At 35.6% G+C, this 144,179-nt stretch overlaps 7 protein-coding genes and 7 pseudogenes across 8 annotated transcripts; 13 read left to right on the top strand and 1 right to left on the bottom strand.

Moving 5' to 3' along the window:
• The first annotated feature begins 14,314 nt into the window (after positions 1–14,314).
• On the top strand, positions 14,315–14,656 carry LOC143564629 (uncharacterized). Its single transcript, XM_077051847.1, has one exon. The coding sequence runs from the start codon at positions 14,315–14,317 to the stop codon at positions 14,654–14,656; it is 342 nt and encodes a 113-aa protein (XP_076907962.1).
• Positions 14,657–31,983: 17,327 nt separating this feature from the next.
• LOC143564618 (casparian strip membrane protein 1-like) lies at positions 31,984–33,504 on the top strand (annotated as a pseudogene).
• A 1,661-nt stretch (positions 33,505–35,165) lies between these two features.
• Positions 35,166–38,291, top strand: LOC143564626 (aquaporin SIP1-2-like). The gene is made up of 3 exons (XM_077051844.1): positions 35,166–35,542; positions 37,584–37,856; positions 37,963–38,291. Exons 1-3 carry the CDS (start codon positions 35,252–35,254, stop codon positions 38,113–38,115), a joined length of 717 nt encoding a protein of 238 aa, XP_076907959.1. The 5' UTR covers positions 35,166–35,251; the 3' UTR covers positions 38,116–38,291.
• A 1,375-nt stretch (positions 38,292–39,666) lies between these two features.
• LOC143564617 (apyrase 2-like) lies at positions 39,667–43,012 on the top strand (annotated as a pseudogene).
• Positions 43,013–58,480: 15,468 nt separating this feature from the next.
• LOC143564616 (casparian strip membrane protein 1-like) lies at positions 58,481–60,001 on the top strand (annotated as a pseudogene).
• Positions 60,002–61,663: 1,662 nt separating this feature from the next.
• Positions 61,664–64,789, top strand: LOC143564625 (aquaporin SIP1-2-like). The gene is made up of 3 exons (XM_077051843.1): positions 61,664–62,040; positions 64,082–64,354; positions 64,461–64,789. Exons 1-3 carry the CDS (start codon positions 61,750–61,752, stop codon positions 64,611–64,613), a joined length of 717 nt encoding a protein of 238 aa, XP_076907958.1. The 5' UTR covers positions 61,664–61,749; the 3' UTR covers positions 64,614–64,789.
• Positions 64,790–66,164: 1,375 nt separating this feature from the next.
• Positions 66,165–69,510, top strand: LOC143564614 (apyrase 2-like; annotated as a pseudogene).
• A 15,480-nt stretch (positions 69,511–84,990) lies between these two features.
• Positions 84,991–86,511, top strand: LOC143564613 (casparian strip membrane protein 1-like; annotated as a pseudogene).
• Positions 86,512–88,173: 1,662 nt separating this feature from the next.
• On the top strand, positions 88,174–91,299 carry LOC143564623 (aquaporin SIP1-2-like). Its single transcript, XM_077051842.1, has 3 exons — positions 88,174–88,550; positions 90,592–90,864; positions 90,971–91,299. The coding sequence occupies exons 1-3, from the start codon at positions 88,260–88,262 to the stop codon at positions 91,121–91,123; spliced, it is 717 nt and encodes a 238-aa protein (XP_076907957.1). The 5' UTR covers positions 88,174–88,259; the 3' UTR covers positions 91,124–91,299.
• A 1,441-nt stretch (positions 91,300–92,740) lies between these two features.
• LOC143564628 (apyrase 2-like) lies at positions 92,741–94,399 on the top strand. Its single transcript, XM_077051846.1, has 5 exons — positions 92,741–93,067; positions 93,795–93,923; positions 94,002–94,058; positions 94,142–94,193; positions 94,287–94,399. Exons 1-5 carry the CDS (start codon positions 92,741–92,743, stop codon positions 94,397–94,399), a joined length of 678 nt encoding a protein of 225 aa, XP_076907961.1.
• A 17,093-nt stretch (positions 94,400–111,492) lies between these two features.
• Positions 111,493–113,004, top strand: LOC143564612 (casparian strip membrane protein 1-like; annotated as a pseudogene). Its single transcript, XR_013140906.1, has 3 exons — positions 111,493–112,060; positions 112,321–112,444; positions 112,575–113,004. The product of XR_013140906.1 is annotated as a casparian strip membrane protein 1-like (transcript).
• A 1,648-nt stretch (positions 113,005–114,652) lies between these two features.
• LOC143564622 (aquaporin SIP1-2-like) lies at positions 114,653–117,792 on the top strand. Its single transcript, XM_077051841.1, has 3 exons — positions 114,653–115,043; positions 117,085–117,357; positions 117,464–117,792. Exons 1-3 carry the CDS (start codon positions 114,753–114,755, stop codon positions 117,614–117,616), a joined length of 717 nt encoding a protein of 238 aa, XP_076907956.1. The 5' UTR covers positions 114,653–114,752; the 3' UTR covers positions 117,617–117,792.
• A 1,375-nt stretch (positions 117,793–119,167) lies between these two features.
• On the top strand, positions 119,168–122,513 carry LOC143564621 (apyrase 2-like; annotated as a pseudogene).
• Positions 122,514–137,296: 14,783 nt separating this feature from the next.
• LOC143564611 (NAC domain-containing protein 87-like) lies at positions 137,297–138,595 on the bottom strand. The gene is made up of 2 exons (XM_077051837.1): positions 138,113–138,595; positions 137,297–137,772 (listed from the first exon to the last, which is right to left on the bottom strand). The coding sequence occupies exons 1-2, from the start codon at positions 138,312–138,314 to the stop codon at positions 137,441–137,443; spliced, it is 534 nt and encodes a 177-aa protein (XP_076907952.1). The 5' UTR covers positions 138,315–138,595; the 3' UTR covers positions 137,297–137,440.
• Positions 138,596–144,179: the final 5,584 nt, after the last annotated feature.

The following is a 144,179-nucleotide window of genomic DNA, read 5'->3' as shown; positions in this document are numbered from 1 at the left end:
GGTGAAAAAGTGGCTATATAGGGATATATAGCCGGCAGGCGGGTCCGCCGCCGTTTGCCCGGACCTAGGCAACATGCAGCCAAACAGGGTGGGAAAGCCCTGAGAGGCGATGAGGTTGTCGAGATCGGCCTGCTTCAATTTGCAGAGGATTTCATTCCACCTTTTGGTGGCCTTGGTCCTCCCTACTTCCTCCGATGTGGTCTCAACAACCCTCTTCCCTTTCCCCTTTTGCTTCAATGTCGACATCACCACAGACTTCACACGGCGTCTTCGAGAGGCAACAGAGGTGATTGAGGGGCTAGACGAGTCTGAACTATCAGACATACAACTGCAGCAGCAGATAATTGAAAAATCGAAAAGATGAATACACTCAATTCAGAATATGAAAGGCAGAAAATCGAAAATTTGCAACAATGAAGATGAAGATAAAAATTTCCTAAGGGCCTGCTTTTATAGGCCCAGGAGAGAGAAAAATGGTAACTGATGGGATTTCACACGCCCCCACTCGCAGGTGTAAGCCAACGAGGGCGCGGCACGTGTCCCAAACACTGTTGAGGGGACATAAAAACGTAACGGACCTGCCACGGAGCAGAGACGCGCCCCCACTCGCAGGTGCTAACCAATGCGAGCGCGACACGTGTTCAAGACAGCTGTGTGAGGGGACGTGAAAGGCAACTGTAGCACCTCGAGCACACGAAACGTCTGACATGTTTACGGCGCACGTCACCAACAACTAACCACGTGTTTGGACCCTTCGTTTTCAACCCTTCGTTTTCAACCAAATGGATAGAACTTCGCGCAACGATGGAAACAACAAAGAAAACGACAAAACACCTTTTAAAAGACCAAATCAGTAAGTCTAATATCTATCTTACCGCGCTCGCGCGAGATAAGACACACATTAGACTGGGGGGGCTTGAAGAGGTATGTACCCGCCTCAACACCGAGCAAGGCGGGTCAACCCACAAGATAAAGACATTATGAAGGCACAAAGCCAAAACCTATGCGCATGGCGCATACAAAACATGCTCAGGCATCATATGCCCAGGCACACATATGCTCGCGCATCGCATATGCGCGCGGCTCATCAGCGCGCGGCGCATATCACATGCCCGTGCATATCACATCTGCCCAGGCACACATATGCTCGCGCATCACATATGCGCGCAACGCATCAGCGCGCGGCGCATATCACATGCTCGTGCATATCACATCTGCGCATGAAATATCTGCGCGTGAGAATATAGAGAAGACCTCGCGCATCCTCAGGGTGGGCGCATATCATACGTGCACATAATCAACCTTGTCCTTATCCAAATCAGGATTAGGGCAACCTTGATTGTGCACATCAGACAACCTTCCAGAAGGCATCTTTTTAAGGAGAAAGAATATGTTGATGTTGACAGCTGCCAAATGAAAGGTCGACAACTCAGCATGACACATGTGTTACCACGTGATTACAACCAACGAGAAAGCGCCAGGTGTCCCAGAGGACACGTGGCGCAGTGCGATTGGAGGAGGCCAACGAGGTTGAGCCCAATCAGTGGAAACCCTAGCATTATAAATACAGCATCAACTCCACTTTGATGACACATTCATACTCAATCATTGACAGTTACAAGCAGTGATATCACATTCAATCATATTGAATTATATTCACTCACAGTCAGTTACATACAAACATACAGTCTCACAATCAGAGGGTATTCAGCTATTCAGCAATACTCTTGAGATTCTTTCACACTCATTATCATCTTCTCCACAATATACTGATTCTCACGCCGGAGGGTTACCCCAAAGAGGACCCCTCTGTCCCTTTCTGAGGGGTAAGTAACGGCGCTGTTCATTTTGTAGGTGGAAGAACACAAATCCAGAAGAACCATCGGTGAAATAGTATAATCACACCCGAGGAAAGTAGATCTGCTACCAGTGAGTAGATCCACGTTTCTTCACCATGAAAAGCATAATCAATAGCCCATTTTTAACAAATTTAACACAAGTGGGGAGTTGTTTATATCTATCTTTAAAGTATCATGTTATTTTAATTTATATTGGGTTTAGAGTATATCTCATAGCCTTAACAAGCCCTTTATTTTGTAACTTGATATGGTTAGCTATTTTATTTCATAGTTTAATAGCTAAAAGACAAATTAATATCAAGTTTATAATTTAAAGTAATTATTTTTTGGAATTAATATCTTAGATTGTAAAAGTTGTTATTTTAGAATTTATTATTATTGTGTAAAAAATTAAATACAATTAAATTTCAAGTAAACACTCTTACAAAATTCAAGTTCATATGTTCTAACACACGGTTTTTAGATTTGTACTGAGTTCTACCGTGCACGTAAACATCATATTTTTTTTAGCATCCATGTCTAGCTAGAAGCTATATAAACATGGTTGTTTAGTATTTAGTGTGTATAATTCGTGCTCAAACTCTTAATATGTACCCCAACGTCATTTTGAGTCTTGTATTAATTTTGTTGTAGCATTTACTAATTGCTATTGTAACATTCATAGAAAATGCTTTTTGGTGATATGTTTGTTCTTGTTACTATAAGATATAATTACCAAATTACTTGAAAATTCTATAATGAGGTTGTCATATTTGTTAATGCCTTTATCTATCACATTCATATCATATCAGAAAATTATTACAAATCAAGGACTTCCAGTGACATGCAACACGTTAAGGCACTAACGGTTGGGCTTTCTTCAGTGAAGCTCAATAAAGAAACTGGGTATGAATGGAATATTAATCAACATATTCAATTTTTTCCTCCATAAAAAATCCGTCAATAAAACTTCTACCCACTCCATGTTTACTCATGAGTTATACAACCGGTTCTAATCCTTCTAGAAAAATATTGCCATAATTTTTTTTTCATATATTCGTCACTAAAATTGTTCCAACTAAAAAAAATATGTGTAATAATTTCCTTTTTGTTTTTCAAGTTTGTGCTACTCATAAATATATCCAAAGTTAAATAAATAAATTAATAAGAACACAAATCAAACCAAGCAATTCTACAACTCAGACTTTTCTATAAATTATTTAAAGTTTATATAGTAACTAATATATATGTATCTAAACTAACAAATAATTTAATATCTCTACATGTCATAGTAGTTGATTTGCTAGGTAGCATCATAGTATGGTATTTTTGAAATTGATTATAACCTCACAAGAAAAGTTTTTTGATTAAAAGCTTTCTGAACAAGCCAGTAGGTTTCTTAATTTATTAGCCCAATGAGAGAGTCGTAACGCATAATTATATTTCTCTTTTTAGAAAATATTGCCAAATATATCCCTATCAAACTGATGGATATAATAAAATCAATAACAAAACGACATTATGTCGATGTTGTCGCGAATTATTGAAGAATCACACATTCATAATTTCACACGACGATTAAAGAAAATAAAAAAAATAAAAAAATCTTATGTTTCAGTTTTATATTTTGAAACTTGCTTAATTAAATATTTATGTTATTCTAGAGAGATAAATTCCCGTAACTTGCACACATGTTAAAATTTTTTTTTATCAACTACACAAATGATCGTTTGATTAGCAAGAAATCAAGTAATTTATAAGATTCTTATACGTGTATATTAAATCGAAATTTAGACATTTACCTGTTTTAATGGAACTTTCTTTATGTACAAGAGAGGTCGAATGGGTGAATTATTTATATTAATAAAAACTATAATTATTTGGATTATTTTTAATTCTAGTACATGACATGTAAAAGACAATTTTAATTTTGAAATCAAGTGTTTATAATTACATGATCGGTAAAAGAAGATGTGTAAGTTTACGAAACGTTATAAACTTAATATTAAATTGCGAGTTTGGATTTAATCTCAACGAGTCGAATCTACACACACAATTAACAAAACCAGGTCGTGTTAATTAGGTCAAATGAGCATGTTTTCGGTTTGCAGGGCAGACCCATGGTAGTGTGGACCGGACAACCAGCCATGGCCAATATATATATATATATATAAACTTTTTTTAACTTTTTCTATTTTAATAAAATATGTATGCATCTTAATCATCTTAAATATATGATCAACAACTTTTTTATATCCATAATCTATTTATTCTATTGGACCAGCTAAATTTTAATACTATATTTTGTTATGTTCATTGTTATATTATTAATCGTCGATTAAATCCTCTGGGCTGGCCTTAGAGGCTTGACATCTTGAATCGTATACTCTTTTTTTAAATGTGTTTTACAACATTACTCAAATTTATTAAGTATTTTATGTCGCAGTTTGAAAAGATAAAAGTGAGTTTTGATCTTAAGATTATAATTTAAATGTATTTATATTATGCATTTGTACTTTGGCTCTAAACTTTGTAAATTTAAAGCATAGTATGTAAGAAAAAACAATAACTTTTATTTCAAAAACCCGTGATGTATTTGAGGTCATAACTGTATAATTGTCTAACAAGACTTTCATCATTGTATAATCTGAGAACGTTAGCACGTGAACACCACTTATTTAACATCACCATTGAGAAGCCATACTCATATAGTAATTAATTGCTACTATAGTATTTCACTCTCTCTCAAACTCATAACATGATAAGTATACCAACATCCTAAGTCTTTCAATAATTTTGTTGTATATATATATTCTTCGTAAAAGTGTATATATGTGATGTGTGTATCAAGGTTTCTTGTCAAAGGGTATCAATGTACCTAGTAAAGGCGAAAAGGTGAAAGACCTAACATGAATATGGTTGTTAGGATCCAACAATTAACGTTGTGTTTCCCGAGTTGAGTTAAGGAGAGAAGGAAATGATCATTTTCTTTATTTCTTTTCATTTTCATTTCTTTTCTAATTTTTCTTTCTTTCATTTCCGTCCAATTATTTCCAATTTGAAAAGAAAACAAACCTACATATTTTACTCTTCATTTAATTTCCTTATTTATCCTTTCTTTTCTTTTCTTTAATAAAACTCAGGAAACACTTATTTCATCGTTTCTTTTCATTTCCTTCATTTAATGAAACTCGGAAACACGCCTCACTTCTTTCTCATCATTTCCTTTCCTGATATTCTCTTTAATAAGACTCGGGAAAACCGCGTAAGTGGCCAACGTGAGCATTTGTGGTGGATGACTGGATGTGTGATGTGTCCCTATGGTCGAAGGATGGAAACTTATCTTTTATATTCTTTTTTACTTTTACATTTGTCTGTTTTTAATAGAATTAAGTCATATTTAGTTTATAAAAGTTAGTATATATTCATCTTGCATGCACATTTTAACTTTTACCCGTCACTAACTAACTTCCTTTGCAATTTGAGTGTTACTTTTCCCAAATCCTCTCGACCCACAATTTTGCCACACTCCCATCTAAACGGATCAAAACTCTCTACCTCACATGTTAAATAAATCTTTCTATAATATAAAACTAAGAATAAAAAACTTCATGTACATTGAAACGCATTCTATAAGTAGAGAAATGTAAGAACCATATAAAACAATATTACGTAGTTACAAAGTTCAATTAGTGAGAAAAAGAGTGTGTGTGTATAAATTAATAAGTATAACTGTCCTAAATATATATTTTCCAAATTAAGGATCCTTAGAGAAGAATACAAACTTTATTTTTCTATAAAGACAATATGCATGCATGGGGGTATATCCTAACTAAACAAAGCAAAGAAGAAGGATTAAGCCCAAAATGGTACAAAGAAGAGAATTCGTGTGGAGACCGCACCCGCTACGACCACCACGACGCTCGTCGTGGTCATGCACCACTGGGATGTATTGAGGTCCTCCACCCCCACCACCTCTAGGGCGAGCGCCTCCTCCTCCACCTCCACAGTTACCTCCTCCTACGGCTCCTCCTCCACGAGAACCACCACCACCACCGCCCCCTCCTCCTCTTCCTCCAAACTTAACAACGGCGACAATGCTTGGATCAGATTTGAGATTAAAAGCACCATTTGGGGGTGCATGAATATCGTTAATTACCGAGATCAAAAAAACAATCAACATAATCGTTACAATCCTTGAATTATTCATCTATGAAATAGGATCAAAATCAAAGATTGAAGTGGATGTTTTCTGTGCATGTGCCGCATTAGGAATGAATAGAAACTAATGTTTTTCTTTGGGGTGATTTACCAATTTTGACATAGAGACTAATTAGTTTTTCAAAATATACATACCTTTTTTTCAGCCTACTTCCCCATTGAATTCTCCTTTTAAACTAATCATATCGCAACACCTAAGCTCCGTCCGTTAAGAAAGCTAAGGCTGAGTCGATGTTTTGTTTTGTTTTTTGCTTTGAAAAGTGAAAACAATGACAAGTACATATAGACCCACACTTAGACCATTAAAAAAGCGACACGTGCTCAACAATTAGCTAATTTTAGTTAGGGCCAGCTTCGAGAAGGCGGAAATTTTTTTAGGTCTTAAGTAAAATAAACATTTTGTTGGGTTTAAACAATTTAATTCTAAATGGACTTACTTGATTATGATTTGAGTTGTGTAAAAAACTTTTTTATAAAAATAAGCTTAAAAATGTCTCATATGAGACTAGAAATCACAACCATTTGGTTAGATGTCATACCTATTTGCCACTAGACCAAGATAATGGTTATGTAATTGTGTTGAAACAGTGATTATACATTTTTTTTCATAAAAGTACATATAATTTTTTTACAAAAAAATAATAAAATTCGGGCCTAGCGGGGTGGCGGCCGTCGACCCCTGCCATACCCTATAGCCGACCTCATTTTAGCCTACGGTTCAAATATTAAGACTACATTGTCACATCAGCGAGTAGGCTAGAATCAGTCGGCCAAAAAAGAAAAGCTAGGCTTAGCCGGCGCCACCCTGATTTAGCAAGCTTGTTTATGGCTCGTTGCTGGGAGTAACGCTCCGCTTAGCCTTCTTTTATTTTAATTTTATAAAATCCGCGTCTTTACCTATATTACTATATATGAATAATAGTTTTAGTCCCGTTTCACACACGGGATAATTCAAATTATAAAATTACAAGTAAAACAAATAATTACATAGCGTATATGAAAAAATGTATTACATCTGTGCTTGTATCTATATTATGTGTACGTAAATTGATTTTATTTATATCACATACAAAATGATTTTTTTTATATGAATTTAATAAAAAAATACACATGCAAATACGTACCCGAGAATGCTTCATTTTATTGAAAATTTCATTCTCAGTGTTATATATGTATAATTGAAAGAATTTTGTTTATGAACTAGTTATGATTTTGGATATTTTTTTGGATGATTTGGAAATATCGAATGTCCAAAATATTTTAAAACTAGTCCTTTAATTTTTTTTATAATTATTATTTTTTCTAGATATTTGGTTCACTATTCGATCGGATATCCGAACTTCGAATACCCGATATTTCGGATTCATATTTGGATAGTGAAATCTACTATCTGAAAGGTCCAGTATTCAGAACTTCGAATATCCAAAAGTCCGAATGTCCACATTTGAACACCTTAATCTCTAGTTATAGTGAAACACACCCGCCCTAAGGTCCACTAGTGGTAAAACCGGGACGTCTTAAGGATCGAACTAGAGATCACAAAGATCCCGGTTTTCCATCATTGAGCCCCCATCCCCCCCCCCCCCCTTTTAAAGTACTGATTGTGAGGATTGAACATGAGCCTCTACAAATACACCATAATTATTTAATTTTTAAAAATATAAAATGAAACACGCAAAAAATTATAAATTGTAATTGTCTTATTCAAGGGATGCAAACAAGCTAGGTTGTTCACAAGTTACTCAAGCTCGGATTAATATAAAGCTTGAAATGAGCTCAAGCCTTATACGAGAAGCTCGTTGGCCTTGATGAGCCTTATGTAGTTTCTTAATTTTACCTCTTTTGACCTTCTATGTAATTTTACACCTCATAATCGAGCTCGATTCGTGCTTTGGCTCGTTTAACTTACTACACGAGCTCAAGCAAGCTTAATTAGGCTTGTTTAAAGTTTTTCTAAAACTTTATAATAGTTAAAAAATATATAAGTTAATTAATACATAATAAACGAGTTAATTACGAGCTTGAAAAAACTACTGATGGGCCGAGTTCGAGCTTTAGAAAAGAGCTCAAAACTAATTGAGCTTAGGCACAGCTAGGCTCGTTTACATCTTATTGATTCCTCAAATAATTTATTATGATGTCGTTTTTTATATAATACGTAATATTTTTACCGAGTTATATTTGGTAAAGATTGCTAAAAATAAATATTGATTTTATTATGCAATATTACTCAAATATAGAAATATTACGACCTTGCTACTGGGCTAATAAATTAATAAACCTATGGGCCGGGCCGGGCCTAACTAAAAAATCTTTTATTTAAGAAGATAGGCAATCGATCATAATTTACAATTACAAGTTAACAACAAAGATGAAGAAGATGGTGATAATATTTATATTTATGATGCTTTGCATGATTAACATTCTTCAAGCGTCCTCTAGCGTTGTCATTAATCTCGATTCTAAACCGATCGCCATTGTTGATAAGTGGGGAGCAGGTGGTGGTGGTCGTGCTGGCAGTGGTGGTGGTGGTAGTGTAGGCGGTGGTGGAGCCCATGTTGTCCCGGTGTATGGCCATGGTGGTGGTCGTCGGAGCGATGGCAGCCTTCACATGGCTTCTCTTCCTTGGAATGTTTTGGGCTTAATCCTTATTAGGTGCTTCACTTAGGATCTCCATGTATGCTTATGATGTTTCATAGGTTTTAGTACTGTTCGGTTGGTGTTTTGTTTCCTAGGTTTAGGTAGTTGAGTGACATTGATTTTGTTCCAATGGTGTTTTAGGGTTGGTGTTTTGAGGTGTGTACGTGCGTTCTTGTAATTATGGTTTACATCTATTAATATGATTTATTTTGTTCTTGATGAACACGTTACGGTGGTAAGATGCTTTGTCTCTAATTTGAAGGTGTATGCTTCAAAGTTCAAATCCAGAAAACAAATATGATTAATTACTTTGCCGTTTAACAAGAATATATATGATTGATTTTAAAGAAAATTGGAGATTTATTGTAAAGGTCTAGTTATTCAGATGCATATTATATTCTAGTCAGGTATTTCTTGTTCCAAATTGTTTATTGTTTTAACTTTCAAGATTATTTGATTTGAGTTCTTATTTATTTACATAACTTTGGATATATTTATGAATAGTATCACTCACATTTTTTTAAGTTAGAACAAATCTAATGACGAAAATATGAAACAAAACTTATGGCAATATTTTTCTAAAAGGGTTAAAGGTTAAAACCCGTTGTTGAAGACTCCTGACGAAACATGGAGTGGTAGAAGTTTCATTGACAAATTATTGATGAATAAAAAATTCTGAATTTGTCGGTGAATTTTCCGTTCATGCCCGGTTTTGACATGGAGCTTCACCAAACAAATATTGACAGTTGGTACCTTTATCGGCAGTATTTTCGCCCCCAATGGCAGTCGTTAGTTTATTAATGGTATGAATGTGATCCAGATATGTAAATAATATATATGCCAACTTAATTTAAAATTTTCAACTTATTTGTTAATTCTTAGGTTGTTCTCTACAGTGAGGGGCAACGAAGCCCCAATCTATAACGCCCTGTTATGATTTAAAGATCATTTACCGCCCCAATATATATACACATATATGTATGAGAGAGAGAGAGGAGGACCCCACCATTAGCGCCTCTCGGCGGTTTTTCGCACCATCGGCACCCTTTCGCCGCCCCCAAACATGCCCATAGCGAAGGGTCTTATATAGTGACAAGTATAAACAGAATCGTACAAATGTATAATTGAAGAGCCTAGCAATGAAAAAGGGTCAGGACCCACAATACAAGCAACCAGGCCCAAACATGAAAGCCCACCAGGGCAGTCTCTTGACATAGCCCACTTAGAAAAGGCCCATAGAAGAATTCCATTAAAGGATAATTAGAGGAACGAGACCCTCTAGCCAGGTGTCGTCTAATCATGTCATTGAAGTGATAACAACCAAAGGAACTTAAAAGCATAGGATTTTATGTAATTATACAAGAGTTCTGCTAGGGGTACAACACTGTACTAAACCTATGACAAAATATTTCTCTTATCGGATATCACCCCAAATGGCGTCATATTGATCACAATATCCTTATAAACTTATGTTAGCAAACCCATATCTCCAAAATCAAATTTATATTTATTAAAACCTATCGTGATTTAATCTTATCCTAACTCGTAAATATTTATGGTATTATGGTTGTTAGTTTCATACCTTTTGATATGTTGATCCTAGAGGCTCAAAATCAGGTTTTGGGACCATATTGGTTTTCAAAAAGGAAGAAACGGGTCGGTTTAAAGCATGGTTTTAGCGATTTCAAGTGTAGGGTTACAAATTGATTTCAAGATACGGTTTGGTTTGGATCCAAATTATAGGAGTTAACCAAACCGGTAATCATGTTCAAATGGTTTTAAGTTCCCAACCCCATCTTTATGTACGCCTTTAATTGAGCCCCTTAACCTCTGCCACGAATGTTTTTTCACCTACCAATATTATATGACATGTGAATTAGGGCATGTCTTTTAGTTTTCGTGTGTATCTCTAAAGATTGTTGAATAATGAAAACCTCGTAAGGTGTAATATATTATTGATCAAATATATATAGGAGTACAATAAGATAAATTCAATGAAACACAATCAAATACAATCTTCTAAATAACACATAATCAAACTCTAACACTATATTCTGTAATAAAGATGACTTTCATCTAACCATATTAAATGATAAACGAATGAGATTCGAGGTATATTTTTCTAATTCTCTTGTTACTCATGGTTTTCAAGTATTGTTAGACTATAGAAATGATACCCGAGTAAAAAACACTCAACTATAAATTTTATGTATGTTATGACAATACGTGTGATAATTTCCAAAATGAAAGTACATAAATATACACTACAAAAATAGTTGTTTTTCATGATTTTCTCGTTGTTACATCATTATGATTGTCTTCGTTTTTACTTGTACCATACAAAACTTGCTTATTTTACTTTAGTGCTAAAACTAAAAACCAAAATAATTGATAAAAAAGATACGTTCATGCATAAGTGCATTAGACCACCCACGTCACCACCACCCGCACCTTACCCCCTTTATCTTTCATTTCTTCTTTTTCCTCTCACAAGTTTGTGAGACTTTTATCCGGAATCTCATACGTCTATTGTTTTTTCTCTCTCTTCCTTCACCTGGTGTTCATTCAGATCCAGGTGAGTGGAAAAAACACCGTTGAGTGTCCTCTCAAAATGAGTCGATTATTCGAGATAAATTACATCCATCGTGTCTCTTGTTTCCTCTCGTTTAGATCTGTTCGGTCTTTTGTTTGATCTAGATTTAGCGAGTGTATCTTGCTACATAAACGAAGATTCTAGTATTGTGGCATAGTATACACTTTTGATAATTCGACTTCATCGATAATAAAAATAGGTGACTTGATCCATAAAAACGTAAACGTTTACATGATTGTTTTTTTGACACATTAATTTGCCGGTGGAATCCTATTTGCTTCCTTCTTTCCTTTCAATTTATATTACATTTGCATCTTATAGAAAACATGATGAAAGTTCCAACATGTAACCATTTTCTCCGACCAAATGAAGCTTCCAAGACTTTAACTAATTAGATACTTATAAATAATAAGATATGAGATGTCACATAATTAACAACACTTTCAAACATCAAAATGACAAAAATGGAAGAACGTACACATTTGCGTGCTCCTAGACTCATAGTACTGGTGCAAACACCATATTCTCACTAGCAACCACCCACCAAGGGTTTCGGTTTCAGACACTCGTCAAGCATTAAATTCCCCGTGATCAAAACGGGTTGATGAAACATGAAATATGCCCGCAAAAGATAAAAACATGCAACGAATATTTGTTACATGTATGTGTCTATACAAAAGTTAATAAAACATAATATTGTTATTGGTAGGTAATTAAGTTTCGATTATTAATTTTATGAAATTATATTCTTTTATATTACATATATATAATATATATAATATTGTAATCACTACAAGAAATTCTGTCTGTCTGATATGATGATAACTTATCAAATAATATAAACAGGCCTATTTATGTTCAAACTGGTGATAATATAATAACCAACATAAAAAACTAATTAAATAGACAAATGATAAACTAATATAATAATAATACATGATAAACTCGTCTAACCAGTTGGACCTTATCTGGATCATTTTTGTTGGTGACTTGGTGTGTATGGATAACTTATATCCATTCTATTAATGAATATGGCTTAATTTGCTATTAAAAAGAGAGAATTCAATGTGGAAAACAAATCAGATAGAAGACAAGAACACGAGTGATTGATGACAACTTATTTAATATCAAACAATAATGCTAGAAAAGACATGAAAATCAGCATGGAACTGAAGTCTAATCTCATCTGAAATGACTTATCATTTTAAAAACTTATATACTTGATCATCTATAAAGTCAAGTGATGAATACATTTTGGAATTAATGTTTATGGATATGATTAGGGTAAACAGGTATTTATGTTTGGGTTTTCAAAACAAGCAACACTAATGCTATGCACGTCTCATACCAATAAAAACTTTAAAACTAATCTCATACCCAAATATCCTTCGGAATATCTTTGAAATTCAGTTTGGCTTCCCATTATTAACAAATAATCCACAAATGTAATTTTGTTTAGGTGTGTGAACTGTGAAGGCCTCAACTGGTCTTGGAGTTGGTCTGTTTGTTGGTAATTGTTTGTTATTAATATATGCAGTTCGGAAAAAAAAAATAATCCACAAGCCCGGAAATTTCCAAAAAGGGAAAGCGGCTTCATACATTGTTCTATATCATTTAAAAAGCAAGTTAAATTAAATAATATTAATTTCTTGCATAAATAAGTTGTTGGTTCCACTTTTCATAAATTCAGTATAGTTATTAGTTATTTATAAATCCCAACTGCCCTTGTTGGCTCGGGGTCCCTTTTCTATTAATTATGATCATATCCATTTCCTTACTATAAATACATATCCTATTTACTATAGTTACATCTCATCTCATACTATTTGGCTTTTCCTATATTATTTTGTGCTTTGGTTTACCTATAGCCACAAAAGATGACCATGGCTCGACTCGCTTTGTTCACATTGGCTCTTTCGATGTCGATCGAGTTCTCAACATGCTATCTCTTGAAAAGCGTGGTTACATGTCTTGACTGCCCTACCGGTTCTGACCTTGCAGGTTCGGTTTCTTAATATGAAAATGCCTTTAAGCATGCATGTATATTTTGCATGGAATTTTATATAATGTTTTCATAGTGCATGTCAATATGTATAATGTACAAGTCACTCAATTACACATCTCACCACTTCTTTTTGTTCTCCTCATAGGCATAAAGATAGCAATCAAGTGGAACCAAGTGAAAAACCTAGCCATGGCTACAACCAATAGCCATGGTGCCTTTGAGACACAACTAGATTAGTCTGCCCAATTTTGAACCAAAAATCAAACACAGAATTATACTGAAACATTCAATTACTTTTCAAATAGAACCGGAACAATAAGGATACCATAAATCAGAACATGATGAACAGATTCAAAAACACTACTTCAATAAGAAGAAAATTACAATTCAAAACACAACAGAAATTAAATTGAAATCTAAATCATCTATGATTCGAACAATATTACATAAAAGAAATTTGATTTTTGTAAAATTCAACCAACAACAACGGAGAACGAGTATTTTCAACAACGGAGAACATGATGACTCAGGTTGAAGATACAGAGGATGATTTGTTGTTGTTCGTACTCATCGCTAGCCTTTCATCTCTGACATGGTGTTGTTTGGTTATTGTATTTTGATTGAGAGTGGATAGATCTATATCAAATCAACTAAAGATATACTATTTTTTTTATTATTAGATAAAAGGCATATTGGATTACAACTGTAACACACACAAATATTAAAATATCCTTATTTATTATTATTATTATTATTTTTATTATAAACGAAAATCTTAACATAAATTTCTATATGTAACTTTTGCATCTATAATTAATTATATTTGATGTGTTAAATTTCAAAATCTAACAACCAGAAAATGATTTCACATGTATATATGATAAAATATTTTAATCTCTTCTTAATTCTATAACAATATATTTTTAATATGGAACCTAAAGTTCTTAATTATGAGAACCAGAAGTTCTTCCGTATTAAACACATACTCATTGTATCATTTTTTTCCTTGTAGACAACATGTCAAATTTGTCAAAACTTGAATTCGCCGCCCTTGACATATCAGGGAACAATTACCTCCCATGGACTCTAGATCCCAAAATTCATTTGACAGCAAATAATTTGGGAGAGACTATTGATGATGATAATCAGACTTCCCTTCAAGATAAAGCGAAGGCAATGATCTTCCTTCGTCATCATCTTCATGAAGAATTAAAAAGGGAATATCTGGCTGTTGAAGATCCTCTTGAATTATGGAAAAATATTCAAGAGCGTTTTGACCACCAGAAGTTGGTCTTGCTCCCTAAAGCTCATTATGAATGGCTTCATCTAAGACTTCAAGATTTTAAAACCGTAACTTAGTACAATTCTGCCTTGTTCCGCATTACATCTGAACTTAAGTTATGTGGTGAAAACATAGCCGAGGAAGACATGCTTGAGAAAACATTCTCTACGTTCCATGCATCAAATATGCTCCTGTCGCAGCAATATCGGGAACGTAAATTTACTAAGTATTCTGAATTGATTTCATGTCTTCTGGTCGCTGAGCAAAATAACAAGCTCTTACTCCAAAATCATCAATCGCGACCTGCCGGTTTAAGCCCATTCCATGAAGCGAATGCGGCAAACTATCAAAGCGGACGTGGAAGAGGCAGAGGCCGTGGTCCCAGCAGAGGCCGTTGGCGTGGACGAAGCAATACATGGCGACGAGAGTCTCATGGTTCTAAAAATGGTGGCGGCGAATCAAGTAGGCAAAATATGGGGCGGCCTTCTAAAGGAAACACTAGTGGACACCAAAACAATGGATGTCATAGATGTGGGATGTCAAATCACTGGTCACGCACATGTCGCACCCCAAAACATCTTGTTGAAGCGTATCAACGCATAATGAAAGAAAAGGGAAAAAAGGTTGAAACAAATCTTATCGAGGATGCACCAAATTCAACATCTCCTGCTACCATATCAGACACTCATCTAGATGCATGTGATTTTATTGAAAATGTCCGTGATGTTTAAATGTTGTGTTATGTCTCTATACTTTAAAACTTTAACTTATAACTTGATTTAGTTTAAAATCTTGTAATGCATATTTAAACTTATGTAATATTTAAAATTTCTACTTTGTAATATGTTTTAATTTCTTTTCTTTTTATTTCCCAAAGAAATATGTCTGCTAGCTCCAGAAGAGCTATGATTGGTGATTAATGTCTGATAGATAGCGGTAGTACTAACACTATTCTTAAACATACAAAATTTTTCTCAGAGTTGTCTCCAGTAGAGACACCTGTTAGTACTATATCTGGTGTTAGCAACCTTATTGAAGGCTCCGGTAGAGCCCACATAACATTGTCTCAGGTACCTAACTCATCATAAATAATGCATTATACTCTAGTAAATCCAGAAGAAATTTACTAAGTTTCAAAGATATTCGGAAAAATGGATACCATCTAAAAATAATATCTGAAAATAATATTGAGTATCTTCAAGTTATATCAAACAAATATGGTAAAGAAACCATTGTCGAACAATTACAAGCTTTATCCTCTGGTTTATATTGTACTAATATCAATCCTATAGAATCATATATGGTTAATAACCGAAAGTTATTAGATAAAGATATATTTAATATATGGCATGACCGATTAGGTCACCTGGTAGCATAATGATGAGAGGAATAATAAAAAATGCAAGCGGTCATCCTCTTCAAAACATAAAAGTTTTGATACCACAAGATTTATTATGTGCAGCATGCTCTCTGGGCAAACTTATTACTCGACCCTCACAAACTAAATTGATACAAGAAAACCCCTTATTTTTGGAAAGAATCCAAGGGGATATTTGCGGGCCTATTCACCCTGCAAGTGGACCATTCCGTTATTTCTTGGTCTTAATTGACGAATCTTCAAGGTGGTCACATGTGAGTCTTTTAGCTACCTGAAATGTAGCATTTGCCCGACTTTTAGCTCAAATCATACAATTGAGAGCTCATTTCCCGAAGAATCAAATTAAAAACATCCGAATGGATAATGCATGAGAATTTACATCACAATCATTTAACGATTATTGTTTGTCGATCGGGATAAATGTTGAACATCCAGTGCCTCATGTTCACACACAAAATGGTTTAGCTGAATCTTTTATTAAACGATTACAATTAATCGCTAGACCACTCCTGATGAGAAGCAAACTACCTTCTTCTGCATGGGGACATGCTATTTTGCATGCCGCTGCACTGATTAGATTAAGACCAACTGCTGATCATGAATATTCCCCATTACAACTGGTTTCCGGAAAAGAACCAAGTCTGTCCCACCTAAGAATTTTTTGTTGTGCGGTATATGTACCAATACCACCACCACAACATCCTAAAATGGGGCCACAAAGACGACTGGGTATTTACATTGGTTTTAACTCTCCGTCTATAATTAAATATTTAGAACCACTGACATGAGATATGTTTACAGCACGGTATGCTGATTGTCATTTTAATGAAACAATGTTCCCAGTCTTAGGAGGAGATAAGAATAAAGAAAGACTGGTAACACAAGAAATAACCTGGAATGCATCTTCATTATTAAATCTTGACCCCCGAAGTGGTCAATGTGAATATGAAGTCCAAAAGATTATACATTTGCAACGAATAGCAAATGAATTAACAGACGCCATCACAGATTCAAATAGAGTGACAAAGTCACATATACCAGCTTCAAATGCACCTGCTCGAATTAAAATAATCCCAGAAGCGATTACTATACAAAGAAAACGTGGGAGACCAATCGGTTCCAAAGATAAGAACCCACGAAAACATAAAGAGCAAAATAATGCAGTTGGTGAAAGCTCAGAAAAAGCCATAAATGAAACCCCGGAAGAGGTAAATGTCCCAGAAGAGACTAATATAATTCCAGAGAAAACTGAAATTCCAGAAGAAACACCGGTACCGAATGAACATGAGATCTCTATTAATTATGTACAAGATAGTACAATGTGGAACCGAAATACAACATGTGTTGATGATATATTCGCATATGCTATAGCAACGGATGTAATCAATGAAAATGATTATGTACCTAAAAATCTTGAAGAGTGCATGCACATAAATGATTGGCCAAAATGGCAAGAAGCCATAGACGCAGAATTAAATTCGCTCGAAAAGCGACATGTTTTCGGACCTGTAGTCCGAACACCCATAGACGTCAAACCAGTAGGTTATAAATGGGTGTTTGCAATAAAAAGAAATGAAAATAATGAGATTGTACGATACAAGGCACGATTAGTAGCACAAGGGTTTTCCCAAATCCCATGAGTTGATTTTGAGGAAACGTATTCCCCAATAGTGGATGCGATAACCCTTAGGTTTCTTATCGGCCTCACAATCTCTAAAGGACTTCATATGAGACTTATGGATGTTGTCACCGCATACTTATACGGGACACTTGAAAATGACATCTATATGAAAATCCCTAAAGGATTAAAATTTCCTGAAGCGTTAAAATCAACACCTCGATATATGTGTGCTATAAAACTCCAAAGATCTTTATATGGTCTTAAACATTCTGGTCGTATGTGGTACAATCGACTCAGTCAATATCTCAAAAAAGAAGGATACAAGTCTGATATAATCAGTCCTTGTGTCTTTATAAAAAGATCATGCTCAAAGTTTACCATAATAGCAGTTTGTGTTGACGATATCAACATTATAGGATCTCCAGAAGAGATAGAGAAAGATGCTGAATTATTAAAGAAAGAATTTGAAATGAAAGATCTTGGTTCGACAAAATTATGCCTCGGCCTTCAGTTCGAGCATCTGTTCAATGGCACATTTTTCCATAGGTCAAACTACATCCAGAAGATGTTGGTTCGTTTTAATATGACTAAAGGACATCCGTTTAGCGTTCCTATGGTTCATCGACCGCTAGATCCACATAAAGATCCATACCGCCCTCAGGAAGAGGGAGAAGAAGTACTTGATCCAGAAGTGTCGTACTTAAGCGCAATCGGTGCCCTTATGTATCTTGCAAATAACACGCGACCTGATATAGCATTCGCGGTACATGTACTAGCAAGATACAGCTCGAACCCAACGCGTAGACGTTGGACTGGAATAAAACATATTTTCCGATATCTTCGCGGGACACAAGACTTAGGTCTTTTCTATCAAAAGAATGACAAGTCCCAGCTTGTTGGGTATGCTGATGCTGGTTATTTATCAGATCCGCATAAAACAAAATCTCAAACAGGTTACGTATTTACTTATGGTGGCACTGCAATTTCATGGAAGTCAACTAAGCAAACACTTACAGCAACATCTTCAAATCATGCGGAACTGATAGCACTATATGATGCCGGCCGAGAATGCGTGTGGTTAAGGTCAATGATTAATCACATAGAAGAAGCATGTGGATTAGAACAAATCCCCGGCAATTATCTATGAAGACAATACTACTTGTATAGCTCAAATCAGAGAAGGCTACATCAAAGGTGATAGAACAAAGCACATATCACCAAAGTTCTTCTCAACATATGACCTGCAGAAAGAAGGGGAAATTGAAGTTCGTCAGATCAAGTCAAGTGACAATCTAGCTGATTTATTCACAAAATCTTTACCTAGAAGCAGTTTCGAGAAGTTATCAAAAATGATCGGGCTTCGAAGATTGAAAGACGTTAGTTAAATTGAGGGGGAGCATTATACACGCTGTACTCTTTTCCTTCACTAAGTTTTGTCCCATTGGGTTTTCTTAGTAAGGTTTTTAACGAGGCAACATAGTTGGTCCAGTAGTATCAATTTATTTTATAGGTCCTGAAGTACCTAATTAGCATCATCTTGAAGCATGTTGTTAATAGTGTATAATAAATAGTAATATATATATATAAGGGGGAGTGTTATAAAATCATATATATATATATATATATATATTATCCTAATAATTGTATTTGACAGTTATTTCCATGTATATATATATTAATGTAAATTCTATTGTAGATATACTTTTACTGTACTCATTATTATTAATATACAAATTGTTTCTTTCTAGTATACGTGTTTATCTTTCTCTCTATCGTTTACTTTTTAATGTCGAGACACTATGGTTAGCAACTTTAAATCATATATATACTATTATGCTGACATGATCTAAACGATTTTTTTTAATTATTTTCAAACAAGGAAATTACATCTAACTATCTATATAATTACCTACTATAAAATTTTACGTGTCGCTCTCACATCGCTTCCCACCCTCTTTAAAATCACCATATTGCTTGATTTATGAATGAAAACCTCTCATTGATTTAACCCACTTTCAACCCGTATAACCCTTTACACGGGTCATAACGTCTCAAATACCCTCAATTTCCCTTTTACTCATCCAATCCCTACAATTCCATCGTCCATCTCTCGAATATCACCGTTTCAAATACACCCTAATACTGTAGAACCCTAACTCTCGCTTTGGGTTTGTACTGATCCGTTTAGAAGATGTTCAGAAATCAGAACAGGGTGATGATGAACTGTTGTGGCATACGGGTTTGAAGCTTCATGCTTCCGGTGCTCTCCATCGCCGTCGTTCAAGCCAATTCTAACCTTAATGACCAAATCCAGGTGTTCACGTCGCCCTCAACCCTAGCTTGATTACTTCTCTATTTGATTCTTCATCATCGAAGAAGTCTGCAACCAAGGTGCCGTTGATTCCTGTTTCCAATTCGTTAGGTTTTGTGTTCGTATGCATGTATCTGATTCTAATTATGTTTTGCTTTGTTTTAGTTTGATTTCAGCTCTCGCAATTGTCAACAAATCTGCAAAAAAGGTAATTTCTATGTCAAATTTTATTTAGGTTTTTATACGTGTATATGAATTGATTGATTGATATATTTTGCTATGTTTGAAAAGTATTACGCAATATATTTTTCCATTTATGTTTGAAAACTTGCCAAGTCTTGTAATACGCTGGAACCCTTTATGATTGAGTTATATGATTTTATTTCTAGATTATTATTATTATTGTTGTTGTTGTTGTTGTTATTAATATTATTATTATTATTATTATTATGTAAGAACTTGCAGTACTTTTGAAACAATTCTTCAACCCTAATTTGTGATATTGTATTGAGTTCAAGAGATGTTATTTGAGACTTGGAATTTGTTAATTCAAACGTTATACTCTGAGTTCAAGTTCTTTAAATTGTCATGATTTAGGATAATGTAAGTTTTATTATTTTGATTGAAATCAAATGTATTTCACCATCTGGGGATCTTGATTATAGCAAGATGTTTTATATCAGCCTATGTTGTAATGTCCGTAACACTTCTTGATTATAACGGTTCTAGGTTTATCAATATGTAAATTAATGATTTAATTAGGATTACATAATTGATATTATTGCAATAACAATAAAAAGAAAATAAGTGTTTCTATTGTTCCTTTATAATAAGCATTTTCAATGTTCTTATAAGTAGTCTAAGACTGCATTTATCATTCTATGTTTCACAGGTATCCTGCAAGACAATTTGTGTTACATTACAGGCATATTTAGGTCGACGAAATACCGTACATTTTTTTACAATGATCCATTCTTTGTCGGCCTTTACTGGTTCTATAGTGGAGCACACCCATATCATCGAGAAAAGCCAATTACCTGCAGCTGCATCCAAACCTTTATTTAGATTCAAGCTGCAATGACAATAGCCACATGATGATTTTGAGGCACTAGGTGCACTCACTTTTTATGGCGTTCGAACTACTTGACCTATTATACCCATTCTTTTTAGTTAAATAAACTGTCTTAGCATGTTTAATTTGTTAAAGAGTCAACTCGAATTAACCCGTTTGGGTCAACATTCCACCTAACTTAAGTATGGAGAATGTTTTTCCAAAAGGTTTTTTTTCCTTTCTATTTTTTTTTAAACGGTCACAACTTTTGTAGTTTATACAAATTTTGGTTGGTTATTTTGTCTTGTAAGATTTCGAATTGGCGATTCTAAGCACCGTAATGTCACTGTTATTTTGTCAAATACTGAAAATGTGTTTTCTTGTGGTGTTTCCGAATCTATGTATTTGTATTTGCAAGTTTATCATGCTAGAGCTGTAAACTCATGCACAATTGCACCAATTATTATTATGGGGAAGCCTATTCGGCAATCAACGGATGCTTAGTTAGCATGTGATCGCACCAGTGAGCTATGGCAGCTATGGATGTGGATACATGCTGCTGCATTTACTAAGGTTACAATTCTTTGAAAAGTGCTCATCGGAGTTTGGGTATGAAAAAATGAGTTCTTCATTAATTCTAGGAAATTACAAAAAAAAAATTATGAGATGTGTACCAACAATAAATTTTGAAATTTAGTTAAGTGTTCAGTTAATTTCCTAAACGGATGAACACGAAAATGAAAATTTTTTATATTATGTGTGCGTGAACCATTTGTTTAACTAATAAATGCTTAACGAACGAACACAAACAAGGTTTCGTTCAATTCGGTAAGGTCGTGTTCATTTATGTTTATGAATGACCGATAATGTGTTCGTTCATTTACGTTCGTAAATAGAATTTTTGATACGACATTCTAATTCGTTTAAAGAAACTCCACCTGCAGGTTCATTTATGTTCGTTAATAGAATTTTTGATACGACATTCTAATTCGTTTAAAGAAACTCCACCTGCAGGTAAATGTTAAACTTTTAATATAAAAGGTTTGACCTTTTGACTATTTTACCTTTTAGTGGTTAAAATTCCTTCTATTTTGTTAATTATCATTTTGAAGGTTAAAAGATTAGTTTTTTTTCTTTTCTTTTTTTGGCTAGAAAGTTAACGAACTAACATAGACAAGTTCATTTACTTAACGGCTGAACACGAAAACGGAATTGTGTTCAGTTATGTGTTTGTGAACGTTTCTTTGCTTATAAAAGCTTAATGAATAAACTAGAACAAGGCTTCGTTCAGTTCGGTAAGGTAAAAAATTGTTGATCATAAAGAATTAAAATGAATATAGTTTTTGTTTAATTTTCATCAACTATTTTAACTAAAAGTATAATAATCTTGGCATTATGGAGATATTTGGGAGGTCAAGAATGCAGACAAGGGATTGAGCTGCTATCCAAGGAAGCGTGGCACAAGATCTTCACTATGGAATATATTTGAGATTTATATATTTCTTTAGTTTTTTTTAGTTGTTGAGCAATCGCTTTTATCTTTTGTAATTAACAAGGGCAGTACCGTTCGGCTATAAATGATAGTTTAATTATATATTTGGAAAATTGGATTTTAATAATCCAAACTTAATGCAGTTGGCCAATAATAATCTCAACTTTGAAAATAGCTGTCACTGGTCCCAACTTTCACACTATTTGTTTTTATTGGACATCCGTTAAAAAAAACTTAACGACGTTGACTTTTTTCCAAATTTCAAACTGATATTTTAGGGCTTTTGATCGGAATGAGGATACGGATCGATTTATATAAAACTTACCTCCAAATGGTGGTCTAAACGACCAAAAGTTGCTTCAATTCCGGTGTTTAAACTTTTAATTAACAAAAATCAAGTTGTTTGAAGAGTCGTTTCGAGTTAAGTTTTACATCAATCGATTCGTATTCTCATTCTGATCCAAAGCCCTAAAACACGAATTTAAAATTTGGAAAACACTTAACGTCGTTAAATTTTTTTAACGGAGATCCAATGAAAACAAATAATGTGAAAGTTGGGACCAGTGACAGCTATTTTCAAAGTTGGGATTATTATCGGCCAACTGCATTAAGTTGGAATTATTAAAATCCAATTTTCCTTTAATTTTGTTTATGTTTTTGATAATTGCATGTAGTTTAATTATGTATCGATCGGTTCTTTTAAAATACAAATTATCGTTGAAGTAAAAAAATAAAAATTCATCATTAACATTAAGTAGACGATTCATTCAAAAATGAACATAAACGAACATAAATGGATCAAAATATGTCCAAGTATATAGATTCTAAATAAATATATCAAACTTCATTATCATAAATTTAATTAAAACAATTAATTACAAAAATATTACAAAATGATTAAAAACAAAAGCCTAAATAAACTCGCGTAATACGCGGGCTAAAAGCTAAATATATATATTTATATATAAAAAACAAGACTAGCAAGAGACAAACCGGAATTATAGGTACAATAGAAGGTTTAAGAACCACTCTACGTACCCAACTAAAGTTGGTCTTCTTGATTCTATTGGCAAACCACAAGAACGGGTAACTAACAACAAATCAAAACACGTACACTTTTGAATGTTGTTTACTTTAAAAACAATATTAATTTTAAAATGCCATCGCACCCACCAAGTAGTAATGACAGAGGTGTACGAAACAACCGGTTTCACCCAAACCAAGCTAAACCGCCGGTTTTGGTACTGGTTTCCCTTTTGAACTACCAAATTGGTTTTAAAACCAGGCCGGCCTGAGGTAAAACCGGTTCTAAACCTAACTGAGCTGGACCAGGTCGACCTCTCTTGCTCCTAAACCAGTTTCTAAACCGAATCGGTTTGGGTCAAAGCGGTTTTGACCAAGCTTTGACCAAAACGGTTTTGTACACCTCTAGTCATGACAATAGCTCAACCAAGCACTTTTTAGCATGCTTCATGACGTGAGGTCGAAGACTCACTCAAAAATAAACCGAATACAACTAGTTAGATAGCGGTAAGCGGGTATCGAACACAGGGAGTTTGTGGAAATTATGTTACCAAGTAGTTTTGTTATTTATCTAAATTAAACTAAGCATAATAATTACTCTATATTAAACTAAGTGCGAAAGTAAATTCAATGAATTGGTTGTTTGGTTTTGATTAACAAAAAGAACTAAAGCAACAAACGATTTTATAAACAATATAAGAAACAATGCTCTCTCCCGATTTCAGGTTCCCAATGTTGATAAAGTTAATGTTTACTTGTGGGATGAACTACACAAATATCGTTCATGAAAATGCGTTTGGATGTGATAAAAGAGGACTAAGTACTTGGATTATAAAAACGCAAGGTTGTCTCTCAATAATCAGTTTAGTATTGTTAACCCTAATTCTCTTCTACTAAATCTCGATTGCCTATGGCACCAGGAACGGATAGTCAAGAACATGAATTTATACCATACAAACAGTTACAAACAAACTCACAATCATCATAGCAACATAATCATAAGATCAAAATACTATCCCACAAATAACATAAACGATTAACAAATATCTAATTGAAAACCTTACAATTCGGGAGAGAACACAAAGGGTACTAGCCACACATAGTTTGATTCATCATCACCTCAATTAGGGTAATCATACAAGTCACAAACCCAATCGAATGATAAAAATCACCAAAGTATTGTTCTTGCACTCAAAAATCCGTCCCTAGGTTGTTTAGAATGAAAAGATATGTGAAAAGACACAAAAAAACAGAATATAAACAAGTATTTTCGGTATTAACAGCTCCGCACCGTGGGCCATGGTGGCCTCCACGGTGCCTAGAACTCCACGGTACGGTGTAAACTGTCAATTTTGATCAGTTGGACCGTGGCCCACGGTCCTGACCGTGGGCCACGGTGGAGCTCTTTTTCATTTTCTTGTTTTCTTCATATCTTTCTTGTTTCAACTCCGTTTTCTTCGCCGTTTTCGCCCACGTTCTCATGATTTCATCCTCTATCTCCTCATACCTGAAAATAACCACACAACAGTAGTTATCTAGTTCCCATGAAATTAACACATAATGCATATATTTTTATATCATTTAAGCTCACTTACGGGTCATACTCCGATGCACCCGTCACATCCCCACACTTAGCCGTTGCTTGCCCCCAAGCAACACCTTAACAACAATTTTTTTTAATTTTCGACTTATAACCACCAATCTTACCAACAATTCTGGTTTAGTCAAGGTCCCAAGTCATACCCTATTCCCTCACTTCTATCAGTTTGTACTAGTATACTTGATTTTCCATTTAAACCATATATTTCTAACCAAACCTAACATGCTTTCGGTTTTTACCTATACATAACACACATTTACACATTAACCTTTTCTTGGTGACCATCCGTACATTTCACATTTAATCAATTCTCCTCGCATACGCTTGTACAACCATCAAGTCTCCACCTATATAAATGCTTTGACATGAATGCAAATCAAGAGGGCTTAAAACGGGTTATAATGGGGCCAAGTGTAAGGGTATGGAAGGGAATATTGAAAGTAGCTCAGACGATCCGATCCGACTTATTACAAACAAACTAAGTAAACAATGAAATAAACAACTATATACATCACTAACATCATCCCTTTTTTTTCTCTCTCTCTTTTCCTATTTTCTTTCTTTCTTTCTTTTTTTTCTTTTTCTTTTTTTTTTCTTTTTTTTTCACTCAATACATAATACTTTAAACATTGAACCTCTAACACTTTTTTTTCTTTTTTTTTGTAAGCATAACAAACATAATGCTTAATACATCTTATTGAAAAATACTAAACAATTACATAGAAACCTATTAAGTCGGATCGTTTCGCAAAATAACACCGGGGTTGATTAAATAAAAGAATAGGCCCAATAAGGTTTTCTAAAGGAACCAACCCCCCGCCCCTCACATAACCATCCTCATATGTATAATGTATGAGGCCCCAACCCCCCAGTACCCACACTCTCGCTCATCCAGACGAGGCTTAACCTAAGTGCCTCTATCACTTTTGCACTCATGCCACGCTAAGATCTCGAAATGCACTAGTTGTACATGTTCTATCGGAGAATATCAACTTTTCCACCAACCAATACTTTCTTAATTCTCAAGTGTAAACGAATATCTTATGCAAGTTATTACACCGAAAGCATGCTAACCTTGGTTAGAAAACTACATAATCTCCTTTTAAAAACAACTAGGCACGTGTTATTTAGGGAATTGTGACCATGAAAAGGGACCAAAACTTTACCCCGCCATCTTACCACTTTCCGATTCTTTTAAACACATTTATTTTTTATTTTTTTCTTTATTTTTTTTTAAAACGAAGTTTTTCAAAACAAACAGAATTTTCCTCATCCCCACACTTGGGATACATTGTCCCCATTGTATGGTGCAATTTATAATCTAAACTCGAGAAATACCACCGGCAAACCATGAACGGCTAACAACCTAATTGACTCGACAAATAACACCATTTCCAACACAAAAATTTCACACCACCAAGTACACGAAAACAAATAAGACACATGATAGATAAACACGTGCACCTGATCATGTGTTTGTAATGATGTGGCTGTTGTGCTTTAACCGGAATAAACGCATTTCATAGACTTTGATATCTCACAGGGAATATTGCAAACATCCCCACACTTGAATTATTGCATCCATGATGATTGAATTGCAGAACCTGTCAAAACACAAACACACCAAAAACAAAAAAACAAACAAAATACACTACTCTACATCCTCAGGCTGCCTCCCGAGAGCGCTAAGTTTAAAGGTCTTCAGCCAGACCGTACCTGATATACGCTATGGTGGTCTCATTGCACACTTACCCAATGTATTTCCAATGAATGCCCGGAAAATTACATGCCATCTCCATAAGTTTGTTGATATAACTGGCATGTTTAGAAAGCACTTGCGGTTTTCGTTGATCCACTTCACGAGATATACACCGATGTCTTGTAGCTTCGCCCTTTACATCTTCTTCCCCGAACCTTCTTCCCCACACTTGTTAATTGGAATGATGGATATGGGAAGAGGTTCGGTATACACAGTCATCTCATCAGACTGCTCTGCCTCATCATTTTCACACACCATCTGATCCACCCGTGACTCTTCATCAGATAAAGGATTTGTTGGTGTTGTATTATCCTCCACAACCTTCTCTTCCACGTGAGAATAATCTCTAATATCATCAGGTAATGGTGAGAGACGCTCCTCTATTTCTATCTTCATTTTTAACTTCTGACACTTGGAAACTAGACAGCTGATTCGATCTTCATCGAAAAGGTTGGGTGCTGATAAATACTGATCGAGTTTGGATAAAATCACTTCCAACATAGCAAGCCTTTTCTCTTCCTTGTTCTGATAAGTATAGACACCTTCGGGCACAGAATATTCCTCGGGATGATACTGTTGGTATCCCCGATACGGTCTTGAGATGTACGCATCCCTCATTTTTTTATTCCAATACTTTGAATTTTCCAAATACACCGAGCACACATCATAATCAAAAGTATGATCACGACCGCAACAGAAACATCGCCCATCCATTTTTGGCTCATAATAAACATCCTCGTCCCGATCCCATCTGTTAGAGTAATAACCATCCTCCACCGTTGTATCAGAATTATAGAAATATGGAGGAGGGGAAGGATTCTCATAGCAAGGCATTAGCGGATCTTCAAATTTTGCTTTTTCCCGTCTAAATCGGGCCTTGTGGCAACCAATACAAGGGTGAAGTGGCTCCCTGCACAAGATGCATGGAATAAAGCCGCAAAATATAGTAAGATCTATCATCTAAGCGGTTGTGTGAGCTGGTGAATCCATGTTGTTGTTTGATGCAGTTGAAGAACCAAGAAGCTTGTTAGAGCCTCTAGTATGCATACACCTATAGGTACCTGCACACTAACACAACCAGCGTAAACTCGAAAATAACAAACAAAAACTACTAAAGCTAACACACTTTGCGCACTACTCCCCGGCAACGGCGCCAAAATTTAACGTGAGGTCGAAGACTCACTCAAAAATAAACCGAATACAACTAGTTAGATAGCGGTAAGCGGGTATCGAACACAGGGAGTTTGTGGAAATTATGTTACCAAGTAGTTTTGTTATTTATCTAAATTAAACTAAGCATAATAATTACTCTATATTAAACTAAGTGCGAAAGTAAATTCAATGAATTGGTTGTTTGGTTTTGATTAACAAAAAGAACTAAAGCAACAAACGATTTTTAAACAATATAAGAAACAATGCTCTCTCCCGATTTCAGGTTCCCAATGTTGATAAAGTTAATGTTTACTTGTGGGATGAACTACACAAATATCGTTCATGAAAATGCGTTTGGATGTGATAAAAGAGGACTAAGTACTTGGATTATAAAAACGCAAGGTTGTCTCTCAATAATCAGTTTAGTATTGTTAACCCTAATTCTCTTCTACTAAATCTCGATTGCCTATGGCACCAGGAACGGATAGTCAAGAACATGAATTTATACCATACAAACAGTTACAAACAAACTCACAATCATCATAGCAACATAATCATAAGATCAAAATACTATCCCACAAATAACATAAACGATTAACAAATATCTAATTGAAAACCTTACAATTCGGGAGAGAACACAAAGGGTACTAGCCACACATAGTTTAATTCATCATCACCTCAATTAGGGTAATCATACAAGTCACAAACCCAATCGAATGATAAAAATCACCGAAGTATTGTTCTTGCACTCAAAAATCCGTCCCTAGGTTGTTTAGAATGAAAAGATATGTGAAAAGACACAAAAAAACAGAATATAAACAAGTATTTTCGGTATTAACAGCTCCGCACCGTGGGCCATGGTGGCCTCCACGGTGCCTAGAACTCCACGGTACGGTGTAAACTGTCAATTTTGATCAGTTGGACCGTGGCCCACGGTCCTGACCGTGGGCCACGGTGGAGCTCTTTTTCATTTTCTTGTTTTCTTCATATCTTTCTTGTTTCAACTCCGTTTTCTTCGCCGTTTTCGCCCACGTTCTCATGATTTAATCCTCTATCTCCTCATACCTGAAAATAACCACACAACAGTAGTTATCTAGTTCCCATGAAATTAACACATAATGCATATATTTTTATCATTTAAGCTCACTTACGGGTCATACTCCGATGCACCCGTCACTTCACTTTTTAAGAGGTCAATCCAACGAACATAAAACCATAAAGATATCAATACCTTTAGAGTTTAGAGAGCAAGTTATAACGAGTAGGAATCCGATCTTTTAACACCCGTCATGATGGAACACTCACTTTCCTAGTTATGAATTTATTCCATCTACTAGATGGGTCACTAGCTAGCTGGTAGAATAGAGCGATCGGTGATCTTACAAACCAAACTGCCTGTTAAATCTTCATCACCTTCTAGAGACCAAATCCATTAATCAAGGTTTGAGGGCAATGTTACCTCATGAAGCATTCCAGCAACTCCATAAATTTGGAACTGTTCCACTTCCTCACAAACAGGTCAGCGCCAATCCCATATAACACCCATCCGCCACTGGTTACTAACACGAGAGTCTTTCTCACGATCAAGTACCAAATATCCTTAGGAAGCGATCCCTTAACCGAAAATTCCCCATCGAACGATCATTAAAAATGCCAATTATAATCAGTATAGAGAATATGAGACAAATAGTTTCAACTTTAACGTGTCTACTTAGTCACTAGATTCTTAACATAATTTGGACAAAAATTAATGACAACTCGGTGTTGATGACGTATGAGCGAGTCGATGATCAATGTCTGCTATTCAATTTTTATAAAAAGAAAAACGTTTTGCTCGTTGAATATGATTGTGGCAAGTTGCAACAAAATTTTGCAACTATTGATAAGATTTTGTGACCACAAGTACTTGATGTTTTTGGGTGTCATAGAGGTTGCTTTCCTGATGCCACACCAAATTTGATGCTGCCAAAAAATTAAATAAAAACTTATTGCAGCCGTCGAATCAGAAACAAGTCAACAATCAAATAGATCCGGAAATCATAAATGAAACCTATGCTTCATTCCCCTTTCATATTTTCTGTTTAAATAAAAAATAAAAGAGAAATAAGACCAGGGCGTTGTGACGCTTCAAACATCGAATCATTACATAGTAAGAAAATTTAACTATAAAGTTATTTAAAATGTGATCTATATGGTTAGCAAACCTTACGTGTTAAAGCATAACAAAATTTAGCGTTTCCGGAAACTTATATAATAAAACAAAACTTCTAAGTAAACCCATGTGTTACAGCGAGGTTGCGAACGGCGTTGATAATATTCATAATTTTGTATAAAAAGTGTAAGCAGACATTAACATTGTTAAACAGGAACAAGTTTAAAGAAAAAGAAAATAAAACAATTCAACGCATATCGGAGCACGTTAAAGCATGTTAAAAATTGACGTGGAATATGTATATGGTTTTATTGTTTACATAAGTTCCTAAATGATGTGTACATTATCACACAATTTTATTTTAAACGAAAGTTACATCAAAACGTAAATAAAAATAAAAACACACTACAATGGTGTATTTAGAGTTTTATATATGAAACGTTATTTTTCAAAAGTTATAAAAAAAACAAGATAAAAGACGTTTATGAATAGGACACTTGTCAACTTATGATTGGCCAGAAACTTTTTAAAAGGCTAAGGTTTAAACGGTAAGTTTAGTTTTTGGGAGGACTTTTTATACCATTTAAAATATTGCATGGAATGGTTGTAACATTTAAGAACTTGTAGCAAATATAAATAGTAAAGGGGTGAGGGGAAACAAAGATTGACGTTTAACATGGCGACAATGTTGATGAAAAACAAAGACCACGATATAACCTATTTATTTAAATGAATAGAAAAATACGTATTCCTTTTTAATGTGTTATTCGTATATAATAATTGTGTAAACAAATCATTTATTAACCCGTTACATACAAAGATACGTGATTAATATATCTACTTTTATTCACGTAATATACTTTTTTACATCAATGACATAGTATTTTAGAATTGTGTTATATATCATGTATAGGTTCTGTATGTAATGAGCATGTTTAGGATTTTACGAGTAAAGTTATACATGAGTAAAGGTACGACATGACACCATTCTCTACCAAAGAGATCACACATAAAAACGAGTAAATGATTTTCTCTTACATAAAACGTTGATACTATAAAACTAGTAGTTAAACACCAGGGAAATAAAACGCTTGTTGTATCTATTTCAGTTATCCTTAGTGATATTTGTTGTATATATACTAATAAAAAATATGTATACTAAAACATCTTTTATTTTATCATATTAAAGTAAATGTTCAATAACCGTGCTAAAGGCGTAGAATGATACATACAAGTCCTTTTGCACTTTGGCAATTAACGGAAGTTATGAGCTATGAGAAGTACTCTCTTGATGTGTTCATTTTTTGAAATTCAATAACATTTTAATTTGAATATCATTTTTCAATATTTTAAACCCCTCTTCCAACCACACCGTCGTTACATCTTCCAACCCCTCTTGCTAAAAAAAACTGAATCATTATCGATGGAAAACAAGCGTTGGAAATATTCATTGGCCATAGTAACCGTAAGTTGTTGTGGTGGTATAACCCGTAGATGGTGGTTTTTGTAGTGACACACTCTAATTTCTTTTTAATTTGTATACCAATTTCATTTAAAATTCAAATTTTTTTTATAGATTTTAATTTGTTTAAGTTTCAAATCCTTCAAATTCTAAATATTTTAAACAAAATTTTAATGCTATAAAAGTTTTTCACAACCAAACACACGTTTAATTTGAGTGTTTCTCTCTTCTCATATTATCTCCAATCATAAATCAACATATAGTTTTTACAAAAGACTATATTATAAATTACTCCGTAGTTAATAACTAATATGTTGACATAATCGTCAAAACTAATTCATCAATAAAACCTATATAAATTTTAGAACAAAGTGGTTCAAGTCTTTTAAGATTCTTTTTTTATATGTACACTTTGTATTATAACCACTTTTTGTTGTGGTTGAAGTGGAACTAGTTATCGACAACAACTCCCCTCTTATTCTCTAATCTTCAACCTTAAAGCACTTCACTTACTCATTATCTTAATTAGTATATTACTCTTATGTCAACTAAAACAAACCCACGACACACATATATATAACACACCATCGTACGTTTATTTTCATCGTACCATTTGATACATACATTCAAGAACAACATTTCTCACCTTACATATATCCTTAGTTAAATATCTTCAATGGATTTGAGTCGTTCGGGAAAAGAAAGTGGTGATATCGCAATCCCCATAAGGGAGGTTAAATCCTCCAAGTCAGTGAAGGCTCCACCACCGGCAGCCACAAGTACTATAAGACTTGGTGGCCCAGTGCCACCAGCTGCGGGTGGAAAAGAGGCGTTGGCATTATTGATTTTATTCTAAGGATATGTGTGATTGCTACTACGCTTGCTGCGGCTGCGGTTATGGGTACCACTAGCCAAAATCTACCATTTTTCACTCAGTTTTTCCAGTTCCAAGCTAGTTACGATGATTTCCCCACATTCACGTAAGTGAACCTTTCTTTTTGTCGGATTGAGTCGGGTCAATAAAATAGTCTGTTTTTTTAGTGTAAATATATGTTTTCTTTCTTTTTCTTTTCTTTTCTTTTTTTTTTCATTCTGACCTTTTGAAAATGAAAATATTTTCCACTTTGGCTTTTTTTTAAAGGTGGTTAAAACAACTATGAAACTAGATTAAATAAAAAAAATATATTCTCAGTATATGTTTAAATAATCATTGCCTGTTCAATCGATCGATTTTGTGTAGGTTTTTCTTAGCAGGAAACGCGATAACATGTGCATATCTCGTGCTCTCTTTGCCTTTCTCGATAGTTTGCATAGTTCGTCCACATATAATAGGAGCTAGGATGTTGCTCCTTATTTTCGACACGGTATTTGTTATTATTATTTTTATAATTATGATTATCTTTTAATTGTGAACATATTACATATAATCTTGATATTTTGCCATATGCTTTTAATTGTAACATTTTGGTTTTGGTTTTGGTTTTGGTTTTTCAGCTAGCGTTGGCTTTGACCACGGCGGCTGCATCTGCGGCGGCTGCCATTGTTTACTTGGCACACAATGGAAACACCAAAACCAATTGGCCGGCGCTTTGCCAGCAGTTCAATGATTTCTGCCCACGTGTTAGCGGTGCAGTGGTGGGTTCCTTCTTTGCTGTGCTGATTTTGGTGGCTTTGGTGGTGCTATCTGCCGCCGCTCTCCGAAGGATCTAATCAAAATTGTGTGATTATTTTTTTACAGCTAAATTGTCTTGTTTTGTGTTTTGTTATTGAGTTTGAAAGTTGTAGTTGGTTGGGCGTTTGGGTGGATTTGATATGTAACATGGGTAATTATGTCACTACACATGGATTGGATTGTAATTTAGTGTTTATTCTGTCTACAATGAAAAGTTCAACTGATTTTATGTTTGTTTGGTCGTTTATAAAGTTGTAAACAATTTAAGCATCGAATAACTTTGAATTGACATTTTTTTTGTTGAAGTCTTTTTAGATTTTAATTATTATTTCATTATCAGTAGTATTTAACTATAAGTTAAATTATTTAACTGTAAGAGAATTGAACATAAAAGAATTGTGATTTGAGAATGAGTAGTTGTGACAAGTAATATATAGTTGTTGAAATGCACCGGCGAATCCACCAATTTAATAGACGAGAGGCCCCTCCTAGCACTTTAAAATATTTGGTTCATATCCATTTATATGTGTATTTTTATCATTTTAAAATAGGTACCTATAAGGTCAAATAGTTCTAAATAAAGAGTAGGGCACAAATAACTTAAAATATGCACTATGCCCTGCACAAACCAACATCCCACTATATATATTACCTTCTTAATCCTAATTTATTAATGTGTACATTCTAAATTGATTGTATATTAGCTAAATAGTTTATGAGGATAAATTAATCACACGAGTTGACCCTTATGTATTCTTAATCCTAATTCTTGGTCAATCGTTTAAGAGAAGAAATTAATTAAGAGAAAAACTAAAAATCATTACCAAGCTTTAACTGTTGGCATTTTTTAAAATCAAGAGTTTTCAAATCTATTGAACTTAAACAGATTAACAGGTCAACTCATATATTAAATGTGTCATGTTTGAGTCAATCCACTTACTAAGCGAGTTAACCAATTTAATAAACATGTCAACATCATAAACTAAAAAGGGTATGATCATATCTTTATCCACTTACCTTTTTTACATAACATGTAAACACGATAGAGACTTTAACATAAAGGTCACGCGTTTGAGTTTATCCTAAACACATTCAAGCCAGTTTTAAGTCTAACCCGTACACAAATTTAACTAAACATGTTGTTTCCGCATCAATCCACCGTTTCACACCCATTCATTATCATAATTTTTTGTTGAACGACCAATAAATCATTCGAATGTGCTATTGTAAAATTTCACCACATCATGATACACTCGTCTTTCGATTCGGGAAAAACCCTCACCTTAAGCCACCGCTTATGAACACTCGCCCAAAGGCACGACACTGCGGTTAGATAAAACTCGTTTAGTTTAATGATCCAATTAGTGAATGCCACATACTTGCATAGCTTCCCATCATCACGTGCGGCCGAAAATTTGGGGTCCAAACGAGACGAGCTGAGCCTGAGCTCGGCTCATTTAACTTACATGGTTCTCGACTCATTTCGAGCTTTATTTTCAAAGCTCAAGTTCGACTTGTGAGTAGATATAGCTCGGCTCGTTAGCTATTTATTCATTAAATTCTTGTGAATTTTTTTCAATTATAATTTTATGTATAAAATAATATATATTATTTAGTTATATTTTTATAATATTATATATATTAATAATTATTAAATATATATTATAAAATATATAATTAAGGCTCGTTTAGACTCATGAACCGGCTCAAACTCAATAAACGAAGCTTAGGCTATGGCTCGGACTCTTTTATAAAACAAACATACTCATTTGCACCATTGTAAAAAATAAATAATGACGGCATGAATCAAACATCACTAACACGTTAAATACCAGTTCCGTCCATTTATTATTATCTACGCATTTTTATAAAGAAAAACCCAAAACGCACACGTCTTTTAACATAATTGGTGTATACATACACCACAGGCCACACCTAACCCTATAATAATATCACATCACACTCACTGCACCATCTCTGTAATCCGTACCTTGCCAACATGGGCGCAATAAAGGCGGCGATCGGCGATGGGGTGTTGACTTTCATGTGGGTATTCTGCACATCCACTCTCGGCGCCGCCACTTCCGTCATAGCCACCGCCGTCGGCCTTCAAGGCATGGCCACGTTGCTCATCACAGTGGCTCTGATATTCATCCTGTTGTTTGTGTTTGGTATTATTGGTGATGCTCTTGGTGGGGCCAGCTTTAATCCCACTGGTACCGCCGCCTTTTATGCTGCCGGTCTTGGTAGGGATACACTTGTTTCCGCTGCCGTACGGTTTCCGGCTCAGGTAATTCATCAAATCATTATTATGGTTATGGTTATTATTAATTTGAAACTCCCAATGGATATAATGATTTGATCCATTCCATTAGTCCAGAGTTACTTGAGATCAGCTGGTTAAAAACTCGAATCCAGCTCCAGCTTAAAAAATAAGAAGCTTGTTTAATCAATGAGCCTGAGCTTCACTTGTGGAGTTTGAGCTGGCTCGTGAGCCTAACACGAGTTTGTTATTTGTCTAATTCTTATTTAATGTATTAAATATATGTTTTATTAATTATTTTTATATATAAAATTATGATTAAAATAAGTTAATAATATTTATTAAGTTATATACAAAAATTATTGTGGATATAACATGGAATCACTTGGGATTTTGAATTGTTTAGTGTTTAGTGTGACTTATAATTGATATGATGATTTGATCCATTCCACTAGTCAGAGTCACTCGTTAGCTACTCGAGGTCGGCTCATTAAAAGCTCGAATCGAGCCGAGTTTAAACGAATTTGAGCTTAAAAATAAGCTTGTGTTTGGGATTCCTTGTTTAGGCTCCTTTTTAACTTATTAACTTTTCAAAAAAGGTAATAAGTTCATAAGTTGTTTGGTAAGTTAGGATATTGTGAATTATTAACTTTTTGTAGTTAAATAAGGAATCAATCCCAAACACCCCCTTTTAACATAATCGTTATGTTCACGGCTTGTGAAACGGGCCAGATGCAACCGTTGCTATTTTACTGCTGTTAATCTTGGGTAATTTTGTTATACTTTGTGTAATGTAAACAACTTGTTTGTCAAGTTGTTATAGTAGATAAGATGAAATAATAAGTTAGCATCTCTAGGAGAATGAGGTTGCAAGTTGCAAGTTGCAAAGGCAGGTTTCTGCATATTACAAGTGGTTAGTTTTAGTATATAAAACTATAAATAGGTGGCTAGAGTGTCTTGTAAAAGTGTGGTGGTTTGAGTCCTCTTATACAGAAAGCAGTTTTTGGCTTTGTTTTTGATATCAATTGTCTAACAGCTTGTTTATTCAATGAGCCTGAGCTTCACTTGTCATGCTCGAGTCAGCTTGCGAACCTGTTATTTGCCGAAATTGTATTTAATATGTAAAATATATTTTGTATAATAATTGTCATTATAATAAAATTATGATAAAAATAAGTAAATAATATGTATTATACAAAATTTATAATTAAGTTATATACAAAGAGTTGATATGAATATTAGAAAATAGTTAATAAATAATAAACGAGCCGAACCAAGCTAAACTGAACTTGAAAAATTACTCATGAGCCAAGCTCGAGGTTTAGAATTAGAAATAGAGCTCGAAATGAGCCGAGCTCGAGTTCCAGCTTGAAAAACTACTCACGGGTCAAGCTCGAGCCTAGATGATCTCAGGCTCAGCTCGTCTCGTTTACGCTCCTTGGTTAAACTAACTCAAGAGTCAGGACTTTGACTTTCTAAAGGAAATTTTGAGGCTTTCGGTTACAAAGAATTTGTGTCTGTTAAAAGGAATTGGAATGTGAAGGAAACCTATTTGGAATCGAAATTTGTCATAGACCTCATATTCCAATTCACTCCCAACCAAATTAAAACGAGTAGCGAATAAAGTTCAGATTCCAGTTTCATTAAATTCCAGCAAATTTTAACGAATCAAACGGCCCTTGCATTCGAATGCTTGAATTGGATTTCACATTTGAGTAACTACAAGACAGTATAGAGTGAAACTGGTTTCACATACTAGAAACAATGATCTTATTACAGAGCTTAACTATTTATAGCAAAAGATGTCTTGTTTTAACTACATCTAAATAAATTGATATTCGTTAATCGTGTTAAACCTGCTCATGTTCATGTTCATGTTCATGTCATGTACCGTATTTGGAAAGCGTACATATCCGATTAATATTTTATCGAGTCAGGTACTTTGTTAGGTAATTTATACCTAATTTTATTTAGGATCTTTGATATTCTTATTTCAATCAGTTTCTGCAAAGCACATAAAAACTTATTATTACAATTTCTAAATATCAAGTACATGTGTTCTTGACAGGCACTAGGTGCAGTTGGTGGTGCATTGGCAATCGTCGAATTGATGCCATTACAACACAAACACATGCTCGGTGGACCGTATCTAAAAGTTGACTTGCATACGGGTGCTATTGCTGAGGGCGTGTTGACTTTCGTGATGTCGTTTTTGGTCCTCTTAATCATCCTCAAGGGTCCTAAAAGTCCATTAATGAAAAATCTGATGCTCTCATTTTCAATTGTGACCATGGTTGTCCTGGGTTCGGGTTATACAGGCCCGTCAATGAATCCTGCCAATGTGAGTACTAAATGACTATTGTTCAAGTTTTCAAAACTTTACATTAATAGTTAGCGTGTCAAATATGATTATAAACGTTATATTGAAATTATATTGTTTTATGCAGGCGTTTGGGTGGGCGTATGTTAATAATCGACACAATACATGGGAGCAATTTCTTGTTTACTGGATATGTCCATTTATAGGTGCGATATTTGCTGGTTGGGTTTTCCGAGTGTTCTTTCCCCGACCTTTAAAGAAGAAGAAGAAGACGGCTTGAAAACCAGACCAGACCGACAATGATTCTACCTTCTTGGTAACCGATTATTGTTCAAGAATTTAAGATTTGTTTTTAGTGAGAATTATAAAGATAATGATCAGTTCATCTATTTGGACATACAAATGCTTTGTATTAGGATTTTAAGTGTTAACATCATATATTGTACTTTTCAAATATTTCATGTCTTGCTTTACTTTTCTTGGTGAAATGTTGATAATAGTACTAGTGATTAAATGTTTAAAACATCATTGTCTGAAATCTGAATAATAGTCTTAATCATAATCCTTGTGCTTTAAATGGACAGAATCGAATAAAATAGGAACTACGTGAGTCTGTCACGTATGTATTGAATTTTGTGAACGAAAGGTGATACGCGAGTGATTATTTGTGTGACGTGAAAAACTAACGTGCAAATATTCAGGAGGTTGGCTAAAGAAATACAACAGATACACTATATACACACCAGGGATGTTTCATACGGGCCGTATAACATGCAAAACATAGTAATATGGGTCGTATGACACGTAGAAAATGGTTGTATGAAGAGCTATATGAGATGGTGCTTACCAAATCATACACACGTATGATGTGTTTCATTGACACATAAATAACTGATTTGACCACTGACAAAGTCATAAGACCCGTGTGCCCATTTGTCTTCATATCACACGATCCCGTGAGACGACTGGTATAACGTGACATACACGCTCGTGTATAGATTCTGGGTTGTTGTAACTTTTATCAATTATCATCACCCTATAGGTGAGCAGTTATGTAAATTTCTAACAAAACATGAAAACATGACACGAACCTAGCACAAAATTTTGGGTTTGGGTTTTGTATAAGCAGGTTCAGATCAATTTCAGGTTGAGCCCGCAAACCCGTTTAGCTAAACAGGCCGTGCTCCGGTCGAACCCAACAGGTTGATGGGTTGACCCGTTTAAACTACTTATTTATTATTTCGTTTATTTAAGATGCCTTTTATGTAATAAATTAATTTGGCTAGTTATCTTGTGCCAACATTTAACCAAGTAAAAAAAATTGACATAAAATTTTATAACTAAAATCTACTTGTTTATACAAATTTATATTTTTACTCTAAAGAATGTAAATTTAAAGTATTAATGTATGTGTAAACAATAGAACATAAAAAATGATTCAGGTCACATGGGTCATGTTTCGGTTCATGTGTTTGACACGATTTTCGGGTTCGTGACCTGTTTAACACCAAGCTGGGCCACTTTTTATAGTTTTAGTTGAAAAGGCGATAATGCCCTTGACAGTTAACATCACGTGACTTGGGCACGGTGGCAGTTATGCTTTCTTCAATATTCACTACCTCTGCACTTAAAAGTTAAAAACAATCAATCGGATCATAAAATTGTTTTTGTTAAATAAATCCATCAAATTCAATTTTACCCTGATCACAATTAGAATCTGTAAATTAATCCTCACTGGTGTAATCATAAATTTCATTAAATTTTTAACCCGGTTTCAAATCCAACGGTCGAGCTGGAGAAACCGCGGCAGTCGTTGAAGCCGCCCGCCGGAAAGATCCGGTACCGATCACTGTCAGCTACCGATCTCGTCGGATCACACACATTCTCATCTCATGACAGAATGCTGAGACGCGGGCGACAACAGCAGTATAATGAGTCGGTATCCGATACACTGCGTCGTTACCAAGGGGTTATTTTGGTCATTTCGGTGCCGCTTTTGATAATATGTTTGGTGCTGGTGTTAATGCCGGCTGCGAGGACTTCATCGAACGATGTGTTTGTTTCGAATAGGAAGTTTTTGCCAAATATTGGGAGTCCGGTCGCTTTGTTGAAAAGCTATGTGGTGGTTTTTGATGCGGGGAGTTCGGGGAGTCGAGTTCATGTGTTTTGTTTTGATCAGAATTTGGATTTGATGCGTATTGGTGATGAGATTGAGGTTTTTTATGAGGTATGTGATTATTTAGTTTTGTTTTTCGGTTGGTTTGTTGATTTTGTTTTGATACGAAAAATCTCATATTTTGTGTGCTAGTAATTAAGTTATTGTAACGAGGTTTTTGGTTGTCATATTTAACCCGTTTGATAAAACAGGTTGTGTTCTTGTTGACCTTTTTAACCCATTTATCACAACCCTCTGACCCGTTTAACCCATTTATCACAACCATCCAACCCGTGTAACATGTTTACAACTTGTTGACAAGTCATTTAGAAAAGTAGATTATACGGTTGTGTTTGAGGTACACGCTTAGTGTTTTCAGGTTTTGGGAGACGTCTTTGACACAGTTAAACATATGGGCCATGCTCGGGTTTACCTGTTTTAACCAGTTTAATTAAATAGGTTGTGACCCATTTAACCCATTTTTGCGACCTTCCAACCCAAATAACCCATTTATCACAGCAATCCAACCCGTTTAGCATGCTTACAGTTTGAGCCCATTTAGAAAAATGGGCTAAAGGGGTCACAGGTTACATGATTTTAAGTGTTTCCAGGCTATAGGAGACATCTTTGACCCAAATAAACATATGGGTCGTGTTCGGGTTCAATGACTCAGCCCGTCAACCCGACAAGATTGAACACTTACTCAAAAATGATTGAAGATGCAATTATCGGAAAACCAGCTTGTAGACACAATCCGAGACACCTATGGTCAACTTTATCTAATACTTGTTTTTTGTAGTTAAAACCAGGGTTGAGTGCAAATGCAAAAGACCCTAAAGTTGCTGCAGAAACTCTTCAACCTCTTTTAGAAAAGGCAGAAAAAGTTGTCCCACAAAACATGCGTAAAACCACACCGGTCAAAGTCGGCGTTAGTGATTTTAAAACTTAAATACACTCCTAAAGTTTTATCAAATACACATAATCTGATTTATGTTTCTGTATGCAGGCAACTGCAGGTTTAAGACAGTTAGGAGCCGATGCATCAGACGGAATTCTGCAAGCAGTAAATCTCACACATTAAACATTCTGCTTGATTGAAGAAACAATTTTAAATTTGCAATTTTTATTTATTTTTTACTTATAAAGGTGAGGAATTTAGTGAAGACTAAAAGCAGCCTCAAAAGGTGCTTATCAATGGGTAAGTCACTTAGTTTTTGTAGCTTTTGAAGTCCATAATATGAACATAGTACTAATTCACAGGTGACCATAAACTACCTGTTAAAAAGATTAGGCAAGAAGTACTCGGAAACTGTTGGCGTTGTTGATCTTGGTGGCGGGGTCGGTACAACTGGCCTATGCTGTGTCCGAGACGGAAGCCACAAAGGCTCCAAGAATATCAAATAGAGAAGATACACATATGAAAGAAATGACCCTTTTGGGAACAAAATATTATCTTTATGTTCACAGGTGAACTTCATTGTGTTCTTTTTAGATTAATTGCTGAATTTGTTTATTAAGTGTTATGGTATTTGTGCGTCTATCAGTTACTTGACTTACGGATTATTAGCACCTCGAGCGAAGATTTTGGGCATGTCTAAAGATTCTGAGAATCCATGTGTCTTGTCGGGTTACAATGGTATGTTTATATTGTCGTGCATTTAGGCGTAATGCTGTATTATTATTGAACTTGTATCCGTGCTTTCTCTTAGGCATTTACTCGTATGGAGGAATGGATTACAAAGTTTCATCTCCTCCTTCGGGTTCAAGCATGAACAAGTGTATGGAAGAAGCGCTAAAGGCTCTCAAAGTTAATGAATCAAGTTGCTCACACGGGAATTGCACTTTTGGTGGCGGTGAACATAAAGATCTGTTTGTGGCTTCATTTTTCTATGACAGAGCTGCTCAGGTATAAAATTTTTATTTTTATGTTTTAAATCCAGACAGTCATGTCGTCGGTCCTAATATAAGAAAGTTAGTGGTGCAACATGACTGACTGGATTTAAGTTAATAGTCACATATATATATAGACATTATTATAAAGAATGTTAGAAAATGAAGTCAAATGTTTAACTAATGACTCTTGATTTAGGCGGGTTTGATTGATGCAAGTAAACCCGTTGCCAAAGTTCACCCGACAGATTTTAAAGAGGCCGCCGATCGTGTTTGTGCAACCAAACTTGATGATGCAAAATCAAGATATCCTCGTGTGGGTGCGTCTAATCTACCATACTTATGCATGGATCTTGTCTACGAGTTCACATTACTCGTAAATGGCTTCGGTTTGGATGTGTGGCAAGAAATTACACTAGTGAAGAAAATTAAGTATCACCATTCACTTGTTGAAGCTGCTTGGCCTTTAGGCAGTGCAATAGAAGTTGTGTCAGCAGCTTCGTAAAACAATACTTTTGTGGTAACCATAACATTTTGACAGTAAAACATATATTTGTCTCTTTTATTTGTTTATTCAATTGTGTTATTTGAACTACTTTTACACTTGCATGAATTAAAATGGAAAACTTATAAGTCAATCGAACCAAGCCGAAGCAATTCGGTTGGTTTGATCTATATTCACTTGGTCCACACCGGTTAATTTGGGTTTTTGTGGTATGTTGGTTCAAACAATCTTGAAAATGAACGAATCAAACGCCTAGCTTAAACATAAATAATATTGAAACAATCTGAATAATATTAAACATGGTTTAAAGCCTTCTCTTGTTTCTACACGTACATGTTCAAGTCTATCAAGTATTTAATCGGCGATGTCATTACAGAACACTAAATAATTACGAGAACAAACAAACATATCCTATCACTTGTAGAGCACAATCTGCAGATGGTGAGATGAGGCCATGAGAGCATAGCATGTATACCTTACCTTTTGTTGAAAACATATCTTTGTCTTTATAAATTCTATATGTATCCATATATATTGGTTGGTTACTTGGTTTTAGATGTTTCATTTTGTTTTCTACGTATATTTTGGGCTGGCCAATTGAGTGTTATTGGGTTTGAGGCTGAAGGTTTGGATTTGGGCTTCTTTGTCTTTATAAAGAAGAGAAAGAGTTTACACTCTTAACATAAAAATATACTATAAAAACTCATGTATTATTTCGAGTATTAAAAATTGGTATCAGTTTTAGGGTATAGTCGGGTATGAGTATAGGATATGGTCGGTTTCGGGTATTTACAGATAAATCAGATACGGTTTTGGGTACGGGTATTGAGCTCAAAATGCATACCCTAGCCATACCCTACGGGTAGGTCAGTTCGGTTTCAGGTATAGAATACTCGGGTATAAAAAACCGGTTCTGGATATTTTTTTTGGGTCCGGTTTCGAATACAGGTTTTTTTGCATCTTCATTATTAAATCTTGACCCCCGAAGTGGTCAATGTGAATATGAAGTCCAAAAGATTATACATTTGCAACGAATAGCAAATGAATTAACAGACGCCATCACAGATTCAAATAGAGTGACAAAGTCACATATACCAGCTTCAAATGCACCTGCTCGAATTAAAATAATCCCAGAAGCGATTACTATACAAAGAAAACGTGGGAGACCAATCGGTTCCAAAGATAAGAACCCACGAAAACATAAAGAGCAAAATAATGCAGTTGGTGAAAGCTCAGAAAAAGCCATAAATGAAACCCCGGAAGAGGTAAATGTCCCAGAAGAGACTAATATAATTCCAGAGAAAACTGAAATTCCAGAAGAAACACCGGTACCGAATGAACATGAGATCTCTATTAATTATGTACAAGATAGTACAATGTGGAACCGAAATACAACATGTGTTGATGATATATTCGCATATGCTATAGCAACGGATGTAATCAATGAAAATGATTATGTACCTAAAAATCTTGAAGAGTGCATGCACATAAATGATTGGCCAAAATGGCAAGAAGCCATAGACGCAGAATTAAATTCGCTCGAAAAGCGACATGTTTTCGGACCTGTAGTCCGAACACCCATAGACGTCAAACCAGTAGGTTATAAATGGGTGTTTGCAATAAAAAGAAATGAAAATAATGAGATTGTACGATACAAGGCACGATTAGTAGCACAAGGGTTTTCCCAAATCCCATGAGTTGATTTTGAGGAAACGTATTCCCCAATAGTGGATGCGATAACCCTTAGGTTTCTTATCGGCCTCACAATCTCTAAAGGACTTCATATGAGACTTATGGATGTTGTCACCGCATACTTATACGGGACACTTGAAAATGACATCTATATGAAAATCCCTAAAGGATTAAAATTTCCTGAAGCGTTAAAATCAACACCTCGATATATGTGTGCTATAAAACTCCAAAGATCTTTATATGGTCTTAAACATTCTGGTCGTATGTGGTACAATCGACTCAGTCAATATCTCAAAAAAGAAGGATACAAGTCTGATATAATCAGTCCTTGTGTCTTTATAAAAAGATCATGCTCAAAGTTTACCATAATAGCAGTTTGTGTTGACGATATCAACATTATAGGATCTCCAGAAGAGATAGAGAAAGATGCTGAATTATTAAAGAAAGAATTTGAAATGAAAGATCTTGGTTCGACAAAATTATGCCTCGGCCTTCAGTTCGAGCATCTGTTCAATGGCACATTTTTCCATAGGTCAAACTACATCCAGAAGATGTTGGTTCGTTTTAATATGACTAAAGGACATCCGTTTAGCGTTCCTATGGTTCATCGACCGCTAGATCCACATAAAGATCCATACCGCCCTCAGGAAGAGGGAGAAGAAGTACTTGATCCAGAAGTGTCGTACTTAAGCGCAATCGGTGCCCTTATGTATCTTGCAAATAACACGCGACCTGATATAGCATTCGCGGTACATGTACTAGCAAGATACAGCTCGAACCCAACGCGTAGACGTTGGACTGGAATAAAACATATTTTCCGATATCTTCGCGGGACACAAGACTTAGGTCTTTTCTATCAAAAGAATGACAAGTCCCAGCTTGTTGGGTATGCTGATGCTGGTTATTTATCAGATCCGCATAAAACAAAATCTCAAACAGGTTACGTATTTACTTATGGTGGCACTGCAATTTCATGGAAGTCAACTAAGCAAACACTTACAGCAACATCTTCAAATCATGCGGAACTGATAGCACTATATGATGCCGGCCGAGAATGCGTGTGGTTAAGGTCAATGATTAATCACATAGAAGAAGCATGTGGATTAGAACAAATCCCCGGCAATTATCTATGAAGACAATACTACTTGTATAGCTCAAATCAGAGAAGGCTACATCAAAGGTGATAGAACAAAGCACATATCACCAAAGTTCTTCTCAACATATGACCTGCAGAAAGAAGGGGAAATTGAAGTTCGTCAGATCAAGTCAAGTGACAATCTAGCTGATTTATTCACAAAATCTTTACCTAGAAGCAGTTTCGAGAAGTTATCAAAAATGATCGGGCTTCGAAGATTGAAAGACGTTAGTTAAATTGAGGGGGAGCATTATACACGCTGTACTCTTTTCCTTCACTAAGTTTTGTCCCATTGGGTTTTCTTAGTAAGGTTTTTAACGAGGCAACATAGTTGGTCCAGTAGTATCAATTTATTTTATAGGTCCTGAAGTACCTAATTAGCATCATCTTGAAGCATGTTGTTAATAGTGTATAATAAATAGTAATATATATATATAAGGGGGAGTGTTATAAAATCATATATATATATATATATATATATATATATATATATATATTATCCTAATAATTGTATTTGACAGTTATTTCCATGTATATATATATTAATGTAAATTCTATTGTAGATATACTTTTACTGTACTCATTATTATTAATATACAAATTGTTTCTTTCTAGTATACGTGTTTATCTTTCTCTCTATCGTTTACTTTTTAATGTCGAGACACTATGGTTAGCAACTTTAAATCATATATATACTATTATGCTGACATGATCTAAACGATTTTTTTTAATTATTTTCAAACAAGGAAATTACATCTAACTATCTATATAATTACCTACTATAAAATTTTACGTGTCGCTCTCACATCGCTTCCCACCCTCTTTAAAATCACCATATTGCTTGATTTATGAATGAAAACCTCTCATTGATTTAACCCACTTTCAACCCGTATAACCCTTTACACGGGTCATAACGTCTCAAATACCCTCAATTTCCCTTTTACTCATCCAATCCCTACAATTCCATCGTCCATCTCTCGAATATCACCGTTTCAAATACACCCTAATACTGTAGAACCCTAACTCTCGCTTTGGGTTTGTACTGATCCGTTTAGAAGATGTTCAGAAATCAGAACAGGGTGATGATGAACTGTTGTGGCATACGGGTTTGAAGCTTCATGCTTCCGGTGCTCTCCATCGCCGTCGTTCAAGCCAATTCTAACCTTAATGACCAAATCCAGGTGTTCACGTCGCCCTCAACCCTAGCTTGATTACTTCTCTATTTGATTCTTCATCATCGAAGAAGTCTGCAACCAAGGTGCCGTTGATTCCTGTTTCCAATTCGTTAGGTTTTGTGTTCGTATGCATGTATCTGATTCTAATTATGTTTTGCTTTGTTTTAGTTTGATTTCAGCTCTCGCAATTGTCAACAAATCTGCAAAAAAGGTAATTTCTATGTCAAATTTTATTTAGGTTTTTATACGTGTATATGAATTGATTGATTGATATATTTTGCTATGTTTGAAAAGTATTACGCAATATATTTTTCCATTTATGTTTGAAAACTTGCCAAGTCTTGTAATACGCTGGAACCCTTTATGATTGAGTTATATGATTTTATTTCTAGATTATTATTATTATTGTTGTTGTTGTTGTTGTTATTAATATTATTATTATTATTATTATGTAAGAACTTGCAGTACTTTTGAAACAATTCTTCAACCCTAATTTGTGATATTGTATTGAGTTCAAGAGATGTTATTTGAGACTTGGAATTTGTTAATTCAAACGTTATACTCTGAGTTCAAGTTCTTTAAATTGTCATGATTTAGGATAATGTAAGTTTTATTATTTTGATTGAAATCAAATGTATTTCACCATCTGGGGATCTTGATTATAGCAAGATGTTTTATATCAGCCTATGTTGTAATGTCCGTAACACTTCTTGATTATAACGGTTCTAGGTTTATCAATATGTAAATTAATGATTTAATTAGGATTACATAATTGATATTATTGCAATAACAATAAAAAGAAAATAAGTGTTTCTATTGTTCCTTTATAATAAGCATTTTCAATGTTCTTATAAGTAGTCTAAGACTGCATTTATCATTCTATGTTTCACAGGTATCCTGCAAGACAATTTGTGTTACAATACAGGCATATTTAGGTCGACGAAATACCGTACATTTTTTTACAATGATCCATTCTTTGTCGGCCTTTACTGGTTCTATAGTGGAGCACACCCATATCATCGAGAAAAGCCAATTACCTGCAGCTGCATCCAAACCTTTATTTAGATTCAAGCTGCAATGACAATAGCCACATGATGATTTTGAGGCACTAGGTGCACTCACTTTTTATGGCGTTCGAACTACTTGACCTATTATACCCATTCTTTTTAGTTAAATAAACTGTCTTAGCATGTTTAATTTGTTAAAGAGTCAACTCGAATTAACCCGTTTGGGTCAACATTCCACCTAACTTAAGTATGGAGAATGTTTTTCCAAAAGGTTTTTTTTCCTTTCTATTTTTTTTTAAACGGTCACAACTTTTGTAGTTTATACAAATTTTGGTTGGTTATTTTGTCTTGTAAGATTTCGAATTGGCGATTCTAAGCACCGTAATGTCACTGTTATTTTGTCAAATACTGAAAATGTGTTTTCTTGTGGTGTTTCCGAATCTATGTATTTGTATTTGCAAGTTTATCATGCTAGAGCTGTAAACTCATGCACAATTGCACCAATTATTATTATGGGGAAGCCTATTCGGCAATCAACGGATGCTTAGTTAGCATGTGATCGCACCAGTGAGCTATGGCAGCTATGGATGTGGATACATGCTGCTGCATTTACTAAGGTTACAATTCTTTGAAAAGTGCTCATCGGAGTTTGGGTATGAAAAAATGAGTTCTTCATTAATTCTAGGAAATTACAAAAAAAAAATTATGAGATGTGTACCAACAATAAATTTTGAAATTTAGTTAAGTGTTCAGTTAATTTCCTAAACGGATGAACACGAAAATGAAAATTTTTTATATTATGTGTGCGTGAACCATTTGTTTAACTAATAAATGCTTAACGAACGAACACAAACAAGGTTTCGTTCAATTCGGTAAGGTCGTGTTCATTTATGTTTATGAATGACCGATAATGTGTTCGTTCATTTACGTTCGTAAATAGAATTTTTGATACGACATTCTAATTCGTTTAAAGAAACTCCACCTGCAGGTTCATTTATGTTCGTTAATAGAATTTTTGATACGACATTCTAATTCGTTTAAAGAAACTCCACCTGCAGGTAAATGTTAAACTTTTAATATAAAAGGTTTGACCTTTTGACTATTTTACCTTTTAGTGGTTAAAATTCCTTCTATTTTGTTAATTATCATTTTGAAGGTTAAAAGATTAGTTTTTTTTCTTTTCTTTTTTTGGCTAGAAAGTTAACGAACTAACATAGACAAGTTCATTTACTTAACGGCTGAACACGAAAACGGAATTGTGTTCAGTTATGTGTTTGTGAACGTTTCTTTGCTTATAAAAGCTTAATGAATAAACTAGAACAAGGCTTCGTTCAGTTCGGTAAGGTAAAAAATTGTTGATCATAAAGAATTAAAATGAATATAGTTTTTGTTTAATTTTCATCAACTATTTTAACTAAAAGTATAATAATCTTGGCATTATGGAGATATTTGGGAGGTCAAGAATGCAGACAAGGGATTGAGCTGCTATCCAAGGAAGCGTGGCACAAGATCTTCACTATGGAATATATTTGAGATTTATATATTTCTTTAGTTTTTTTTAGTTGTTGAGCAATCGCTTTTATCTTTTGTAATTAACAAGGGCAGTACCGTTAGGCTATAAATGATAGTTTAATTATATATTTGGAAAATTGGATTTTAATAATCCAAACTTAATGCAGTTGGCCAATAATAATCTCAACTTTGAAAATAGCTGTCACTGGTCCCAACTTTCACACTATTTGTTTTTATTGGACATCCGTTAAAAAAAACTTAACGACGTTGACTTTTTTCCAAATTTCAAACTGATATTTTAGGGGTTTTGATCGGAATGAGGATACGGATCGATTTATATAAAACTTACCTCCAAATGGTGGTCTAAACGACCAAAAGTTGCTTCAATTCCGGTGTTTAAACTTTTAATTAACAAAAATCAAGTTGTTTGAAGAGTCGTTTCGAGTTAAGTTTTACATCAATCGATTCGTATTCTCATTCTGATCCAAAGCCCTAAAACACGAATTTAAAATTTGGAAAACACTTAACGTCGTTAAATTTTTTTAACGGAGATCCAATGAAAACAAATAATGTGAAAGTTGGGACCAGTGACAGCTATTTTCAAAGTTGGGATTATTATCGGCCAACTGCATTAAGTTGGAATTATTAAAATCCAATTTTCCTTTAATTTTGTTTATGTTTTTGATAATTGCATGTAGTTTAATTATGTATCGATCGGTTCTTTTAAAATACAAATTATCGTTGAAGTAAAAAAATAAAAATTCATCATTAACATTAAGTAGACGATTCATTCAAAAATGAACATAAACGAACATAAATGGATCAAAATATGTCCAAGTATATAGATTCTAAATAAATATATCAAACTTCATTATCATAAATTTAATTAAAACAATTAATTACAAAAATATTACAAAATGATTAAAAACAAAAGCCTAAATAAACTCGCGTAATACGCGGGCTAAAAGCTAAATATATATATTTATATATAAAAAACAAGACTAGCAAGAGACTAACCGGAATTATAGGTACAATAGAAGGTTTAAGAACCACTCTACGTACCCAACTAAAGTTGGTCTTCTTGATTCTATTGGCAAACCACAAGAACGGGTAACTAACAACAAATCAAAACACGTACACTTTTGAATGTTGTTTACTTTAAAAACAATATTAATTTTAAAATGCCATGGCACCCACCAAGTAGTAATGACAGAGGTGTACGAAACAACCAGTTTCACCCAAACCAAGCTAAACCGCCGGTTTTGGTACTGGTTTCCCTTTTGAACTACCAAATTGGTTTTAAAACCAGGCCGGCCTGAGGTAAAACCGGTTCTAAACCTAACTGAGCTGGACCAGGTCGACCTCTCTTGCTCCTAAACCAGTTTCTAAACCGAATCGGTTTGGGTCAAAGCGGTTTTGACCAAGCTTTGACCAAAACGGTTTTGTACACCTCTAGTCATGACAATAGCTCAACCAAGCACTTTTTAGCATGCTTCATGACGTGAGGTCGAAGACTCACTCAAAAATAAACCGAATACAACTAGTTAGATAGCGGTAAGCGGGTATCGAACACAGGGAGTTTGTGGAAATTATGTTACCAAGTAGTTTTGTTATTTATCTAAATTAAACTAAGCATAATAATTACTCTATATTAAACTAAGTGCGAAAGTAAATTCAATGAATTGGTTGTTTGGTTTTGATTAACAAAAAGAACTAAAGCAACAAACGATTTTATAAACAATATAAGAAACAATGCTCTCTCCCGATTTCAGGTTCCCAATGTTGATAAAGTTAATGTTTACTTGTGGGATGAACTACACAAATATCGTTCATGAAAATGCGTTTGGATGTGATAAAAGAGGACTAAGTACTTGGATTATAAAAACGCAAGGTTGTCTCTCAATAATCAGTTTAGTATTGTTAACCCTAATTCTCTTCTACTAAATCTCGATTGCCTATGGCACCAGGAACGGATAGTCAAGAACATGAATTTATACCATACAAACAGTTACAAACAAACTCACAATCATCATAGCAACATAATCATAAGATCAAAATACTATCCCACAAATAACATAAACGATTAACAAATATCTAATTGAAAACCTTACAATTCGGGAGAGAACACAAAGGGTACTAGCCACACATAGTTTGATTCATCATCACCTCAATTAGGGTAATCATACAAGTCACAAACCCAATCGAATGATAAAAATCACCAAAGTATTGTTCTTGCACTCAAAAATCCGTCCCTAGGTTGTTTAGAATGAAAAGATATGTGAAAAGACACAAAAAAACAGAATATAAACAAGTATTTTCGGTATTAACAGCTCCGCACCGTGGGCCATGGTGGCCTCCACGGTGCCTAGAACTCCACGGTACGGTGTAAACTGTCAATTTTGATCAGTTGGACCGTGGCCCACGGTCCTGACCGTGGGCCACGGTGGAGCTCTTTTTCATTTTCTTGTTTTCTTCATATCTTTCTTGTTTCAACTCCGTTTTCTTCGCCGTTTTCGCCCACGTTCTCATGATTTCATCCTCTATCTCCTCATACCTGAAAATAACCACACAACAGTAGTTATCTAGTTCCCATGAAATTAACACATAATGCATATATTTTTATATCATTTAAGCTCACTTACGGGTCATACTCCGATGCACCCGTCACATCCCCACACTTAGCCGTTGCTTGCCCCCAAGCAACACCTTAACAACAATTTTTTTTAATTTTCGACTTATAACCACCAATCTTACCAACAATTCTGGTTTAGTCAAGGTCCCAAGTCATACCCTATTCCCTCACTTCTATCAGTTTGTACTAGTATACTTGATTTTCCATTTAAACCATATATTTCTAACCAAACCTAACATGCTTTCGGTTTTTACCTATACATAACACACATTTACACATTAACCTTTTCTTGGTGACCATCCGTACATTTCACATTTAATCAATTCTCCTCGCATACGCTTGTACAACCATCAAGTCTCCACCTATATAAATGCTTTGACATGAATGCAAATCAAGAGGGCTTAAAACGGGTTATAATGGGGCCAAGTGTAAGGGTATGGAAGGGAATATTGAAAGTAGCTCAGACGAACCGATCCGACTTATTACAAACAAACTAAGTAAACAATGAAATAAACAACTATATACATCACTAACATCATCCCTTTTTTTTCTCTCTCTCTTTTCCTATTTTCTTTCTTTCTTTCTTTTTTTTCTTTTTCTTTTTTTTTCTTTTTTTTTCACTCAATACATAATACTTTAAACATTGAACCTCTAACACTTTTTTTTCTTTTTTTTTGTAAGCATAACAAACATAATGCTTAATACATCTTATTGAAAAATACTAAACAATTACATAGAAACCTATTAAGTCGGATCGTTTCGCAAAATAACACCGGGGTTGATTAAATAAAAGAATAGGCCCAATAAGGTTTTCTAAAGGAACCAACCCCCCGCCCCTCACATAACCATCCTCATATGTATAATGTATGAGGCCCCAACCCCCCAGTACCCACACTCTCGCTCATCCAGACGAGGCTTAACCTAAGTGCCTCTATCACTTTTGCACTCATGCCACGCTAAGATCTCGAAATGCACTAGTTGTACATGTTCTATCGGAGAATATCAACTTTTCCACCAACCAATACTTTCTTAATTCTCAAGTGTAAACGAATATCTTATGCAAGTTATTACACCGAAAGCATGCTAACCTTGGTTAGAAAACTACATAATCTCCTTTTAAAAACAACTAGGCACGTGTTATTTAGGGAATTGTGACCATGAAAAGGGACCAAAACTTTACCCCGCCATCTTACCACTTTCCGATTCTTTTAAACACATTTATTTTTTATTTTTTTCTTTATTTTTTTTTAAAACGAAGTTTTTCAAAACAAACAGAATTTTCCTCATCCCCACACTTGGGATACATTGTCCCCATTGTATGGTGCAATTTATAATCTAAACTCGAGAAATACCACCGGCAAACCATGAACGGCTAACAACCTAATTGACTCGACAAATAACACCATTTCCAACACAAAAATTTCACACCACCAAGTACACGAAAACAAATAAGACACATGATAGATAAACACGTGCACCTGATCATGTGTTTGTAATGATGTGGCTGTTGTGCTTTAACCGGAATAAACGCATTTCATAGACTTTGATATCTCACAGGGAATATTGCAAACATCCCCACACTTGAATTATTGCATCCATGATGATTGAATTGCAGAACCTGTCAAAACACAAACACACCAAAAACAAAAAAACAAACAAAATACACTACTCTACATCCTCAGGCTGCCTCCCGAGAGCGCTAAGTTTAAAGGTCTTCAGCCAGACCGTACCTGATATACGCTATGGTGGTCTCATTGCACACTTACCCAATGTATTTCCAATGAATGCCCGGAAAATTACATGCCATCTCCATAAGTTTGTTGATATAACTGGCATGTTTAGAAAGCACTTGCGGTTTTCGTTGATCCACTTCACGAGATATACACCGATGTCTTGTAGCTTCGCCCTTTACATCTTCTTCCCCGAACCTTCTTCCCCACACTTGTTAATTGGAATGATGGATATGGGAAGAGGTTCGGTATACACAGTCATCTCATCAGACTGCTCTGCCTCATCATTTTCACACACCATCTGATCCACCCGTGACTCTTCATCAGATAAAGGATTTGTTGGTGTTGTATTATCCTCCACAACCTTCTCTTCCACGTGAGAATAATCTCTAATATCATCAGGTAATGGTGAGAGACGCTCCTCTATTTCTATCTTCATTTTTAACTTCTGACACTTGGAAACTAGACAGCTGATTCGATCTTCATCGAAAAGGTTGGGTGCTGATAAATACTGATCGAGTTTGGATAAAATCACTTCCAACATAGCAAGCCTTTTCTCTTCCTTGTTCTGATAAGTATAGACACCTTCGGGCACAGAATATTCCTCGGGATGATACTGTTGGTATCCCCGATACGGTCTTGAGATGTACGCATCCCTCATTTTTTTATTCCAATACTTTGAATTTTCCAAATACACCGAGCACACATCATAATCAAAAGTATGATCACGACCGCAACAGAAACATCGCCCATCCATTTTTGGCTCATAATAAACATCCTCGTCCCGATCCCATCTGTTAGAGTAATAACCATCCTCCACCGTTGTATCAGAATTATAGAAATATGGAGGAGGGGAAGGATTCTCATAGCAAGGCATTAGCGGATCTTCAAATTTTGCTTTTTCCCGTCTAAATCGGGCCTTGTGGCAACCAATACAAGGGTGAAGTGGCTCCCTGCACAAGATGCATGGAATAAAGCCGCAAAATATAGTAAGATCTATCATCTAAGCGGTTGTGTGAGCTGGTGAATCCATGTTGTTGTTTGATGCAGTTGAAGAACCAAGAAGCTTGTTAGAGCCTCTAGTATGCATACACCTATAGGTACCTGCACACTAACACAACCAGCGTAAACTCGAAAATAACAAACAAAAACTACTAAAGCTAACACACTTTGCGCACTACTCCCCGGCAACGGCGCCAAAATTTAACGTGAGGTCGAAGACTCACTCAAAAATAAACCGAATACAACTAGTTAGATAGCGGTAAGCGGGTATCGAACACAGGGAGTTTGTGGAAATTATGTTACCAAGTAGTTTTGTTATTTATCTAAATTAAACTAAGCATAATAATTACTCTATATTAAACTAAGTGCGAAAGTAAATTCAATGAATTGGTTGTTTGGTTTTGATTAACAAAAAGAACTAAAGCAACAAACGATTTTTAAACAATATAAGAAACAATGCTCTCTCCCGATTTCAGGTTCCCAATGTTGATAAAGTTAATGTTTACTTGTGGGATGAACTACACAAATATCGTTCATGAAAATGCGTTTGGATGTGATAAAAGAGGACTAAGTACTTGGATTATAAAAACGCAAGGTTGTCTCTCAATAATCAGTTTAGTATTGTTAACCCTAATTCTCTTCTACTAAATCTCGATTGCCTATGGCACCAGGAACGGATAGTCAAGAACATGAATTTATACCATACAAACAGTTACAAACAAACTCACAATCATCATAGCAACATAATCATAAGATCAAAATACTATCCCACAAATAACATAAACGATTAACAAATATCTAATTGAAAACCTTACAATTCGGGAGAGAACACAAAGGGTACTAGCCACACATAGTTTGATTCATCATCACCTCAATTAGGGTAATCATACAAGTCACAAACCCAATCGAATGATAAAAATCACCGAAGTATTGTTCTTGCACTCAAAAATCCGTCCCTAGGTTGTTTAGAATGAAAAGATATGTGAAAAGACACAAAAAAACAGAATATAAACAAGTATTTTCGGTATTAACAGCTCCGCACCGTGGGCCATGGTGGCCTCCACGGTGCCTAGAACTCCACGGTACGGTGTAAACTGTCAATTTTGATCAGTTGGACCGTGGCCCACGGTCCTGACCGTGGGCCACGGTGGAGCTCTTTTTCATTTTCTTGTTTTCTTCATATCTTTCTTGTTTCAACTCCGTTTTCTTCGCCGTTTTCGCCCACGTTCTCATGATTTAATCCTCTATCTCCTCATACCTGAAAATAACCACACAACAGTAGTTATCTAGTTCCCATGAAATTAACACATAATGCATATATTTTTATCATTTAAGCTCACTTACGGGTCATACTCCGATGCACCCGTCACTTCACTTTTTAAGAGGTCAATCCAACGAACATAAAACCATAAAGATATCAATACCTTTAGAGTTTAGAGAGCAAGTTATAACGAGTAGGAATCCGATCTTTTAACACCCGTCATGATGGAACACTCACTTTCCTAGTTATGAATTTATTCCATCTACTAGATGGGTCACTAGCTAGCTGGTAGAATAGAGCGATCGGTGATCTTACAAACCAAACTGCCTGTTAAATCTTCATCACCTTCTAGAGACCAAATCCATTAATCAAGGTTTGAGGGCAATGTTACCTCATGAAGCATTCCAGCAACTCCATAAATTTGGAACTGTTCCACTTCCTCACAAACAGGTCAGCGCCAATCCCATATAACACCCATCCGCCACTGGTTACTAACACGAGAGTCTTTCTCACGATCAAGTACCAAATATCCTTAGGAAGCGATCCCTTAACCGAAAATTCCCCATCGAACGATCATTAAAAATGCCAATTATAATCAGTATAGAGAATATGAGACAAATAGTTTCAACTTTAACGTGTCTACTTAGTCACTAGATTCTTAACATAATTTGGACAAAAATTAATGACAACTCGGTGTTGATGACGTATGAGCGAGTCGATGATCAATGTCTGCTATTCAATTTTTATAAAAAGAAAAACGTTTTGCTCGTTGAATATGATTGTGGCAAGTTGCAACAAAATTTTGCAACTATTGATAAGATTTTGTGACCACAAGTACTTGATGTTTTTGGGTGTCATAGAGGTTGCTTTCCTGATGCCACACCAAATTTGATGCTGCCAAAAAATTAAATAAAAACTTATTGCAGCCGTCGAATCAGAAACAAGTCAACAATCAAATAGATCCGGAAATCATAAATGAAACCTATGCTTCATTCCCCTTTCATATTTTCTGTTTAAATAAAAAATAAAAGAGAAATAAGACCAGGGCGTTGTGACGCTTCAAACATCGAATCATTACATAGTAAGAAAATTTAACTATAAAGTTATTTAAAATGTGATCTATATGGTTAGCAAACCTTACGTGTTAAAGCATAACAAAATTTAGCGTTTCCGGAAACTTATATAATAAAACAAAACTTCTAAGTAAACCCATGTGTTACAGCGAGGTTGCGAAGGGCGTTGATAATATTCATAATTTTGTATAAAAAGTGTAAGCAGACATTAACATTGTTAAACAGGAACAAGTTTAAAGAAAAAGAAAATAAAACAATTCAACGCATATCGGAGCACGTTAAAGCATGTTAAAAATTGACGTGGAATATGTATATGGTTTTATTGTTTACATAAGTTCCTAAATGATGTGTACATTATCACACAATTTTATTTTAAACGAAAGTTACATCAAAACGTAAATAAAAATAAAAACACACTACAATGGTGTATTTAGAGTTTTATATATGAAACGTTATTTTTCAAAAGTTATAAAAAAAACAAGATAAAAGACGTTTATGAATAGGACACTTGTCAACTTATGATTGGCCAGAAACTTTTTAAAAGGCTAAGGTTTAAACGGTAAGTTTAGTTTTTGGGAGGACTTTTTATACCATTTAAAATATTGCATGGAATGGTTGTAACATTTAAGAACTTGTAGCAAATATAAATAGTAAAGGGGTGAGGGGAAACAAAGATTGACGTTTAACATGGCGACAATGTTGATGAAAAACAAAGACCACGATATAACCTATTTATTTAAATGAATAGAAAAATACGTATTCCTTTTTAATGTGTTATTCGTATATAATAATTGTGTAAACAAATCATTTATTAACCCGTTACATACAAAGATACGTGATTAATATATCTACTTTTATTCACGTAATATACTTTTTTACATCAATGACATAGTATTTTAGAATTGTGTTATATATCATGTATAGGTTCTGTATGTAATGAGCATGTTTAGAATTTTACGAGTAAAGTTATACATGAGTAAAGGTACGACATGACACCATTCTCTACCAAAGAGATCACACATAAAAACGAGTAAATGATTTTCTCTTACATAAAACGTTGATACTATAAAACTAGTAGTTAAACACCAGGGAAATAAAACGCTTGTTGTATCTATTTCAGTTATCCTTAGTGATATTTGTTGTATATATACTAATAAAAAATATGTATACTAAAACATCTTTTATTTTATCATATTAAAGTAAATGTTCAATAACCGTGCTAAAGGCGTAGAATGATACATACAAGTCCTTTTGCACTTTGGCAATTAACGGAAGTTATGAGCTATGAGAAGTACTCTCTTGATGTGTTCATTTTTTGAAATTCAATAACATTTTAATTTGAATATCATTTTTCAATATTTTAAACCCCTCTTCCAACCACACCGTCGTTACATCTTCCAACCCCTCTTGCTAAAAAAAACTGAATCATTATCGATGGAAAACAAGCGTTGGAAATATTCATTGGCCATAGTAACCGTAAGTTGTTGTGGTGGTATAACCCGTAGATGGTGGTTTTTGTAGTGACACACTCTAATTTCTTTTTAATTTGTATACCAATTTCATTTAAAATTCAAATTTTTTTTATAGATTTTAATTTGTTTAAGTTTCAAATCCTTCAAATTCTAAATATTTTAAACAAAATTTTAATGCTATAAAAGTTTTTCACAACCAAACACACGTTTAATTTGAGTGTTTCTCTCTTCTCATATTATCTCCAATCATAAATCAACATATAGTTTTTACAAAAGACTATATTATAAATTACTCCGTAGTTAATAACTAATATGTTGACATAATCGTCAAAACTAATTCATCAATAAAACCTATATAAATTTTAGAACAAAGTGGTTCAAGTCTTTTAAGATTCTTTTTTTATATGTACACTTTGTATTATAACCACTTTTTGTTGTGGTTGAAGTGGAACTAGTTATCGACAACAACTCCCCTCTTATTCTCTAATCTTCAACCTTAAAGCACTTCACTTACTCATTATCTTAATTAGTATATTACTCTTATGTCAACTAAAACAAACCCACGACACACATATATATAACACACCATCGTACGTTTATTTTCATCGTACCATTTGATACATACATTCAAGAACAACATTTCTCACCTTACATATATCCTTAGTTAAATATCTTCAATGGATTTGAGTCGTTCGGGAAAAGAAAGTGGTGATATCGCAATCCCCATAAGGGAGGTTAAATCCTCCAAGTCAGTGAAGGCTCCACCACCGGCAGCCACAAGTACTATAAGACTTGGTGGCCCAGTGCCACCAGCTGCGGGTGGAAAAGAGGCGTTGGCATTATTGATTTTATTCTAAGGATATGTGTGATTGCTACTACGCTTGCTGCGGCTGCGGTTATGGGTACCACTAGCCAAAATCTACCATTTTTCACTCAGTTTTTCCAGTTCCAAGCTAGTTACGATGATTTCCCCACATTCACGTAAGTGAACCTTTCTTTTTGTCGGATTGAGTCGGGTCAATAAAATAGTCTGTTTTTTTAGTGTAAATATAGGTTTTCTTTCTTTTTCTTTTCTTTTCTTTTTTTTTTCATTCTGACCTTTTGAAAATGAAAATATTTTCCACTTTGGCTTTTTTTTAAAGGTGGTTAAAACAACTATGAAACTAGATTAAATAAAAAAAATATATTCTCAGTATATGTTTAAATAATCATTGCCTGTTCAATCGATCGATTTTGTGTAGGTTTTTCTTAGCAGGAAACGCGATAACATGTGCATATCTCGTGCTCTCTTTGCCTTTCTCGATAGTTTGCATAGTTCGTCCACATATAATAGGAGCTAGGATGTTGCTCCTTATTTTCGACACGGTATTTGTTATTATTATTTTTATAATTATGATTATCTTTTAATTGTGAACATATTACATATAATCTTGATATTTTGCCATATGCTTTTAATTGTAACATTTTGGTTTTGGTTTTGGTTTTGGTTTTTCAGCTAGCGTTGGCTTTGACCACGGCGGCTGCATCTGCGGCGGCTGCCATTGTTTACTTGGCACACAATGGAAACACCAAAACCAATTGGCCGGCGCTTTGCCAGCAGTTCAATGATTTCTGCCCACGTGTTAGCGGTGCAGTGGTGGGTTCCTTCTTTGCTGTGCTGATTTTGGTGGCTTTGGTGGTGCTATCTGCCGCCGCTCTCCGAAGGATCTAATCAAAATTGTGTGATTATTTTTTTACAGCTAAATTGTCTTGTTTTGTGTTTTGTTATTGAGTTTGAAAGTTGTAGTTGGTTGGGCGTTTGGGTGGATTTGATATGTAACATGGGTAATTATGTCACTACACATGGATTGGATTGTAATTTAGTGTTTATTCTGTCTACAATGAAAAGTTCAACTGATTTTATGTTTGTTTGGTCGTTTATAAAGTTGTAAACAATTTAAGCATCGAATAACTTTGAATTGACATTTTTTTTGTTGAAGTCTTTTTAGATTTTAATTATTATTTCATTATCAGTAGTATTTAACTATAAGTTAAATTATTTAACTGTAAGAGAATTGAACATAAAAGAATTGTGATTTGAGAATGAGTAGTTGTGACAAGTAATATATAGTTGTTGAAATGCACCGGCGAATCCACCAATTTAATAGACGAGAGGCCCCTCCTAGCACTTTAAAATATTTGGTTCATATCCATTTATATGTGTATTTTTATCATTTTAAAATAGGTACCTATAAGGTCAAATAGTTCTAAATAAAGAGTAGGGCACAAATAACTTAAAATATGCACTATGCCCTGCACAAACCAACATCCCACTATATATATTACCTTCTTAATCCTAATTTATTAATGTGTACATTCTAAATTGATTGTATATTAGCTAAATAGTTTATGAGGATAAATTAATCACACGAGTTGACCCTTATGTATTCTTAATCCTAATTCTTGGTCAATCGTTTAAGAGAAGAAATTAATTAAGAGAAAAACTAAAAATCATTACCAAGCTTTAACTGTTGGCATTTTTTAAAATCAAGAGTTTTCAAAATCTATTGAACTTAAACAGATTAACAGGTCAACTCATATATTAAATGTGTCATGTTTGAGTCAATCCACTTACTAAGCGAGTTAACCAATTTAATAAACATGTCAACATCATAAACTAAAAAGGGTATGATCATATCTTTATCCACTTACCTTTTTTACATAACATGTAAACACGATAGAGACTTTAACATAAAGGTCACGCGTTTGAGTTTATCCTAAACACATTCAAGCCAGTTTTAAGTCTAACCCGTACACAAATTTAACTAAACATGTTGTTTCCGCATCAATCCACCGTTTCACACCCATTCATTATCATAATTTTTTGTTGAACGACCAATAAATCATTCGAATGTGCTATTGTAAAATTTCACCACATCATGATACACTCGTCTTTCGATTCGGGAAAAACCCTCACCTTAAGCCACCGCTTATGAACACTCGCCCAAAGGCACGACACTGCGGTTAGATAAAACTCGTTTAGTTTAATGATCCAATTAGTGAATGCCACATACTTGCATAGCTTCCCATCATCACGTGCGGCCGAAAATTTGGGGTCCAAACGAGACGAGCTGAGCCTGAGCTCGGCTCATTTAACTTACATGGTTCTCGACTCATTTCGAGCTTTATTTTCAAAGCTCAAGTTCGACTTGTGAGTAGATATAGCTCGGCTCGTTAGCTATTTATTCATTAAATTCTTGTGAATTTTTTTCAATTATAATTTTATGTATAAAATAATATATATTATTTAGTTATATTTTTATAATATTATATATATTAATAATTATTAAATATATATTATAAAATATATAATTAAGGCTCGTTTAGACTCATGAACCGGCTCAAACTCAATAAACGAAGCTTAGGCTATGGCTCGGACTCTTTTATAAAACAAACATACTCATTTGCACCATTGTAAAAAATAAATAATGACGGCATGAATCAAACATCACTAACACGTTAAATACCAGTTCCGTCCATTTATTATTATCTACGCATTTTTATAAAGAAAAACCCAAAACGCACACGTCTTTTAACATAATTGGTGTATACATACACCACAGGCCACACCTAACCCTATAATAATATCACATCACACTCACTGCACCATCTCTGTAATCCGTACCTTGCCAACATGGGCGCAATAAAGGCGGCGATCGGCGATGGGGTGTTGACTTTCATGTGGGTATTCTGCACATCCACTCTCGGCGCCGCCACTTCCGTCATAGCCACCGCCGTCGGCCTTCAAGGCATGGCCACGTTGCTCATCACAGTGGCTCTGATATTCATCCTGTTGTTTGTGTTTGGTATTATTGGTGATGCTCTTGGTGGGGCCAGCTTTAATCCCACTGGTACCGCCGCCTTTTATGCTGCCGGTCTTGGTAGGGATACACTTGTTTCCGCTGCCGTACGGTTTCCGGCTCAGGTAATTCATCAAATCATTATTATGGTTATGGTTATTATTAATTTGAAACTCCCAATGGATATAATGATTTGATCCATTCCATTAGTCCAGAGTTACTTGAGATCAGCTGGTTAAAAACTCGAATCCAGCTCCAGCTTAAAAAATAAGAAGCTTGTTTAATCAATGAGCCTGAGCTTCACTTGTGGAGTTTGAGCTGGCTCGTGAGCCTAACACGAGTTTGTTATTTGTCTAATTCTTATTTAATGTATTAAATATATGTTTTATTAATTATTTTTATATATAAAATTATGATTAAAATAAGTTAATAATATTTATTAAGTTATATACAAAAATTATTGTGGATATAACATGGAATCACTTGGGATTTTGAATTGTTTAGTGTTTAGTGTGACTTATAATTGATATGATGATTTGATCCATTCCACTAGTCAGAGTCACTCGTTAGCTACTCGAGGTCGGCTCATTAAAAGCTCGAATCGAGCCGAGTTTAAACGAATTTGAGCTTAAAAATAAGCTTGTGTTTGGGATTCCTTGTTTAGGCTCCTTTTTAACTTATTAACTTTTCAAAAAAGGTAATAAGTTCATAAGTTGTTTGGTAAGTTAGGATATTGTGAATTATTAACTTTTTGTAGTTAAATAAGGAATCAATCCCAAACACCCCCTTTTAACATAATCGTTATGTTCACGGCTTGTGAAACGGGCCAGATGCAACCGTTGCTATTTTACTGCTGTTAATCTTGGGTAATTTTGTTATACTTTGTGTAATGTAAACAACTTGTTTGTCAAGTTGTTATAGTAGATAAGATGAAATAATAAGTTAGCATCTCTAGGAGAATGAGGTTGCAAGTTGCAAGTTGCAAAGGCAGGTTTCTGCATATTACAAGTGGTTAGTTTTAGTATATAAAACTATAAATAGGTGGCTAGAGTGTCTTGTAAAAGTGTGGTGGTTTGAGTCCTCTTATACAGAAAGCAGTTTTTGGCTTTGTTTTTGATATCAATTGTCTAACAGCTTGTTTATTCAATGAGCCTGAGCTTCACTTGTCATGCTCGAGTCAGCTTGCGAACCTGTTATTTGCCGAAATTGTATTTAATATGTAAAATATATTTTGTATAATAATTGTCATTATAATAAAATTATGATAAAAATAAGTAAATAATATGTATTATACAAAATTTATAATTAAGTTATATACAAAGAGTTGATATGAATATTAGAAAATAGTTAATAAATAATAAACGAGCCGAACCAAGCTAAACTGAACTTGAAAAATTACTCATGAGCCAAGCTCGAGGTTTAGAATTAGAAATAGAGCTCGAAATGAGCCGAGCTCGAGTTCCAGCTTGAAAAACTACTCACGGGTCAAGCTCGAGCCTAGATGATCTCAGGCTCAGCTCGTCTCGTTTACGCTCCTTGGTTAAACTAACTCAAGAGTCAGGACTTTGACTTTCTAAAGGAAATTTTGAGGCTTTCGGTTACAAAGAATTTGTGTCTGTTAAAAGGAATTGGAATGTGAAGGAAACCTATTTGGAATCGAAATTTGTCATAGACCTCATATTCCAATTCACTCCCAACCAAATTAAAACGAGTAGCGAATAAAGTTCAGATTCCAGTTTCATTAAATTCCAGCAAATTTTAACGAATCAAACGGCCCTTGCATTCGAATGCTTGAATTGGATTTCACATTTGAGTAACTACAAGACAGTATAGAGTGAAACTGGTTTCACATACTAGAAACAATGATCTTATTACAGAGCTTAACTATTTATAGCAAAAGATGTCTTGTTTTAACTACATCTAAATAAATTGATATTCGTTAATCGTGTTAAACCTGCTCATGTTCATGTTCATGTTCATGTCATGTACCGTATTTGGAAAGCGTACATATCCGATTAATATTTTATCGAGTCAGGTACTTTGTTAGGTAATTTATACCTAATTTTATTTAGGATCTTTGATATTCTTATTTCAATCAGTTTCTGCAAAGCACATAAAAACTTATTATTACAATTTCTAAATATCAAGTACATGTGTTCTTGACAGGCACTAGGTGCAGTTGGTGGTGCATTGGCAATCGTCGAATTGATGCCATTACAACACAAACACATGCTCGGTGGACCGTATCTAAAAGTTGACTTGCATACGGGTGCTATTGCTGAGGGCGTGTTGACTTTCGTGATGTCGTTTTTGGTCCTCTTAATCATCCTCAAGGGTCCTAAAAGTCCATTAATGAAAAATCTGATGCTCTCATTTTCAATTGTGACCATGGTTGTCCTGGGTTCGGGTTATACAGGCCCGTCAATGAATCCTGCCAATGTGAGTACTAAATGACTATTGTTCAAGTTTTCAAAACTTTACATTAATAGTTAGCGTGTCAAATATGATTATAAACGTTATATTGAAATTATATTGTTTTATGCAGGCGTTTGGGTGGGCGTATGTTAATAATCGACACAATACATGGGAGCAATTTCTTGTTTACTGGATATGTCCATTTATAGGTGCGATATTTGCTGGTTGGGTTTTCCGAGTGTTCTTTCCCCGACCTTTAAAGAAGAAGAAGAAGACGGCTTGAAAACCAGACCAGACCGACAATGATTCTACCTTCTTGGTAACCGATTATTGTTCAAGAATTTAAGATTTGTTTTTAGTGAGAATTATAAAGATAATGATCAGTTCATCTATTTGGACATACAAATGCTTTGTATTAGGATTTTAAGTGTTAACATCATATATTGTACTTTTCAAATATTTCATGTCTTGCTTTACTTTTCTTGGTGAAATGTTGATAATAGTACTAGTGATTAAATGTTTAAAACATCATTGTCTGAAATCTGAATAATAGTCTTAATCATAATCCTTGTGCTTTAAATGGACAGAATCGAATAAAATAGGAACTACGTGAGTCTGTCACGTATGTATTGAATTTTGTGAACGAAAGGTGATACGCGAGTGATTATTTGTGTGACGTGAAAAACTAACGTGCAAATATTCAGGAGGTTGGCTAAAGAAATACAACAGATACACTATATACACACCAGGGATGTTTCATACGGGCCGTATAACATGCAAAACATAGTAATATGGGTCGTATGACACGTAGAAAATGGTTGTATGAAGAGCTATATGAGATGGTGCTTACCAAATCATACACACGTATGATGTGTTTCATTGACACATAAATAACTGATTTGACCACTGACAAAGTCATAAGACCCGTGTGCCCATTTGTCTTCATATCACACGATCCCGTGAGACGACTGGTATAACGTGACATACACGCTCGTGTATAGATTCTGGGTTGTTGTAACTTTTATCAATTATCATCACCCTATAGGTGAGCAGTTATGTAAATTTCTAACAAAACATGAAAACATGACACGAACCTAGCACAAAATTTTGGGTTTGGGTTTTGTATAAGCAGGTTCAGATCAATTTCAGGTTGAGCCCGCAAACCCGTTTAGCTAAACAGGCCGTGCTCCGGTCGAACCCAACAGGTTGATGGGTTGACCCGTTTAAACTACTTATTTATTATTTCGTTTATTTAAGATGCCTTTTATGTAATAAATTAATTTGGCTAGTTATCTTGTGCCAACATTTAACCAAGTAAAAAAAATTGACATAAAATTTTATAACTAAAATCTACTTGTTTATACAAATTTATATTTTTACTCTAAAGAATGTAAATTTAAAGTATTAATGTATGTGTAAACAATAGAACATAAAAAATGATTCAGGTCACATGGGTCATGTTTCGGTTCATGTGTTTGACACGATTTTCGGGTTCGTGACCTGTTTAACACCAAGCTGGGCCACTTTTTATAGTTTTAGTTGAAAAGGCGATAATGCCCTTGACAGTTAACATCACGTGACTTGGGCACGGTGGCAGTTATGCTTTCTTCAATATTCACTACCTCTGCACTTAAAAGTTAAAAACAATCAATCGGATCATAAAATTGTTTTTGTTAAATAAATCCATCAAATTCAATTTTACCCTGATCACAATTAGAATCTGTAAATTAATCCTCACTGGTGTAATCATAAATTTCATTAAATTTTTAACCCGGTTTCAAATCCAACGGTCGAGCTGGAGAAACCGCGGCAGTCGTTGAAGCCGCCCGCCGGAAAGATCCGGTACCGATCACTGTCAGCTACCGATCTCGTCGGATCACACACATTCTCATCTCATGACAGAATGCTGAGACGCGGGCGACAACAGCAGTATAATGAGTCGGTATCCGATACACTGCGTCGTTACCAAGGGGTTATTTTGGTCATTTCGGTGCCGCTTTTGATAATATGTTTGGTGCTGGTGTTAATGCCGGCTGCGAGGACTTCATCGAACGATGTGTTTGTTTCGAATAGGAAGTTTTTGCCAAATATTGGGAGTCCGGTCGCTTTGTTGAAAAGCTATGTGGTGGTTTTTGATGCGGGGAGTTCGGGGAGTCGAGTTCATGTGTTTTGTTTTGATCAGAATTTGGATTTGATGCGTATTGGTGATGAGATTGAGGTTTTTTATGAGGTATGTGATTATTTAGTTTTGTTTTTCGGTTGGTTTGTTGATTTTGTTTTGATACGAAAAATCTCATATTTTGTGTGCTAGTAATTAAGTTATTGTAACGAGGTTTTTGGTTGTCATATTTAACCCGTTTGATAAAACAGGTTGTGTTCTTGTTGACCTTTTTAACCCATTTATCACAACCCTCTGACCCGTTTAACCCATTTATCACAACCATCCAACCCGTGTAACATGTTTACAACTTGTTGACAAGTCATTTAGAAAAGTAGATTATACGGTTGTGTTTGAGGTACACGCTTAGTGTTTTCAGGTTTTGGGAGACGTCTTTGACACAGTTAAACATATGGGCCATGCTCGGGTTTACCTGTTTTAACCAGTTTAATTAAATAGGTTGTGACCCATTTAACCCATTTTTGCGACCTTCCAACCCAAATAACCCATTTATCACAGCAATCCAACCCGTTTAGCATGCTTACAGTTTGAGCCCATTTAGAAAAATGGGCTAAAGGGGTCACAGGTTACATGATTTTAAGTGTTTCCAGGCTATAGGAGACATCTTTGACCCAAATAAACATATGGGTCGTGTTCGGGTTCAATGACTCAGCCCGTCAACCCGACAAGATTGAACACTTACTCAAAAATGATTGAAGATGCAATTATCGGAAAACCAGCTTGTAGACACAATCCGAGACACCTATGGTCAACTTTATCTAATACTTGTTTTTTGTAGTTAAAACCAGGGTTGAGTGCAAATGCAAAAGACCCTAAAGTTGCTGCAGAAACTCTTCAACCTCTTTTAGAAAAGGCAGAAAAAGTTGTCCCACAAAACATGCGTAAAACCACACCGGTCAAAGTCGGCGTTAGTGATTTTAAAACTTAAATACACTCCTAAAGTTTTATCAAATACACATAATCTGATTTATGTTTCTGTATGCAGGCAACTGCAGGTTTAAGACAGTTAGGAGCCGATGCATCAGACGGAATTCTGCAAGCAGTAAATCTCACACATTAAACATTCTGCTTGATTGAAGAAACAATTTTAAATTTGCAATTTTTATTTATTTTTTACTTATAAAGGTGAGGAATTTAGTGAAGACTAAAAGCAGCCTCAAAAGGTGCTTATCAATGGGTAAGTCACTTAGTTTTTGTAGCTTTTGAAGTCCATAATATGAACATAGTACTAATTCACAGGTGACCATAAACTACCTGTTAAAAAGATTAGGCAAGAAGTACTCGGAAACTGTTGGCGTTGTTGATCTTGGTGGCGGGGTCGGTACAACTGGCCTATGCTGTGTCCGAGACGGAAGCCACAAAGGCTCCAAGAATATCAAATAGAGAAGATACACATATGAAAGAAATGACCCTTTTGGGAACAAAATATTATCTTTATGTTCACAGGTGAACTTCATTGTGTTCTTTTTAGATTAATTGCTGAATTTGTTTATTAAGTGTTATGGTATTTGTGCGTCTATCAGTTACTTGACTTACGGATTATTAGCACCTCGAGCGAAGATTTTGGGCATGTCTAAAGATTCTGAGAATCCATGTGTCTTGTCGGGTTACAATGGTATGTTTATATTGTCGTGCATTTAGGCGTAATGCTGTATTATTATTGAACTTGTATCCGTGCTTTCTCTTAGGCATTTACTCGTATGGAGGAATGGATTACAAAGTTTCATCTCCTCCTTCGGGTTCAAGCATGAACAAGTGTATGGAAGAAGCGCTAAAGGCTCTCAAAGTTAATGAATCAAGTTGCTCACACGGGAATTGCACTTTTGGTGGCGGTGAACATAAAGATCTGTTTGTGGCTTCATTTTTCTATGACAGAGCTGCTCAGGTATAAAATTTTTATTTTTATGTTTTAAATCCAGACAGTCATGTCGTCGGTCCTAATATAAGAAAGTTAGTGGTGCAACATGACTGACTGGATTTAAGTTAATAGTCACATATATATATAGACATTATTATAAAGAATGTTAGAAAATGAAGTCAAATGTTTAACTAATGACTCTTGATTTAGGCGGGTTTGATTGATGCAAGTAAACCCGTTGCCAAAGTTCACCCGACAGATTTTAAAGAGGCCGCCGATCGTGTTTGTGCAACCAAACTTGATGATGCAAAATCAAGATATCCTCGTGTGGGTGCGTCTAATCTACCATACTTATGCATGGATCTTGTCTACGAGTTCACATTACTCGTAAATGGCTTCGGTTTGGATGTGTGGCAAGAAATTACACTAGTGAAGAAAATTAAGTATCACCATTCACTTGTTGAAGCTGCTTGGCCTTTAGGCAGTGCAATAGAAGTTGTGTCAGCAGCTTCGTAAAACAATACTTTTGTGGTAACCATAACATTTTGACAGTAAAACATATATTTGTCTCTTTTATTTGTTTATTCAATTGTGTTATTTGAACTACTTTTACACTTGCATGAATTAAAATGGAAAACTTATAAGTCAATCGAACCAAGCCGAAGCAATTCGGTTGGTTTGATCTATATTCACTTGGTCCACACCGGTTAATTTGGGTTTTTGTGGTATGTTGGTTCAAACAATCTTGAAAATGAACGAATCAAACGCCTAGCTTAAACATAAATAATATTGAAACAATCTGAATAATATTAAACATGGTTTAAAGCCTTCTCTTGTTTCTACACGTACATGTTCAAGTCTATCAAGTATTTAATCGGCGATGTCATTACAGAACACTAAATAATTACGAGAACAAACAAACATATCCTATCACTTGTAGAGCACAATCTGCAGATGGTGAGATGAGGCCATGAGAGCATAGCATGTATACCTTACCTTTTGTTGAAAACATATCTTTGTCTTTATAAATTCTATATGTATCCATATATATTGGTTGGTTACTTGGTTTTAGATGTTTCATTTTGTTTTCTACGTATATTTTGGGCTGGCCAATTGAGTGTTATTGGGTTTGAGGCTGAAGGTTTGGATTTGGGCTTCTTTGTCTTTATAAAGAAGAGAAAGAGTTTACACTCTTAACATAAAAATATACTATAAAAACTCATGTATTATTTTGAGTATTAAAAATTGGTATCAGTTTTAGGGTATAGTCGGGTATGAGTATAGGATATGGTCGGTTTCGGGTATTTACAGATAAATCAGATACGGTTTTGGGTACGGGTATTGAGCTCAAAATGCATACCCTAGCCATACCCTACGGGTAGGTCAGTTCGGTTTCAGGTATAGAATACTCGGGTATAAAAAACCGGTTCTGGATATTTTTTTTGGGTCCGGTTTCGAATACAGGTTTTTTTGCATCTTCATTATTAAATCTTGACCCCCGAAGTGGTCAATGTGAATATGAAGTCCAAAAGATTATACATTTGCAACGAATAGCAAATGAATTAACAGACGCCATCACAGATTCAAATAGAGTGACAAAGTCACATATACCAGCTTCAAATGCACCTGCTCGAATTAAAATAATCCCAGAAGCGATTACTATACAAAGAAAACGTAGGAGACCAATCGGTTCCAAAGATAAGAACCCACGAAAACATAAAGAGCAAAATAATGCAGTTGGTGAAAGCTCAGTAAAAGCCATAAATGAAACCCCGGAAGAGGTAAATGTCCCAGAAGAGACTAATATAATTCCAGAGAAAACTGAAATTCCAGAAGAAACACCGGTACCGAATGAACATGAGATCTCTATTAATTATGTACAAGATAGTACAATGTGGAACCGAAATACAACATGTGTTGATGATATATTCGCATATGCTATAGCAACGGATGTAATCAATGAAAATGATTATGTACCTAAAAATCTTGAAGAGTGCATGCACATAAATGATTGGCCAAAATGGCAAGAAGCCATAGACGCAGAATTAAATTCGCTCGAAAAGCGACATGTTTTCGGACCTGTAGTCCGAACACCCATAGACGTCAAACCAGTAGGTTATAAATGGGTGTTTGCAATAAAAAGAAATGAAAATAATGAGATTGTACGATACAAGGCACGATTAGTAGCACAAGGGTTTTCCCAAATCCCATGAGTTGATTTTGAGGAAACGTATTCCCCAATAGTGGATGCGATAACCCTTAGGTTTCTTATCGGCCTCACAATCTCTAAAGGACTTCATATGAGACTTATGGATGTTGTCACCGCATACTTATACGGGACACTTGAAAATGACATCTATATGAAAATCCCTAAAGGATTAAAATTTCCTGAAGCGTTAAAATCAACACCTCGATATATGTGTGCTATAAAACTCCAAAGATCTTTATATGGTCTTAAACATTCTGGTCGTATGTGGTACAATCGACTCAGTCAATATCTCAAAAAAGAAGGATACAAGTCTGATATAATCAGTCCTTGTGTCTTTATAAAAAGATCATGCTCAAAGTTTACCATAATAGCAGTTTGTGTTGACGATATCAACATTATAGGATCTCCAGAAGAGATAGAGAAAGATGCTGAATTATTAAAGAAAGAATTTGAAATGAAAGATCTTGGTTCGACAAAATTATGCCTCGGCCTTCAGTTCGAGCATCTGTTCAATGGCACATTTTTCCATAGGTCAAACTACATCCAGAAGATGTTGGTTCGTTTTAATATGACTAAAGGACATCCGTTTAGCGTTCCTATGGTTCATCGACCGCTAGATCCACATAAAGATCCATACCGCCCTCAGGAAGAGGGAGAAGAAGTACTTGATCCAGAAGTGTCGTACTTAAGCGCAATCGGTGCCCTTATGTATCTTGCAAATAACACGCGACCTGATATAGCATTCGCGGTACATGTACTAGCAAGATACAGCTCGAACCCAACGCGTAGACGTTGGACTGGAATAAAACATATTTTCCGATATCTTCGCGGGACACAAGACTTAGGTCTTTTCTATCAAAAGAATGACAAGTCCCAGCTTGTTGGGTATGCTGATGCTGGTTATTTATCAGATCCGCATAAAACAAAATCTCAAACAGGTTACGTATTTACTTATGGTGGCACTGCAATTTCATGGAAGTCAACTAAGCAAACACTTACAGCAACATCTTCAAATCATGCGGAACTGATAGCACTATATGATGCCGGCCGAGAATGCGTGTGGTTAAGGTCAATGATTAATCACATAGAAGAAGCATGTGGATTAGAACAAATCCCCGGCAATTATCTATGAAGACAATACTACTTGTATAGCTCAAATCAGAGAAGGCTACATCAAAGGTGATAGAACAAAGCACATATCACCAAAGTTCTTCTCAACATATGACCTGCAGAAAGAAGGGGAAATTGAAGTTCGTCAGATCAAGTCAAGTGACAATCTAGCTGATTTATTCACAAAATCTTTACCTAGAAGCAGTTTCGAGAAGTTATCAAAAATGATCGGGCTTCGAAGATTGAAAGACGTTAGTTAAATTGAGGGGGAGCATTATACACGCTGTACTCTTTTCCTTCACTAAGTTTTGTCCCATTGGGTTTTCTTAGTAAGGTTTTTAACGAGGCAACATAGTTGGTCCAGTAGTATCAATTTATTTTATAGGTCCTGAAGTACCTAATTAGCATCATCTTGAAGCATGTTGTTAATAGTGTATAATAAATAGTAATATATATATATAAGGGGGAGTGTTATAAAATCATATATATATATATATATATATATATATATATATATATATATATATATATATATTATCCTAATAATTGTATTTGACAGTTATTTCCATGTATATATATATTAATGTAAATTCTATTGTAGATATACTTTTACTGTACTCATTATTATTAATATACAAATTGTTTCTTTCTAGTATACGTGTTTATCTTTCTCTCTATCGTTTACTTTTTAATGTCGAGACACTATGGTTAGCAACTTTAAATCATATATATACTATTATGCTGACATGATCTAAACGATTTTTTTTAATTATTTTCAAACAAGGAAATTACATCTAACTATCTATATAATTACCTACTATAAAATTTTACGTGTCGCTCTCACATCGCTTCCCACCCTCTTTAAAATCACCATATTGCTTGATTTATGAATGAAAACCTCTCATTGATTTAACCCACTTTCAACCCGTATAACCCTTTACACGGGTCATAACGTCTCAAATACCCTCAATTTCCCTTTTACTCATCCAATCCCTACAATTCCATCGTCCATCTCTCGAATATCACCGTTTCAAATACACCCTAATACTGTAGAACCCTAACTCTCGCTTTGGGTTTGTACTGATCCGTTTAGAAGATGTTCAGAAATCAGAACAGGGTGATGATGAACTGTTGTGGCATACGGGTTTGAAGCTTCATGCTTCCGGTGCTCTCCATCGCCGTCGTTCAAGCCAATTCTAACCTTAATGACCAAATCCAGGTGTTCACGTCGCCCTCAACCCTAGCTTGATTACTTCTCTATTTGATTCTTCATCATCGAAGAAGTCTGCAACCAAGGTGCCGTTGATTCCTGTTTCCAATTCGTTAGGTTTTGTGTTCGTATGCATGTATCTGATTCTAATTATGTTTTGCTTTGTTTTAGTTTGATTTCAGCTCTCGCAATTGTCAACAAATCTGCAAAAAAGGTAATTTCTATGTCAAATTTTATTTAGGTTTTTATACGTGTATATGAATTGATTGATTGATATATTTTGCTATGTTTGAAAAGTATTACGCAATATATTTTTCCATTTATGTTTGAAAACTTGCCAAGTCTTGTAATACGCTGGAACCCTTTATGATTGAGTTATATGATTTTATTTCTAGATTATTATTATTATTGTTGTTGTTGTTGTTGTTATTAATATTATTATTATTATTATTATGTAAGAACTTGCAGTACTTTTGAAACAATTCTTCAACCCTAATTTGTGATATTGTATTGAGTTCAAGAGATGTTATTTGAGACTTGGAATTTGTTAATTCAAACGTTATACTCTGAGTTCAAGTTCTTTAAATTGTCATGATTTAGGATAATGTAAGTTTTATTATTTTGATTGAAATCAAATGTATTTCACCATCTGGGGATCTTGATTATAGCAAGATGTTTTATATCAGCCTATGTTGTAATGTCCGTAACACTTCTTGATTATAACGGTTCTAGGTTTATCAATATGTAAATTAATGATTTAATTAGGATTACATAATTGATATTATTGCAATAACAATAAAAAGAAAATAAGTGTTTCTATTGTTCCTTTATAATAAGCATTTTCAATGTTCTTATAAGTAGTCTAAGACTGCATTTATCATTCTATGTTTCACAGGTATCCTGCAAGACAATTTGTGTTACAATACAGGCATATTTAGGTCGACGAAATACCGTACATTTTTTTACAATGATCCATTCTTTGTCGGCCTTTACTGGTTCTATAGTGGAGCACACCCATATCATCGAGAAAAGCCAATTACCTGCAGCTGCATCCAAACCTTTATTTAGATTCAAGCTGCAATGACAATAGCCACATGATGATTTTGAGGCACTAGGTGCACTCACTTTTTATGGCGTTCGAACTACTTGACCTATTATACCCATTCTTTTTAGTTAAATAAACTGTCGTAGCATGTTTAATTTGTTAAAGAGTCAACTCGAATTAACCCGTTTGGGTCAACATTCCACCTAACTTAAGTATGGAGAATGTTTTTCCAAAAGGTTTTTTTTCCTTTCTATTTTTTTTTAAACGGTCACAACTTTTGTAGTTTATACAAATTTTGGTTGGTTATTTTGTCTTGTAAGATTTCGAATTGGCGATTCTAAGCACCGTAATGTCACTGTTATTTTGTCAAATACTGAAAATGTGTTTTCTTGTGGTGTTTCCGAATCTATGTATTTGTATTTGCAAGTTTATCATGCTAGAGCTGTAAACTCATGCACAATTGCACCAATTATTATTATGGGGAAGCCTATTCGGCAATCAACGGATGCTTAGTTAGCATGTGATCGCACCAGTGAGCTATGGCAGCTATGGATGTGGATACATGCTGCTGCATTTACTAAGGTTACAATTCTTTGAAAAGTGCTCATCGGAGTTTGGGTATGAAAAAATGAGTTCTTCATTAATTCTAGGAAATTACAAAAAAAAAATTATGAGATGTGTACCAACAATAAATTTTGAAATTTAGTTAAGTGTTCAGTTAATTTCCTAAACGGATGAACACGAAAATGAAAATTTTTTATATTATGTGTGCGTGAACCATTTGTTTAACTAATAAATGCTTAACGAACGAACACAAACAAGGTTTCGTTCAATTCGGTAAGGTCGTGTTCATTTATGTTTATGAATGACCGATAATGTGTTCGTTCATTTACGTTCGTAAATAGAATTTTTGATACGACATTCTAATTCGTTTAAAGAAACTCCACCTGCAGGTTCATTTATGTTCGTTAATAGAATTTTTGATACGACATTCTAATTCGTTTAAAGAAACTCCACCTGCAGGTAAATGTTAAACTTTTAATATAAAAGGTTTGACCTTTTGACTATTTTACCTTTTAGTGGTTAAAATTCCTTCTATTTTGTTAATTATCATTTTGAAGGTTAAAAGATTAGTTTTTTTTCTTTTCTTTTTTTGGCTAGAAAGTTAACGAACTAACATAGACAAGTTCATTTACTTAACGGCTGAACACGAAAACGGAATTGTGTTCAGTTATGTGTTTGTGAACGTTTCTTTGCTTATAAAAGCTTAATGAATAAACTAGAACAAGGCTTCGTTCAGTTCGGTAAGGTAAAAAATTGTTGATCATAAAGAATTAAAATGAATATAGTTTTTGTTTAATTTTCATCAACTATTTTAACTAAAAGTATAATAATCTTGGCATTATGGAGATATTTGGGAGGTCAAGAATGCAGACAAGGGATTGAGCTGCTATCCAAGGAAGCGTGGCACAAGATCTTCACTATGGAATATATTTGAGATTTATATATTTCTTTAGTTTTTTTTAGTTGTTGAGCAATCGCTTTTATCTTTTGTAATTAACAAGGGCAGTACCGTTAGGCTATAAATGATAGTTTAATTATATATTTGGAAAATTGGATTTTAATAATCCAAACTTAATGCAGTTGGCCAATAATAATCTCAACTTTGAAAATAGCTGTCACTGGTCCCAACTTTCACACTATTTGTTTTTATTGGACATCCGTTAAAAAAAACTTAACGACGTTGACTTTTTTCCAAATTTCAAACTGATATTTTAGGGCTTTTGATCGGAATGAGGATACGGATCGATTTATATAAAACTTACCTCCAAATGGTGGTCTAAACGACCAAAAGTTGCTTCAATTCCGGTGTTTAAACTTTTAATTAACAAAAATCAAGTTGTTTGAAGAGTCGTTTCGAGTTAAGTTTTACATCAATCGATTCGTATTCTCATTCTGATCCAAAGCCCTAAAACACGAATTTAAAATTTGGAAAACACTTAACGTCGTTAAATTTTTTTAACGGAGATCCAATGAAAACAAATAATGTGAAAGTTGGGACCAGTGACAGCTATTTTCAAAGTTGGGATTATTATCGGCCAACTGCATTAAGTTGGAATTATTAAAATCCAATTTTCCTTTAATTTTGTTTATGTTTTTGATAATTGCATGTAGTTTAATTATGTATCGATCGGTTCTTTTAAAATACAAATTATCGTTGAAGTAAAAAAATAAAAATTCATCATTAACATTAAGTAGACGATTCATTCAAAAATGAACATAAACGAACATAAATGGATCAAAATATGTCCAAGTATATAGATTCTAAATAAATATATCAAACTTCATTATCATAAATTTAATTAAAACAATTAATTACAAAAATATTACAAAATGATTAAAAACAAAAGCCTAAATAAACTCGCGTAATACGCGGGCTAAAAGCTAAATATATATATTTATATATAAAAAACAAGACTAGCAAGAGACTAACCGGAATTATAGGTACAATAGAAGGTTTAAGAACCACTCTACGTACCCAACTAAAGTTGGTCTTCTTGATTCTATTGGCAAACCACAAGAACGGGTAACTAACAACAAATCAAAACACGTACACTTTTGAATGTTGTTTACTTTAAAAACAATATTAATTTTAAAATGCCATGGCACCCACCAAGTAGTAATGACAGAGGTGTACGAAACAACCAGTTTCACCCAAACCAAGCTAAACCGCCGGTTTTGGTACTGGTTTCCCTTTTGAACTACCAAATTGGTTTTAAAACCAGGCCGGCCTGAGGTAAAACCGGTTCTAAACCTAACTGAGCTGGACCAGGTCGACCTCTCTTGCTCCTAAACCAGTTTCTAAACCGAATCGGTTTGGGTCAAAGCGGTTTTGACCAAGCTTTGACCAAAACGGTTTTGTACACCTCTAGTCATGACAATAGCTCAACCAAGCACTTTTTAGCATGCTTCATGACGTGAGGTCGAAGACTCACTCAAAAATAAACCGAATACAACTAGTTAGATAGCGGTAAGCGGGTATCGAACACAGGGAGTTTGTGGAAATTATGTTACCAAGTAGTTTTGTTATTTATCTAAATTAAACTAAGCATAATAATTACTCTATATTAAACTAAGTGCGAAAGTAAATTCAATGAATTGGTTGTTTGGTTTTGATTAACAAAAAGAACTAAAGCAACAAACGATTTTATAAACAATATAAGAAACAATGCTCTCTCCCGATTTCAGGTTCCCAATGTTGATAAAGTTAATGTTTACTTGTGGGATGAACTACACAAATATCGTTCATGAAAATGCGTTTGGATGTGATAAAAGAGGACTAAGTACTTGGATTATAAAAACGCAAGGTTGTCTCTCAATAATCAGTTTAGTATTGTTAACCCTAATTCTCTTCTACTAAATCTCGATTGCCTATGGCACCAGGAACGGATAGTCAAGAACATGAATTTATACCATACAAACAGTTACAAACAAACTCACAATCATCATAGCAACATAATCATAAGATCAAAATACTATCCCACAAATAACATAAACGATTAACAAATATCTAATTGAAAACCTTACAATTCGGGAGAGAACACAAAGGGTACTAGCCACACATAGTTTGATTCATCATCACCTCAATTAGGGTAATCATACAAGTCACAAACCCAATCGAATGATAAAAATCACCAAAGTATTGTTCTTGCACTCAAAAATCCGTCCCTAGGTTGTTTAGAATGAAAAGATATGTGAAAAGACACAAAAAAACAGAATATAAACAAGTATTTTCGGTATTAACAGCTCCGCACCGTGGGCCATGGTGGCCTCCACGGTGCCTAGAACTCCACGGTACGGTGTAAACTGTCAATTTTGATCAGTTGGACCGTGGCCCACGGTCCTGACCGTGGGCCACGGTGGAGCTCTTTTTCATTTTCTTGTTTTCTTCATATCTTTCTTGTTTCAACTCCGTTTTCTTCGCCGTTTTCGCCCACGTTCTCATGATTTCATCCTCTATCTCCTCATACCTGAAAATAACCACACAACAGTAGTTATCTAGTTCCCATGAAATTAACACATAATGCATATATTTTTATATCATTTAAGCTCACTTACGGGTCATACTCCGATGCACCCGTCACATCCCCACACTTAGCCGTTGCTTGCCCCCAAGCAACACCTTAACAACAATTTTTTTTAATTTTCGACTTATAACCACCAATCTTACCAACAATTCTGGTTTAGTCAAGGTCCCAAGTCATACCCTATTCCCTCACTTCTATCAGTTTGTACTAGTATACTTGATTTTCCATTTAAACCATATATTTCTAACCAAACCTAACATGCTTTCGGTTTTTACCTATACATAACACACATTTACACATTAACCTTTTCTTGGTGACCATCCGTACATTTCACATTTAATCAATTCTCCTCGCATACGCTTGTACAACCATCAAGTCTCCACCTATATAAATGCTTTGACATGAATGCAAATCAAGAGGGCTTAAAACGGGTTATAATGGGGCCAAGTGTAAGGGTATGGAAGGGAATATTGAAAGTAGCTCAGACGATCCGATCCGACTTATTACAAACAAACTAAGTAAACAATGAAATAAACAACTATATACATCACTAACATCATCCCTTTTTTTTCTCTCTCTCTTTTCCTATTTTCTTTCTTTCTTTCTTTTTTTTCTTTTTCTTTTTTTTTCTTTTTTTTTCACTCAATACATAATACTTTAAACATTGAACCTCTAACACTTTTTTTTCTTTTTTTTTGTAAGCATAACAAACATAATGCTTAATACATCTTATTGAAAAATACTAAACAATTACATAGAAACCTATTAAGTCGGATCGTTTCGCAAAATAACACCGGGGTTGATTAAATAAAAGAATAGGCCCAATAAGGTTTTCTAAAGGAACCAACCCCCCGCCCCTCACATAACCATCCTCATATGTATAATGTATGAGGCCCCAACCCCCCAGTACCCACACTCTCGCTCATCCAGACGAGGCTTAACCTAAGTGCCTCTATCACTTTTGCACTCATGCCACGCTAAGATCTCGAAATGCACTAGTTGTACATGTTCTATCGGAGAATATCAACTTTTCCACCAACCAATACTTTCTTAATTCTCAAGTGTAAACGAATATCTTATGCAAGTTATTACACCGAAAGCATGCTAACCTTGGTTAGAAAACTACATAATCTCCTTTTAAAAACAACTAGGCACGTGTTATTTAGGGAATTGTGACCATGAAAAGGGACCAAAACTTTACCCCGCCATCTTACACTTTCCGATTCTTTTAAACACATTTATTTTTTATTTTTTTCTTTATTTTTTTTTAAAACGAAGTTTTTCAAAACAAACAGAATTTTCCTCATCCCCACACTTGGGATACATGTCCCCATTGTATGGTGCAATTTATAATCTAAACTCGAGAAATACCACCGGCAAACCATGAACGGCTAACAACCTAATTGACTCGACAAATAACACCATTTCCAACACAAAAATTTCACACCACCAAGTACACGAAAACAAATAAGACACATGATAGATAAACACGTGCACCTGATCATGTGTTTGTAATGATGTGGCTGTTGTGCTTTAACCGGAATAAACGCATTTCATAGACTTTGATATCTCACAGGGAATATTGCAAACATCCCCACACTTGAATTATTGCATCCATGATGATTGAATTGCAGAACCTGTCAAAACACAAACACACCAAAAACAAAAAAACAAACAAAATACACTACTCTACATCCTCAGGCTGCCTCCCGAGAGCGCTAAGTTTAAAGGTCTTCAGCCAGACCGTACCTGATATACGCTATGGTGGTCTCATTGCACACTTACCCAATGTATTTCCAATGAATGCCCGGAAAATTACATGCCATCTCCATAAGTTTGTTGATATAACTGGCATGTTTAGAAAGCACTTGCGGTTTTCGTTGATCCACTTCACGAGATATACACCGATGTCTTGTAGCTTCGCCCTTTACATCTTCTTCCCCGAACCTTCTTCCCCACACTTGTTAATTGGAATGATGGATATGGGAAGAGGTTCGGTATACACAGTCATCTCATCAGACTGCTCTGCCTCATCATTTTCACACACCATCTGATCCACCCGTGACTCTTCATCAGATAAAGGATTTGTTGGTGTTGTATTATCCTCCACAACCTTCTCTTCCACGTGAGAATAATCTCTAATATCATCAGGTAATGGTGAGAGACGCTCCTCTATTTCTATCTTCATTTTTAACTTCTGACACTTGGAAACTAGACAGCTGATTCGATCTTCATCGAAAAGGTTGGGTGCTGATAAATACTGATCGAGTTTGGATAAAATCACTTCCAACATAGCAAGCCTTTTCTCTTCCTTGTTCTGATAAGTATAGACACCTTCGGGCACAGAATATTCCTCGGGATGATACTGTTGGTATCCCCGATACGGTCTTGAGATGTACGCATCCCTCATTTTTTTATTCCAATACTTTGAATTTTCCAAATACACCGAGCACACATCATAATCAAAAGTATGATCACGACCGCAACAGAAACATCGCCCATCCATTTTTGGCTCATAATAAACATCCTCGTCCCGATCCCATCTGTTAGAGTAATAACCATCCTCCACCGTTGTATCAGAATTATAGAAATATGGAGGAGGGGAAGGATTCTCATAGCAAGGCATTAGCGGATCTTCAAATTTTGCTTTTTCCCGTCTAAATCGGGCCTTGTGGCAACCAATACAAGGGTGAAGTGGCTCCCTGCACAAGATGCATGGAATAAAGCCGCAAAATATAGTAAGATCTATCATCTAAGCGGTTGTGTGAGCTGGTGAATCCATGTTGTTGTTTGATGCAGTTGAAGAACCAAGAAGCTTGTTAGAGCCTCTAGTATGCATACACCTATAGGTACCTGCACACTAACACAACCAGCGTAAACTCGAAAATAACAAACAAAAACTACTAAAGCTAACACACTTTGCGCACTACTCCCCGGCAACGGCGCCAAAATTTAACGTGAGGTCGAAGACTCACTCAAAAATAAACCGAATACAACTAGTTAGATAGCGGTAAGCGGGTATCGAACACAGGGAGTTTGTGGAAATTATGTTACCAAGTAGTTTTGTTATTTATCTAAATTAAACTAAGCATAATAATTACTCTATATTAAACTAAGTGCGAAAGTAAATTCAATGAATTGGTTGTTTGGTTTTGATTAACAAAAAGAACTAAAGCAACAAACGATTTTTAAACAATATAAGAAACAATGCTCTCTCCCGATTTCAGGTTCCCAATGTTGATAAAGTTAATGTTTACTTGTGGGATGAACTACACAAATATCGTTCATGAAAATGCGTTTGGATGTGATAAAAGAGGACTAAGTACTTGGATTATAAAAACGCAAGGTTGTCTCTCAATAATCAGTTTAGTATTGTTAACCCTAATTCTCTTCTACTAAATCTCGATTGCCTATGGCACCAGGAACGGATAGTCAAGAACATGAATTTATACCATACAAACAGTTACAAACAAACTCACAATCATCATAGCAACATAATCATAAGATCAAAATACTATCCCACAAATAACATAAACGATTAACAAATATCTAATTGAAAACCTTACAATTCGGGAGAGAACACAAAGGGTACTAGCCACACATAGTTTGATTCATCATCACCTCAATTAGGGTAATCATACAAGTCACAAACCCAATCGAATGATAAAAATCACCGAAGTATTGTTCTTGCACTCAAAAATCCGTCCCTAGGTTGTTTAGAATGAAAAGATATGTGAAAAGACACAAAAAAACAGAATATAAACAAGTATTTTCGGTATTAACAGCTCCGCACCGTGGGCCATGGTGGCCTCCACGGTGCCTAGAACTCCACGGTACGGTGTAAACTGTCAATTTTGATCAGTTGGACCGTGGCCCACGGTCCTGACCGTGGGCCACGGTGGAGCTCTTTTTCATTTTCTTGTTTTCTTCATATCTTTCTTGTTTCAACTCCGTTTTCTTCGCCGTTTTCGCCCACGTTCTCATGATTTAATCCTCTATCTCCTCATACCTGAAAATAACCACACAACAGTAGTTATCTAGTTCCCATGAAATTAACACATAATGCATATATTTTTATCATTTAAGCTCACTTACGGGTCATACTCCGATGCACCCGTCACTTCACTTTTTAAGAGGTCAATCCAACGAACATAAAACCATAAAGATATCAATACCTTTAGAGTTTAGAGAGCAAGTTATAACGAGTAGGAATCCGATCTTTTAACACCCGTCATGATGGAACACTCACTTTCCTAGTTATGAATTTATTCCATCTACTAGATGGGTCACTAGCTAGCTGGTAGAATAGAGCGATCGGTGATCTTACAAACCAAACTGCCTGTTAAATCTTCATCACCTTCTAGAGACCAAATCCATTAATCAAGGTTTGAGGGCAATGTTACCTCATGAAGCATTCCAGCAACTCCATAAATTTGGAACTGTTCCACTTCCTCACAAACAGGTCAGCGCCAATCCCATATAACACCCATCCGCCACTGGTTACTAACACGAGAGTCTTTCTCACGATCAAGTACCAAATATCCTTAGGAAGCGATCCCTTAACCGAAAATTCCCCATCGAACGATCATTAAAAATGCCAATTATAATCAGTATAGAGAATATGAGACAAATAGTTTCAACTTTAACGTGTCTACTTAGTCACTAGATTCTTAACATAATTTGGACAAAAATTAATGACAACTCGGTGTTGATGACGTATGAGCGAGTCGATGATCAATGTCTGCTATTCAATTTTTATAAAAAGAAAAACGTTTTGCTCGTTGAATATGATTGTGGCAAGTTGCAACAAAATTTTGCAACTATTGATAAGATTTTGTGACCACAAGTACTTGATGTTTTTGGGTGTCATAGAGGTTGCTTTCCTGATGCCACACCAAATTTGATGCTGCCAAAAAATTAAATAAAAACTTATTGCAGCCGTCGAATCAGAAACAAGTCAACAATCAAATAGATCCGGAAATCATAAATGAAACCTATGCTTCATTCCCCTTTCATATTTTCTGTTTAAATAAAAAATAAAAGAGAAATAAGACCAGGGCGTTGTGACGCTTCAAACATCGAATCATTACATAGTAAGAAAATTTAACTATAAAGTTATTTAAAATGTGATCTATATGGTTAGCAAACCTTACGTGTTAAAGCATAACAAAATTTAGCGTTTCCGGAAACTTATATAATAAAACAAAACTTCTAAGTAAACCCATGTGTTACAGCGAGGTTGCGAAGGGCGTTGATAATATTCATAATTTTGTATAAAAAGTGTAAGCAGACATTAACATTGTTAAACAGGAACAAGTTTAAAGAAAAAGAAAATAAAACAATTCAACGCATATCGGAGCACGTTAAAGCATGTTAAAAATTGACGTGGAATATGTATATGGTTTTATTGTTTACATAAGTTCCTAAATGATGTGTACATTATCACACAATTTTATTTTAAACGAAAGTTACATCAAAACGTAAATAAAAATAAAAACACACTACAATGGTGTATTTAGAGTTTTATATATGAAACGTTATTTTTCAAAAGTTATAAAAAAAACAAGATAAAAGACGTTTATGAATAGGACACTTGTCAACTTATGATTGGCCAGAAACTTTTTAAAAGGCTAAGGTTTAAACGGTAAGTTTAGTTTTTGGGAGGACTTTTTATACCATTTAAAATATTGCATGGAATGGTTGTAACATTTAAGAACTTGTAGCAAATATAAATAGTAAAGGGGTGAGGGGAAGCAAAGATTGACGTTTAACATGGCGACAATGTTGATGAAAAACAAAGACCACGATATAACCTATTTATTTAAATGAATAGAAAAATACGTATTCCTTTTTAATGTGTTATTCGTATATAATAATTGTGTAAACAAATCATTTATTAACCCGTTACATACAAAGATACGTGATTAATATATCTACTTTTATTCACGTAATATACTTTTTTACATCAATGACATAGTATTTTAGAATTGTGTTATATATCATGTATAGGTTCTGTATGTAATGAGCATGTTTAGGATTTTACGAGTAAAGTTATACATGAGTAAAGGTACGACATGACACCATTCTCTACCAAAGAGATCACACATAAAAACGAGTAAATGATTTTCTCTTACATAAAACGTTGATACTATAAAACTAGTAGTTAAACACCAGGGAAATAAAACGCTTGTTGTATCTATTTCAGTTATCCTTAGTGATATTTGTTGTATATATACTAATAAAAAATATGTATACTAAAACATCTTTTATTTTATCATATTAAAGTAAATGTTCAATAACCGTGCTAAAGGCGTAGAATGATACATACAAGTCCTTTTGCACTTTGGCAATTAACGGAAGTTATGAGCTATGAGAAGTACTCTCTTGATGTGTTCATTTTTTGAAATTCAATAACATTTTAATTTGAATATCATTTTTCAATATTTTAAACCCCTCTTCCAACCACACCGTCGTTACATCTTCCAACCCCTCTTGCTAAAAAAAACTGAATCATTATCGATGGAAAACAAGCGTTGGAAATATTCATTGGCCATAGTAACCGTAAGTTGTTGTGGTGGTATAACCCGTAGATGGTGGTTTTTGTAGTGACACACTCTAATTTCTTTTTAATTTGTATACCAATTTCATTTAAAATTCAAATTTTTTTTATAGATTTTAATTTGTTTAAGTTTCAAATCCTTCAAATTCTAAATATTTTAAACAAAATTTTAATGCTATAAAAGTTTTTCACAACCAAACACACGTTTAATTTGAGTGTTTCTCTCTTCTCATATTATCTCCAATCATAAATCAACATATAGTTTTTACAAAAGACTATATTATAAATTACTCCGTAGTTAATAACTAATATGTTGACATAATCGTCAAAACTAATTCATCAATAAAACCTATATAAATTTTAGAACAAAGTGGTTCAAGTCTTTTAAGATTCTTTTTTTATATGTACACTTTGTATTATAACCACTTTTTGTTGTGGTTGAAGTGGAACTAGTTATCGACAACAACTCCCCTCTTATTCTCTAATCTTCAACCTTAAAGCACTTCACTTACTCATTATCTTAATTAGTATATTACTCTTATGTCAACTAAAACAAACCCACGACACACATATATATAACACACCATCGTACGTTTATTTTCATCGTACCATTTGATACATACATTCAAGAACAACATTTCTCACCTTACATATATCCTTAGTTAAATATCTTCAATGGATTTGAGTCGTTCGGGAAAAGAAAGTGGTGATATCGCAATCCCCATAAGGGAGGTTAAATCCTCCAAGTCAGTGAAGGCTCCACCACCGGCAGCCACAAGTACTATAAGACTTGGTGGCCCAGTGCCACCAGCTGCGGGTGGAAAAGAGGCGTTGGCATTATTGATTTTATTCTAAGGATATGTGTGATTGCTACTACGCTTGCTGCGGCTGCGGTTATGGGTACCACTAGCCAAAATCTACCATTTTTCACTCAGTTTTTCCAGTTCCAAGCTAGTTACGATGATTTCCCCACATTCACGTAAGTGAACCTTTCTTTTTGTCGGATTGAGTCGGGTCAATAAAATAGTCTGTTTTTTTAGTGTAAATATAGGTTTTCTTTCTTTTTCTTTTCTTTTCTTTTTTTTTTCATTCTGACCTTTTGAAAATGAAAATATTTTCCACTTTGGCTTTTTTTTAAAGGTGGTTAAAACAACTATGAAACTAGATTAAATAAAAAAAATATATTCTCAGTATATGTTTAAATAATCATTGCCTGTTCAATCGATCGATTTTGTGTAGGTTTTTCTTAGCAGGAAACGCGATAACATGTGCATATCTCGTGCTCTCTTTGCCTTTCTCGATAGTTTGCATAGTTCGTCCACATATAATAGGAGCTAGGATGTTGCTCCTTATTTTCGACACGGTATTTGTTATTATTATTTTTATAATTATGATTATCTTTTAATTGTGAACATATTACATATAATCTTGATATTTTGCCATATGCTTTTAATTGTAACATTTTGGTTTTGGTTTTGGTTTTGGTTTTTCAGCTAGCGTTGGCTTTGACCACGGCGGCTGCATCTGCGGCGGCTGCCATTGTTTACTTGGCACACAATGGAAACACCAAAACCAATTGGCCGGCGCTTTGCCAGCAGTTCAATGATTTCTGCCCACGTGTTAGCGGTGCAGTGGTGGGTTCCTTCTTTGCTGTGCTGATTTTGGTGGCTTTGGTGGTGCTATCTGCCGCCGCTCTCCGAAGGATCTAATCAAAATTGTGTGATTATTTTTTTACAGCTAAATTGTCTTGTTTTGTGTTTTGTTATTGAGTTTGAAAGTTGTAGTTGGTTGGGCGTTTGGGTGGATTTGATATGTAACATGGGTAATTATGTCACTACACATGGATTGGATTGTAATTTAGTGTTTATTCTGTCTACAATGAAAAGTTCAACTGATTTTATGTTTGTTTGGTCGTTTATAAAGTTGTAAACAATTTAAGCATCGAATAACTTTGAATTGACATTTTTTTTGTTGAAGTCTTTTTAGATTTTAATTATTATTTCATTATCAGTAGTATTTAACTATAAGTTAAATTATTTAACTGTAAGAGAATTGAACATAAAAGAATTGTGATTTGAGAATGAGTAGTTGTGACAAGTAATATATAGTTGTTGAAATGCACCGGCGAATCCACCAATTTAATAGACGAGAGGCCCCTCCTAGCACTTTAAAATATTTGGTTCATATCCATTTATATGTGTATTTTTATCATTTTAAAATAGGTACCTATAAGGTCAAATAGTTCTAAATAAAGAGTAGGGCACAAATAACTTAAAATATGCACTATGCCCTGCACAAACCAACATCCCACTATATATATTACCTTCTTAATCCTAATTTATTAATGTGTACATTCTAAATTGATTGTATATTAGCTAAATAGTTTATGAGGATAAATTAATCACACGAGTTGACCCTTATGTATTCTTAATCCTAATTCTTGGTCAATCGTTTAAGAGAAGAAATTAATTAAGAGAAAAACTAAAAATCATTACCAAGCTTTAACTGTTGGCATTTTTTAAAATCAAGAGTTTTCAAAATCTATTGAACTTAAACAGATTAACAGGTCAACTCATATATTAAATGTGTCATGTTTGAGTCAATCCACTTACTAAGCGAGTTAACCAATTTAATAAACATGTCAACATCATAAACTAAAAAGGGTATGATCATATCTTTATCCACTTACCTTTTTTACATAACATGTAAACACGATAGAGACTTTAACATAAAGGTCACGCGTTTGAGTTTATCCTAAACACATTCAAGCCAGTTTTAAGTCTAACCCGTACACAAATTTAACTAAACATGTTGTTTCCGCATCAATCCACCGTTTCACACCCATTCATTATCATAATATTTTGTTGAACGACCAATAAATCATTCGAATGTGCTATTGTAAAATTTCACCACATCATGATACACTCGTCTTTCGATTCGGGAAAAACCCTCACCTTAAGCCACCGCTTATGAACACTCGCCCAAAGGCACGACACTGCGGTTAGATAAAACTCGTTTAGTTTAATGATCCAATTAGTGAATGCCACATACTTGCATAGCTTCCCATCATCACGTGCGGCCGAAAATTTGGGGTCCAAACGAGACGAGCTGAGCCTGAGCTCGGCTCATTTAACTTACATGGTTCTCGACTCATTTCGAGCTTTATTTTCAAAGCTCAAGTTCGACTTGTGAGTAGATATAGCTCGGCTCGTTAGCTATTTATTCATTAAATTCTTGTGAATTTTTTTCAATTATAATTTTATGTATAAAATAATATATATTATTTAGTTATATTTTTATAATATTATATATATTAATAATTATTAAATATATATTATAAAATATATAATTAAGGCTCGTTTAGACTCATGAACCGGCTCAAACTCAATAAACGAAGCTTAGGCTATGGCTCGGACTCTTTTATAAAACAAACATACTCATTTGCACCATTGTAAAAAATAAATAATGACGGCATGAATCAAACATCACTAACACGTTAAATACCAGTTCCGTCCATTTATTATTATCTACGCATTTTTATAAAGAAAAACCCAAAACGCACACGTCTTTTAACATAATTGGTGTATACATACACCACAGGCCACACCTAACCCTATAATAATATCACATCACACTCACTGCACCATCTCTGTAATCCGTACCTTGCCAACATGGGCGCAATAAAGGCGGCGATCGGCGATGGGGTGTTGACTTTCATGTGGGTATTCTGCACATCCACTCTCGGCGCCGCCACTTCCGTCATAGCCACCGCCGTCGGCCTTCAAGGCATGGCCACGTTGCTCATCACAGTGGCTCTGATATTCATCCTGTTGTTTGTGTTTGGTATTATTGGTGATGCTCTTGGTGGGGCCAGCTTTAATCCCACTGGTACCGCCGCCTTTTATGCTGCCGGTCTTGGTAGGGATACACTTGTTTCCGCTGCCGTACGGTTTCCGGCTCAGGTAATTCATCAAATCATTATTATGGTTATGGTTATTATTAATTTGAAACTCCCAATGGATATAATGATTTGATCCATTCCATTAGTCCAGAGTTACTTGAGATCAGCTGGTTAAAAACTCGAATCCAGCTCCAGCTTAAAAAATAAGAAGCTTGTTTAATCAATGAGCCTGAGCTTCACTTGTGGAGTTTGAGCTGGCTCGTGAGCCTAACACGAGTTTGTTATTTGTCTAATTCTTATTTAATGTATTAAATATATGTTTTATTAATTATTTTTATATATAAAATTATGATTAAAATAAGTTAATAATATTTATTAAGTTATATACAAAAATTATTGTGGATATAACATGGAATCACTTGGGATTTTGAATTGTTTAGTGTTTAGTGTGACTTATAATTGATATGATGATTTGATCCATTCCACTAGTCAGAGTCACTCGTTAGCTACTCGAGGTCGGCTCATTAAAAGCTCGAATCGAGCCGAGTTTAAACGAATTTGAGCTTAAAAATAAGCTTGTGTTTGGGATTCCTTGTTTAGGCTCCTTTTTAACTTATTAACTTTTCAAAAAAGGTAATAAGTTCATAAGTTGTTTGGTAAGTTAGGATATTGTGAATTATTAACTTTTTGTAGTTAAATAAGGAATCAATCCCAAACACCCCCTTTTAACATAATCGTTATGTTCACGGCTTGTGAAACGGGCCAGATGCAACCGTTGCTATTTTACTGCTGTTAATCTTGGGTAATTTTGTTATACTTTGTGTAATGTAAACAACTTGTTTGTCAAGTTGTTATAGTAGATAAGATGAAATAATAAGTTAGCATCTCTAGGAGAATGAGGTTGCAAGTTGCAAGTTGCAAAGGCAGGTTTCTGCATATTACAAGTGGTTAGTTTTAGTATATAAAACTATAAATAGGTGGCTAGAGTGTCTTGTAAAAGTGTGGTGGTTTGAGTCCTCTTATACAGAAAGCAGTTTTTGGCTTTGTTTTTGATATCAATTGTCTAACAGCTTGTTTATTCAATGAGCCTGAGCTTCACTTGTCATGCTCGAGTCAGCTTGCGAACCTGTTATTTGCCGAAATTGTATTTAATATGTAAAATATATTTTGTATAATAATTGTCATTATAATAAAATTATGATAAAAATAAGTAAATAATATGTATTATACAAAATTTATAATTAAGTTATATACAAAGAGTTGATATGAATATTAGAAAATAGTTAATAAATAATAAACGAGCCGAACCAAGCTAAACTGAACTTGAAAAATTACTCATGAGCCAAGCTCGAGGTTTAGAATTAGAAATAGAGCTCGAAATGAGCCGAGCTCGAGTTCCAGCTTGAAAAACTACTCACGGGTCAAGCTCGAGCCTAGATGATCTCAGGCTCAGCTCGTCTCGTTTACGCTCCTTGGTTAAACTAACTCAAGAGTCAGGACTTTGACTTTCTAAAGGAAATTTTGAGGCTTTCGGTTACAAAGAATTTGTGTCTGTTAAAAGGAATTGGAATGTGAAGGAAACCTATTTGGAATCGAAATTTGTCATAGACCTCATATTCCAATTCACTCCCAACCAAATTAAAACGAGTAGCGAATAAAGTTCAGATTCCAGTTTCATTAAATTCCAGCAAATTTTAACGAATCAAACGGCCCTTGCATTCGAATGCTTGAATTGGATTTCACATTTGAGTAACTACAAGACAGTATAGAGTGAAACTGGTTTCACACACTAGAAACAATGATCTTATTACAGAGCTTAACTATTTATAGCAAAAGATGTCTTGTTTTAACTACATCTAAATAAATTGATATTCGTTAATCGTGTTAAACCTGCTCATGTTCATGTTCATGTTCATGTCATGTACCGTATTTGGAAAGCGTACATATCCGATTAATATTTTATCGAGTCAGGTACTTTGTTAGGTAATTTATACCTAATTTTATTTAGGATCTTTGATATTCTTATTTCAATCAGTTTCTGCAAAGCACATAAAAACTTATTATTACAATTTCTAAATATCAAGTACATGTGTTCTTGACAGGCACTAGGTGCAGTTGGTGGTGCATTGGCAATCGTCGAATTGATGCCATTACAACACAAACACATGCTCGGTGGACCGTATCTAAAAGTTGACTTGCATACGGGTGCTATTGCTGAGGGCGTGTTGACTTTCGTGATGTCGTTTTTGGTCCTCTTAATCATCCTCAAGGGTCCTAAAAGTCCATTAATGAAAAATCTGATGCTCTCATTTTCAATTGTGACCATGGTTGTCCTGGGTTCGGGTTATACAGGCCCGTCAATGAATCCTGCCAATGTGAGTACTAAATGACTATTGTTCAAGTTTTCAAAACTTTACATTAATAGTTAGCGTGTCAAATATGATTATAAACGTTATTTTGAAATTATATTGTTTTATGCAGGCGTTTGGGTGGGCGTATGTTAATAATCGACACAATACATGGGAGCAATTTCTTGTTTACTGGATATGTCCATTTATAGGTGCGATATTTGCTGGTTGGGTTTTCCGAGTGTTCTTTCCCCGACCTTTAAAGAAGAAGAAGAAGACGGCTTGAAAACCAGACCAGACCGACAATGATTCTACCTTCTTGGTAACCGATTATTGTTCAAGAATTTAAGATTTGTTTTTAGTGAGAATTATAAAGATAATGATCAGTTCATCTATTTGGACATACAAATGCTTTGTATTAGGATTTTAAGTGTTAACATCATATATTGTACTTTTCAAATATTTCATGTCTTGCTTTACTTTTCTTGGTGAAATGTTGATAATAGTACTAGTGATTAAATGTTTAAAACATCATTGTCTGAAATCTGAATAATAGTCTTAATCATAATCCTTGTGCTTTAAATGGACAGAATCGAATAAAATAGGAACTACGTGAGTCTGTCACGTATGTATTGAATTTTGTGAACGAAAGGTGATACGCGAGTGATTATTTGTGTGACGTGAAAAACTAACGTGCAAATATTCAGGAGGTTGGCTAAAGAAATACAACAGGTACACTATCTACACACCAGGGATGTTTCATACGGGCCGTATAACATGCAAAACATAGTAATATGGGTCGTATGACACGTAGAAAATGGTTGTATGAAGAGCTATATGAGATGGTGCTTACCAAATCATACACACGTATGATGTGTTTCATTGACACATAAATAACTGATTTGACCACTGACAAAGTCATAAGACCCGTGTGCCCATTTGTCTTCATATCACACGATCCCGTGAGACGACTGGTATAACGTGACATACACGCTCGTGTATAGATTCTGGGTTGTTGTAACTTTTATCAATTATCATCACCCTATAGGTGAGTAGTTATGTAAATTTCTAACAAAACATGAAAACATGACACGAACCTAGCACAAAATTTTGGGTTTGGGTTTTGTATAAGCAGGTTCAGATCAATTTCAGGTTGAGCCCGCAAACCCGTTTAGCTAAACAGGCCGTGCTCCGGTCGAACCCAACAGGTTGATGGGTTGACCCGTTTAAACTACTTATTTATTATTTCGTTTATTTAAGATGCCTTTTATGTAAAAAATTAATTTGGCTAGTTATCTTGTGCCAACATTTAACCAAGTAAAAAAAATTGACATAAAATTTTATAACTAAAATCTACTTGTTTATACAAATTTATATTTTTACTCTAAAGAATGTAAATTTAAAGTATTAATGTATGTGTAAACAATAGAACATAAAAAATGATTCAGGTCACATGGGTCATGTTTCGGTTGTGTTTGACACGATTTTCGGGTTCGTGACCTGTTTAACACCAAGCTGGGCCACTTTTTATAGTTTTAGTTGAAAAGACGATAATGCCCTTGACAGTTAACATCACGTGACTTGGGCACGGTGGCAGTTATGCTTTCTTCAATATTCACTACCTCTGCACTTAAAAGTTAAAAACAATCAATCGGATCATAAAATTGTTTTTGTTAAATAAATCCATCAAATTCAATTTTACCCTGATCACAATTAGAATCTGTAAATTAATCCTCACTGGTGTAATCATAAATTTCATTAAATTTTTAACCCGGTTTCAAATCCAACGGTCGAGCTGGAGAAACCGCGGCAGTCGTTGAAGCCGCCCGCCGGAAAGATCCGGTACCGATCACTGTCAGCTACCGATCTCGTCGGATCACACACATTCTCATCTCATGACAGAATGCTGAGACGCGGGCGACAACAGCAGTATAATGAGTCGGTATCCGATACACTGCGTCGTTACCAAGGGGTTATTTTGGTCATTTCGGTGCCGCTTTTGATAATATGTTTGGTGCTGGTGTTAATGCCGGCTGCGAGGACTTCATCGAACGATGTGTTTGTTTCGAATAGGAAGTTTTTGCCGAATATTGGGAGTCCGGTCGCTTTGTTGAAAAGCTATGTGGTGGTTTTTGATGCGGGGAGTTCGGGGAGTCGAGTTCATGTGTTTTGTTTTGATCAGAATTTGGATTTGATGCGTATTGGTGATGAGATTGAGGTTTTTTATGAGGTAGGTGATTATTTAGTTTTGTTTTTTGGTTGGTTTGTTAATTTTGTTTTGATACGAAAAATCTCATATTTTGTGTGCTAGTAATTAAGTTATTGTAACGAGGTTTTTGGTTGTCATATTTAACCCGTTTGATAAAACAGGTTGTGTTCTTGTTGACCTTTTTAACCCATTTATCACAACCCTCTGACCCGTTTAACCCATTTATCACAACCATCCAACCCGTGTAACATGTTTACAACTTGTTGACAAGTCATTTAGAAAAGTAGATTATATGGTTGTGTTTGAGGTACACGCTTAGTGTTTTCAGGTTTTGGGAGACGTCTTTGACACAGTTAAACATATGGGCCATGCTCGGGTTTACCTGTTTTAACCAGTTTAATTAAATAGGTTGTGACCCATTTAACCCATTTTTGCGACCTTCCAACCCAAATAACCCATTTATCACAGCAATCCAACCCGTTTAGCATGCTTACAGTTTGAGCCCATTTAGAAAAATGGGCTAAAGGGGTCACAGGTTACATGATTTTAAGTGTTTCCAGGCTATAGGAGACATCTTTGACCCAAATAAACATATGGGTCGTGTTCGGGTTCAATGACTCAGCCCGTCAACCCGACAAGATTGAACACTTACTCAAAAATGATTGAAGATGCAATTATCGGAAAACCAGCTTGTAGACACAATCCGAGACACCTATGGTCAACTTTATCTAATACTTGTTTTTTGTAGTTAAAACCAGGGTTGAGTGCAAATGCAAAAGACCCTAAAGTTGCTGCAGAAACTCTTCAACCTCTTTTAGAAAAGGCAGAAAAAGTTGTCCCACAAAACATGCGTAAAACCACACCGGTCAAAGTCGGCGTTAGTGATTTTAAAACTTAAATACACTCCTAAAGTTTTATCAAATACACATAATCTGATTTATGTTTCTGTATGCAGGCAACTGCAGGTTTAAGACAGTTAGGAGCCGATGCATCAGACGGAATTCTGCAAGCAGTAAATCTCACACATTAAACATTCTGCTTGATTGAAGAAACAATTTTAAATTTGCAATTTTTATTTATTTTTTACTTATAAAGGTGAGGAATTTAGTGAAGACTAAAAGCAGCCTCAAAAGGTGCTTATCAATGGGTAAGTCACTTAGTTTTTGTAGCTTTTGAAGTCCATAATATGAACATAGTACTAATTCACAGGTGACCATAAACTACCTGTTAAAAAGATTAGGCAAGAAGTACTCGGAAACTGTTGGCGTTGTTGATCTTGGTGGCGGGGTCGGTACAACTGGCCTATGCTGTGTCCGAGACGGAAGCCACAAAGGCTCCAAGAATATCAAATAGAGAAGATACACATATGAAAGAAATGACCCTTTTGGGAACAAAATATTATCTTTATGTTCACAGGTGAACTTCATTGTGTTCTTTTTAGATTAATTGCTGAATTTGTTTATTAAGTGTTATGGTATTTGTGCGTCTATCAGTTACTTGACTTACGGATTATTAGCACCTCGAGCGAAGATTTTGGGCATGTCTAAAGATTCTGAGAATCCATGTGTCTTGTCGGGTTACAATGGTATGTTTATATTGTCGTGCATTTAGGCGTAATGCTGTATTATTATTGAACTTGTATCCGTGCTTTCTCTTAGGCATTTACTCGTATGGAGGAATGGATTACAAAGTTTCATCTCCTCCTTCGGGTTCAAGCATGAACAAGTGTATGGAAGAAGCGCTAAAGGCTCTCAAAGTTAATGAATCAAGTTGCTCACACGGGAATTGCACTTTTGGTGGCGGTGAACATAAAGATCTGTTTGTGGCTTCATTTTTCTATGACAGAGCTGCTCAGGTATAAAATTTTTATTTTTATGTTTTAAATCCAGACAGTCATGTCGTCGGTCCTAATATAAGAAAGTTAGTGGTGCAACATGACTGACTGGATTTAAGTTAATAGTCACATATATATATAGACATTATTATAAAGAATGTTAGAAAATGAAGTCAAATGTTTAACTAATGACTCTTGATTTAGGCGGGTTTGATTGATGCAAGTAAACCCGTTGCCAAAGTTCACCCGACAGATTTTAAAGAGGCCGCCGATCGTGTTTGTGCAACCAAACTTGATGATGCAAAATCAAGATATCCTCGTGTGGGTGCGTCTAATCTACCATACTTATGCATGGATCTTGTCTACGAGTTCACATTACTCGTAAATGGCTTCGGTTTGGATGTGTGGCAAGAAATTACACTAGTGAAGAAAATTAAGTATCACCATTCACTTGTTGAAGCTGCTTGGCCTTTAGGCAGTGCAATAGAAGTTGTGTCAGCAGCTTCGTAAAACAATACTTTTGTGGTAACCATAACATTTTGACAGTAAAACATATATTTGTCTCTTTTATTTGTTTATTCAATTGTGTTATTTGAACTACTTTTACACTTGCATGAATTAAAATGGAAAACTTATAAGTCAATCGAACCAAGCCGAAGCAATTCGGTTGGTTTGATCTATATTCACTTGGTCCACACCGGTTAATTTGGGTTTTTGTGGTATGTTGGTTCAAACAATCTTGAAAATGAACGAATCAAACGCCTAGCTTAAACATAAATAATATTGAAACAATCTGAATAATATTAAACATGGTTTAAAGCCTTCTCTTGTTTCTACACGTACATGTTCAAGTCTATCAAGTATTTAATCGGCGATGTCATTACAGAACACTAAATAATTACGAGAACAAACAAACATATCCTATCACTTGTAGAGCACAATCTGCAGATGGTGAGATGAGGCCATGAGAGCATAGCATGTATACCTTACCTTTTGTTGAAAACATATCTTTGTCTTTATAAATTCTATATGTATCCATATATATTGGTTGGTTACTTGGTTTTAGATGTTTCATTTTGTTTTCTACGTATATTTTGGGCTGGCCAATTGAGTGTTATTGGGTTTGAGGCTGAAGGTTTGGATTTGGGCTTCTTTGTCTTTATAAAGAAGAGAAAGAGTTTACACTCTTAACATAAAAATATACTATAAAAACTCATGTATTATTTCGAGTATTAAAAATTGGTATCAGTTTTAGGGTATAGTCGGGTATGAGTATAGGATATGGTCGGTTTCGGGTATTTACAGATAAATCAGATACGGTTTTGGGTACGGGTATTGAGCTCAAAATGCATACCCTAGCCATACCCTACGGGTAGGTCAGTTCGGTTTCAGGTATAGAATACTCGGGTATAAAAAACCGGTTCTGGATATTTTTTTTGGGTCCGGTTTCGAATACAGGTTTTTTTGCATCTTCATTATTAAATCTTGACCCCCGAAGTGGTCAATGTGAATATGAAGTCCAAAAGATTATACATTTGCAACGAATAGCAAATGAATTAACAGACGCCATCACAGATTCAAATAGAGTGACAAAGTCACATATACCAGCTTCAAATGCACCTGCTCGAATTAAAATAATCCCAGAAGCGATTACTATACAAAGAAAACGTGGGAGACCAATCGGTTCCAAAGATAAGAACCCACGAAAACATAAAGAGCAAAATAATGCAGTTGGTGAAAGCTCAGAAAAAGCCATAAATGAAACCCCGGAAGAGGTAAATGTCCCAGAAGAGACTAATATAATTCCAGAGAAAACTGAAATTCCAGAAGAAACACCGGTACCGAATGAACATGAGATCTCTATTAATTATGTACAAGATAGTACAATGTGGAACCGAAATACAACATGTGTTGATGATATATTCGCATATGCTATAGCAACGGATGTAATCAATGAAAATGATTATGTACCTAAAAATCTTGAAGAGTGCATGCACATAAATGATTGGCCAAAATGGCAAGAAGCCATAGACGCAGAATTAAATTCGCTCGAAAAGCGACATGTTTTCGGACCTGTAGTCCGAACACCCATAGACGTCAAACCAGTAGGTTATAAATGGGTGTTTGCAATAAAAAGAAATGAAAATAATGAGATTGTACGATACAAGGCACGATTAGTAGCACAAGGGTTTTCCCAAATCCCATGAGTTGATTTTGAGGAAACGTATTCCCCAATAGTGGATGCGATAACCCTTAGGTTTCTTATCGGCCTCACAATCTCTAAAGGACTTCATATGAGACTTATGGATGTTGTCACCGCATATTTATACGGGACACTTGAAAATGACATCTATATGAAAATCCCTAAAGGATTAAAATTTCCTGAAGCGTTAAAATCAACACCTCGATATATGTGTGCTATAAAACTCCAAAGATCTTTATATGGTCTTAAACATTCTGGTCGTATGTGGTACAATCGACTCAGTCAATATCTCAAAAAAGAAGGATACAAGTCTGATATAATCAGTCCTTGTGTCTTTATAAAAAGATCATGCTCAAAGTTTACCATAATAGCAGTTTGTGTTGACGATATCAACATTATAGGATCTCCAGAAGAGATAGAGAAAGATGCTGAATTATTAAAGAAAGAATTTGAAATGAAAGATCTTGGTTCGACAAAATTATGCCTCGGCCTTCAGTTCGAGCATCTGTTCAATGGCACATTTTTCCATAGGTCAAACTACATCCAGAAGATGTTGGTTCGTTTTAATATGACTAAAGGACATCCGTTTAGCGTTCCTATGGTTCATCGACCGCTAGATCCACATAAAGATCCATACCGCCCTCAGGAAGAGGGAGAAGAAGTACTTGATCCAGAAGTGTCGTACTTAAGCGCAATCGGTGCCCTTATGTATCTTGCAAATAACACGCGACCTGATATAGCATTCGCGGTACATGTACTAGCAAGATACAGCTCGAACCCAACGCGTAGACGTTGGACTGGAATAAAACATATTTTCCGATATCTTCGCGGGACACAAGACTTAGGTCTTTTCTATCAAAAGAATGACAAGTCCCAGCTTGTTGGGTATGCTGATGCTGGTTATTTATCAGATCCGCATAAAACAAAATCTCAAACAGGTTACGTATTTACTTATGGTGGCACTGCAATTTCATGGAAGTCAACTAAGCAAACACTTACAGCAACATCTTCAAATCATGCGGAACTGATAGCACTATATGATGCCGGCCGAGAATGCGTGTGGTTAAGGTCAATGATTAATCACATAGAAGAAGCATGTGGATTAGAACAAATCCCCGGCAATTATCTATGAAGACAATACTACTTGTATAGCTCAAATCAGAGAAGGCTACATCAAAGGTGATAGAACAAAGCACATATCACCAAAGTTCTTCTCAACATATGACCTGCAGAAAGAAGGGGAAATTGAAGTTCGTCAGATCAAGTCAAGTGACAATCTAGCTGATTTATTCACAAAATCTTTACCTAGAAGCAGTTTCGAGAAGTTATCAAAAATGATCGGGCTTCGAAGATTGAAAGACGTTAGTTAAATTGAGGGGGAGCATTATACACGCTGTACTCTTTTCCTTCACTAAGTTTTGTCCCATTGGGTTTTCTTAGTAAGGTTTTTAACGAGGCAACATAGTTGGTCCAGTAGTATCAATTTATTTTATAGGTCCTGAAGTACCTAATTAGCATCATCTTGAAGCATGTTGTTAATAGTGTATAATAAATAGTAATATATATATATAAGGGGGAGTGTTATAAAATCATATATATATATATATATATATATATATATATATATTATCCTAATAATTGTATTTGACAGTTATTTCCATGTATATATATATTAATGTAAATTCTATTGTAGATATACTTTTACTGTACTCATTATTATTAATATACAAATTGTTTCTTTCTAGTATACGTGTTTATCTTTCTCTCTATCGTTTACTTTTTAATGTCGAGACACTATGGTTAGCAACTTTAAATCATATATATACTATTATGCTGACATGATCTAAACGATTTTTTTTAATTATTTTCAAACAAGGAAATTACATCTAACTATCTATATAATTACCTACTATAAAATTTTACGTGTCGCTCTCACATCGCTTCCCACCCTCTTTAAAATCACCATATTGCTTGATTTATGAATGAAAACCTCTCATTGATTTAACCCACTTTCAACCCGTATAACCCTTTACACGGGTCATAACGTCTCAAATACCCTCAATTTCCCTTTTACTCATCCAATCCCTACAATTCCATCGTCCATCTCTCGAATATCACCGTTTCAAATACACCCTAATACTGTAGAACCCTAACTCTCGCTTTGGGTTTGTACTGATCCGTTTAGAAGATGTTCAGAAATCAGAACAGGGTGATGATGAACTGTTGTGGCATACGGGTTTGAAGCTTCATGCTTCCGGTGCTCTCCATCGCCGTCGTTCAAGCCAATTCTAACCTTAATGACCAAATCCAGGTGTTCACGTCGCCCTCAACCCTAGCTTGATTACTTCTCTATTTGATTCTTCATCATCGAAGAAGTCTGCAACCAAGGTGCCGTTGATTCCTGTTTCCAATTCGTTAGGTTTTGTGTTCGTATGCATGTATCTGATTCTAATTATGTTTTGCTTTGTTTTAGTTTGATTTCAGCTCTCGCAATTGTCAACAAATCTGCAAAAAAGGTAATTTCTATGTCAAATTTTATTTAGGTTTTTATACGTGTATATGAATTGATTGATTGATATATTTTGCTATGTTTGAAAAGTATTACGCAATATATTTTTCCATTTATGTTTGAAAACTTGCCAAGTCTTGTAATACGCTGGAACCCTTTATGATTGAGTTATATGATTTTATTTCTAGATTATTATTATTATTGTTGTTGTTGTTGTTGTTATTAATATTATTATTATTATTATTATTATGTAAGAACTTGCAGTACTTTTGAAACAATTCTTCAACCCTAATTTGTGATATTGTATTGAGTTCAAGAGATGTTATTTGAGACTTGGAATTTGTTAATTCAAACGTTATACTCTGAGTTCAAGTTCTTTAAATTGTCATGATTTAGGATAATGTAAGTTTTATTATTTTGATTGAAATCAAATGTATTTCACCATCTGGGGATCTTGATTATAGCAAGATGTTTTATATCAGCCTATGTTGTAATGTCCGTAACACTTCTTGATTATAACGGTTCTAGGTTTATCAATATGTAAATTAATGATTTAATTAGGATTACATAATTGATATTATTGCAATAACAATAAAAAGAAAATAAGTGTTTCTATTGTTCCTTTATAATAAGCATTTTCAATGTTCTTATAAGTAGTCTAAGACTGCATTTATCATTCTATGTTTCACAGGTATCCTGCAAGACAATTTGTGTTACAATACAGGCATATTTAGGTCGACGAAATACCGTACATTTTTTTACAATGATCCATTCTTTGTCGGCCTTTACTGGTTCTATAGTGGAGCACACCCATATCATCGAGAAAAGCCAATTACCTGCAGCTGCATCCAAACCTTTATTTAGATTCAAGCTGCAATGACAATAGCCACATGATGATTTTGAGGCACTAGGTGCACTCACTTTTTATGGCGTTCGAACTACTTGACCTATTATACCCATTCTTTTTAGTTAAATAAACTGTCTTAGCATGTTTAATTTGTTAAAGAGTCAACTCGAATTAACCCGTTTGGGTCAACATTCCACCTAACTTAAGTATGGAGAATGTTTTTCCAAAAGGTTTTTTTTCCTTTCTATTTTTTTTTAAACGGTCACAACTTTTGTAGTTTATACAAATTTTGGTTGGTTATTTTGTCTTGTAAGATTTCGAATTGGCGATTCTAAGCACCGTAATGTCACTGTTATTTTGTCAAATACTGAAAATGTGTTTTCTTGTGGTGTTTCCGAATCTATGTATTTGTATTTGCAAGTTTATCATGCTAGAGCTGTAAACTCATGCACAATTGCACCAATTATTATTATGGGGAAGCCTATTCGGCAATCAACGGATGCTTAGTTAGCATGTGATCGCACCAGTGAGCTATGGCAGCTATGGATGTGGATACATGCTGCTGCATTTACTAAGGTTACAATTCTTTGAAAAGTGCTCATCGGAGTTTGGGTATGAAAAAATGAGTTCTTCATTAATTCTAGGAAATTACAAAAAAAAAAATTATGAGATGTGTACCAACAATAAATTTTGAAATTTAGTTAAGTGTTCAGTTAATTTCCTAAACGGATGAACACGAAAATGAAAATTTTTTATATTATGTGTGCGTGAACCATTTGTTTAACTAATAAATGCTTAACGAACGAACACAAACAAGGTTTCGTTCAATTCGGTAAGGTCGTGTTCATTTATGTTTATGAATGACCGATAATGTGTTCGTTCATTTACGTTCGTAAATAGAATTTTTGATACGACATTCTAATTCGTTTAAAGAAACTCCACCTGCAGGTTCATTTATGTTCGTTAATAGAATTTTTGATACGACATTCTAATTCGTTTAAAGAAACTCCACCTGCAGGTAAATGTTAAACTTTTAATATAAAAGGTTTGACCTTTTGACTATTTTACCTTTTAGTGGTTAAAATTCCTTCTATTTTGTTAATTATCATTTTGAAGGTTAAAAGATTAGTTTTTTTTCTTTTCTTTTTTTGGCTAGAAAGTTAACGAACTAACATAGACAAGTTCATTTACTTAACGGCTGAACACGAAAACGGAATTGTGTTCAGTTATGTGTTTGTGAACGTTTCTTTGCTTATAAAAGCTTAATGAATAAACTAGAACAAGGCTTCGTTCAGTTCGGTAAGGTAAAAAATTGTTGATCATAAAGAATTAAAATGAATATAGTTTTTGTTTAATTTTCATCAACTATTTTAACTAAAAGTATAATAATCTTGGCATTATGGAGATATTTGGGAGGTCAAGAATGCAGACAAGGGATTGAGCTGCTATCCAAGGAAGCGTGGCACAAGATCTTCACTATGGAATATATTTGAGATTTATATATTTCTTTAGTTTTTTTTAGTTGTTGAGCAATCGCTTTTATCTTTTGTAATTAACAAGGGCAGTACCGTTAGGCTATAAATGATAGTTTAATTATATATTTGGAAAATTGGATTTTAATAATCCAAACTTAATGCAGTTGGCCAATAATAATCTCAACTTTGAAAATAGCTGTCACTGGTCCCAACTTTCACACTATTTGTTTTTATTGGACATCCGTTAAAAAAAACTTAACGACGTTGACTTTTTTCCAAATTTCAAACTGATATTTTAGGGCTTTTGATCGGAATGAGGATACGGATCGATTTATATAAAACTTACCTCCAAATGGTGGTCTAAACGACCAAAAGTTGCTTCAATTCCGGTGTTTAAACTTTTAATTAACAAAAATCAAGTTGTTTGAAGAGTCGTTTCGAGTTAAGTTTTACATCAATCGATTCGTATTCTCATTCTGATCCAAAGCCCTAAAACACGAATTTAAAATTTGGAAAACACTTAACGTCGTTAAATTTTTTTAACGGAGATCCAATGAAAACAAATAATGTGAAAGTTGGGACCAGTGACAGCTATTTTCAAAGTTGGGATTATTATCGGCCAACTGCATTAAGTTGGAATTATTAAAATCCAATTTTCCTTTAATTTTGTTTATGTTTTTGATAATTGCATGTAGTTTAATTATGTATCGATCGGTTCTTTTAAAATACAAATTATCGTTGAAGTAAAAAAATAAAAATTCATCATTAACATTAAGTAGACGATTCATTCAAAAATGAACATAAACGAACATAAATGGATCAAAATATGTCCAAGTATATAGATTCTAAATAAATATATCAAACTTCATTATCATAAATTTAATTAAAACAATTAATTACAAAAATATTACAAAATGATTAAAAACAAAAGCCTAAATAAACTCGCGTAATACGCGGGCTAAAAGCTAAATATATATATTTATATATAAAAAACAAGACTAGCAAGAGACTAACCGGAATTATAGGTACAATAGAAGGTTTAAGAACCACTCTACGTACCCAACTAAAGTTGGTCTTCTTGATTCTATTGGCAAACCACAAGAACGGGTAACTAACAACAAATCAAAACACGTACACTTTTGAATGTTGTTTACTTTAAAAACAATATTAATTTTAAAATGCCATGGCACCCACCAAGTAGTAATGACAGAGGTGTACGAAACAACCAGTTTCACCCAAACCAAGCTAAACCGCCGGTTTTGGTACTGGTTTCCCTTTTGAACTACCAAATTGGTTTTAAAACCAGGCCGGCCTGAGGTAAAACCGGTTCTAAACCTAACTGAGCTGGACCAGGTCGACCTCTCTTGCTCCTAAACCAGTTTCTAAACCGAATCGGTTTGGGTCAAAGCGGTTTTGACCAAGCTTTGACCAAAACGGTTTTGTACACCTCTAGTCATGACAATAGCTCAACCAAGCACTTTTTAGCATGCTTCATGACGTGAGGTCGAAGACTCACTCAAAAATAAACCGAATACAACTAGTTAGATAGCGGTAAGCGGGTATCGAACACAGGGAGTTTGTGGAAATTATGTTACCAAGTAGTTTTGTTATTTATCTAAATTAAACTAAGCATAATAATTACTCTATATTAAACTAAGTGCGAAAGTAAATTCAATGAATTGGTTGTTTGGTTTTGATTAACAAAAAGAACTAAAGCAACAAACGATTTTATAAACAATATAAGAAACAATGCTCTCTCCCGATTTCAGGTTCCCAATGTTGATAAAGTTAATGTTTACTTGTGGGATGAACTACACAAATATCGTTCATGAAAATGCGTTTGGATGTGATAAAAGAGGACTAAGTACTTGGATTATAAAAACGCAAGGTTGTCTCTCAATAATCAGTTTAGTATTGTTAACCCTAATTCTCTTCTACTAAATCTCGATTGCCTATGGCACCAGGAACGGATAGTCAAGAACATGAATTTATACCATACAAACAGTTACAAACAAACTCACAATCATCATAGCAACATAATCATAAGATCAAAATACTATCCCACAAATAACATAAACGATTAACAAATATCTAATTGAAAACCTTACAATTCGGGAGAGAACACAAAGGGTACTAGCCACACATAGTTTGATTCATCATCACCTCAATTAGGGTAATCATACAAGTCACAAACCCAATCGAATGATAAAAATCACCAAAGTATTGTTCTTGCACTCAAAAATCCGTCCCTAGGTTGTTTAGAATGAAAAGATATGTGAAAAGACACAAAAAAACAGAATATAAACAAGTATTTTCGGTATTAACAGCTCCGCACCGTGGGCCATGGTGGCCTCCACGGTGCCTAGAACTCCACGGTACGGTGTAAACTGTCAATTTTGATCAGTTGGACCGTGGCCCACGGTCCTGACCGTGGGCCACGGTGGAGCTCTTTTTCATTTTCTTGTTTTCTTCATATCTTTCTTGTTTCAACTCCGTTTTCTTCGCCGTTTTCGCCCACGTTCTCATGATTTCATCCTCTATCTCCTCATACCTGAAAATAACCACACAACAGTAGTTATCTAGTTCCCATGAAATTAACACATAATGCATATATTTTTATATCATTTAAGCTCACTTACGGGTCATACTCCGATGCACCCGTCACATCCCCACACTTAGCCGTTGCTTGCCCCCAAGCAACACCTTAACAACAATTTTTTTTAATTTTCGACTTATAACCACCAATCTTACCAACAATTCTGGTTTAGTCAAGGTCCCAAGTCATACCCTATTCCCTCACTTCTATCAGTTTGTACTAGTATACTTGATTTTCCATTTAAACCATATATTTCTAACCAAACCTAACATGCTTTCGGTTTTTACCTATACATAACACACATTTACACATTAACCTTTTCTTGGTGACCATCCGTACATTTCACATTTAATCAATTCTCCTCGCATACGCTTGTACAACCATCAAGTCTCCACCTATATAAATGCTTTGACATGAATGCAAATCAAGAGGGCTTAAAACGGGTTATAATGGGGCCAAGTGTAAGGGTATGGAAGGGAATATTGAAAGTAGCTCAGACGATCCGATCCGACTTATTACAAACAAACTAAGTAAACAATGAAATAAACAACTATATACATCACTAACATCATCCCTTTTTTTTCTCTCTCTCTTTTCCTATTTTCTTTCTTTCTTTCTTTTTTTTCTTTTTCTTTTTTTTTCTTTTTTTTTCACTCAATACATAATACTTTAAACATTGAACCTCTAACACTTTTTTTTCTTTTTTTTTGTAAGCATAACAAACATAATGCTTAATACATCTTATTGAAAAATACTAAACAATTACATAGAAACCTATTAAGTCGGATCGTTTCGCAAAATAACACCGGGGTTGATTAAATAAAAGAATAGGCCCAATAAGGTTTTCTAAAGGAACCAACCCCCCGCCCCTCACATAACCATCCTCATATGTATAATGTATGAGGCCCCAACCCCCCAGTACCCACACTCTCGCTCATCCAGACGAGGCTTAACCTAAGTGCCTCTATCACTTTTGCACTCATGCCACGCTAAGATCTCGAAATGCACTAGTTGTACATGTTCTATCGGAGAATATCAACTTTTCCACCAACCAATACTTTCTTAATTCTCAAGTGTAAACGAATATCTTATGCAAGTTATTACACCGAAAGCATGCTAACCTTGGTTAGAAAACTACATAATCTCCTTTTAAAAACAACTAGGCACGTGTTATTTAGGGAATTGTGACCATGAAAAGGGACCAAAACTTTACCCCGCCATCTTACCACTTTCCGATTCTTTTAAACACATTTATTTTTTATTTTTTTCTTTATTTTTTTTTAAAACGAAGTTTTTCAAAACAAACAGAATTTTCCTCATCCCCACACTTGGGATACATTGTCCCCATTGTATGGTGCAATTTATAATCTAAACTCGAGAAATACCACCGGCAAACCATGAACGGCTAACAACCTAATTGACTCGACAAATAACACCATTTCCAACACAAAAATTTCACACCACCAAGTACACGAAAACAAATAAGACACATGATAGATAAACACGTGCACCTGATCATGTGTTTGTAATGATGTGGCTGTTGTGCTTTAACCGGAATAAACGCATTTCATAGACTTTGATATCTCACAGGGAATATTGCAAACATCCCCACACTTGAATTATTGCATCCATGATGATTGAATTGCAGAACCTGTCAAAACACAAACACACCAAAAACAAAAAAACAAACAAAATACACTACTCTACATCCTCAGGCTGCCTCCCGAGAGCGCTAAGTTTAAAGGTCTTCAGCCAGACCGTACCTGATATACGCTATGGTGGTCTCATTGCACACTTACCCAATGTATTTCCAATGAATGCCCGGAAAATTACATGCCATCTCCATAAGTTTGTTGATATAACTGGCATGTTTAGAAAGCACTTGCGGTTTTCGTTGATCCACTTCACGAGATATACACCGATGTCTTGTAGCTTCGCCCTTTACATCTTCTTCCCCGAACCTTCTTCCCCACACTTGTTAATTGGAATGATGGATATGGGAAGAGGTTCGGTATACACAGTCATCTCATCAGACTGCTCTGCCTCATCATTTTCACACACCATCTGATCCACCCGTGACTCTTCATCAGATAAAGGATTTGTTGGTGTTGTATTATCCTCCACAACCTTCTCTTCCACGTGAGAATAATCTCTAATATCATCAGGTAATGGTGAGAGACGCTCCTCTATTTCTATCTTCATTTTTAACTTCTGACACTTGGAAACTAGACAGCTGATTCGATCTTCATCGAAAAGGTTGGGTGCTGATAAATACTGATCGAGTTTGGATAAAATCACTTCCAACATAGCAAGCCTTTTCTCTTCCTTGTTCTGATAAGTATAGACACCTTCGGGCACAGAATATTCCTCGGGATGATACTGTTGGTATCCCCGATACGGTTTTGAGATGTACGCATCCCTCATTTTTTTATTCCAATACTTTGAATTTTCCAAATACACCGAGCACACATCATAATCAAAAGTATGATCACGACCGCAACAGAAACATCGCCCATCCATTTTTGGCTCATAATAAACATCCTCGTCCCGATCCCATCTGTTAGAGTAATAACCATCCTCCACCGTTGTATCAGAATTATAGAAATATGGAGGAGGGGAAGGATTCTCATAGCAAGGCATTAGCGGATCTTCAAATTTTGCTTTTTCCCGTCTAAATCGGGCCTTGTGGCAACCAATACAAGGGTGAAGTGGCTCCCTGCACAAGATGCATGGAATAAAGCCGCAAAATATAGTAAGATCTATCATCTAAGCGGTTGTGTGAGCTGGTGAATCCATGTTGTTTGATGCAGTTGAAGAACCAAGAAGCTTGTTAGAGCCTCTAGTATGCATACACCTATATGTACCTGCACACTAACACAACCAGCGTAAACTCGAAAATAACAAACAAAAACTACTAAAGCTAACACACTTTGCGCACTACTCCCCGGCAACGGCGCCAAAATTTAACGTGAGGTCGAAGACTCACTCAAAAATAAACCGAATACAACTAGTTAGATAGCGGTAAGCGGGTATCGAACACAGGGAGTTTGTGGAAATTATGTTACCAAGTAGTTTTGTTATTTATCTAAATTAAACTAAGCATAATAATTACTCTATATTAAACTAAGTGCGAAAGTAAATTCAATGAATTGGTTGTTTGGTTTTGATTAACAAAAAGAACTAAAGCAACAAACGATTTTATAAACAATATAAGAAACAATGCTCTCTCCCGATTTCAGGTTCCCAATGTTGATAAAGTTAATGTTTACTTGTGGGATGAACTACACAAATATCGTTCATGAAAATGCGTTTGGATGTGATAAAAGAGGACTAAGTACTTGGATTATAAAAACGCAAGGTTGTCTCTCAATAATCAGTTTAGTATTGTTAACCCTAATTCTCTTCTACTAAATCTCGATTGCCTATGGCACCAGGAACGGATAGTCAAGAACATGAATTTATACCATACAAACAGTTACAAACAAACTCACAATCATCATAGCAACATAATCATAAGATCAAAATACTATCCCACAAATAACATAAACGATTAACAAATATCTAATTGAAAACCTTACAATTCGGGAGAGAACACAAAGGGTACTAGCCACACATAGTTTGATTCATCATCACCTCAATTAGGGTAATCATACAAGTCACAAACCCAATCGAATGATAAAAATCACCAAAGTATTGTTCTTGCACTCAAAAATCCGTCCCTAGGTTGTTTAGAATGAAAAGATATGTGAAAAGACACAAAAAAACAGAATATAAACAAGTATTTTCGGTATTAACAGCTCCGCACCGTGGGCCATGGTGGCCTCCACGGTGCCTAGAACTCCACGGTACGGTGTAAACTGTCAATTTTGATCAGTTGGACCATGGCCCACGGTCCTGACCGTGGGCCACGGTGGAGCTCTTTTTCATTTTCTTGTTTTCTTCATATCTTTCTTGTTTCAACTCCGTTTTCTTCGCCGTTTTCGCCCACGTTCTCATGATTTAATCCTCTATCTCCTCATACCTGAAAATAACCACACAACAGTAGTTATCTAGTTCCCATGAAATTAACACATAATGCATATATTTTTATCATTTAAGCTCACTTACGGGTCATACTCCGATGCACCCGTCACTTCACTTTTTAAGAGGTCAATCCAACGAACATAAAACCATAAAGATATCAATACCTTTAGAGTTTAGAGAGCAAGTTATAACGAGTAGGAATCCGATCTTTTAACACCCGTCATGATGGAACACTCACTTTCCTAGTTATGAATTTATTCCATCTACTAGATGGGTCACTAGCTAGCTGGTAGAATAGAGCGATCGGTGATCTTACAAACCAAACTGCCTGTTAAATCTTCATCACCTTCTAGAGACCAAATCCATTAATCAAGGTTTGAGGGCAATGTTACCTCATGAAGCATTCCAGCAACTCCATAAATTTGGAACTGTTCCACTTCCTCACAAACAGGTCAGCGCCAATCCCATATAACACCCATCCGCCACTGGTTACTAACACGAGAGTCTTTCTCACGATCAAGTACCAAATATCCTTAGGAAGCGATCCCTTAACCGAAAATTCCCCATCGAACGATCATTAAAAATGCCAATTATAATCAGTATAGAGAATATGAGACAAATAGTTTCAACTTTAACGTGTCTACTTAGTCACTAGATTCTTAACATAATTTGGACAAAAATTAATGACAACTCGGTGTTGATGACGTATGAGCGAGTCGATGATCAATGTCTGCTATTCAATTTTTATAAAAAGAAAAACGTTTTGCTCGTTGAATATGATTGTGGCAAGTTGCAACAAAATTTTGCAACTATTGATAAGATTTTGTGACCACAAGTACTTGATGTTTTTGGGTGTCATAGAGGTTGCTTTCCTGATGCCACACCAAATTTGATGCTGCCAAAAAATTAAATAAAAACTTATTGCAGCCGTCGAATCAGAAACAAGTCAACAATCAAATAGATCCGGAAATCATAAATGAAACCTATGCTTCATTCCCCTTTCATATTTTCTGTTTAAATAAAAAATAAAAGAGAAATAAGACCAGGGCGTTGTGACGCTTCAAACATCGAATCATTACATAGTAAGAAAATTTAACTATAAAGTTATTTAAAATGTGATCTATATGGTTAGCAAACCTTACGTGTTAAAGCATAACAAAATTTAGCGTTTCCGGAAACTTATATAATAAAACAAAACTTCTAAGTAAACCCATGTGTTACAGCGAGGTTGCGAAGGGCGTTGATAATATTCATAATTTTGTATAAAAAGTGTAAGCAGACATTAACATTGTTAAACAGGAACAAGTTTAAAGAAAAAGAAAATAAAACAATTCAACGCATATCGGAGCACGTTAAAGCATGTTAAAAATTGACGTGGAATATGTATATGGTTTTATTGTTTACATAAGTTCCTAAATGATGTGTACATTATCACACAATTTTATTTTAAACGAAAGTTACATCAAAACGTAAATAAAAATAAAAACACACTACAATGGTGTATTTAGAGTTTTATATATGAAACGTTATTTTTCAAAAGTTATAAAAAAAACAAGATAAAAGACGTTTATGAATAGGACACTTGTCAACTTATGATTGGCCAGAAACTTTTTAAAAGGCTAAGGTTTAAACGGTAAGTTTAGTTTTTGGGAGGACTTTTTATACCATTTAAAATATTGCATGGAATGGTTGTAACATTTAAGAACTTGTAGCAAATATAAATAGTAAAGGGGTGAGGGGAAACAAAGATTGACGTTTAACATGGCGACAATGTTGATGAAAAACAAAGACCACGATATAACCTATTTATTTAAATGAATAGAAAAATACGTATTCCTTTTTAATGTGTTATTCGTATATAATAATTGTGTAAACAAATCATTTATTAACCCGTTACATACAAAGATACGTGATTAATATATCTACTTTTATTCACGTAATATACTTTTTTACATCAATGACATAGTATTTTAGAATTGTGTTATATATCATGTATAGGTTCTGTATGTAATGAGCATGTTTAGGATTTTACGAGTAAAGTTATACATGAGTAAAGGTACGACATGACACCATTCTCTACCAAAGAGATCACACATAAAAACGAGTAAATGATTTTCTCTTACATAAAACGTTGATACTATAAAACTAGTAGTTAAACACCAGGGAAATAAAACGCTTGTTGTATCTATTTCAGTTATCCTTAGTGATATTTGTTGTATATATACTAATAAAAAATATGTATACTAAAACATCTTTTATTTTATCATATTAAAGTAAATGTTCAATAACCGTGCTAAAGGCGTAGAATGATACATACAAGTCCTTTTGCACTTTGGCAATTAACGGAAGTTATGAGCTATGAGAAGTACTCTCTTGATGTGTTCATTTTTTGAAATTCAATAACATTTTAATTTGAATATCATTTTTCAATATTTTAAACCCCTCTTCCAACCACACCGTCGTTACATCTTCCAACCCCTCTTGCTAAAAAAAACTGAATCATTATCGATGGAAAACAAGCGTTGGAAATATTCATTGGCCATAGTAACCGTAAGTTGTTGTGGTGGTATAACCCGTAGATGGTGGTTTTTGTAGTGACACATTCTAATTTCTTTTTAATTTGTATACCAATTTCATTTAAAATTCAAATTTCTTTTATAGATTTTAATTTGTTTAAGTTTCAAATCCTTCAAATTCTAAATATTTTAAACAAAATTTTAATGCTATAAAAGTTTTTCACAACCAAACACACGTTTAATTTGAGTGTTTCTCTCTTCTCATATTATCTCCAATCATAAATCAACATATAGTTTTTACAAAAGACTATATTATAAATTACTCCGTAGTTAATAACTAATATGTTGACATAATCGTCAAAACTAATTCATCAATAAAACCTATATAAATTTTAGAACAAAGTGGTTCAAGTCTTTTAAGATTCTTTTTTTATATGTACACTTTGTATTATAACCACTTTTTGTTGTGGTTGAAGTGGAACTAGTTATCGACAACAACTCCCCTCTTATTCTCTAATCTTCAACCTTAAAGCACTTCACTTACTCATTATCTTAATTAGTATATTACTCTTATGTCAACTAAAACAAACCCACGACACACATATATATAACACACCATCGTACGTTTATTTTCATCGTACCATTTGATACATACATTCAAGAACAACATTTCTCACCTTACATATATCCTTAGTTAAATATCTTCAATGGATTTGAGTCGTTCGGGAAAAGAAAGTGGTGATATCGCAATCCCCATAAGGGAGGTTAAATCCTCCAAGTCAGTGAAGGCTCCACCACCGGCAGCCACAAGTACTATAAGACTTGGTGGCCCAGTGCCACCAGCTGCGGGTGGAAAAGAGGCGTTGGCATTATTGATTTTATTCTAAGGATATGTGTGATTGCTACTACGCTTGCTGCGGCTGCGGTTATGGGTACCACTAGCCAAAATCTACCATTTTTCACTCAGTTTTTCCAGTTCCAAGCTAGTTACGATGATTTCCCCACATTCACGTAAGTGAACCTTTCTTTTTGTCGGATTGAGTCGGGTCAATAAAATAGTCTGTTTTTTTAGTGTAAATATAGGTTTTCTTTCTTTTTCTTTTCTTTTCTTTTTTTTTTCATTCTGACCTTTTGAAAATGAAAATATTTTCCACTTTGGCTTTTTTTTAAAGGTGGTTAAAACAACTATGAAACTAGATTAAATAAAAAAAATATATTCTCAGTATATGTTTAAATAATCATTGCCTGTTCAATCGATCGATTTTGTGTAGGTTTTTCTTAGCAGGAAACGCGATAACATGTGCATATCTCGTGCTCTCTTTGCCTTTCTCGATAGTTTGCATAGTTCGTCCACATATAATAGGAGCTAGGATGTTGCTCCTTATTTTCGACACGGTATTTGTTATTATTATTTTTATAATTATGATTATCTTTTAATTGTGAACATATTACATATAATCTTGATATTTTGCCATATGCTTTTAATTGTAACATTTTGGTTTTGGTTTTGGTTTTGGTTTTTCAGCTAGCGTTGGCTTTGACCATGGCGGCTGCATCTGCGGCGGCTGCCATTGTTTACTTGGCACACAATGGAAACACCAAAACCAATTGGCCGGCGCTTTGCCAGCAGTTCAATGATTTCTGCCCACGTGTTAGCGGTGCAGTGGTGGGTTCCTTCTTTGCTGTGCTGATTTTGGTGGCTTTGGTGGTGCTATCTGCCGCCGCTCTCCGAAGGATCTAATCAAAATTGTGTGATTATTTTTTTACAGCTAAATTGTCTTGTTTTGTGTTTTGTTATTGAGTTTGAAAGTTGTAGTTGGTTGGGCGTTTGGGTGGATTTGATATGTAACATGGGTAATTATGTCACTACACATGGATTGGATTGTAATTTAGTGTTTATTCTGTCTACAATGAAAAGTTCAACTGATTTTATGTTTGTTTGGTCGTTTATAAAGTTGTAAACAATTTAAGCATCGAATAACTTTGAATTGACATTTTTTTTGTTGAAGTCTTTTTAGATTTTAATTATTATTTCATTATCAGTAGTATTTAACTATAAGTTAAATTATTTAACTGTAAGAGAATTGAACATAAAAGAATTGTGATTTGAGAATGAGTAGTTGTGACAAGTAATATATAGTTGTTGAAATGCACCGGCGAATCCACCAATTTAATAGACGAGAGGCCCCTCCTAGCACTTTAAAATATTTGGTTCATATCCATTTATATGTGTATTTTTATCATTTTAAAATAGGTACCTATAAGGTCAAATAGTTCTAAATAAAGAGTAGGGCACAAATAACTTAAAATATGCACTATGCCCTGCACAAACCAACATCCCACTATATATATTACCTTCTTAATCCTAATTTATTAATGTGTACATTCTAAATTGATTGTATATTAGCTAAATAGTTTATGAGGATAAATTAATCACACGAGTTGACCCTTATGTATTCTTAATCCTAATTCTTGGTCAATCGTTTAAGAGAAGAAATTAATTAAGAGAAAAACTAAAAATCATTACCAAGCTTTAACTGTTGGCATTTTTTAAAATCAAGAGTTTTCAAAATCTATTGAACTTAAACAGATTAACAGGTCAACTCATATATTAAATGTGTCATGTTTGAGTCAATCCACTTACTAAGCGAGTTAACCAATTTAATAAACATGTCAACATCATAAACTAAAAAGGGTATGATCATATCTTTATCCACTTACCTTTTTTACATAACATGTAAACACGATAGAGACTTTAACATAAAGGTCACGCGTTTGAGTTTATCCTAAACACATTCAAGCCAGTTTTAAGTCTAACCCGTACACAAATTTAACTAAACATGTTGTTTCCGCATCAATCCACCGTTTCACACCCATTCATTATCATAATTTTTTGTTGAACGACCAATAAATCATTCGAATGTGCTATTGTAAAATTTCACCACATCATGATACACTCGTCTTTCGATTCGGGAAAAACCCACACCTTAAGCCACCGCTTATGAACACTCGCCCAAAGGCACGACACTGCGGTTAGATAAAACTCGTTTAGTTTAATGATCCAATTAGTGAATGCCACATACTTGCATAGCTTCCCATCATCACGTGCGGCCGAAAATTTGGGGTCCAAACGAGACGAGCTGAGCCTGAGCTCGGCTCATTTAACTTACATGGTTCTCGACTCATTTCGAGCTTTATTTTCAAAGCTCAAGTTCGACTTGTGAGTAGATATAGCTCGGCTCGTTAGCTATTTATTCATTAAATTCTTGTGAATTTTTTTCAATTATAATTTTATGTATAAAATAATATATATTATTTAGTTATATTTTTATAATATTATATATATTAATAATTATTAAATATATATTATAAAATATATAATTAAGGCTCGTTTAAACTCATGAACCGGCTCAAACTCAATAAACGAAGCTTAGGCTATGGCTCGGACTCTTTTATAAAACAAACATACTCATTTGCACCATTGTAAAAAATAAATAATGACGGCATGAATCAAACATCACTAACACGTTAAATACCAGTTCCGTCCATTTATTATTATCTACGCATTTTTATAAAGAAAAACCCAAAACGCACACGTCTTTTAACATAATTGGTGTATACATACACCACAGGCCACACCTAACCCTATAATAATATCACATCACACTCACTGCACCATCTCTGTAATCCGTACCTTGCCAACATGGGCGCAATAAAGGCGGCGATCGGCGATGGGGTGTTGACTTTCATGTGGGTATTCTGCACATCCACTCTCGGCGCCGCCACTTCCGTCATAGCCACCGCCGTCGGCCTTCAAGGCATGGCCACGTTGCTCATCACAGTGGCTCTGATATTCATCCTGTTGTTTGTGTTTGGTATTATTGGTGATGCTCTTGGTGGGGCCAGCTTTAATCCCACTGGTACCGCCGCCTTTTATGCTGCCGGTCTTGGTAGGGATACACTTGTTTCCGCTGCCGTACGGTTTCCGGCTCAGGTAATTCATCAAATCATTATTATGGTTATGGTTATTATTAATTTGAAACTCCCAATGGATATAATGATTTGATCCATTCCATTAGTCCAGAGTTACTTGAGATCAGCTGGTTAAAAACTCGAATCCAGCTCCAGCTTAAAAAATAAGAAGCTTGTTTAATCAATGAGCCTGAGCTTCACTTGTGGAGTTTGAGCTGGCTCGTGAGCCTAACACGAGTTTGTTATTTGTCTAATTCTTATTTAATGTATTAAATATATGTTTTATTAATTATTTTTATATATAAAATTATGATTAAAATAAGTTAATAATATTTATTAAGTTATATACAAAAATTATTGTGGATATAACATGGAATCACTTGGGATTTTGAATTGTTTAGTGTTTAGTGTGACTTATAATTGATATGATGATTTGATCCATTCCACTAGTCAGAGTCACTCGTTAGCTACTCGAGGTCGGCTCATTAAAAGCTCGAATCGAGCCGAGTTTAAACGAATTTGAGCTTAAAAATAAGCTTGTGTTTGGGATTCCTTGTTTAGGCTCCTTTTTAACTTATTAACTTTTCAAAAAAGGTAATAAGTTCATAAGTTGTTTGGTAAGTTAGGATATTGTGAATTATTAACTTTTTGTAGTTAAATAAGGAATCAATCCCAAACACCCCCTTTTAACATAATCGTTATGTTCACGGCTTGTGAAACGGGCCAGATGCAACCGTTGCTATTTTACTGCTGTTAATCTTGGGTAATTTTGTTATACTTTGTGTAATGTAAACAACTTGTTTGTCAAGTTGTTATAGTAGATAAGATGAAATAATAAGTTAGCATCTCTAGGAGAATGAGGTTGCAAGTTGCAAGTTGCAAAGGCAGGTTTCTGCATATTACAAGTGGTTAGTTTTAGTATATAAAACTATAAATAGGTGGCTAGAGTGTCTTGTAAAAGTGTGGTGGTTTGAGTCCTCTTATACAGAAAGCAGTTTTTGGCTTTGTTTTTGATATCAATTGTCTAACAGCTTGTTTATTCAATGAGCCTGAGCTTCACTTGTCATGCTCGAGTCAGCTTGCGAACCTGTTATTTGCCGAAATTGTATTTAATATGTAAAATATATTTTGTATAATAATTGTCATTATAATAAAATTATGATAAAAATAAGTAAATAATATGTATTATACAAAATTTATAATTAAGTTATATACAAAGAGTTGATATGAATATTAGAAAATAGTTAATAAATAATAAACGAGCCGAACCAAGCTAAACTGAACTTGAAAAATTACTCATGAGCCAAGCTCGAGGTTTAGAATTAGAAATAGAGCTCGAAATGAGCCGAGCTCGAGTTCCAGCTTGAAAAACTACTCACGGGTCAAGCTCGAGCCTAGATGATCTCAGGCTCAGCTCGTCTCGTTTACGCTCCTTGGTTAAACTAACTCAAGAGTCAGGACTTTGACTTTCTAAAGGAAATTTTGAGGCTTTCGGTCACAAAGAATTTGTGTCTGTTAAAAGGAATTGGAATGTGAAGGAAACCTATTTGGAATCGAAATTTGTCATAGACCTCATATTCCAATTCACTCCCAACCAAATTAAAACGAGTAGCGAATAAAGTTCAGATTCCAGTTTCATTAAATTCCAGCAAATTTTAACGAATCAAACGGCCCTTGCATTCGAATGCTTGAATTGGATTTCACATTTGAGTAACTACAAGACAGTATAGAGTGAAACTGGTTTCACATACTAGAAACAATGATCTTATTACAGAGCTTAACTATTTATAGCAAAAGATGTCTTGTTTTAACTACATCTAAATAAATTGATATTCGTTAATCGTGTTAAACCTGCTCATGTTCATGTTCATGTTCATGTCATGTACCGTATTTGGAAAGCGTACATATCCGATTAATATTTTATCGAGTCAGGTACTTTGTTAGGTAATTTATACCTAATTTTATTTAGGATCTTTGATATTCTTATTTCAATCAGTTTCTGCAAAGCACATAAAAACTTATTATTACAATTTCTAAATATCAAGTACATGTGTTCTTGACAGGCACTAGGTGCAGTTGGTGGTGCATTGGCAATCGTCGAATTGATGCCATTACAACACAAACACATGCTCGGTGGACCGTATCTAAAAGTTGACTTGCATACGGGTGCTATTGCTGAGGGCGTGTTGACTTTCGTGATGTCGTTTTTGGTCCTCTTAATCATCCTCAAGGGTCCTAAAAGTCCATTAATGAAAAATCTGATGCTCTCATTTTCAACTGTGACCATGGTTGTCCTGGGTTCGGGTTATACAGGCCCGTCAATGAATCCTGCCAATGTGAGTACTAAATGACTATTGTTCAAGTTTTCAAAACTTTACATTAATAGTTAGCGTGTCAAATATGATTATAAACGTTATATTGAAATTATATTGTTTTATGCAGGCGTTTGGGTGGGCGTATGTTAATAATCGACACAATACATGGGAGCAATTTCTTGTTTACTGGATATGTCCATTTATAGGTGCGATATTTGCTGGTTGGGTTTTCCGAGTGTTCTTTCCCCGACCTTTAAAGAAGAAGAAGAAGACGGCTTGAAAACCAGACCAGACCGACAATGATTCTACCTTCTTGGTAACCGATTATTGTTCAAGAATTTAAGATTTGTTTTTAGTGAGAATTATAAAGATAATGATCAGTTCATCTATTTGGACATACAAATGCTTTGTATTAGGATTTTAAGTGTTAACATCATATATTGTACTTTTCAAATATTTCATGTCTTGCTTTACTTTTCTTGGTGAAATGTTGATAATAGTACTAGTGATTAAATGTTTAAAACATCATTGTCTGAAATCTGAATAATAGTCTTAATCATAATCCTTGTGCTTTAAATGGACAGAATCGAATAAAATAGGAACTACGTGAGTCTGTCACGTATGTATTGAATTTTGTGAACGAAAGGTGATACGCGAGTGATTATTTGTGTGACGTGAAAAACTAACGTGCAAATATTCAGGAGGTTGGCTAAAGAAATACAACAGATACACTATCTACACACCAGGGATGTTTCATACGGGCCGTATAACATGCAAAACATAGTAATATGGGTCGTATGACACGTAGAAAATGGTTGTATGAAGAGCTATATGAGATGGTGCTTACCAAATCATACACACGTATGATGTGTTTCATTGACACATAAATAACTGATTTGACCACTGACAAAGTCATAAGACCCGTGTGCCCATTTGTCTTCATATCACACGATCCCGTGAGACGACTGGTATAACGTGACATACACGCTCGTGTATAGATTCTGGGTTGTTGTAACTTTTATCAATTATCATCACCCTATAGGTGAGCAGTTATGTAAATTTCTAACAAAACATGAAAACATGACACGAACCTAGCACAAAATTTTGGGTTTGGGTTTTGTATAAGCAGGTTCAGATCAATTTCAGGTTGAGCCCGCAAACCCGTTTAGCTAAACAGGCCGTGCTCCGGTCGAACCCAACAGGTTGATGGGTTGACCCGTTTAAACTACTTATTTATTATTTCGTTTATTTAAGATGCCTTTTATGTAATAAATTAATTTGGCTAGTTATCTGGTGCCAACATTTAACCAAGTAAAAAAAATTGACATAAAATTTTATAACTAAAATCTACTTGTTTATACAAATTTATATTTTTACTCTAAAGAATGTAAATTTAAAGTATTAATGTATGTGTAAACAATAGAACATAAAAAATGATTCAGGTCACATGGGTCATGTTTCGGTTCATGTGTTTGACACGATTTTCGGGTTCGTGACCTGTTTAACACCAAGCTGGGCCACTTTTTATAGTTTTAGTTGAAAAGGCGATAATGCCCTTGACAGTTAACATCACGTGACTTGGGCACGGTGGCAGTTATGCTTTCTTCAATATTCACTACCTCTGCACTTAAAAGTTAAAAACAATCAATCGGATCATAAAATTGTTTTTGTTAAATAAATCCATCAAATTCAATTTTACCCTGATCACAATTAGAATCTGTAAATTAATCCTCACTGGTGTAATCATAAATTTCATTAAATTTTTAACCCGGTTTCAAATCCAACGGTCGAGCTGGAGAAACCGCGGCAGTCGTTGAAGCCGCCCGCCGGAAAGATCCGGTACCGATCACTGTCAGCTACCGATCTCGTCGGATCACACACATTCTCATCTCATGACAGAATGCTGAGACGCGGGCGACAACAGCAGTATAATGAGTCGGTATCCGATACACTGCGTCGTTACCAAGGGGTTATTTTGGTCATTTCGGTGCCGCTTTTGATAATATGTTTGGTGCTGGTGTTAATGCCGGCTGCGAGGACTTCATCGAACGATGTGTTTGTTTCGAATAGGAAGTTTTTGCCAAATATTGGGAGTCCGGTCGCTTTGTTGAAAAGCTATGTGGTGGTTTTTGATGCGGGGAGTTCGGGGAGTCGAGTTCATGTGTTTTGTTTTGATCAGAATTTGGATTTGATGCGTATTGGTGATGAGATTGAGGTTTTTTATGAGGTATGTGATTATTTAGTTTTGTTTTTCGGTTGGTTTGTTGATTTTGTTTTGATACGAAAAATCTCATATTTTGTGTGCTAGTAATTAAGTTATTGTAACGAGGTTTTTGGTTGTCATATTTAACCCGTTTGATAAAACAGGTTGTGTTCTTGTTGACCTTTTTAACCCATTTATCACAACCCTCTGACCCGTTTAACCCATTTATCACAACCATCCAACCCGTGTAACATGTTTACAACTTGTTGACAAGTCATTTAGAAAAGTAGATTATACGGTTGTGTTTGAGGTACACGCTTAGTGTTTTCAGGTTTTGGGAGACGTCTTTGACACAGTTAAACATATGGGCCATGCTCGGGTTTACCTGTTTTAACCAGTTTAATTAAATAGGTTGTGACCCATTTAACCCATTTTTGCGACCTTCCAACCCAAATAACCCATTTATCACAGCAATCCAACCCGTTTAGCATGCTTACAGTTTGAGCCCATTTAGAAAAATGGGCTAAAGGGGTCACAGGTTACATGATTTTAAGTGTTTCCAGGCTATAGGAGACATCTTTGACCCAAATAAACATATGGGTCGTGTTCGGGTTCAATGACTCAGCCCGTCAACCCGACAAGATTGAACACTTACTCAAAAATGATTGAAGATGCAATTATCGGAAAACCAGCTTGTAGACACAATCCGAGACACCTATGGTCAACTTTATCTAATACTTGTTTTTTGTAGTTAAAACCAGGGTTGAGTGCAAATGCAAAAGACCCTAAAGTTGCTGCAGAAACTCTTCAACCTCTTTTAGAAAAGGCAGAAAAAGTTGTCCCACAAAACATGCGTAAAACCACACCGGTCAAAGTCGGCGTTAGTGATTTTAAAACTTAAATACACTCCTAAAGTTTTATCAAATACACATAATCTGATTTATGTTTCTGTATGCAGGCAACTGCAGGTTTAAGACAGTTAGGAGCCGATGCATCAGACGGAATTCTGCAAGCAGTAAATCTCACACATTAAACATTCTGCTTGATTGAAGAAACAATTTTAAATTTGCAATTTTTATTTATTTTTTACTTATAAAGGTGAGGAATTTAGTGAAGACTAAAAGCAGCCTCAAAAGGTGCTTATCAATGGGTAAGTCACTTAGTTTTTGTAGCTTTTGAAGTCCATAATATGAACATAGTACTAATTCACAGGTGACCATAAACTACCTGTTAAAAAGATTAGGCAAGAAGTACTCGGAAACTGTTGGCGTTGTTGATCTTGGTGGCGGGGTCGGTACAACTGGCCTATGCTGTGTCCGAGACGGAAGCCACAAAGGCTCCAAGAATATCAAATAGAGAAGATACACATATGAAAGAAATGACCCTTTTGGGAACAAAATATTATCTTTATGTTCACAGGTGAACTTCATTGTGTTCTTTTTAGATTAATTGCTGAATTTGTTTATTAAGTGTTATGGTATTTGTGCGTCTATCAGTTACTTGACTTACGGATTATTAGCACCTCGAGCGAAGATTTTGGGCATGTCTAAAGATTCTGAGAATCCATGTGTCTTGTCGGGTTACAATGGTATGTTTATATTGTCGTGCATTTAGGCGTAATGCTGTATTATTATTGAACTTGTATCCGTGCTTTCTCTTAGGCATTTACTCGTATGGAGGAATGGATTACAAAGTTTCATCTCCTCCTTCGGGTTCAAGCATGAACAAGTGTATGGAAGAAGCGCTAAAGGCTCTCAAAGTTAATGAATCAAGTTGCTCACACGGGAATTGCACTTTTGGTGGCGGTGAACATAAAGATCTGTTTGTGGCTTCATTTTTCTATGACAGAGCTGCTCAGGTATAAAATTTTTATTTTTATGTTTTAAATCCAGACAGTCATGTCGTCGGTCCTAATATAAGAAAGTTAGTGGTGCAACATGACTGACTGGATTTAAGTTAATAGTCACATATATATATAGACATTATTATAAAGAATGTTAGAAAATGAAGTCAAATGTTTAACTAATGACTCTTGATTTAGGCGGGTTTGATTGATGCAAGTAAACCCGTTGCCAAAGTTCACCCGACAGATTTTAAAGAGGCCGCCGATCGTGTTTGTGCAACCAAACTTGATGATGCAAAATCAAGATATCCTCGTGTGGGTGCGTCTAATCTACCATACTTATGCATGGATCTTGTCTACGAGTTCACATTACTCGTAAATGGCTTCGGTTTGGATGTGTGGCAAGAAATTACACTAGTGAAGAAAATTAAGTATCACCATTCACTTGTTGAAGCTGCTTGGCCTTTAGGCAGTGCAATAGAAGTTGTGTCAGCAGCTTCGTAAAACAATACTTTTGTGGTAACCATAACATTTTGACAGTAAAACATATATTTGTCTCTTTTATTTGTTTATTCAATTGTGTTATTTGAACTACTTTTACACTTGCATGAATTAAAATGGAAAACTTATAAGTCAATCGAACCAAGCCGAAGCAATTCGGTTGGTTTGATCTATATTCACTTGGTCCACACCGGTTAATTTGGGTTTTTGTGGTATGTTGGTTCAAACAATCTTGAAAATGAACGAATCAAACGCCTAGCTTAAACATAAATAATATTGAAACAATCTGAATAATATTAAACATGGTTTAAAGCCTTCTCTTGTTTCTACACGTACATGTTCAAGTCTATCAAGTATTTAATCGGCGATGTCATTACAGAACACTAAATAATTACGAGAACAAACAAACATATCCTATCACTTGTAGAGCACAATCTGCAGATGGTGAGATGAGGCCATGAGAGCATAGCATGTATACCTTACCTTTTGTTGAAAACATATCTTTGTCTTTATAAATTCTATATGTATCCATATATATTGGTTGGTTACTTGGTTTTAGATGTTTCATTTTGTTTTCTACGTATATTTTGGGCTGGCCAATTGAGTGTTATTGGGTTTGAGGCTGAAGGTTTGGATTTGGGCTTCTTTGTCTTTATAAAGAAGAGAAAGAGTTTACACTCTTAACATAAAAATATACTATAAAAACTCATGTATTATTTCGAGTATTAAAAATTGGTATCAGTTTTAGGGTATAGTCGGGTATGAGTATAGGATATGGTCGGTTTCGGGTATTTACAGATAAATCAGATACGGTTTTGGGTACGGGTATTGAGCTCAAAATGCATACCCTAGCCATACCCTACGGGTAGGTCAGTTCGGTTTCAGGTATAGAATACTCGGGTATAAAAAACCGGTTCTGGATATTTTTTTTGGGTCCGGTTTCGAATACAGGTTTTTGGTGCACGTCTACCTGTCCGTTTTCATTTTTTAACTTATGAGAAATTGCTATGTTTTAGTTACAATATCTGTTTAGACCAAAGGAAAGTAAGAGGAAAACATATAAATTCATTTTTATCATATAATAATTTTAATGTGTGCTAAGTTATTATAAGTACATTTCTTGAACAATTGCAACGTCTAAGGAAACGGTCATATTAAGGCATTGATTAGTATTCTATTTTTTTATCTTTTCATTTGAACGGTCATTTGAATCACTAACGAACAACTGACCTACCTGATAATCCTCATTCTATCATTAGGACTTCAATGTTCATGTCAGCATATCTTTATTACAAGTACTAATAATACCTTGAATTACTAACGTGCACATACGTTGTTGTAAATAGATATTATTCATTGGAATGTTTACAATAGCTTACGTGCAACACTAAAATAATACCGACATATTAAGCAAAGAGTTAATTAATAGTATTTGAATTAAGCAAGTGGTACTTACTGAATTAAAAGATACGGAATATTGAATATTTGAATGACAACTATATTTGTTTATTGTTATTTTTCAAGATGATCCAATTTGCAATACCCAACGAAAAATCCAAGTTTTATACAAAATGATCATAAGACTTGAGTGTTGGTGAGGGCATGGGCAGCCCTCACCCTCCACATGCGCCAAGTTGATTGGATTGCAGGCAATATGGGGCTTTGGCGGTGGTGGTTGGGCGTTAATTGCTTGGCAAGAGAGGGACTCCTCCACCCCATCTGCCACCACAACACTATCTAATGAATTTGTATAAGTTTGTTTTGAAGTATAATGTTTGTTAAAAATAAATAATAATGTTCACCCAAAAATATTGAAGTTATAAAAGGATTGCGTTATGTTATCCTCGCAATTCATATAAAAATTATATTCGTTTACATTATCTTTTAAAAACTTTCCTCACTGACTTTGTGTAAAATTGAATATACTTGGACTGGTTTTTCATTTTACCAAAGGTCTTCGACCTGGTTCTACGAAAATATTCGATAAATGTGTTACTTCTCAAATGTAAGACTTCAATAGGTTAACATAAAGCTATGGGTTTAGGAATAATTTTAGAGAGTGTGTAAGTTTGTCGTTATAAAATAAACTGTTTATTTTGGTTTTTCTTAATTTGAGTTTCAACACAAACTAGGTTATGACTTCAGTCCGTAAATTTACGTGTGGGGTTTTCCCTGGAAATAGGGACCGTAACTTTTGACCCTTGTATAAAAGTCCAAGTTTCCCAACCGAATCACCAACGGGATTGTGATTAGACGAATGATCATATCAACATATCTTTTTGAAAATTTGGATACATATAATTACGATATTCAAATAAAACGACAACGATTAGAATAGTATCGATAATTTGTGTTACTAAATAATTCATTGGAATGTCTACAATACAATAGCTTACGTATAAACATTAAAATAATAAAGACAAAATCGTATGCCGATACATTACCCAAGCAGTTGACTTATCTTAATTATCAGTAAAATTGAATCAAGCAAGTGGTATAGATACTAATTTAAAAACATATATGCGAGATAGGATGACTCAACAATAGATTGAGGAAACAATTTGAAATAGGTTAATTGTTATTACCATGACCCAGTTTGCAACATCAAACGGAAAATAGAGGTTTTGTACAAAATGTTCTTAAATTGTTTTAATAGTTAGTTAATGAGGTGAAGTTTTTGTGAAATATAAAAATTAGTCAAAGACTAAATGGTGAAAGCTATAAGACCAAGAGTAGAGTAGTGGACTAACGATAGAAGAGACAAGGGCGACGTCAAACACCATAACACCATGGTGAAATGGGGCCCGCCAACAGCAATAGAGCCAAGACATTTTGCGGGTGTGAGGACATGACAACGGGTTATTCTTTTCCACCAATCATCACACTCTTTCACATTTATAAAAAATAATTAAGAACAAAATTGTATTCCTAGTTAAACCATTACGCGTGATTGAGAAAAAAAGTTAGAGAAAGTGAAAGCCTTATATGACAGTAATGTGACGGGACGTTTGTTTTTCACTTTTTAGTTAGTTCACTATACTTGGTCGACAATAATTTTTTTTTAAATCAAAATTTAACTTTCAAACTTTCTCTTGATATTCAATTTGTTTTTCTCTTGAGCTTGAGTTACAATGTCACTCGTTTATTTAGTGATTGTGGTTATGGGAGCTACTTGCTTAAATAGTGCAAATTTAACACACATATATATAACTATATATTGGGTACTTTACTAAACGTATCTGAAGAAACACTAAGTTACCTCGGGCAGATTACTGATAATCTAGGGGTTAAATAGATGTTTCCCACGAGGGGTTAGATCCGGCAAAAATGGTTCTTCAGATGACCTGCAAAACAGACATTGTGAGCTCGTCACTGAGAAGGGGGGGGGGGTACCTCCTTGTGACCACCCTCCGGCGTGAGAATCAGACTAGATTACTCTTGAATATAAGTATATATTAAGAGAAATGACTAGAGCAGATATGATGGTATGAGATGAGATGATAATACCGTTCCAAGGTGTTGGAGTATTTATAGCCGAAGGTAGGTTTCCAAGAAGGTACAGCCGGTTGAATAGTGTTCCTGTTCTGCCAACTATGGGCTATGCACATGCCATGCTGGTGGTTGGTGGGTAGGCAGCGGCTGATAGTGACCAGGCCGGCTGTGTACTATTCCTGTTCCACCAACTGCAGGCTATGCACGTCCTCCGACAGGTTGGTGAGTAGGCAGCGGCTGATAGTGACATACAGTACAAGAGCGTGCTGCTCGTCATACTGTTGTCAGTGAGCTGTCGTATCTTTGGTCAGATCTTTTGTCCATACCTCGTCAGGTACAGTACAAAAGATCCTCCAGTATCGTACGGACTGGCTCATTTGGGCGGGAGTTTTCCCGGCTTTGTGCGGGAGTGTTCCCGGCTTGCCCACTCCTTCTTCAGGTGACATTACTGAATTATTTAAGAGTTAAGTGCCTTGTGCGTGTAGCCTTGCTGCGCGGGTAGCCTTCCCTGATTGCTAGTATCCGTTTCTGCGGGAACAGGCGGAGTACGTCGACCATTGGGAGGCTTTTCCTGCGGGAACAGCTTGCGTACTGCGCGTAAGGACGTCACGTCTCTGAGCATGGTGGGTCATGCGGATCCAGTTGGTTTCTGCGCAGACGTCTCTCTTCAAGGTGAGTCTTGCGAGTTTAGCCTTTGCGCAGACGTCCCTGTTAAAGATGAGTCCTGCGGGTTCAACTGCGCAGACGTCCCTCTTTGAGGTGAGTCTTGCGGGTCCAACTGGGCTCTGCTGGGACCTACCTCTTCAAGTCCCCCCAGTCCAATGTTCTTCTCATGAATTGTTAATAAGTGAGGTGAATTTTTGGACTTAAGCAAAGGGTTTTGAAAAGGGTTTAGTTTTAAGGTTTTCCATGGGGATTCTTCCCGCGGAAGTCCTAATGTCACGTGCAGAAATTCCCGACTTTTCTGCTTGATCTTTGGGTATGATGCGGGTAGGTCTGTAACCTCCTCGCAAGTCAGGAGCGTTGAGTTCCACTTGTATAGATTCTCCATGAGGTTTTGTTAGTTTTGAACATAGTGATCAATTATGTTAAACAACCAATTCCATCTTAGAGCTTCAAACAATCTAGTTCTCGACGTTCCCGCTATGCGGGGATGTTATTCCCGTTTCCGCAAGCATAGCCCAGAAGATCCTTCTTGGTTTCATTTCCCTGCGGAGTGCTAGGTATGTGAAGGGTTTCGCCTTGACACTGTACCCGCACTCGTCTTATAGTTACATTACTTCCAAGGTATTCCTGGCTTCAATTCCCTGCGGGTGCTAAGTATGTGAAGGGTTTTGCCTTGACACTGTACCCGCACCCGTCTTATAGTTACTTGGTTGCCGAGGTATTCTTGGCTTCAATTCCCTGCAGGTGCTAAGTATGTGAAGGGTTTTGCCTTAACACTGTACTCGCACCTGTCTTATAGTTACTTGGTTGCCAAGGTAAGGGGTATAGTCCCGCTTACTTTTGAATCTTTTTGACTTGCGTTGTAAACGTTGTATGACTTGCTCACGCATACTTTAGTTTAATTTAGCAATTTTCCAATTGTTTTGAATAAGTTAACCGTTCGACGCGCGGTTGTCAATAGGTTAGTGCAGTTTCCTCTATCATGATTGTGCGGGTAGGACCGTCACTTTCATTTAGTAGGATGACCAATCTTCACCTATAACTGACCTGCGTGAAGGTTTGCCATTTTTTGTGTTTACGCGGGTTTTGCCGCCGTCCACACGCAACGACTTCTTTCCATATTTATGCGGTGAATACCGGCATACCGTCCGGAAAGTTTATAAGTATAAATGTAAAGCGATCAACACAATGTGATAAAGGAGAATCATTTCCATTAGAAGTGGCCCCATGCCGTTTCTTTATAAGTTTGGAATTGATCTACATGTAACATTTGCGTAATTGAGCTCCATTCCATGTTCTTGGGATGGGAGTGCCATCGAGCCTTTCGAGCCGGTATGCGCCATTTCCCAAAACTTCTTTAATAATGTATGGTCCTTCCCAGATCGGGGCCAGCTTTTCTGGGTGCTCTTGGTTTGAAGCCTCGTTGTTACGCAATATGTAGTCTCCTACATTGAATTTGCAGAGTTTTACCCGCGTGTTATAGTACTTTTGCATTTGTCGTTTGTAGTTCTCTTCACGCGCTGCGGCTAAGTCTCTGCTTTCCTCGGTTAGCATAAGGTATAACCGTCTTTCCGCATCATTGTCCTCTGGTTGAATCAAGATCCTCGGTGAGGGTAAACCAATTTCAACCGGGACCATGGCTTCAGTGCCATAAGTGAGGCTGAACGGGGTTTCTCCCATACTTGCCTTTTTCATCGTTCTGTGTGCCTAAAGGACGTGTGGAAGTTCGTCCACCCAGCCAGATCTGTGTTCCAATAGTCTTTTCTTTATGCCATCGACGATGCTCCTATTCGCTCTTTCCACCTCACCATTACCCTGCGGGTGCGCTACTGAGGTAAAGGTGTGGGTGATTTGAAGTTCTTTCAGCCACTGTTGTAGCTTCTTGTCAGCAAAGTTGGTGCCGTTATCGCTCACCAAATTCCGTGGAAGCCCAAAACGACAAATAATAAATTCCCAAATAAATTTCTTGATATGTTTTGCGGTTGTTTGGGCTAAAGGTTTTGCTTCTATCCACTTGGTGAAGTAGTCGATGGCGACCACTAGATATTGAACGTTCCCTGCTGCTGTGGGAAATGGGCCTGTCACATCGATGGCCCACTTCTGAAATGGCCATGAAGAGGTGACTGGAACAAGTTCGTTCTTCGGGCGATGCGTGTTAGGTGCGTAGAGTTGGCAAGACCTACACTTTCTGATGTATGCCAGTGCATCCGTATGCATCCCCGGCCAAAAGTATCCTGCGTTGTTTAGCTTAGCTACAACTGCGCGTGGACCTGCGTGTATCCCACAGATGCCTTCGTGTACTTCCCTTAGGAGGTAGTCGGCATCTTGGTCGTCAACACATCTGAGGAGTGGGCCAAGAAAGTTACGTCTGTAAAGGATGTCATCGATGAGTTGATAGTTCAGTGCTTTACAGCGTAGTTTTCTTGCATGTGTTTTCGACTCTGGTAGTATACCCGCCGCAGGGTAATTTATTATTGGTGTCATCCACGTTTCCGTGCCGGTTTGGATGACACAGACTTCTTTGTGTGGGACTGATGGTGCTCCAATGAGTTCAATGCGGATGTCCTTTCCCAAGTGGGTGAAAGCCAATGACGCAAGCTTGCTTAACGCATCCGCAGATTTGTTTTCGCTACGCTTGACGTGTATAACCTTACAATCGTTAAAATCGCGCATGAGGGTTTTCGCTTGAGCGAGGTACAAGGCCATTGTGTCGTTCACGGCCGTGTACGTCCCATTTATCTGATTGGCTACTAACATGGAATCCACATGGGCTTCCAAGTTCTTTACTCCCATCTTACGCGCAATCCTTAACCCAACCAAGAATGCTTCATACTCAGCCTCGTTATTCGTACTTGGAAAATCTAGTCGAATAGCGTAAGTGTATTCTTGGCCTGCTGGGTTGGTTAGTTTTAACCCTGCGCCTGAGCCCTCGTTGCTGGCTGCTCCATCAGTGTAAAGTCGCCAGACATCATCGATGTCCTATGCTGGAGAGGGTTGAGCCTCGTCCTGGCACTCTTTCTCCCGCGAGGCGGGGACTTCGGCAATAAAGTCGGCTAAGACCTGGCCTTTTATGGCTGGCCTTGGCTTGTACTTTATCGCATATTCTCCCAATTCTATTGCCCATTTGGCTAGGCGTCCCGACAGTTCGGGTTTGCCTAAAACGTTTGCAAGTTTGAAGTTGGTGAGAATGGTGATTGGGTGACCTTGGAAATATCGTCTTAGCCTGCGTGAAGCCTGTACAAGTGCTAAGACCAATTTTTCCAGGGTAGAATACCGGGTTTCAACGTCTGTTAGGAGACGGCTAACATAGTAGATTGGCATCTGGATGCCTTTTCGCTCGACTAGCAGGACGGCCCCGGTTGCTCTATCTGTGGCGGAGAGGTATAGGATTAATTCCTCTCCCGCTTCTGGTGCTATGAGCGTTCGGAGTTTGATCAAGCGTGACCGAATTTCCTGAAAAGCTGCTTCCGCTTCTGGTGTCCAGCGGAAGTGCGTTTTCTTTAAACAGTTTCTCAGCGTCAACACGAATGGGAACGACCTATCCGCATGATTTGCCAAGAAGCGGTTGAGTGCAACTAGGCGTCCATTCAGTGTCTGAGCTTGCTTAATGGTAGTAGGTGATTCCATCTTGATAATGGCTTCGACCTTTTCAGGGTTCGCTCTGAAGCCTTCTTTTGTAACAATGACTCCTAAGAACTTCTCTTCTTCCATCCCAAAGGAACACTTGCTCGGGTTGAGCTTCATGTTTATTCTTCTGAGTGTGTTGAATGTTTCTTCGATGTCTTTCAACATCGCTTCTGGGTCAAGGCTTTTGATGACCAGGTCATCCATGTAGACTTCCAAGTTCCTCCCAATTTGGGCATGAAACTCTTTGTCCATTAGGCGTTGGTATGTGGACCCGGCATTCTTAAGTCCGAATGGCATCATTTGATAACAAAATGTGCCATTGGGCGTCCGAAATGCGGTTTTGTCCTGATCGTCAACGGCCATGTGGATTTGATGGTACCCTTTATACGCATCAAGGAAGCATTTAAGGCGAAACGGTGCTAACGAATCTACCTTAAGATCAATTTCGGGTAACGGGTAACAATCTTTGGGGCATGCTTTGTTCAAGTCTTTGAAATCTATGCACATGCGCCATTGCTTGTTAGACTTCGGTACCATAACGGGATTTGCAACCCAAGTTTGATATCTGCTAACGCGTACAATGCCCGCGTCAAGGAGTTCCTTGACTTGGGTTCTACACGCGTTAGCTTGTTCCACCCCCATTACTCTACGCTTTTGTATTACCGGCGTAAAAGCCGGGTCACACTTGAGCTTATGCTCTGCCTTACTTCGAGGTACACCAGTCATGTCAGCTGGTTTCCATGCAAAGATGTCAGCGTTTTTCTGTAGTAAGCGTTTGAGTAAGGTGCGCGTAAGATCAGTGATTGTTGGGCCAATGGTAACCGCCTGGTCGGGGTATTTGCCATTGAAAGCCCATTCTTCTGGTTCGCTGATGGTGGGTTTAGCCATCTTTGGTTTGGGTGTTGATGAGACAGATGCGATGCATACCTGGGGGATACCGGTGACCATCGCCACGCCCTCAGCTGTTGGCCATCCCATCATGCCGTGGACTGAAGATACCACGGCATTGAATCTTGCCATCCCGTCTCTCCCGAAGAGAATGTCGTATGTGTGGTGTGGCTTCCTCATTACGACAAAGTCCACGTCTTCTGTGCGGGAGTGTTTCCCGTCTGTGAGAGTGACGGGGAAGGATAGGATACCCAGGGGGTGTTTGTGCTGCCGTCAAACCTTTCCATCGAGGCGTATACCGTTTCCAGGCGTTCTTTATCTTCGTCGTCTAGCTTGTCGAAGAACTGCCTGTACATAACCGTTGACGAGGCGCCGTTGTCAACAAGAGTGCGGGAAGTGATGTAGTGCCCCAACTGGCTTCTGATGACGATAGGGCCTTCTTTGCTGGGTCCTCCCGGTACTCGCGGGAAGCGCACCTCAGCTTCCTTCCATGCGCATGGTTCTGTCATCCGTCTTTTTCTTCCTCTGATGTTACTATGAACCATGTGGATGCTGATGTCAACGGGCTTTCGTCCGTTGCTTCTGTATCAGTTGTCATTCTTCCTTCCATTCTTTATTGATGCCACAAGGTGTGTAAGTTTTCCATCCTTGACGAATGTTTCAATAATATCCCTCAAGGATGAACACTTCTCAGTGGTGTGACCCTTTGTCCCGTGGAAGTCACAGTATTTGCTCTGATCCGCGTCAGGCCGGTGCCGGACCGTTGGAGCTTTTGGCCATGGGAGTTTCTCAGTGGCAAATATCTCCGTGACGCTTTTGGTGAGCGGCGTCCACCGGGGGTGTCGGCTTGATGGGCGCGTGTCATCCCTTCCGCCTACTGAAGAGCGAGAGCTGGATGAGGTGTCAAAGTTTACCCTTGACTGCCAAATTCCTAGCTTCCTCTTTTTGTTTTGCCGGGCGGTCCGGACGTTGTGTTCTCTAGTCCTCTGCGTGTTGAGGCTTGTACCCTGGGGCAGATCCCCACCCAGCTGCTTCTCTGTTTCGGCAAAGTGCTTAGCCGCCGTCATGATGGCATCTCATGTGGATGGCATGCCGTCTTTACCCGTCAACGTGCGGATCAGCTCTGGGTATTCGGCGCCCTGGATGAAAGCGGCGCGAACAAGATCTTCGCTTATAACGCCCAGACTCAGCTTTTTCGAGTTGAAGCGAGTGATGAAGTCTAGTAAAGATTCATCCTCCTCTCTAACGCAATTGAGGATCGTCCACTGCTCTTCAGTATATTTCCTCTGTTGACTGAAGTGTTGGCTGAACTTGTGTTGGAAGTCCGCCCAATCGTAGATGTGGTGGACCGGTAGACGGTCAAACCACGCTCTAGCCGCTCCAACCAGCGTCATCTGGAACATATAACACCACGTGGGTTCCGTCCAGTTGCTGACGGTTGGCCCCGCTATGAATCTGTTCAGGTGATCATCTGGGTCGGATATACCATCATAAGCGCCCCCCTCAATCTAACTTAGATCCGACACTATACTCAAGTGGTTTTCACACAGTGGTGAGGATCCTCTTTAATGATGTTCATGGGTGAGTTGATCAAGTCTGGAACGTTAAAATCAGCATGGATGATTGACATCCCGTCTTGAAAAAATTCATTCGGGAATTGGATGTAGTTCAAAACGACATCAAAAAGGAAAAAAAGTAAACAATCATTGAATGATACAAGACGTATATGTGGACCCATTGAGTGGCAAAGATCTTTATAGTCGGTGAATTGTACGCAAGGGCAAACAAGTACTTTTTAGTTATAAGTCCGTTATCTAGGAAAGTATTTTTTATATTATTTTGGATTTTATATAAGAACAAAATTTCTTTCTTTTTGAAACTTGCAAATTATCAAATTAAGTTAATTAACTTAACACACATGTTTTCGATGCCCTAAAAACATAATATCTAAGTTTCTTAAGATAAACTAAACTATCTTAAATTTAAAATTCCATAAATTAGCAAGGGTCAACTTTCATTCCAAACTATTTGTTTTCAAATGACATTCTAAAGAAAAAAGACAAAACGTATAGCACAGACTAGAAAAACATAAACAATTAAGTATTTTACAAGAGTTGAAAACTGTTACATTATACAATTTGAAAAGTATAAGAACAAATGTTCAATGTATCGTGTGATTATATAATAATAATTTATTATATAATGAAAACGATCTCTATCATTGTATTTTATATAATTTTCTTTAGGATTTAATAATTAGAAAAAAAGGAGATGATGTTGATTTGAGAATATACATGGAAAATGATTGAGGAATGATGAAGTTGACAAATGACAATATATACGTAAAGTGTGTAGGAATATGATTGCTTGAAATTGGGGAGTAAAGTTGTAATTTGTATAAACCTTTTGTGTCACACAACATGTGCCGGAGTTCAAGGGGTGCGACTATAAATTAAATAATACGTGCACAAGCAGTCAACAAAAGTCAATCACACATGTGACGGGTAGCGTGTTAAGAGGATCAACAAACGTACAACGTTCCAAGGATCGCCACCTCGAATATTTTACCATAAATCTCCGGCGAACCGAGAAACCCCTTGTCGGGATTCAAGTGGAGTCCATGACGAGCGCAAATTCTATTTTTATAATTGAAAACTTTTTAAAACTTGTTTATAATTTGACTGGTTGATTATCGGTAACTGACTTATCAACGGTAACCAAGCGATCAATAGTAACTCAATGATCCGTAGTAACTATGTTATTATCAATGGTTTGTGTGATTAAGAGTAATTGGGAAACGACCAACAACTGTTCGATTAACGTCACTGTTTTAGACAAAAATCAGCTAAGGATCAAGTATCCAAATCTGTTATGTGAGGTAAGGTGCCGATTCGATAATGACAAATGTATAAGCGTGATATCAGTGAACACAATGGTTTGATTATGAGGGAAAAAGCCCTTAATCACGATAGTCTTACTTCGGTCAAAACTTATCAAGGCAATCGTTGGTAAAATAGCTCCGGTCAAGGATTAATAGGATAATCTTTGGTCGAAATACTTTAGTCAATGATCAACAAGATAACCTTTGGTCGACGAGTATATGATTATCGTGGTCTCCAGCACAAAAAACCCCCGGACGGTGAAAACTATCACCGTCGAGTTTATTAATGGACAAAAGGTGATTACAAATGTTCGTGGAGTATGTGATCGAGATTACAAAGAAAACTAGTGTGTAGAGAGAGTATTTGCTTCTGCTCTAGTGTGTGTGTAAGTACATGTGTCTTATTCTACTCGATCATAACTCGTTTAAATAAGATAACAATAATAACAATATCTCCTAATTATACGGAAGTCTTCCACTTAGCCGCTCCACGATCTTTGACCACGTGCCAATAACCCTCCAGTAGCGATATAAGCGGTAGACCAAGTCTAGATACCGTTGTTGTTATTTAAACATCAATCTTCTAGAGAATTCGTCCATAATCAGCTATGTTGAATTAGGATCCTGGATCCACGTTCCAGCTACAGGATGTCCCATGAGGATAATTGATGCAAGTTCGTCATAAAGTTGATATACCTGTCTAACACATCACCATACTAAACGCAATCATTAGTAATCAAACAATACCGAGGATCGTCGATCCTTTATATCCTGATGTATATCTCAAGGATAAACTATCTATAAGACAGTCAAGGATAAAGGATCCTCAATATAAAAATCGTGTCCTAACAGTCACCTAAGAGATCCACATTAGTTAAGTTGATGTGATTACTAATAACTAAGTTCATAGTGACAATAAATGAATTAATCGTTGATCATTTTAACAGCCAACTATCACACTCTTTTGTAAACACATTATGTCGTTTCAAAAATTTATTATGATGGTTCCCGACCTATAAACCAAGTCTCTGGTATACTTTTGAACACCTCATTTTCAAAATAGGAAATTTATACTCATTTTTGGTAATGTTTGGTAACATCGAAATTATAGTTCATTGCACACTATAAAACAATACTATAAACAATACAAGTATTGTTTATATAGAATAGAAAACTAAACAGCAATAAATAGAGATACACTAAAACACCCATAGGTAATAATATTATCATTTAACTATTCATGATTATCTTAACGACATTGATTCTATTTAAATTATCCTATTTCTGTTACTATTTCAAGAGTATTATTGAAATACTTTAATATAAGTAATACGGAGTATACGAGTGATTACACAATTCGCAGAGATACACTGTACGTTAACTACTACATAACCTACATTTATTTTATTAGTTTTTCTTTGAGAGAAAGATATATATTTTATTCTCAAGTGGTGTACATGTAATGAATAAAATTCAGAATTTTGGAAACCATATTAGACCGGCTAGTCTGACCGGTTCAACCTAGATCATGAACTAAAAATCAATAAGTTTTAAGTGAACTAGATCAAAATTATGAAAACTGATGAAAACCCATCGATCTTCTTCTATTATTGGCTGGTCAGTTTTAAGATAAAACTAGCTTGTTGAACTAGAGCTATCACCTATCGATTCTCAAGTCATTATTTAATATAATTTACCAACTTTTAGTAGTTATTTTTATCTAAAATTTGGATAAAACCACTATTTTAAATTTAGGCATGACTTCTATGAGTGACATCTAAACACACATGATTCATGTGATCGGAAGAGTTTCAGATTGTAATTTTTTTTGACAAATGTGTAGCTTTCAAAATAATTTAAAGCACATGATCAGAAGCTAATCTAGTACAACATGTTACCATGGATAATCGGCACAGTATCCAAGAGACCATATGTTAGATAACTTAGATTAATCCATCGTGGTACAAATGCCTTTTTTTTAGATACTGAAGATGTAGGTCACAGCAGAGTCCAGTTGGACCCGCAAGACTCACCTCAAAGAGGGATGTCTGCGCAGTTGAACCCGCAGGACTCACCTTTAACAGGGACGTCTGCGCAAAGGCTAAACTCGCAAGACTCACCTTGAAGAGAGACGTCTGCGCAGAAACCAACTGGATCCGCAGGACCCACCATGCTCAGAGACGTGACGTCCTTACGCGCAGTACGCAAGCTGTTCCCGCAGGAAAAGCCTCCCAATGGTCGTACTCCGCCTGTTTCCGCAGCAACGGATACTAGCCATCAGGGAAGGCTACCCGCGCAGCAAGGCTACACGCACAAGGCACTTAACTCTTAAATAATTCAGTAATGTCACCTGAAGAAGGAGTGAGCAAGCCGGGAACACTCCCGCACAAAGCCGAGGACACTCCCGCACAAATGAGCCAGTCCGTACGATACTGGAGGATCTTTTGTACTGTACCTGACGAGGTATGGATAAAAGATCTGACCAAAGATACGACAGCTCACTGACAACAGTATGACGAGCAGCACGCTCTTGCACTGTATGTCACTATCAGCCGCTGCCTACTCACCAACCTGTCGGAGGACGTGCGTAGCCTGCAGTTGGTGGAACAGGAATAGTACACAGCCGGCCTGGTCATTATCAGCCGCTGCCTACCCACCAACCACCAGCATGGCACGTGCGTAGCCCACAGTTGGCAGAAGATGAATACTATTCAGCCGGCTGTACCTTCTTGGAAACCTACCTTCGGCTATAAATACTCCAACACCTTGGAACGGTAGGATCATCTCATCTCATACCATCATATCTGCTCTAGTCATTTCTCTTAATATACACTTATATTCAAGAGCAATCTAGTCTGATTCTCACGCCGGAGGGTGGTCACAAGGAGGTACCCCCCCCCCCCTTCTCAGTGACGAGCTCACGGTCTGTTTTGCAGGTCATCAGAAGAACAACCATCTTTGCCGGAACTAACACTCGTGGGAAACATCTATTCATCCCCCAGATTATCTGTAATCTGCCCGGGGTCGATTAGTGTTTTTTCAAATACTATTTGATTGCTTGGTACTCTCAAGTTATTCTCTCTCTCAAGATGAATTTTGACTTCCTATGTGTTTTAAAATTTTAACCGGATACATATTGTGTATGTGTAACAGTTTTGTTCCTCTTAAGTATCTATTAAATCAAAAAAATTGATAAATTTAATATTCTAGAAAGTGCAAAAAAAATTAAAATACATGAAAATAAGACATGTGTGAGTTTGTGACTATCTCAAAAGTCAAAAAGTCCGTCCTAAATTTAGGTTCAAACCTCTAACTATATTAGTACGATTTAGTTTCGCAGTGTAGGCTTATTTGACATTTAAAACTTGTAGCATGCGACATGATCAGTAGGGTTGTTCATTGAAACTTCTAATACTGTGTAACATTACAATTTTTTTTTTGAGAAATTACAACTTTATAAAAGAAAAAAATGAATGAAAAATTTTACACATGTTAGGAGAATATTACTTCTGAAATGCTATAATTTATAGTCCTTAGGCGGTATGCTTGTATAAAAATATAATTTGGGGACATTTATTTAATCATTATTTTTACAAACTTCGTAGGTTTTTTCTTTATATATGCATAAAATAATAATGACTTGTTTCACCTTTTTTTTTCCTGAATTTTGTGGACGTTAAATAACAATATGTATTCTGGTTTCTTCAATTTATATAAAACTTCAATTAATTGTCGACCAAATTTTCTATTAGTTAGTATATAAAATCGTTATTAACGAGTAGTTTGAACTTATTAAATACATATATATTATTATATATCTTTTTCTAATTTTTCCTGTTCTAAACTTCTGTTAGTGACTCAAGGAAAATAACGAATTCGATTTATAAATCCAGTAACAAATATTTAAACAAGTACGTTTAGCGCTTTAAACTGAAATAAATCTTTATTTTTGGTTTAAAAAAACCAAACCCAAACCAAACCGTCATTTATTAATTTGAGTCGGTTATTTTGGTTTGTTTTTACCGATTAATTCGGTCATATTAGCATGTACCTGAGTAGAAGGTGTAGCCATGGTGTAATATGAGAATTTGCCTTCAAGCCTAAACTCATGCATCACCCAATTTGTCTTCTCACCTCTAGGAGCTCTCCCTTTGTAAAACACTAGTGTTTTCTTCATCCCTACCAATTCTCCATCCCCTTTGAAAATCTCCTTATCTTTACCCGTCGCTTTCCAGTAACTAGATTCTGTCGCTCGGTTTGTTCTCATCCCTGTTGGGTACTTCCTATCTCTCTGACAAAAGAAGTACCATTCTTCCTCTCCCATCTTAGCTTTCTCTAAACAAAGTTTCATTGTTAACGAAAATATATCGGTTAGTGTTATATTATTATCACAACTAGAAGATATGATTTGATTACGTTTTCGTTTTTCTCAATTATTCAAAAAGTGCTAGCAACGCAGAAAGTTTATATTATTAGAGAGAATATATTAGACAGGCATAAAAATATATTATCATTATAATCAAAAGATATGATTTGATACGTTTCTTTTGTAACTATATTCATTGTACTTCAATAAATAGTTAATCAATAATATACAACATGTCAGGAAGTTCTCATTATTTCTAATAATGGTAATAATATAACAATAACCCTAAAGCGGGTATAAGAGGCTTACTAGGTAACTCCCATGGCTCGGACCTATTGAGATCAGCTTCCCCTATACCCGTGGCGGTGAAACTTTGGTCGAGAACTTTGGGTGTAAGATAATGAGTGATGAGTTCTTCGTCTGTTGGATGGAACCGAAATCCTGGAGGAAGCTCGATTATGGCGTCGTTGGATCCATCTGTTACGTTTACCACCATTTGTGAACTTTCCATGTATGTTTATGATGAGAAATTGATTTGTGTTTGAAAATAGGGAGAATGGATAGAAGAAATTAGTGTTAAATATAAGAGACGCGTAGATGGAAAGACACTTCCAAGAACAAGATTCATGTTGTGGTATCAAATTTCAAATGTCAATACTCCTATATTTAAATAACATAAAAAATATTGTGCTGACATGTGTATTAAATATTCAAAATGAATTGATATAAAAAAAAGTAAAAAACACTTCCTTACAACTGTTATGATATAATAATATGTACCATTTTGTATCAAAATCATTTTGAAGAGTGAGTAAATTACTTTGCAACTTTTGGCAAATTGTTCAAATCTATAGATTTAGTCGGTCAAGTACAAGGCGTCATGATTAAATAAAACAAACGTATAAAACTTATGAGCATATGCAATAGGGTTTCTCAACCCCACATAATGTGAAGGAGAGAGGGTGGTTGACTCGTTGCATGTCTAAAAGACAGATTGAGTTCCCATGGTCTTTTGTCACAAACCGTTCATGGTAGTCTGACATACTATACACTAATCAAATCCGTGAGAGGGAGAAAAGAGAAAATGTGTGCGGTCTATGGGAGAGGAGAGAAAAAGAAGAGAGATTAATCGGAGAAAGTCCCAAGCAATTTGACGTGGATGTTTATAGATGACTCCCAACCACAAATAGTGTTTCTGAAGTTTTTAAATATATGAAAAGTTTTCTATAATCTTTGGAAAATTATTGTTTCTTAAGTATATTATACAGAAAACTGATTTGTATACGAATACAAACCCGCACCATCTTAAAAGACAATACCTATAGGCTGAAGACAATTTGGTTAGTTATTATATAGATCTTGAAATAAAAAAATATTTGTTAGCCTCTTTTAAACTAAGCAATCCCATTTCATAACTACAACATATAATTATATAAAAAGCAATTAGCTATATGTTAGTGTGGTGTTGCTTCTTTTGAGGTCATGAATTTGATGTAATTTAGCCGTATAAAGACAACAACAAAAAAAAGACAAAAAAAAAAAGCTACACATGTTTATAAAGGTACGTGTTTTGTCCAATAGAGATTTTAGGGCTAAGAAAATAATATATTACGAATAATGTTCATATAATAATGTTTATAACACAAAATAAAATTGTTTCATAGTTGGAGGTTGGTCGATCGGATGGTGGGTCTTTGGGAGGCAAGACGTTGAAATCCACTAAATATCCTAAAACTAAAAAAACTCTAAATGATAGGTGACAAATTGACAAGTCTCAAAACAGACCATTTTACAATATTTTAGATTATCTTTAGCCTTCTCTAAAAGTGATAAGTTCACTCCTTAACTTTCATATTTTGTCACATATGATCCTTGGTTAATGGCAACGTGTCAAAATGGTATCTTGTATAGTTGTATGACACGTATAATACCAAAATCAGTCGTTTCCTTTTTCTTGCAAGTTATCAATTATCATTGTACACTTTTAATAAAATTTAACGAGGTTGATTTATAAGTAGTATTTTGGAAACAGAATGAACTAATATAGATATTACTAGGAACATAAAAATAATTTATTAATTACGCTTTTATATTATTATAATGTCAAGAATACTCATATTTGTAACATACATTGATGTTACACGCACGTGCAAAAGATTGTAGGGGCTTATGCCCCTTGTTTTTTTAGCCTACAACTATTAGTTATAATAGCCCATTTAAATCATGATTGCTCAAAGCTTCAAACCGATGGTAGATTTATAATAGTCCAAACAAAAAACCAAATAAAAAAACAAGCAGGTGTCTGCCAAGTGCCAATCACCCAAACCCAAAAATTCAATTCCAAATATCTTCTATGTACATTCTTGAACATGTGAAGAAACACTAAGTGACCCGGGGCAGATTACGGATAATCTGGGGGTTAAGTAATGTTTCCCACGAGGATGAGGTCCAGCAGAGAAGATTGTTCTTCAGGTGACCTGCAAAACAGACACCGTAAGCTCGTCACTGAGAAGGGGGGGTTCCTCCTTGTGACCACCCTCCGGCGTGAGAATCAGACTAGATTGCTCTGAATATAAGTGTATATTAAGAGATTGCTAGATAAGAATGAGATATTATATGATGTCCTTACCATTCCAATGTGTTGAAGTATTTATAGCCGAAGGTAGGTTTCCTAGAAGGTACAGCCGGCTGAATAGTATTCATGTTCTACCAACAGTGGACTACGCACAGGCCATGCTGGTTGGTGGATAGACTACGGCCGACAGTAACAAGGTCGGCTGTATACTGTTCCTTTACTGTCGGCTATGCACTGTTCCACCAACTGTAGGCTGCGCACGTCCCATAGTAAGGGTTGGTGAGTAGGCAGCGGCTAATAGTGACAAACAGTACTAGAGGGTGCTCCTCCTCGTACTGTTGTCGGTGAGCTGTCACCCTGTGATTGGTTCATGGGCTGTTCTGGTCAGATCGTCTGTTCTGCCCATACCTTAGTAGGTATAGTACAAAAGATCTTTCAGAAGCATATGGACTGGCTCATTTAGGCGGGATTATTCCCTCCTTGCTCATTTCTTCAGGTGACAACTGAATTATTGAGCTAAGTGCCTTGTGCGTGTAGCCTTGCTGCGCGGGTGGCCTTCCCTGATGGCTTGTATCCGCAACTGCGGGAACAGGCGGAGTACTTCACCATTGGGAGGCATTTCCTGCGGGAACAGCTTGCGTACTGCGCTTAAGGACGTCACGTCTCTGAGCATGGTGGGTCCTGCGGGTCCAGTTGGTTTCTGCGCAGACGTCTCTCTTCAAGGTGAGTCTTGCGGGTCCAACTGGGTTCTGCTGGGACCTACCTCTTCAAGTCCCCCCAGTCCAATGTTCTTCTCACGAATGTTTAATAAAGTGAGGTGAACTTTTGGACTTAAGCAAAGGGTTTTGAAAAGGGTTTAGTTTTAAGGTTTTCCATGGGGATTCTTCCCGCGGAAGTCCTTATGTCACTCGCAGAAATTCTCGACTTTCCTGCTTGATCTTTGGGTATGATGCGGGTAGGTCTGTAACCTCCTCGCAAGTCAGGAGCGTTGAGTCCCACTTGTGTGGATTCTCCATGAGGTTTTGGTAGTTTTGAACATAGTGATCAATTATGTTAAAACCACCAATTCCATCCTGGAGCTTCAAACAATGTAGTTCTTGACGTTCCCGCTATGCGGGGGTGTTACTCCCGTTTCCGCAAGCATTGCCCAGAAGATCCTTCTTGGTTTCAATTCCCTGCGGAGCGCTAGGTATGTGAAGGGTTTTGCCTTAACACTGTACCCGCGCTCGTCTTACGGTTACTTTACTTCCAAGGTATTCCTGGCGTCAATTCCCTGCGGGTGCTAAGTATGTGAAGGGTTTTGCCTTGACACTGTACCCGCACCCGTCTTATAGTTACTTGGTTGCCGAGGTATTCTTGGCTTCAATTCCCTGCAGGTGCTAAGTATGTGAAGGGTTTTGCCTTAACACTGTACCCGCACCTGTCTTACAGTTACTTGGTTGCCAAGGTAAGGGGTATTTTCCCGCCTACTTTTGAATCTTTTTTGAATTTTTTGAAATTCGAAGAGTTGGTGAAAGGATAAGAACAGTCCAAACCTCTGAAACGTCGTGCGACGGTTTCTTCTGACTGTGTCAGTGTAACATCTGCCCCGATCCGACCCGACCCAGGTACCCGTTTCCCTTATCCGATCTCTTTCTTTTATGATTTAATATTTATTTATACTTATATTTTACTTTTAATAATAATAATATACTTTTCCTTCCCGCCTCTCTCTCTCTCTCTTTCTTTCCGCCGTCCCCTCCCTCTTCCTTCTCTCTTTCCGCCTTCTTTTCCCTCTTGTCGCCGTCCCGCCCTTACGCCTTGTTTCCCTCTTTTCTTCTAACTCTTTGCTTATCCTTTGGTTCTTCCCGCCTAAGGATGTCTGCAGCTCCACGCGCCAGACTCCTTACATGGAAGCCTGCGTGAAGACATCTTGTTCCTGCGATGCGTGAAGAGAACTCTTCTCGCAGCGCGCTAAGAATGCATGTTCTTCCCGCAATGCGCTAAGAATGTATGTTCTTCCCGCGATGCGCTTAGAATTCTAGTTCACACAGCACGCTAAGGATGTGATTCTTCCCGCAGTGCGCTAAGGATTGTTGTGCCAGCCTTCGCGCTCGCGCACTCAGCCTTCCCGCGCTTAACTCTTGTATCTTCTGTTTAAATCTAGCCGTTTGCTTTTGTGTTGTCTTATCTTTTGAGCTGTTGACCTAATCTGCTTTATGTCTGAATAGTTACTTTCGGCGCAGCATGCGTACCAACCCCCATTGGTTGGTAGAAAAAGTGACTGACATTATCTTTTGAGATCTGCTTTTGCCATGCTTGACCAGTACCTTTATCTGATCCGCCCATGCTTTTTACTGTTCCCTGTCAGCTTTATCTTGCCCCCTGCAGCTGCCATATCTTTTGATATCTTTACTTTTCAGAACTTTTTACCGTTGATATCTTTTCTTTTACTTTTTGAGATCTCTTCCCCTTTTTCTAGGGTTTGTGTCTCCTAGGGTTTTCCTATAAATAATAATAATATTTTCATAACACATCACACACAAACACTTAATCTCTCCTGTTCTCTTGCTCCTTGCTCTCTCTGCCATCTTCCTCTCCTGCCTCCGTCTTCCTCCCTGTTCTGCCCTGCTTTTCCGGTAATATATATATATTATATAATAATTTACTTATTAATTATGCTAACTTATTATCAAGACTTAAAACAGATCGTTAAAACAATAATCTTAATTATAGGTTAACTTTGCTTGTTTAAGAGTTGATTCTTGCATATCTTTCACCGCATCGTTTATCAAGTGAGTTATCTCGTATCTAATCCCTTTTTGCTTTTAATGTTTTGGGATGTTCATGTGTTCATACAACTTAGAGTCTCAAACTTGTTTATGAACTTTAGTCGCGCAGTATCCCATGTGTTGAGGACGTAGACTTGGCTGTTTATTTGTATGTGTGGATCATTAACCGTATGGACGGTCTATTCCGCAGTTTTCATGGTACCATTAGATGAACACGGGAGAACATTCGTTTATGATTCTCTTTTGTTTACACATGCACAGTTAGTCTTGTTTGTGAGCTCAATTGTGAGCACTGGCAGTCTTGTCTCTTAGAGTTGGTCCCGATCAGATTACACCCTTGTTGAAAACCAGACATACACATGTTGCGCGCAGATTTATTGTTATCTATGTATTGTATTAAACTTGATTTCTCACCAACACGCAAGTGTTTGACGTTTATTTTAACACATGTTCAGGTTTGCAGTAGCTGTTTTGGAGCTTGTGGACACGTAGGACGTTTTTACTTTTGGACCTAGAATTAAAATGTATCAAGACAAGTTAATGTTGTTTGAATGTTAAAAATTATAATATATTGATTTATGTTTGATTTATGTTCCTTATTTTCCCCGCTGCGCGTGCGCGATAAAATGTGTATTAATAAATATTGACACCAATAGTGTCGCGAGTAATGGAGCAATATGTGGCGCCCCGATGTATAATCCGCCTTTGGTCGGGGTGTTACAGATTGGTATCAGAGCTCGTTGACTTTAGGATAGGTGGTTAGACGTAACGGCCTAGAATACCTAAGAGTCCCTTCTCGCGCATGAGAGAAATCTCATGTTTGCGCGCTTATTGTTAATTACTCGTTATTTATGAATATGCTCGCGCTTGCGCAGTATATGATTTTATGTTTTATTTCGCGATATTTCGATTTTTGTTGAATTTCGATTTTTATTGATTTTACTTACATATTCGTTTGTTGAATTTGAAAATCCGAAAAGTCATGGTGATACATGAATAGTTGATTTTCAATTTCCATTTACGATTATGT

The sequence above is a fragment of the Bidens hawaiensis genome, unplaced genomic scaffold (assembly GCF_021521415.1).
Source record: "Bidens hawaiensis isolate Kalapana, Puna unplaced genomic scaffold, B.hawaiensis_p1.1 tig00022097_1, whole genome shotgun sequence".
Taxonomy (NCBI): Eukaryota; Viridiplantae; Streptophyta; class Magnoliopsida; order Asterales; family Asteraceae; genus Bidens; species Bidens hawaiensis.
Note: the sequence above shows the minus strand (reverse complement) of the source record. Positions and strands in the feature narration are given on the sequence as shown.

Bases quoted from the DNA above. Each gene is read 5' to 3' on its own strand.
- LOC143564625 (XM_077051843.1), top strand. From the start codon at position 61,750: ATGGGCGCAATAAAGGCGGCGATCGGCGATGGGGTGTTGACTTTCATG. The intron at 62,041-64,081 runs GTAATTCATCAA...TGTTCTTGACAG, and splicing joins CCGTACGGTTTCCGGCTCAG to GCACTAGGTGCAGTTGGTGG. The intron at 64,355-64,460 runs GTGAGTACTAAA...TGTTTTATGCAG, and splicing joins CGTCAATGAATCCTGCCAAT to GCGTTTGGGTGGGCGTATGT.
- LOC143564628 (XM_077051846.1), top strand. From the start codon at position 92,741: ATGCTGAGACGCGGGCGACAACAGCAGTATAATGAGTCGGTATCCGAT. The intron at 93,068-93,794 runs GTAGGTGATTAT...TGTTTTTTGTAG, and splicing joins AGATTGAGGTTTTTTATGAG to TTAAAACCAGGGTTGAGTGC. The intron at 94,059-94,141 runs GTAAATCTCACA...TTACTTATAAAG, and splicing joins CAGACGGAATTCTGCAAGCA to GTGAGGAATTTAGTGAAGAC.
- LOC143564626 (XM_077051844.1), top strand. From the start codon at position 35,252: ATGGGCGCAATAAAGGCGGCGATCGGCGATGGGGTGTTGACTTTCATG. The intron at 35,543-37,583 runs GTAATTCATCAA...TGTTCTTGACAG, and splicing joins CCGTACGGTTTCCGGCTCAG to GCACTAGGTGCAGTTGGTGG. The intron at 37,857-37,962 runs GTGAGTACTAAA...TGTTTTATGCAG, and splicing joins CGTCAATGAATCCTGCCAAT to GCGTTTGGGTGGGCGTATGT.
- LOC143564629 (XM_077051847.1), top strand. From the start codon at position 14,315: ATGTCAAATTTGTCAAAACTTGAATTCGCCGCCCTTGACATATCAGGG.
- LOC143564611 (XM_077051837.1), bottom strand. From the start codon at position 138,314: ATGGAAAGTTCACAAATGGTGGTAAACGTAACAGATGGATCCAACGAC. The intron at 137,773-138,112 runs GTAAGCCTCTTA...AACTTTGTTTAG, and splicing joins CGAGCCATGGGAGTTACCTA to AGAAAGCTAAGATGGGAGAG.
- LOC143564623 (XM_077051842.1), top strand. From the start codon at position 88,260: ATGGGCGCAATAAAGGCGGCGATCGGCGATGGGGTGTTGACTTTCATG. The intron at 88,551-90,591 runs GTAATTCATCAA...TGTTCTTGACAG, and splicing joins CCGTACGGTTTCCGGCTCAG to GCACTAGGTGCAGTTGGTGG. The intron at 90,865-90,970 runs GTGAGTACTAAA...TGTTTTATGCAG, and splicing joins CGTCAATGAATCCTGCCAAT to GCGTTTGGGTGGGCGTATGT.
- LOC143564622 (XM_077051841.1), top strand. From the start codon at position 114,753: ATGGGCGCAATAAAGGCGGCGATCGGCGATGGGGTGTTGACTTTCATG. The intron at 115,044-117,084 runs GTAATTCATCAA...TGTTCTTGACAG, and splicing joins CCGTACGGTTTCCGGCTCAG to GCACTAGGTGCAGTTGGTGG. The intron at 117,358-117,463 runs GTGAGTACTAAA...TGTTTTATGCAG, and splicing joins CGTCAATGAATCCTGCCAAT to GCGTTTGGGTGGGCGTATGT.